Raw genomic sequence first — 144,179 nt, 5'->3', positions numbered from 1 at the left:
CAGACCCTGAAATCTATCCCCTGCCCGCACTCCCAGGAGGGAGGGCCCCACCGTGCCTCAGGGCAGCATCAGCATTTCCGGCTTGACAGGCACAGCGATTTATCAGCTCAGAGTCTCTTCACCGAGAACACCGAGAATGGAGTCAAGCTGGGACCTGCAGAGGAGGGCGCCGGACCAGCCCAGGGTAGGAGGGGCCTGGGGACCTTCTTCCTGAGAATGTGCTGCCGCAAGGGCACCACAAGGGCCCCAACATCCCCATCAGCACTTCCACTGGGACCTCCTGGGCACCTGCCCCCCAAAGACACACACAACCTTCCTCTGAAGTCCCCGCACTGGCACCTGGGGACAGACCTGGAAGCTCTGGGGGATTCCAGGGCAGGGCGGGAGTGCAGGGCAGCCCCTGTACTTACATTGTTCATGGCCCTGAATGTCGGGCTTTGCAGATGGGAAACCCAAAGTCAGGGTCACAGAGGCCTTTCCCCTGCCCCATGCTACGCACTTGGGGTAGCCCAAGAGGCCAGGGGTGTGTCAAGAGGGGATCTTGGCCCCCAGCGCCAGCCCTGATGCCCAAACCAGGTCAGAGCTACCACCAGCAGCCCCGACCCACCCTCTGCAGAGCGGTGCTGCCCGCAGCCCACATGCAGGAACTTGTCTCCCAACAGGCCCAGCTGAGGGCTGGGTGTAGGGCCAGGAGCTGGAAGACCAGTTCCTCTGCTTTCCCCACCTGCCAGCACCCGGCCGGGTTAGAAAGGATCCCGCTCAGTGTGAGCAAGGCTGCCCGGCCAGTGCTGCCCTGGGAGCCAGACAGCAGTGGCAGGGGAAAGTGACCAGACCGAGCACTGGGAAAACCTGCCTCAGGTCGCCCAGGGGGCTCCTGGTTCCAGGTGGGTGGCAGGGGACTCAAGGCAGCCACATGCAGCAGCTACAGCAGACTGCCACCTGGCGGGGTGGGGGTGGGGGTGATGCCTGATGGCACTGCTCACAGCTTCCTGAAGGGGATTATGGCCCAGGCAGATGGCTGGCGATGTCCCAAATCAAGGTGACTCTGGGGACGGTAACTGGCAGCCCACAGGGCCAGAGATATCGCTAAGGCCTCCAGAGCCTCGTCCCTCCCCAGCCCTGGCTGTCCTAACAGGACTGCTGAGGCCAGCAGCCCAGCACAGGACCCCTGAGACAGCCCCCCATGAAGGCGTCAGGATCGCTTTCTGGCTGATTAACCCCCAGACTCCACCAGGCTGGGGGGCCTGTCACCTCTGGCCCATGGGCTTGTAGAGACCTCCTCCCCCTGCTCTGGCCAAAGTGTTCTTAAGTTTCACCAGGGGCAGAATCGTGCTGCTTTCAACCCACCTGCAGCAGCTGGGGCCCCAGCTGTGCGCACGCAGAGCGAGAGTGGCACGCTCCATCACCTGTCTTCACTGTCTGTGTCCCTGGGAAGGCTCAGGGGCGCGGGGCGCAGACCACAGCAGGGCAGACACCTACTCTCTAGGGGGCGGGGCTCCTTCGGTCCTGGGGTGCTAGGGGTGAGTTGGAGCTATGGAAGAGGGGAAAGGATGGCAAAAGGGACCCTGGAAGACGCCAAGAACACATTTTGTCCCCTGTGTCAGAGTGTGGTGGCCAGCCAACCCCATTCGCAAAAAGGACAGATGCCCTTTGCTCCAGCCTCGAAGCAGGGAGTGCATGGCCTTGCCTCTCGCACACGTGGAGCAGTGGGCTAGTCTGGGGGCGGCCTCTGGGACCAAGCAGAGCTCAGGCCAGCCAACACACTGGGGCTGCTGCAAGCCCAGAAAGACACCGGAAGGGCAGAGTGTCCTTGGGGGGATCCCACAGCAGAGGGGAGCTAGTACTTTCTGGCCTGAGTGACAGAGGTAGAGTTTTCAGGAGTGCAGGGGAAAGGAGGGCCTTTGGGGTGGGGCAACCCTCAGTCTGCAGTCCCAGGCATGAGCCACTGTCCCCCACAGCCAGAGGCCTGGCTGGGCTCACTTGAGCCCCCACCCAGGTGCCCTGGTGTCTGGGTTCGGCAGGCCTCCTCCTCCCACGGCCGGCTGGCCCGGCCCAGCCCAGCCCAGCCCACACCTGCCTGGGTCAGGAGCCAGCCCCTGCCAGAGGTCAGGCGGAGGCGAGCAAAGTCTGCCTGCAGAGGGAAGCTCGGATTTCTGAGAAGGGGCAAAAGCCGGGTTTGCTGACCCTGTGACGTCAGCACTCGGGGGTAAGACTGGCCAGCCATTGACTGCAGTCTGAGGGATCCTCTCTCTACCCCTGCCCCCGAGGGGCTGCCAGGGCCCTCCCCTGAGGGCTCTCCAGGCGGCGTCAGCCCCAAAGCTCCAGAAGACTTGCTGCTCTGAGCCCAGGAAGGAAGGGCCCCAAGTCATACCACTACATTATCTCACTGGGTCTTTTCAAAAGCCCTCTGAGGAAAGACATGAAAGATCCCGTTCACAGATGAGGAAAATGAGCTTAGAGGCAAAGAACCATGCCGGTTGGCACACGGAGGAAGAGACAGAGCGGGCAGTGATCTGCGTGGGCCACACCCCGAGACCTGTGTGCTCCTCAGCCTTCCACACGGCACCCACTCCACTCCAGCCCCAGGTGGGACTAACCAAGGCAGGCCGGCCAGCCCCTTCTGGGTCCCGTCCTGCCTGCCCAGCCCAAGGCTTCAGGACCCCAGTGCGTCCCCCAACAGCAGGCAAACCCCAGATGGGGGTCTAGCAGAATGATCCTGTTCCACAGGGGGCAGAGGGGAAAGGCCATAGGTTGGGGGCTCTCTGCTCCTCGAACAGTTAATTCCCAGAGCCCAGGATGCCTCCACCGGTGCTTCAGACTACCACGGAGACCTCGGCACTGGCATCCTGGCGGGACCTTCCCAAGATTTTGTAACAACAGGCCTGTCCCAGGGACAGTGCACCCAGGCTCACACCCCCAGCCGAGCCCCGCTGGAGTGCCTGGGAACGATGGGCAGGGGAGGTGGGGGTGGGGTCTTTGCTCAGCCCGAGTGGGCCCTGCCTCCTGGCCTGGCCCCCAGCATGGTGGGTCTTGTTGCACGGGCCCCTCCACACGCCCATCCTGGAGATGTGGTCAGGACAGCAGTGCCGCACCCCAGTGGTCCTCCCTGGGAGAAGCTGGAGTGATGTCAGAGGCTCCTTAAACACCCCGCAGCCCGGGGCCCTGCAAGCCCCAACGGGACCACATGTCCGCCTGGGACACTCCCTGGAGATGGGACACCAAGGCCTCAAATACTGTCCTGGGCTGCAGGGGTGCCAAGGAGCTCCAGCGAGAAGAGCCAGTGCTGGCCCTGCGCCCCTCCCTGCCATGGGGCCGTCACAGCCAATTCCCCAAGCAGGCCAGGCAGTCCTGCGCATCCGAGGCCGTCGAGGTGGCATGGAAACAGCAGTCCAAGTCCTCATGCCCTCTGGAGGCCTCCTGGGGCCCAGCTCGCGCCAGGGGCCAGGGATGCTAGGGGCGGGGGATGAATGAGCTCACCTCAGCCCTCCAGAAGTCTCCTCCCATGTCCCCACGTCCCATCCCCCTGCTGAAGGCCCAGAAAGTGCGGAGCAAAGGCCAACGGGGGCACAGCAAGTGCTGGTAGCCCCAAGTAGGAAAGACGGTGATTTAACGCCACTGTGGTCCGCAACACCCCTGGAGATTAATGGCACCCAAGAGCCGTCCCAGCTCAGGGGACTGCTGCCCCTGTGGGCAGGGGACCGCGCCATGGGACTGGCACCTCTGCTGCCTCTGCTGTCTCCATCAAGGAATATAGCCCCCTGCCCCTGATCCCACAAGACTTCCTGTGGCCAGAAAACACTGCCTCACAGCCTGAGCACCTGATCTGAAACTGCTCTGGGACTCTGGGGTGCACCCCTTTTCTCAGGCTGAATATGAATGACCTTCAGCCATCACCACCCCTCAGGTCTGTCTACTCAGACTGGCCCTCCTGTCTGGTCCCCGTAATGGCCACCCCCTCTTACATGCACCCCTGGTGACCAGGTGAGGACCCCTCCACATCTGCACAGGGCTTTCAGATCTGGTCCAGCCAGGCAGGGCTCATGACCCTGAGGCAGAACTACGTCAGGGCAGCAGGGGCAGAGAGAGACCCGCCCTGCCCAGGCTCCCACCAGTCCTGTGATGCCTGGAGACTTGCTGAATGCCCAAATGTATGACTCCCCTTTCGCCTCTCAGGCTGCTCCCCCCATGTCACAGATGGGCTCACCGAGACCGAAAGAGGCCCATGCACCAAACCACTCAGCACTGAAGCGGGCCAGGCTGGACATGGGGCCTCCAAGCCCCAGTCTGCCTCACTGCGTGTGCCCCACCCCCCCCACCCGTGGCCCGCACAGTGTGGGCTCCCGGTCAAGGCTGCTTGGGTAGGTCTCGGGGTGGGGTGGGGGGGGGACCTGGCACCATGACTCAGCTGATGAGTGGAGCAATGAACACATCCACTTTCCCCACTGCCCCAACCTGCCCAACGTGGCTTCCATTCCTGCTAATGAGCAGACCTGGGGCAGGTGGCCAGGATGCCTGGGTGTGTGCAGAAAATATCACCCGCCCCCACCCCAGCCTTCCCTCGCCTGGGGGTCTCTGTCCACCACTGAGCTCTGAGTTCACTTCCTCCGAGCAGCTTGCCCTCACTTCACCCCTACAGACCACCCCTCCAGTAGCTGGTGCCCCCCGCCCAGGAACAATGACTGCACCCCACACCCCCCGGGAACACCTTCTCCCTTCCCAGAACAAGGTCTCCCTGCAACCACACGGCTGTCAGAGTTGAAGAAGGGAAGGGAGGCCCCCTGAGCAGATGGGGAACTGAGGCCCAGAGGGGCCAGGACCTGCCCCAGCCACACAGGGGGCACACTGGGACTTGGAAGGCCGGGTGTTCTGGCTGCTCTTCTCAGTTAGGAGTATCTTCTGCAGACTTCTAAAGCCAGGGACAGAGCGGTGTCAGAGTTGCAGTTAAAAAGGGAAAAGACGGTCAGAAAGGGAGGGAAAAAGGAAGACCGCTTCCTGAGGAGGAAGTTGCAGACAGGTGGCGACCAGGTTTCCCTAAAACTCCAAGGGCAGCTTACCAGCAGGGAAGCCCAAGGGCAGCTATCGCTGCAGCCTGTGCTATGGGCTGGGCCTCCCACCCCCAACCCCTGCATGTACTCACACATGCACACACACACACACATAAGAAACTCTCTTGGGGCTGCAACCCCCAGGTGACTCACCAGGAAGCATTTTTCCCAGGGCTGAAGGCCGGAGGAAGAGCAGCCCCCACGTGTAATTAGACAGCCCACGCGGCCAGCCATAAACACCAGGAGGGAAGAGACCCTCCAGGGGCTCCAGGGGCTCCAGGGGCAGGGGGACACACGGGGAAGCCTCCTGAGTCAGCAGGAAGCATGACTGGGCAGATGACTGGGTCCGTGAGAAGGTCCTGCCAGCAGCCTCCCTCCCCAGCCCAGCGGCCCCCCAGCTGGGAGACTGCCTGCTGCACTGTTCTTCCCCCACAGGCCTGCCCCCTAACACTTCTGGTCCCCAAACCTGCACAGGCAGTGGGACACTTTCCAGAGGAAGCTTAGGCCACACCATGCCACCCCAGCTCTGGAGCCCCCAGCACCAGGACCAAGCCCAGGGAAGCTGATTCAGTGCCTTTGCCTGGGGCCTGGGCCTACGGCGGAACTTTCAGTGCCAACTCCCCACCAAGTGCAAGCTTCCAGAGGACAGGCCGAGGAGGTCACATCACACAGGTACAGCTAGCTCTTCCTGTGCTATGGGGAGGGTTCCCCAGTCACCCAGAGCTGGCAGGTGCAGTTGCCCAAGTGACCCCGAGCACTACGTCTTGCCTCTGTAGCCTCAAGCTCTGCAGCCTGTGCCCCAAACAAGCCTCCTGCATCGAGGGAGGGACACAGGCCACATACCCTCGGCGCTGCCTGGGCACTCGTGGCTGCTCGGAGTGGTCCAGAATGCTCACTCCCACCCAAAGCCCAGCTGCTGCTGAAACAACTGAAAGGGAAGTGACACCATGCTGAGCCCGGTCCACAGTACGGGGTCCTGGAGCCAAAAGCCCTCCTTCCAGACTCCCTTAATCCCAATCCCATTCTTTCTCTCTAGTCATATTTTGGCAGGCCCTGGGAGGGAGGGGGACTCTCAACCAGAGACCCCAAAATTGGTTGTTGAAAAGGAGGAGAAAATCAGGAAGTAGTTCGTTCCGTAAAACTACCAAGGTTCTGGGACTAGAAATCATTTATGGACCAGTTCCTCACGTAGCTGCTCCGGCAGCAGGACCTGGAATTGGAGGGGCCAGGAGGAGCATTGAGGAGGGGGACCCAGCCTGGGAGCCAGGAGTCCTGGGTCCTGGTAACCCAGCTCTGTGCATGGCACCTGGCTCCCAGGCTTAAAAAAGAATCAACTAACGCTGCAAATGTCCGCCCCCTCATGCCCAAGCTGAAAGACAGCATACCAGCAAGACTGAGGGTGCCATCCAAACACGCCCCCTCACTGGGCCTCGGGTGCACACTCCCCTACCTGCTCTCATGGGTCCCACTGCTTCCTGACCTAATCTCCCTGGGATGGGAGCTTGCTTATCCCTAAGTGACCATCAGACACACCTGGCCAAAGTCCAGGATGTTGCTTAAATCCTGGGTTTGCCTAAAAGGACTTTTCAGGCCAGCTCAGGTCACCCCATCGACCCCTCCGTTCAACGCATACACACACACACACACACACACACACACGCACGCAAGCACGCACACACATGGTTCTTCAGGGTGGAACAGCAGACACCCACAGGGCTGTGCAGGCTTCAGCCAGCCCCACAGGCTGGGCTGCGTGGGGAAGACGCGACAGTCCATCAGTGCTATCATGCCACGCACACCCTGGCTCTGCCCCTTGGAGCAGCTCAGCTCGACAGGCTGCCTCCACAAGGTGATGCTGCCAACCATAGAGGTTTGGGGTAAAGACTAAAAAAGGTAGGAAAAGCACTGAGCCCTCAACCAATGGCAGGCACTCAATTAAGAGTGGCTCTAATTACATCGACAACTAGCTCTCCTCTGGCACGTCCGAACGTTCGTTACGACATGCACACGCAAGTGACAGAATGAGGACAGCGAAAACAGGTATGTTATCCGCTTTGCACAGGACATCAAGATTTGGAAGTGAACTGACTCACCAGAGATTACGTGCTAAATCAGTGGCCAAGCTGAGACTCGGTTCTGGGGCGGTGCTTGACCTCAAGCTGTGTCTGGCCTGCCAAACAGTAGGGTGCACAGGTACAGGACCCAAACTAAGCACGAGGCCTTTGCCAATCAGAACGTACCGAGAGTTAGTCTTCCTGGGTCCAGCTTACCTGTCATCGGCAAGTTACAACTGAAGCCAGGTGGAGGGACATGGGGTCATCAGGTGCTCCCACCCAGAGGCCATTCATGTCTGTTCACCGGGGAGCCCACAAGAAACACCCTTGACAGCCTGTCTGTCACTCTAGGTCCCAGCAGGGACACCACTGAGGTCCCAGCTGAAGCCCGTGAAGAAACCAGATCCACACGTCACAGATCAGGAACAGTGATCAGAGGCAAGACCCTCACTCAGGGCTGGACCCTCCTGTCTTAGACACCATTCCACCACATCTGATTTGTTTCTCAGAATGGAGGAAAGTGAACCCTGGCTGGTGTGGCTCAGTGGACTGAGCACCGGCCTGTGAACCAGAAAGTTGTCAGTTCAATTCCCAGTCAGGCACATGCCTCGGAGGCGGGACAGGTCCCCAGTAAGGGGCGTTCAAGAGGCAACTGATCAGTGCAGCCTCTTGCACATCGATGTTTCTCTCCTTCTCTTTCTCCCTCCTTTCCCCTCTCTCTTAAATAAATAAATAAGTAAGTAAACAAACAAATAAATAAACAAAATCTTAAAAAAAAGAATGGAAAAAATTGCCATTTCAAACCAAACCGAAAAGCTGCTAACTATACTTAGGCACACCTGTGTCACTTTTGGCTGCTACCTGACAGGGATGGAAGGGGAAAAAAAACCCTAAACAAATCAGAGTTCAAAATGGAGCAACCTGGGGGCACCGGGCCCAGGGGCAAAGTACGCCTGGGAGATTAATAAACCCAGAGGCATATGGTCACCGGACATGCTGACAACGGCGAGGACGCCGGCACCCATAGCCAGTTCCTGTTAGTGCTCCTCTCTTAATAAAGGAAGGGAAATAAATCTCTCGGAGAGACCTCCCCTAGGAGGGTGATGTGGATTCTTAGCTCCCTGAAAAAATCTGGATACTTCACTCCCAAGGGCTTCCAGAATCCCAGATTCTGCTGCAACAGAAAAGATTGCTCTATAAAACACTCCACAATCCGAGCTTCTCACTAATTCTTTCCAGGCCACTCTCCTTTCCCATCCCTTCCCCTCCCCACCAATCTGGGTTAATGAGGTTTTATTGGAACCCACCATGAGCCACAGGTAGAGACTTAAACCAGCTCCACCCTGCCTGTGGAGCTGAAGCCAGGAGTGACATCAACTCTGGAAGGCTCTGAGCCCGGGCTGAGGCAGTGAGCGCCTCCCCCACCCCCCACCCACTCGGCCGGGCAGTGGGGAAATGTCTCTACTAGCCCCCATAATTAAGGCAAAAAGGAATTTTATGCCTTTCAAGAAGGAGAAGAGAGAAAAACAGCAAATAACTATTCCAGAACAAGCCATTCTCCTTGTGAGGCAAACAAAAGACCACAGGAAACACACACACACACACACACACACACACACACACACACACAGACCTTTTGAGACAAACCTGTTCTTTTCTCTCGGGAGTGGTGTTGAACAGCCTGCGGCCCTAGCAGCCTTCCCTTGCCCATTCAAGGTCAGGTGCCCAGGGACCACACTGTACCTCACCAGTCCCCAGTGGGGCTCTGACCTGCTTCCCCCTGGGACCAAGGTGAACCCTCAGAGACACAGATCTGTGTGACCCGAGGAATCTCCCACGGGGAGATCTGTGGAGGCATTTTATGACACTTCGTATCTCCATTTTTAAATCAAATCTGGACAGGGGGAAGGCAGGGCTGGGAAAGAGAAAAGAAACTAAACTTTATTTTTTGAAAAAAGAAGAAGAAAGAAAAAAGGAAAGAAAGAAAGAACACCTAAGCTCCAAGCCAGAGCCTACCCCAAAGCTTAGTACTTTCAGGCTAGCTCAACCACAACCTCCCCCCTGCCAGGAAGCCCTCCCACCACCTCAGCTCTAAGGAGCCCCCCTCCCTCCTTCCTTATCCCCTTGAGACTCACTTGGCTCCTGGGCCATGTCTCCATCATGTGTCAAAGTTTCCAGGTGAGAAGAAAAATACCCCACACTGCAGCATCTTCCCCTTCCCAACACAAAAGAACACTGAGAAACGCGGTCCACAGAGAATTGCAAATCCCATCTGCCTGCTCCTGGTAACCGTTGCTCGGGATCTGAGCTCACAGGCCTGCCAGCCTCACCCAAGCCAGTCAAAGCAACCACCGCTCCAGCCCTGGCGGGGTGGCTCTGCTGGTTGGAGTGTAGTCCGGTACACCAAAAAGCTTTGGGGTGATCCCTGGTGGGGGCATGTGTGGAAGGTAGCCAATTGATGTTTCTCTCTCACATCAATGTTTCTCTCTCCCTTCCTCTCTCTCTAAAAATCAATTAAACATATCTTCAGGTAAGGCTTTAAAATTTTTTTAATTAAAAAGGAAAAGAAAAGAAACCACCACTCCTCCCAATTCTGGTGAAGACAGGCTGATAAAAAACAGGTGGAGAACCCCACCTCAGCATCCCTACTGAGGCCCCAACTTGGGCCTGGAGAGAGTGGAGCAGTCAGGTAAGGCCAGGTGGGTGAGGGAAGGAAGCCAAGCACCTCCACTCTCTTCTCTAGGATATTAACTATGGGCCCAAGGCCCAAGCTGAGTCCCACAGAAACCACAACCCCAAAGAGCAAAGGAGAATACAGACGCCAAATTCTTAGATCTGAAATCCAGAACTGCACTGAAGACCCTGCTCAGAAACCCCATCTGTCCCCATGGCTCCCCAAATAGGACAAGCCCTATAGAGTCCAACCATTAGCAATGCGAGTGGCATCAGGGACCCTCTCCTGGACTTCCAAATGCTTCCAAGCATAAGTCACCTGAGAAGCACGGGGGCGGGGGGAACTTCACAAATCCTCCTGGAAAACACCTTACCTGGGCTAGACCCTGTAAAATACCCAAAGCTCTCAATAACTGGGGGCTACTATTATTCTAGAGGGACGAGCTTACACAACTCGGGGTGGCTGAGACGCTAGTCCAGATTCCACACTACGAACGGAGGACCCACCCCCGGCCGGCGCTCCTTCCCTGCCCACGTGCCTCCCTGTGCCCGAGCCCGGGAAGTCGAGCCGTCCAGACGTGGCCACTTCCGGAAGGGGAAGAGTCCCTCTCCATCCCAGGGGATGGCCGACTCGCACCGCGGAGAGGACCTCGGGACTCGAGCCCCGGGGCTGGGGGGGCGGCCGTGGGCACCCGGTGGCCAGCGCTGACACCTGGCGGCGGCCCGGGTCCCAGCCCACGTTAGGGCCAGCGCTGCGGGGCGGTTCCCAGGAATGGGTTACAGGGGCCGAGAACAAAGCGCCCCCATTGGGGAAGGCGGGCTAGCGGCCGGCAGCCAGGGCGGGACTTCACTTTCTGGGGACCCTCGGGATACTCTTTGTCGGCCAGGTTCCTCTTTAGAGGGGACAAACCCCTGGTCAATGGTGGATGCTGGAGTCCTACCTAAAAGCCTCCTTCAGTCTCGATCTCCACGTTTGTCCCTCTTTTCCCCAGCTCCACTAGGCGGGCCAAGGAACCCGCCTTCCCAACGCGCGGCTCCAGCACAAAGCCGGGCCGGGGGAGGGGAAGGGCCAGTCCGGGTCCACACGCGTGGAAGCCGCGCGCCCACCCGGCCGTCCCCAGCGCGGGCACGCGCCTCTTCGAGGGCACCACAACTTCAGCCCAGAAGTTGAATCCCTGCGGCTCTCTGGTGTTCCGGGGCCAACTTCCCGGAACCTGGCGCTGCCAGCTCGGCCCGGCTCCCTTCGGACAGTCAACGGAAAGCCCGGGGACCCCACCTCCGCCCGCCGACCCGCGTCCCCGCGCTGGCCCGGCCCCGCTCCTCGGCAAATGCGCCCGCCTGCCCTCGCGCGGGCTCCGCTGCGCCCAAACTTGCCTCCGCCAAAGGGGCCGGGCGCCCGGTCTCGGCGGGTGTGGTTTGAATTAGGGTCTGCGAAAGGGACGCTGTGGTTGTGGTCACCGCATCCTCCCGGGTCACTGGAGGGGGGCCCGGCCGCCGCAACGCCCGGGTTGACGGGGTGCGAGCCGGCGATCCCAGGTGCCGCCGCAGGCTGGCGGGCTCGGACGCCTGTGGAGCCGTTTTACATAATTGAACGCTGGGCCCTGGCGCAGGCTCCATTCTGCGGGCGCCCCAGTCCCCAGCCCGGAGCGGCGGGACCCACCCGGCGCCCATAGACGGCGGAGGCAATTGGGGGCTAGATCCCGGGTTTCGGGGTTCACCTTCGCGGGGCTAGCGCGGGAAGAAGGTTAAGTCTGAGGTCCCCCTCCCCCTCCACGTGCTGCCGTCTGCATCTGCGGGTCAGCAAGCTCGGGCTTCCCGCCGCCTCCCAGCCGGGCCCCGGCCGCACTCACCGGGAGGACCGGCTGCAGGCGCAGCGCCAGAGCGCAGAGCCAGAAGCAGAGCGCCGCGCGCCTCATGCTGTCCGGACCGGCGGCGGGGCGCGGCGGGCTGCGCGGGTCGGCTCTGCGTGGACTGCTTGGCGCTCGGAGCTTGGAGCCAGCACCTCCGGGTGCGCTGTGCTCGACTCCTTTGGACGATGCCCCGCGTATGGCTGTCCTGGGATAGGGCTGAGGGGTCCGCCGGCCGTAGTCCACTCTCTAATGCTGGATTCCTTCCGACTCAGCTCCGCTCCCGCCCGCACCTCTCCCGCCGAGCTCCGCCTTATAATAAACCTACAGGCCCTTAGCCGTTGCAAAAACTAGCCCCCAACCCCCAGCTCGCCAGGTCCCCGGGCCAGCCCCAGTCCCAGTCCCCACCCCCCAGGACCCCGCCCCCTGAGCCACCCAGCCCTGCCTCTCCGATCGCCCCACCCCGGAGCCCGGGCCCCGCCCCGCCCCCTCCCTCACCTCCCGGTTAAAGTCTCGCTGGTCTCCTGAGCCGCGGGCCCTGCGGGTCGCGGTTCCCGACGTTTCAGGTCCGCCGCTCCTGGATAGTGGGGGCCCGGGTGCACCCACTTCCGTCCTGGCCCAGTGCATGGAGTAGCTGTCCGGGAGAGGGGCTGGAAGGGAGGTAGTTGATCCTGGACTGTGGCCGCCAGTCTGCAGCGCCCTCTGGGCGTGGACCCGGAGCTTCTTCCAGGTGCATTGGACCTGCAGGTTCCCAGCGGGAAGATTTTGGGCGACTCTGCGGCACCCTGAAATGACTGGGCATTAAACGGATGGATGCCTCCCCGCCTGTCCTCCAACTGCTGATAAGGCTCCTGCGCCCGCCCTTCCCCAGCACGGGTTTCCCGATGCACTCGGGTTCTGCCCGCACTTTACAGCGTGCTGGAAACTCCGGGCCTTACTTTAAACATCTGCTCATTCTCAGGAGGTTTTTTTTTTTTTTTTTAATGAATTTTCGGCATCTTTCAATGGGAGACAATGCCCTCTCACTTCATCCTTTGAGCTAAAGGTTAAAATAAACAGCTTCGTTTCTAGGTGGTCTCCTCTGGCCTGCAGATCTGGGAAGCACTCCTTGGAGTTTCCTCCTCTTTCATGATTCCTGGAGCAGCCCTGGGGCCGTGCGTGTTTCCCTCGCCAGTCAGGCACCTCAGTGCAGAAGGCTATGGAAGGCCTATGGGCATAGTGCAAATGGCCTTGAAAGGAGGGGAAGAACTGCCTGGCCTGCCTGCAACCTCACAGGTAGAAGAGATGGTGCCAAATGACCTACGGATCTGGACACCAAAGGTGGCGCCGCCCCCACCCCACCTCCCCAGGCAGGGGAGAAGCAGCCCTCTGGTGGCCTTGCAGATGGTCTCCAGTGTTTCACTTTATTTTATTATTTTTTTAAACTTCCTTCCATTTGTTTTGTGTGTTTTTTTTTAATTTTATTTATTTATTTTTAGAGGGGAAGGGAAGGAGAGAGGGAGAGAAATATCAGTGTATGGTTGCCTCTGCCGGAAACACACAATGTACCATGTGTCCCCTGCCAGGAACTGGCCTGCAACCCAGGCATGTGCCCTGACTGGGAATTGAACTGTGATCCTCTGGTTCTCAGGCCTTTGCTCAATCCACTGAACTACACCAGCCAGGGCCAGTGTTTCACTTTAAATGGGTTAAATGTTCCTGGGTGCTGGGCTGTGCACGGGACTCTTGGCCGGGGCCCCACCCATCCAGCACCCTCCTGCGTTGCATCCCCATCTCGAGCCACAGCCCTGCTCCAGAATACCTGTTTGACCTTAGGCAGCTCTCCCTTTCTGAGTCTCAGTTCACCCTCTGTGTCCGAGGTGGATAGTAGATCCTCACCGAGGTTCTTAGGGCCTGAGGGGAGGCGCTGCCTGTCTCCGTTTCTCGAATCATCCAACGTCAGGGCTGCAGCAGGCAGGGCCCCTCTGGAGCTCAGGGTGTCCTGCGGGTCGGGGTTCCTGCTGGGTTACACTGTTCTGTCCACAGAAGGCCATGAGTGCGTCTCCGATGGCTGGCTGCACTGTCTGAAGTCAGCTCTCTGGTCTTTTAAACCCAATATGGAGGACAAATAGGTCAGTTTGAAACCATCTTTCTCGACTGCACAGAATAAAGAAAACTGGAGTCAGGGAGGGTTTGATGGAGTGTTTTCAGACTGTAAAAGGTTAGCAGATTGGTGTTTCTTTCCAGCAGAATACCCTGTATGTGCCCCAATCAGTGCGTGTTTCTTTGGGCAGATTAGGAAGAGGTGGGCCCCAAGGGTGACACTGTATAGAGAAGGGAAGTAGAGGGTCAGGCCTTGCCTTGACCCAGCTGACCCCTGGGCTGTTTCCTTCTCCTCTCAAGCCAAATTCTGCGAGAAAATCTCTTCCTGCTAGAAGCAGCTTTCTCAGGGTCCCGCCCCTCGGGTCTCTAGAGCCCCCTGGCATGCCCTGGTGACACAGATCACACTCACTGGCAGGACCAGCCCTGTCTGCAGCCATCAGCTCTTTCCTGGGACCACGTTGGCCCTTGTAAATCTAACTAAAGGGTTAGTGTCTGGCTGAGTGGGAAGCTTCCAGCCTCCCATCAGGACACTAAGGCAGGTCCTCCATCCTGATTTGTATTCCTAACGTGGATAATTAAATATCTTCAGTATTATCCCCGGTGAAATATTAACTGCCTTGAATGTTGCTTCCTTTTCCTTGAAGGAAAGAGGAAGGCGGGGCCAGCGCCACCTCATTTCTCTCGTTCTTCCCATGGATCCACAGGGCTTCATTCTGGGAGTAAGTCCTAAGATTGCCACTGGGGTGGCACCTGGAGGGGAACATGGAGGAAGAGGCCAGCAGTTGTGTCCTGTCGGTGGGGGGAGGGGGCGGTGGCTGAGTGTAGGTTACCCCTTTGATGCATTAGGCACCTAAACCTCATAGACATGCTCTGGGCGAGGTTTCACCTATCAAAATTTAAAGTGCATTTACCCTTTAGCTCAGGGGTTCTGCTTTGGTAAACTTCCTCTCCAGAAGTATTTTCACCAGTGTCCAAAGAGGCATGTTTAAACGTCCATCCATAAAGGAAAGGTGAAGTCAACCTAGTGTTCCCACACTGTGGGATGCTCCACGGTTTTTTAAATGAAGTAGATATTTAAGTCCTGACATGGAACATTTTTCAAATCCTATTTTTAGGTAAAAAGGAGCAAGTTAAAGAGTAATGTATATATAATATAGCCAAATTATTCTTTAAAACGTGTGATGTACATAGACTGACTGTATGTACTAAAAAAAGGTCTAAAGGAGAAGAATGGGATGGGGATGGTGAGGGACAGCGTGTAAGTTTACTATGTGTTCTTAAGTGTTTATATTGAGAGTATATAACTTGTTTAACTTTTTTAATAGAAAGTTGTTTCAGAAACTGAAAATGATTTCAACCTCCAGTAACAGCTTCCCTTTAAACAGCTTCAAAAGTGAGATAATTGGTGCCCATACCTGGACCTGCATCACCCGCAGCACAACCGAAACCTCCACAACACTGGAACCAAAGACCCTCTTGCCCTCAGCTCTGCCACCCCGGTGTCACCTTCCTTCTCAGGACGGTGGCCAGAGAGCACTATTCTCAGCCATGACAGCTGACAGAGCGATGTCCAGAAACAAGTCCACCTTCTCCTAGTGTCTTCCTTAGGAGTAAGAAAATAGTTCCCAAGACCCCCTTACACACACACACACACACACACACACACACTTCTTTTCCCATCTCGCTGGCCTGAACTGGGCACCGTGCCTTCACAAAGTCATCACCCATAAGCAATCTTGAGTACCCATGTGGATGTAGATTAACCTTCTAGGAGCTTGGATGTGGAGGAGCCAAGGCCATGTCCACTAAATATTTTGACTTCTTAAAAAGTGTAACATGCCTGTAAGGACATCCTGCTCAAGGTCATCGAAAACACACCTTTTTTCATCCAACTTCTTCCCATCCTAAAGCATTTTAAAAGACAGTTCATGGTTTTACTGTGAACCACTTCACACATACCATAAAGAATAATGTTCTTCGAAAAATCAAAACTGGAATTATCATGTAATCTAGCAAGTCCACGCCTGGGTGTTTACCCCAAAGCAAGAAAGGCAGGGACTTGAACAGATATTTTAGGCACCACGCTCGAAGCAGCACCGTGCACAACAGCTGGCACGTGGAAACAATCCCAGTGACCGCCGACAGCGAGTGGACGGACCCAATGCAGTGCACACTGCGATGGGACGTCCCTGAGACCTGAAGGCAAGAAATCCTGTCACAGGCTGCAGCCCCGATGGACCTTAGAGACCTTAAGCTAAGTGGAAAAAGCCAATCACAAAAGGACAAAGACCGCCTGATTCCACTTATATGAGACGCTGAGAGCAGTCAAACTCAGAGGCAGGAAATAGGAAGGCGGTTGCTAGGGGCTGGCAGGAGAGGGGAACAGGCGCTCAGTGGACGTGGAGTTTCATGTTGGGAAGGCGGGCAAAGCTCTGGGTGTGAATGGCGGCGGCACAGGTGGCTGTGGTACCATGCGTGGGTGTCCTTCATGTTACTGAACTGTGTGCTTAAATGGTTCAAACGGTACATCCTGCGTTATGCACACTTTTGTAAAAATGTAAAAAAACCTTAATTATTTTTTTTAAGATTTTATTTATTTATTTATTTATCTTTAGAGGGGAAAGGAGAGAGGGAGAGAAACATCAATGTATGGTTGCCTTTGGTGTGTCCCCTGCTGGGAGTTGGCCTGCAGGGAACCAGCCTGCAACCCAGGCATGTGCCCTGACTGGGAATCGAACCGCGATCCTCTGGTTCACAGGCCCGCACTCAAAAAAAACCTTAATTATTAAAAAAAAATGAAATAATGAACAACTGTGCAAAATAAACTACCCAGTTTATCAAATCTTAACATGATGTCTCTTTAAAATGGTTCTTTATTTTTCAATTTTATTTATTTATTTTTAGAGAGAAGGGAAATGAAGGAGGAAGAGAGAGAAACATCAATGTGTGGTTGCCTCTCGTGCACCCAATACTGGGGACCTGGCCCACAACCCAGGCATGTGCCCAGGCTGGGAATTGAACCGGTGACCCTTTGGTTTGCAGGCCAGCGCTCAGTCCACTGAGCCCCACCAGCCAGGGCTAAATTGCTTTTTTGTTTTTGTTTTTTATGAAATGAATCGTTACAGATTCAATTGAGTTTCTCAATTTATTTTTCGAGATGTATCCATGCTACTCACATGGCTCTGGCCGTTTATCTTAATTGCTGTATTATAACTCGCTACAGGCATATACCGTGACGCATTAATCCCTAGACATTTGGCTGGTCCCAGTTTTTCAGTATTACACGCCATGCTGAAGCCAACCCTGCACCTTTCTGCTTGAGTGCACATGAGACTTCTCCAGAGGTGGCTGGAGCTCCTGAGTTTCAGGTACAAATAAATGTCTTTCTTCATCTGTCTCAGGCATTGCTCTAAGCAATTTCTCTAAACACATCGCTCTCCAAAAGGCTTACAGCAGTTTTCGCTCCTGGCAAAAGCAGCGAGAGTTCCCATTTTCCTACCCGCTCTGGATGACTTGGCACTTATTGGGCCTTTCGTATTTTGCCAGCCGGACGCAAGTAAAGTGACATCTCATTGCCACTTGATTTTGAATGGCCATCCCTTTATGAAACATGGCCCTGAAGCCTTTTGTTGCTGATTGCTTTGGGCAGGCATGGCTGGTTTGCTCCCCGCACCTGTTTTCCTCCCTCTTTTCAATAAAAGAACTCCTAAATTTCAGCTGGGCTTGTGGCCGCTTGAAACAAAGACTACCTTTCCAAGCATCTCTTCCAGTCCCATGCAGCCACGTGATCAGGGTTTTGTCAATGGGACGAGAGCAGAAGTGATGGGTGTGTGTCCCTTCAAGGAAATGTCAAAGGAAGGAGCCCTGGCCCCTCTCCTTTCCTCTTCTCTTTCCTCCTGGCTGGAATGCAGACACCGTTGGCTGCAGCTGCAGAAGTCATCTTGGGACCATGACGTGAACTTGGGAATAGGGGCCAGGCAGGCATGGCGGAGGAACGGGTTAGAAGGAGAGCGGGTCCCTGGTCCACGAAGCACCACACCAGCTCCGCCCACCCAGACACGTGCATGGGGGACAAGTAGACTCCGCCTCACTTTGGACACTGTTGTCCTGGATTTCTGCCCCTTGCCAGTGAATCTAGCCCCAGCAGTACACTGTGAACTCGGTCTTTCGCACGTGACCAACAGATTTGCCTGGGGAGGAGGGCACGTGCCATCCATCAATAAACACCTGTGGGAGGTGACCTAGTCAGTTTCCTACGCCTGGGTGTTACATCTGGATTTGACTCAAGGTACCTAATGACCTCTGTCCCCAAAAGAAGTGTACACAAGAAGGACCTCCCCTGAGAGAGGAGGTGTTTTCAGAGTCTGCAGCCCACGCAGGCCCTCGGTTCTCCTCTTGCTCCTCCGTGCTCTGGTGTGCAGGCAGCTTGGCCCTGACCCCCCGCCATGGGCTCTCTCTCCCATGCCTGCAGTGGGGCTGTGCTTGTACCCACTGTGAGACACGAAGCGCTAAGTAAGGGCCATGGGAAGCTGCTGTTTCTTTTAGGAAACCAGTGTGTTTGTTCTTACAGATGGACGCCATTTCCCCTTACATGGTGAGGTAGCTCTGAAATCACAGGCTGTGCAGTTACTGTGAGTGTGCTGAACTCCACATCCTGCTTCTCAGTTCCCGTCCGCATACCCTCCCTGCCTCCCACCCCTGCGTCCGTCCACATCTCGTGAAGACTTCCCCCCCTTCTTGGTTGCCTCTGATATTGCTAGAATGTCAGAAGAGAAAGAATAAATACATCCCTTGTCAACACTGGCATTTACACACCCAAATCGGAGGATTTACCTCCCGAAAGTGGTCCCCCAGGGAGACAGATGCTGCCCATGTCATCACCTTAGGATAGATTTTTCTTTTTTTTTAAGGAGGGTGGAGGGTGTAGTTCATTCCTTTGATAAGCAAATGTGTCCAGAGCCACCGGGATGCTGGACTCCATCAGCAACACTCCCAGTGCCTTCCGGGGTCATTGTGATCCTTGGAACGGTGCTCCAGGAATTCACCTCTGGTGGCACTGAACCTGAACGGTGCTCCTGGAAGGGGGCGAGGCAGCAGGGGGACAGCTGCCGGAGGATGTGCTGGGACCAGTCTGCAGCTGGATGCTGGAGATAGCGAGTGGAAGCATAAGATTCTCACATTGGAGGAGGCCACTCTCTTTGGAGAGGAGCAGATACAAACCATCATTATAAAACAGAGAAGTGCCTGCCACACCAGTCTGTGTGCCAGCAGCTGGAGGCAACAGTCGATTTGCAATGCAAAGGTTCCAAAAGGTTTCAGGGATGAGGGTAGGGCCCGAGGTGGGGAGAAGCCATTGTTAGAACCTGTCCTTGCATGAAGGAAGATGATTTGGGCAGTGTGTTAGTTTCCTGTGGCTGCTGTGACAAATTACTTACTACAGATGTAGTGGTTTAACATGCGGACTAAAAGGGGCCACATGCCCTGGCAGTGTAGCTCAGTTGGTTGGAGCACTGCCCTGATACACCGAGGTTACGGGGGCACGATCACTGCAGGGCATTTACAAGAATCAACCGATGACTGCATCAATAAATGGAACAACGAGCCCTATTTCCCTCCCCCCTCCTCCCTCATTAATAAACAAAAAAATAAAAAGAAGAAAAAAGAAAAGGGGCCACCTGTTAAAATTGACCAGCTCCGCGCCCCCGTAGGGTGGCCTTCCAAACTCGGAGAACCCAAGTAGCCACAGAGGATGGACTGAGCATTGCAATGACTGTACTAACTACAGGCAAGTCACGACTGGTAGTCGCGTCCTCGGCTGGTAGCTCTATTCTTTTTTGGCACGGAAGATAACAGGCCGCAAAGTTCTCTCCCTTTCCAGACCCCTCGGGGCCCACCCCCTGCCCCAGAGCAGGGGACCGTGACTTCTTCATGGCTACCCTGCTCCCCCGAATACCATCTGCACCTGCTGTAAATGGCAATGATTAACCGTCCTGTGCCAGCCCGTGTAAAAGAAGCCTGTGCTTCCTTGTTTCACTTTTCAGCCGATCCCAGAGATTTCCCCACTTTGCTTTCTCCCACCCCCTAACCTACCACCCATGGATGTAGCCGCCTCACGCCTCCTCCTTTGATTCTGATGTACAAGGTAAGCTGCCAAACGTCCATTTCCCAAGCCTTTTCTCAATTCCTTGAGATTTTACTTCCTGGCCATTGCCAGTTTGGTTCAGATAAACTTATAAAAATTCTCTACAGGTTTGGATGTTTCTTACATAGCAAAAATTACACAAATTAATTCTCTTACTGTTCTGGAAGCCAGAAATCCCACATCAGTTTCATTGGGCCAGAATCGAGGCATCGGCTGGCCTCCACCCCCTCCAGAGGACCTAAGGGGGGATCTGGTCCCGACCTCCTCCACCTTCTGGTGCTGCCGGCACTCCTGGGCTTGTGGCGGCATCACGCCTACCTTCAGTGCAAACACCTTCTAATCTCTTTCTGCTCCATCTTCACGTCGCCTTCTGTTCTGTGTGACATGACGTCCCTCAGCCTCCCTTTTATAAATACGGGTGGTTGCATTTAGGATCCACCTGGCTAATCAGGAGAATCTTCCCATCTAAAACGCTGAACTAAATTACATCTGCAACTCTGCAAAGACCCCTGTCCCCTGATTATTTTCCTATTTTATTTTACTTTAAATTGCCATGGAAGGTAACATCTACAAGTTCCAGCAACTGGGACATGGCTAATTTGGGAACCATCATTTGGGCAACCACAGGCAGATAGAGTCAGGCCATTCCAGGTGGGACACCCAGCAAAGAAGAGAGAGGCAAGGAAGCAAAAAAGAAAAAGCTTCAGAATTTCAGGAACGGGAGGGAGTCTGAGTGGCCTGGACAGATCAGAACGCAGGCCCTCTGGCTAGAGCTGGGTCACAGGGGGACAGCCAGTGTAGCTTTGGGTGCCACTGATGGGCGGGTCTGGGCGAGGGGGTGACTGACCTTCCAGAGCAGAGAAGGGACTCATCAGTCCCGCCTGTTGGAAAGATCCCGTCACTGCGGACAGGAAGACTGCAGTGGGGGGTGGGGGGTGGGGGCACTTGGGAAAAGCCAGCAAGGACCAAGCTGGCTTTGAGGGGGTGGCAGTGAAGACGGGAGACAGGGGAGGGGCGAGATTGAAAACTACGTAAGGGGTAGAATGCAGTAAGGCAGGGGGATGGATGAGGGAGGAAGTGTGAGATTTTGAAAATCAGTGGATTATCTTTCCATCTGGTGTGTGTTCATAGAGGCCAAAAGGATGGTGCCATGGCTGCAGGGGCTGGGGCAGCTCGGGCGCGAAAGTCTTTGGGTGAACTCCCCACTGTGGCTGGTGACTCAGTTCTGGGCCATCGCCCCGAGCAGCCTTTGTGGGAGGCTTGGACAGGAAGCTCTCCGGTGCCTGCCACTCCCTCCCAGGTGTAATCAGGTGATTCACCCTGAGACACTTCCTAGGGTGGGGCTGCTTGCCCCCCCCCTCCTTTCCTGGTGTCTGAGGACTCAGCCCCCTGGTGGAAGGGGGCGCTGACCCGCTGCTCCTAGGGCAGGTTCACCCTCTCAGCTAACAACTGTATGCAATTTTTTCTCACAAATTCCTAGTGCTACTTTTGCTGTGTGACCTTGAACAAGTAACTGCCTCTCTGAGCTTTAATGCGTCCCCCTATGAATGGGAGAAACCCTCGCACCCATCCAGATAGTTGTCATGAAGACTGAATGAGCACTGTGAGGGGCTGACACAGCGCCCAGCACACAGGTAAGGGCTGCCTGCACGTCAGTGAGGTTGGAGATGTGACTCTGGGACTGGGAGGCAGACTTGGGCTTGAACCTCAGCTCTACAGCCCTCTCCCACGTAAGCTGGGGCAAGTTCCTTAGGCATTCTGAACTCAGACTGTGGAGATTCAACGAAATAATGAACAACGTTTAGCACTTTACTTGGCATCTGACTAGGTGGGTAGGAATAATCCTAAAAGTCAGGCATTCTCAAGCCTCCCAGGGGTGACTCGAGTGGGCTATGAAGGGATTTCTGAACTTACAGCAGCCAGCAGGCACCTGTGTGTGGCACACGTGGGCATGCACACATGCCCACATGCATGCACACACCGGCGGGCCTCGCCTCCAGCCCCAGGGTACGCCTGCAAATTGACTCCACAGCTGGAAGCTGACTCTGCATCCCATGACTGCAACTGGGTATGCTAGGCAGAGTTGCCAACCCACAGCCCCAAGGCTGCACTTGGCCTGTGGACATCACCCTCACAGTGTTTAAAAAAGGGTTTCCATACAGGAGTTACCCAAAGAATCCAGGTTTCTAATTTTCCAGCAGAACCACAGGTGCTAGTAACGCTGGACCCACATCCCTTTGTGGGAAGGACCGGCCGAAGCCACCATTTGTCAAGTGTACACATTTCCAGCTTATCTACCACGCCTCGGGCCCTGCCGGGGTCTGAGGCTCAGACTGCACAGCCCTGAAGTGCACTGGCTTGTTTGCCGAGAGCCCATGGTGAACCTGGCCCAGTGTGGAGAGCGGCTTTCTTTCTCTCTCTCCTTTTCTCCCCAATCTCTTTCCCCCAATTAATAGTTTTTTTTTTAAAGAGCACTGTGGGTTTACAGAAAAATTGAGGAGAAAATGCAGAGAGCTGCCAGGTATTCGCTCCCCTTCCCCTGCCGCCCATTTTCCTCTATTATTAGTATGTTGCATTGGGACGGTACATCTGTTACAACTGATGAACCTTATGGAGACATCATTGCCTGAGGTTTGGAACTTACACTCAGGTTCACGCTTTGTGTTGTAGTTCCATGGGTCTTGACACACCTGTGTCACGGATGTACCCTTACAGTATCGTGCAGGCTAGTTTCGCTGCCCTAAAAATGGGGACGTAGTGCACAGCTTGGTGACTGTGCTTAACAAGGCTGTAGTGTAATAATTCAAAAGCTGAGAGTTTATCCTTAAAGTACTTATCATGAAGTTTTTGTTAACTGTGTGATCACAGGTAACTAAACATACTGTAGTGGTCACTTTGCAATACAGGGATAGGCCAAAGTTTATTCTTATAGTATGATTCATTGCAAACGTAATCTGGCCCACTCGTGTACATATGGCAAATAATCTTTCACAGCCGAAGTATAATGTTAAATGTCAGTTATGCCTCAATGAAAATATTTCTTTAACTCTCCTGTTCCACTCGTTACCATCATTTCCATACGCTCTTCTCTGGTCACGACCTCGGTTCTGGGTACACAGTCAAGGCCTGTCCCAAACTGGGGGAAAGCCTCCCAGTCCACCCACCGCACGGGCACCAAGGGTGCCCAACGTCTCCCGACCTTCTCCAGCAGCCCTTTACTTGCCAGAAGTCGGAGACGGCCACGCCCAGGAGTCACGGGGCACCGTTTCCTCTTCTTCAGAGACTGACTGGGGCATCTGTGGTTGTTGTGAAGGTCTGAGAACCTCTGGGTTTCTGATCTCCAAGGACCCACTGCTTTGGGCCTTCTCTTGGCCGTCCAGGCAGAGGACACGGAGCAGGCGGCCAGCAGACAGCCTTCTCTCAACACTGTTCCCTGCTCTAAGCCAAACTGGCAGAGATCGGAGGAACGCTAACGGCAGCTCCCTTCACGTGAACCTCGCTCACACGGCGCGTCAGAGGCTTCTGCCCACGTGGCTATCACTATGGCTCAACTCCCGAAGCAGACACCTACCAACAATCCACGGGGGCTCTTTAAATGAGCACTTAGCAAAAACATCCATCTGTTGGGGGACCTCTCCTCTCACCAAAGTGTAACCACAGGAAAAAAGGCTCTCCAATGCTCAGGAGAAATGAGGCAAGGGCTGGGTCTGAGTGGCAGAAAGCAGCCGGTCCTGACCCAGAGCCTGTCTGTCCCAAGGTCTCAGCAGCTCCTGAGTCTCACCAGCCTCCTAGTGGCGTGTGCGCACCTGCACCATGCTGCCTTCCGTTTCCTCGCCATCTCCTGGCGGCCACACACCTCAAGGCCACGCACCCATCACTTGTTTAGTACCAAGAAAAGTTTTAACATGCTGTCAAGTTAATCGTATCTTCAATAGCTTCCCTAGTGATTCAATGCTTTATCTGCAACTTTAACGTTTTAAGGCTTTGTAAGCAAATTAAAATTTTAGTTAACATACTACAGGAGTCCCTGAGTACTCACTGTCTCTTCCCACCCCACCTCACATACCTCCTCACTTAATCCTTGGTTTTAGGAGGGTTACTAAAACCTTAGCAACCCCCCTTACCTACACCGTGAGGAAACCACGGCTTCAAAGACACAACTGACAATGTAAAAGCTAATGAGCTTGGAACCTGGGCAGCCTAATTCCACCCACCACACTGATGTCCAAGAAAATTTGAACTAATGTTAATCGAGGCAGTTTCTTCAACTTCATTTGGTTGAAGTACAGGGTAACTCCACTTGGTTGAGTACCCTGGTAAAAAATCCAAAGGTTTGTATGCCTGGAACATCAAAGTGAGTTGTTCAGAGAACTTGGAGGTGACGGCGTTCAACAACTGCGCTCGTGTACAACCACGTACGGTTGTTCGGTGCCCAGTGTCAAGCGGCCCTCAGCCCCGATGTTGCGGGGGCAGCGAGGGTATTATTCCTCGTTCATGGGCACGTAACGTTGAGGCCCGGAGGGTGCACTTTGCCCAGGACCACACGGCCCACATTCCTCAGGGCCCAACCTCCTCCTTTGCTGGGGCAGGGCTCGAGGCCCCGGGCAGCCCTTCAGAAGCGAGCCTGGTGTGCCCCAGAACCCCTCTCCCTGGCCTTCCTAGACGAATTCACTGCGAGTCGTGGGCATGGGAACCCTGAGCTGCTGCGAAGTCCAGTCCTTTCGGTTAGGTCGGCACCGCAGGCCGTGAATGCTGCTCCTTCGTGGTTCCCTGCATTCCCCTACCTGCTCTGCCTTCACCTTCCTGAGAAGCCAGTCGTGGGGACAAACAGACCACCCAGGTCACTTGTCCTCAGGTTGCAAAGGGAGAGTGGGAGGATGTCACAGACTTCTCTTTGAGAGCCTTTTTCACCAGAAAATGGGTAAGTCAACAATTCCAGACGAGTTGACTTCAGCTCACAATAAAAACCAACCAAAATTAAATTAAAATTGAAGGTGAACAGTGTGTATGGTAAGAATTCCTTTTCTATTTAGTTTTCATATAATCTCCATTTTGGATGCTATCAAATTATCTGTGACTTTTATTTTACATGGTTACAGAAGGGACAGGAAACAATGTTAGCCTTACTTGTGAATTAGATTGTAGGTACCTTTACACATTCTCAATTCTTGAAATTCTTAACATCACTGAGGATTTAAAAATCTCACGACCCCACGGTAAGGTGGAAGGCAGGCCCTTAACTTAGATCTCGAACACACCCAAATCCACAAGCTTTGTAAATAAGGAGGTCAAACTAAACCCATGCCTCAACTCAGAACTGCTTTTCTTTAAACAACAGTCTCCTGAAGTGCATGCAGGTGCACGGAAGCAAATACCTACTGGTAAAGATAAGGGATTTGATTCAACACTCAAAAAACCCCTTGAAATCATGTTATTGATAAGGAAACAGCCCTAGCTTCTATTACACAGAAATATGTAATCACCCTATATAATTTAAGGATTAAACAGAAACCCTTAATCAAAAGGTAGGATTAATAGAGTAATCAATGGCCCCAGGCTAGTGTCCATGTGAGATAGTTTTGTTTTCCTTAAGTCAGAGTAAACTTGAATGGGCAACCTGAATTATAACTGAGGTACAAAGGGGTATTTATCTAGAGAAAAACACAAGACCAGGTTTATTTCATACAATGTTATTCACACAGTTTTCATTGTCTAATTTATACATAATATACAAAGAAGTGAAGGTAACATTATTTCATATGAACCAATAAGAGCCAGGACTTAGACACACTGGTCCAGAAACGATCCACGTCGAAAGGAGACGCTCAGGAGCAGCGCCTCACCGGTCCTGCCCAGTCTAGTCCCTTTCTTCTGAAATGCATTTCCAGGTTGTGACCGAAACCCCACGCCAACTGGTTAAAAGGGGAAATCAGAGATGGGCACTGAGAGTGGCAGGCCACGAAAGGTCTACAGTAACATGTCTTTATCTAGAATAGGCCCTACAGTATTGGGATGACCGGGCTGTCAACATCAGGACCCCGGACTCGGTTTCCCAATGTGCTCCCCTCTCCTCTAGCAAATTTGCAGATTCCTGCTGGTGCCAACAGAAGCTGAGGATTAAAGGAAAACCAGGAATTCAACTGTGTAAATCCAAGGAAGTCCCCACCAACCTTACACAAGGACAGCTTTGATCCTGAAGCCAGGAGCGGATTGATGCTGGGAACGAAAGTTTGACACAGGGCAAAGACACTCTGAGGTTGGCAAAAAAAAAAAAAAAAAAAAAAAAAAAAAAAAAAAGGCAGAGGCGGCGGGGAGAGAGCCTTCAAGTGGGGGAAGGCATTGCTTCTGAGACTGGGATGTGTTGAGGAACCAGTGTGACTGTGAGGAGTGACAGTGACAAGTGGCTGGATTTAATGGCCTCATCCTGGAATGTTGGGTTAAAAAAGGAGAGTAACTCAACATCAAATAGGAAAAAGTATGCCTGGCACCCCAAACTTTATGCCATTATTTTTAGGGTCGTGATATGAGCAGCTAAGTGATAAAATCTATATATTTAATATTGTGCTCAGAAGATCGCTTCTCTTCTGCAGATTCCTGACAAATCCCCTACATGTTCAATCTGAAGAGAAAACATGGGTCATCAGTTTTCAGCACTAAACGTAAGTGGGTCAACATAAATGTTTTATACAAAATACTGACTTCAACAAAATACAAAGCACTTTCTTTATCTTTCATTAACTGAATATACAAAGCAAGTTTTTTCCAAAATATTTTCATAGGCAAAGGATTAAAAACAATTTTAATTATACATATATGGTCACAATTTTGCCTTAAAAAGATTGTTGGGAAATGTACATAAGGCCGCTTGTAAATGTACATCATGTTACTGTTATGTCTTATGTCCAGAGAAAAAAATGTTATCATACAGATTTGCTCTTACTTGGGAGTAGGCTATCCAAAAATACAGTACTCTTCTGTACAAAGAAAAAAGTCACATCACATTTAATAAGATGGAAAAAGCATTGGCTCCATGGTAACCAAATATCTCAGTCCAATACTTTCTATTATGCATAATACCCTGACTTCTTGAAAGTGATCCAAATCCTAACATGTCTGTATTAACAGAGTCAATTATGTTATAAAACAAAATATTTCTCACAATAAAAAGAAAGGTGGGTCATACTTCTGAAACCATATAAAGATAAAAAACTTTTAAAAAATCACTCTTGATTGGGAGAAATAAATTTACATTATACAACATATAGGCCAGGTCAGAGAGGGCAGGGACGTAAATGTACACTAAAATGCAAAGGTATCCCAAAGAGATAAAACAAACTCCATTTACAGCAAGAAGGTTTACAAATGTACACCTGTACAACCAAGGAAAGCATCACTACTAAATTAGCAAGGTTTTTATAATAAACACTGAAACGAGATTTGCTTTCAAAGTGTAAACTTACCATCTATTACTACACACACAATGCATATATTTATAGGAAGCAAAAAAAGCTATCTGAATATGTAATCATGCTTAAATGCTGAGCTATCAAATTCACGGTTCAGTGGCCCCTTTTTCACCTCTATCTGGTTCCTACTTTATGAATCTACTATGAAAAAGCAAAATAAAGCTCAACACTTCCTCATCATGTCCATGTAATTCTATAAGCAAAACAATATACAAATCTCCACTTGCTCACCTCACACTGAACAGAAAAGTTAAAGTGGCGTTAACTCTCCGTCAGCACACTTCGCCGGGTCAAGTGTCACCATGATTGTTCTCCTACCTCGCACGACAACGACATCTGTAAGTGTGTACAATGCTTCTGTACACGCCAGAGACGTTTCAGGGCAGTATTTGTATTAAAATCTCATCCACTGCAAATGATGGACGTTCTCTCACTGCAAATCATTTAATTCTTGTCTTACTTGCTCAGTTTTATTTGCATGATAGTTTGTGAATTACCAAAATACAACTTAACTTTCTTTTTAAAATAATTAATAATATTTATGTAGTTGATTTTTAATCTGTTATAAAAAGCCCCACACAAAGGACAAAAAAGACTCTATCCCTATATACATCTCTACAAACCTGGTGTGCTACGGGGTCTGTAGACCTACCAGACTGCAAGCCAGTTTATTAAAAGAATACTGTACTTTTTCCTTTAAAAACTATTTTTGTGACTTTACAAGGTAAAAATTTACAAAATATGTGACAGCTTTTTTTCTCATACAGGTACATCATATACAGGCATTCTGTGCTTTGCCAGCAATCCAATCTGATAGGTCTTCACTCAGGGCGAAATATAATTTATAATTCACCACTCCCACCCCCCAAATATACACAAGAACCTTAAAAAATTTACAAATGGATGAGTAAAGTCAATAAATAGTTTTGCTTAAAAAAATTTTTTTGAAGGTTCATAGTTGAGTTGTGTTTTGATAATTCACAAATAAACGTTCTTTTCACACGGTCACATTCTGTCCGTTCCCTTCCCCCTTTACAGCATTCCGTTTGGCGGTCCTCCAATGGGCCCCAGGTCTGGGCTGTTTTTCAAATAATATTTTTCCAACTTGGCCAGTATATGCTTCCCGTAGGTGTACTTGCGCAAAGTAGTAATGTGAGGTCGAATCTGAAAAACACATAATCTGCTTAGGAATCTAAGTTATCTTAGTTTCTAATTTCTTAAAAAAGTGCCCCAAACCCAAGTAATTTAGAATAGTAATTGGAAATTTCAAATTCAAACCCAAAGAAAGCTGTTTACGAAAGCAGCTCTGTCCCATGCCGTGGGCCCAAACTTCTACTCTCACAGTTGTTCAGAGACTAAGCAAACCAGGATCCGTGAACTATTAACAGGCAGATAGCAGAGGGGCCGCCAGCACCACAGGACACTATAACCAGCCCATTATTAAAATCAATGTTTGACCCAAGTAATATGAGAAATCAAGCTGCATAAGATGGAGAAGGGAAAAATGTTAAAGGTAGATAAATACATGAGAAATGAATGTGGTTTTATTGAGATTACCTTGAGAACTGAATAAAAGGGTACACCATACCTACCTCTGCCAAAGTTACCCATTCATTTTAGATTTGTTCCCTAGCACAACACATATGAAAAAATTAAAGCCAAAGGAAATGAGATATGTAGCCTAAAGTCACACAAACTGAGTCAACTGCTTTAAGTGCTATAAAATGTATTTACCTTGTGCATGATTATCTTCCTCTGAGCAGGTTCAGCCATGTCAATCATTTTCTGGATCACGTAATTGGCGTACTGGTCCTTCATCATGGTGTATAAGGCACTGTGAGGACCATCATTCTGGCAGCAAACTTCATCAATCAGTAAAGCCCTCTCAGCACGGGAGGCATGAGTGACACACTTTTCTACTACATTGCTGAAAGTTAAAGTACAAACACAAAAAATTATACTGTGACTTTTTCTTTACAGCAAAATTTCTTTGGCTTTTGAAAGAACTTGCTCAACACAATAGAAGACAAAAGAATCAAGATGGGTTTCTTATAATTCCCTCCAATTACTTTTTGTGAAAAAATTTTATTTATTGATTTTGAGAGGGAGGGAGAGAGAAACAGAGACTTGCTGTTGCACGTCTCGATGCGTTCACTGGCTGATTCTTCCATGTGGGGACTGGGGAGGGGACCCGCAACCTTGATGCACTGGGACGCCGTTCTACCCAACTGAGCTGCCTGCGCCCCTGTCAGGACTCATCTCTACGAGTTACTTTTAAAGCAGAAACAAATACCATAGGAGAACTCATATTGGACTTCCACGAGTTTAATTATAGGCCTCTTAAAATTATAATTAAACTGTAATAAAAACTGTAACTTTTTAAAAGCAGAAACTAGGTCACTAATAAGGCCTGAGACTTTCACAAACAGGCACTAAATTAAATTTGCATTTACAGGTCTTAAGGACAAATAATTTTCTAACTACAGACTTCAAAAATAGAACATGTGGACAAACCAATTTGTTATGTAGATTCCTTAAGAATAAAAGCACTGTTCTATATATGCTTTTTGACTCTACTAAAGATTATATGCCAATGTTTCATTCTATATGCATAGCTTTGCTTGCTAATACAAGCCCCACAGAGTTGAGGGAACAGACCCAGAGAATTAGGAAACGCTGCAATACCTGGCGAATTTGTGTTGACTCAGGGCTAAGACCTTTCCTCTGATTTCGGAAACGATTTTGCTCTTGTCCTCAGGTCGACCATGCTCCAGTACGTGCTGAATAACATAATTGCCATACTGATCCTACACACAGACATTTAAAAATTATTTCCCGTAAGTTGTTCCTTATGAGTAATGATTATTCTTTAAAAAGATGTAGGGTTTTGTCTCGCTGTGTCTCTACAGTGTATTAACTTTTAAAAATCATTTCCAAAACACACCAGAACCATCTCCAAAACAACACACAAACATCTCCCAGTGTTCGGGAGGTCGCACCTGCACCAGCTGCTCCGTGTGTTGGTGCAGCTCCTCCAAGACCGGCAGGGTCTGCTCCGCGGTGCAGTGCTCTAGGATGCGCTGGATCACTCTGCAGCCGTAAGGATGAGTTGAGAGGACGAATACCTTAAAACAGTGGGAAGAACTAAATTTCCGTTCTCTGACATTCGGGGAAGATGTGTAACACAGACAGGTTTCTGATAACATGCTGAATTAGTTTAAGCCAGAGGGTGGGGAATTCACATTTAACATGACCACTACTACAGGGTGCTCAACTTAGGAGTTAACAGGTATTTGGATTAAAAGGCACCTAGGATGGAGGGCATGTAATAATGAGAAGAAATGTACTGTGGGGTGGAGACAAGTGCATACTGTAATTAGGAAGTATTAATTACTACATATCAGTGACTAATTAATATTTAGCATGTCTTTTATTGTACAGTTTTAAGTCTTCCTCCCTCCTCTCCCAAGGAATTTGGAAAATGTTGGGTTCATAATTCTAACAAAGGTTATCTTACTTCTTAAAGTAATATAATTAAATTCATATTTCTACTTCTCAGCTTCAAAAAAATAAAGCTGTAGACTTACTCTAAAAAGAGGCAGAAATGAACACACATTCACTATTTTGTCTCTTTTTGTTTGAAAAAGGTGTTAACACTCAAAATCTAAAACAGTAATAAATCCCTGAGAACTAGATGGAAGCCCCCCAAATCTTACTTGTCCTTTAAACGCATCAATGACGAACTGTAGGGACTGCGGCTGAACACATTCAATACACTTTTGTACGACATGATTCCCATTCTGATCTTTCACACATTTGAGTACATGGCCATCTAGCTCCTTCACCATTTCACTCTGCAGAAGAGAAGATGACAGTTAAATAACTGCCTAATCAAACAATGTAACAGAATTAAAAATACTGCAGTGAGAACAAAAATATATTCAAATTTCTATTTGTGATTTTTTTTTTACGCACTGATGTTTAAAATCCTGCCTCCAGAGTATAATCAGAAAAAAGCCAATGAAGGTGAAAATTACTAAAACATATTCCTAGATTATAACGTAAATGGTACTTGCTGAACTGCACTTTAGTGAGGGATTGGATATTCAAACTACTATCCTCACTGTGTACATCTTCCCTACCCTCATTATTCTCAGCTGACAACATAACTGATTCAGAACTTTTTCTGTACTTGGCATCACCCTCCCCCCAAATAATACTTTTTTTAATTTTCAAGATTTTATTTAATTACTTCTAGAGAGAGGGAAAGGGAGAGAAACAGCAAAGAGAGAGAGATACATCAATTAGTGTATTGCTTCTCACACACCCCCAACTAGGGTCCTGGCCCACAACCCAGGCATTGCCCTGGGACTGGAAATGGAACCAGAGACTTTTTGGTTAGCAGGTCAGCACTCAAGTCACTGAGCCACACCATGCAGGATCCAAATGATTCTTTTAAATGACTGCATGAGTCCCAATGCATGGAAAAGGGTAAGAAACTGAGCTCTTATGGGGTATGTGATTTTCCCATATTATCTCAATTATAGAAAGAAATTATTCTTGGACTTTTTTATTCTTCCTACAATTTGCTTCAACATGACTTTTATATATTATATTTAATACCTTTTTCAGAAACAGATTCTTGGGAGATTTTTTATAATCTTGTTTTTTTTTTAATCCTCACCCAAGACATTTTTTCCCCATTGCTTTTAGAGAGAGGAAGGGAGAGAAACAGGGATGTGACAGAAAAGCATCAACTGGGTTCCTTCCTGTGAGCACAAGCAACCTACCTATGTGCCCTGACCAGGAATTGAACCTGTGACCTTTAGGTTATGGACAATGCTGCAACCAACTGAGCAGGTGTGGACCTGCCAGGGCAAATCTTGGGAGATTTTAGATTTTTGCTAATTTAAGGGACAAAACGATGCCTTTCAACTGATTACTAATAAGGTTAAACATATTTTCATAGCAAATTTATTTACTAACTGCATACTTTTTAAAGCTGGTGCTTTGTTAAATACACATCTTATCCCTTTGGGATAAACATAGGTAGCCACACAACAATCGATGTGCCTTATCAGCACAATAGCGGAAAGTACTGTGAAGAAATGGAGTACACAACAGTGTGATAGTGTTCACATTTCAAATCTCTCTCACCCAAAGAACTCACCTACATTCTTGTATAATTACACAGGAGCCCTGCTGAGACAGAGCAGATGTGTGCTTATACATGAAATTACAGAATAAAATGTATTCAAGAATCCAGACAGACAACATAATACCATTATTCATGAACTGCTTCATCTAACACTCCTAAGTGTTTTGTATTTTCAAATATTAAAGAAATGTAATAGGTAGTTAAATTATCTATGCCAGTTTGAGACAGCAGAAAAGGTCTAAGCTTGACTACTTAATCAAATTTGTTCATTTTTCCCTATTGTGATATAACTCCAATTACTCAGGATTTCCTCCAGAGAAATGTTGTTTTCTCACAGATTTTCAATACTGTGACTAATGCATACACACACAACCCCAGCCATATATTCCTATTGCTTTTTAAAAAGATTTTACTTATTTTAGAGGGTGAAGGGACAAAGAAAGAGAATTAGAGAAACATCAATGTGAGAGTGACCGGGTACCTCTCGGCTGCCTCCTGCATGCCCCTAACTGGGGACCTGGCTTGCAACCCAGGCATGTGCCCTGACTGGGATTCAAACCAGCAACGTTTTGATTCACAGGCCAGCACTCAACCCACTGAGCCACACCAGCCAGGGCTGTTTTTATTGCTTTTAACTCTGAAATATACTTCATTGTGTGTATGTGGGTTGAGAGTCAAAGCTGATCTCTTTCTAAACTTACTAATTAAGAATGTATTTTTTAAAAATTTATTTATTTTTTAGAGAGGTGGGTTGGGAGGGAGGAAGAGAGAGAGAGAAATGTCTACTGGTTGCCTCTCACATGCTCCCAACAGGGAACATCTGGCCTGCAACCCAGGCATGTGCCCGGTCCGGGATTCGAACCAGTGACCTTCAAGTTTGTTGGCCAGAGCTCAATCCACTGAGCCACATTAGCCAGGGCAAGAATATCTTTTAATAAAAGACTTACTTTCTTATCCTTATTATGTTTCATTGTATTACTTAACCCAGACATGTACAAAACAGTATCTGGGGTTATGAATATCATTTTAATAATCTGTTTATCTCAACTGAGAACCACATAATTAGTGATGCTTCAGTTTAAAAATTTAGCACATCAGCATTTATTTTCACCCTTCTCTCCTTAATATTATCAATTTAAAAAATTTAAAACTTTATTTTCATCAGTTAAAAAAATTCCTACAAGTATATAATTCACATTGCATTAATCCCTTAAAATATTTAGCGTTTCCAAGGACAGAGTATATTTCCCATTTAATTTATATGTATTTTCTTTTCTCTCTCTTAAAGAACTGTCTTATTAAAAAAATTCTTAGGTTATTTTTCCTGTTGAGATTTTTATAAACTTTATATATAGAAATATATAATTGCTTTTTAAAATTTCATTCTTATGAAAGAAATGTAAGTATAATCCCAATAAACACTGAAAACAGTAAAATGTATTTCCAACATGATGGGAAATCAAAAAAGCATATTTATTTGTTTTAAAACCCGTAATTTAGCCCTTTCCTTGCCAAGTCGTAAATACTCAAATATCTTCACTTAGAGATGAAAAAATGAAGAGTGAAGACTGAACAAAGATCTGTTCTATAACTTTTAATTAATAATTTACTGTTTGAGAGAGATTTAAAAAACCTTTTTTGTCTAACTGTGGAAACATTTAATATTTCACCCCAAGGTTATTGTGAGATAAAAAAGAATAAAGTAGTACAAAAATTTTGTCTTAACTTACAATTACCTGCTGGTCAGATGCAATAGACTCTAATGCTTTCTGAATAACACGGCAGCCATACATCTGCAAGGCTAAGGGTAGAACGTGACCACGAATACGAGTAGCCAGGGCTAATTTTTGATCCAAACTCCCAAACTGACAGAGGAGAAAATAATATTACTAAAAAGTGACCATATTAACTTCGTTAAACTTGAATAACCCCCCGTTTGCAGTCTATTGAATCAAATTTTAAAATATCACATTTGGGAACTATGCAGGAAGGAGGCATTTAGGTAAAAGCTAATTAAAGCAAATCCACAAATGCTTAAAATGATCACGTGTTCCTACCTTTGGGGTCCAGTCACATCATCAAAAATTTCCTTGTTACTAACATATGTCTTCACTTTTCATTTCAAACAAACCACTCCCATCTTTATTGTAATGAATCTGAGCCATACATTCAGATAATTCTCAACCACATTTTGGCATAAATTATATAACACAGATGTTTAATTATAGATTATTAGGTCAATTGCAAAAAAAAAAAAAAAGACACCTACAAAATCCAAATAAAGACTACATCGTTATGCACTGCTTCACCTAAGACTTACTCTCAATGCTATTTTCAGATATTAATCAGGATTAATATCAACCTACCCTGTTAATGTAGGCCCATGTTTTTAANCAATTGCAAAAAAAAAAAAAAAAGACACCTACAAAATCCAAATAAAGACTACATCGTTATGCACTGCTTCACCTAAGACTTACTCTCAATGCTATTTTCAGATATTAATCAGGATTAATATCAACCTACCCTGTTAATGTAGGCCCATGTTTTTAATAGCATTTTGTGATTCATAAGGTGCGTAAATGTTGAATCACTGTTGTGTGGTACATCTGAAACTAATATTGCACGTGAATACTTTAATAAAAAACTCCTTGTGATAAACTGTAGGGTCTGGCAGAAATAACACCACAGAGTGTGGTTGGTAGGGTACATGAATGTCTAGCACGAGACAGACAGTAATTTGAACATTTCCCCTAAAATGTCATATGGTATGCTTAAGTGTGACTGTTATGTTACAGAATTACATGCTCACGATTTTGTAATAAAACTTTTATGTAACAAAAGAGGGGCATTATTTGTGTTAGACCCTATACATAACGTCACTTTAACCATTTTGAAGTGTGTAATTCCGTGGCATTAATTATATTCACACTGTCGTACAACCACCAACCACAGTCTGTTGCTAATGTTTTTTCTGCTCCAACAGAAACGCTGTGCATTGAGCAGTAATGCTGTGCCGCCCCACCCCTGCCCCTAGCACACCGCGCTCTGCGTCTCTGTGAGTTTGCGTGTTCCAGATTATTTCACACAGACGGAACCCTACAATGTCCTTATGCATCTGGCTTATTTTACGTATGCTTCATGTATTACGTTGTAGTATATATCAGAACACCATTCCTTTTTATGGCCAAATAATATTCTATTGTGTATATATACCATATGTTGTTTATTCATTTATCTGTTGGACATCTGGGTTGTTTCTACCTTTTGGCTACCCTGTATAATGCTGAAAATGAACATTTTTGCATTTCAGTCTGTTTTTAATTCTTTTGTATATATATAGGGTGGGACAAAAGTAGGCGTATAGTTGTTCACATGGAATACCATAATAACAGTGTAAGAATAAACTGTGTTTCTATACTCACAACAGTGAACTGACTCTGCCCTGCCCTGTCCATACCCAGGGGTGAACCTGCCGTGCTGCACAGTAACTTTGTGTTCAGTTTTTGAGGAACTGCCAAACTCTTTCTATATATAGCAGCCGACACATTTTACGTTCCCCACCAGCAAAGCACCAGGGTTCCAACTTCTTCACATCTCTGACATTTATTTTACATTTTATTTGTATTGCAGTCATCCTAATAGATGTAAAGTGAAATCTCACTGTGGTTTTGACTTGCATTTCCCTAATAACCATGGATGTTGGGCTTCTTTTCATGTGCTTATTGGCCATTTATAGATCTTCTACGGAAAAACATCTATTCAAGTCCTTTGTCCACTTTTTAACTGGGTTGTCTATTTGAGTTTTGGTTGTTCTTTAAATATTGGGAATATAATACTTGTATTTAATATGATTTGCAAAGATTTCCACCAAAGCTCATAAATTTTTATGTAACAGTGACTCTTACCCAACTTCCAGAGTTTTTCTAAGCATTAAAAGCATATACTTGGATAGACAGGGAATACACGCACATATTGGTGCTCACCTCAAAAAACTTTTGTATAACATAGTTGCCAAAAACGTCCGTCATTAACTGGTACGCTGCTTGCAGAATCTCATTAAAGACCATCTGTCGCTCAGCTGGAGTAGCTCTCTCCAGTTTCTGCTGTATGAACCTATGTGGGAAGAATTTTCAACGTTATGCCAGTACACCGAAAACAAGCTTCTGCGAAATCTCCCTGACCCGAGTGCAGAACACCTCCAACCCACACAAACACAATTATTTCCAGAAAGAGCTTTAACACATTCTTTACTGTGGACAGCTAACATAAAAAGAAAAGAACCAAAGTTATGAAACATTTCTTTTGTAATATATTAACTTAAAAACTACTATTTACAATGGCAAAAAATATGGCTATAAAGATATTTAATCTTTCTTCTTAGTTCCAACTGCATTATAATCAATGAAAAAGAAAAATTACAAACATTTTTACTGGTTAGTCATGTATTTTTTCATAATATACATATAATATTACTATATCTTTTTACAACATAATTTTAAAAAACCCTTAGAAATAAAGTTCATCAACACAACTGAATTCCTTGTAAGCTAGCCTTCTCTCTCTCTCTCCCCCTCCCTCCCTCCCTCCCTCCTTTCTTTCCTTTTCCTTTCCTTTATGCATTTTAAGCTAGCCCTTTTGAGTGACACAAGGTTCATTTGCTACTCTTAAAGAACTTTCAACCATAGGGAGATAAAATTTGTATGCAGCTATCTATCAATAACTTTTTAAAAAAAGCTCAGGTTTACCTTAAAAATGCAAAAAAGAGAAAGCATCTCAAATTTGATAAATATTAGAATTCTACTCTTTTCCTTCCCATGCTGTATCTTGAAAACACAAGTTCAAGCTTTACAGTACATGTATTTAATGTATAAAGGTGCCAAATATTTCTGTAACAAATGTTAAGGCACACTGAATACAAATCTATAAAAGAACACAAAAGCACTGAACTGATTTTTAACTTTTTTTTAAAGACAATGTATACATCAGGGATGCTTAAGTCCACAAACTCAATTCAGAATACTTAAAAATGTTAAATGTATTCAGAGTTAATGTAATAAAAAATAATCCAATAAAAAGGCATAAAAAGGCACTGCTATATATTTTAATTATAAAAAGTTATCATCAGCTCTGCCTGGTGTGGCTCAGTGAAATGAGATTGAGCATGGGCCTGCAGACACAAAGGTTGCTGGTTCGAGTCCCAGTTAGGGCACATGCCTGTGTTGTAGGCTAGGTCCCTGGGGCTGGGGGCATGTGAGAGGCAATGGATCAGTGTTTCTCTCACACATCAATATTTTTCTCCCGCTCCCCTCTAAAAATAAATAAATATTGTTTAAAATTCTCATTATAGAACACTGGAAAATGTTAATAAATTTAAACCTGTATTTTTATCATTTATCCTAATATAAAAGACAATATATAATCCATACTAGGAATTTATTTTTTAAAAGCTTCAAACTTTCATGCAGATCAAATGATTCTAGTCAAGGAAATTTAGGTTTTTACAAGGTAGCAATTTTCAAAACAAAAAACCCAGTGGAAAGTATCAGAAAGCACTATTACTTACCTAGAACCATGTTGGTCTTGAGAAAACTCAACTATGTGTCCAATCAAGTCTCTAAGTTGAAGGTTTGGGAAGCGGTTATTTCGGAAGTCTTCCAATAGTCTGCTCCGGCCGGAAGGCATGATATCAGACCTACTGTACCGAAGCCGGGAAGGAGGGAAGAGCTGGCTGCTGGAGCTAAACAGACTAGAAGTGCCCGAAGCACTGCGGTACTTCGCTTCTGCTCCAGGCGCCGCAGAGACATAGCGACCACTACCATTGGTCAGTCCTCCTACAACAAAGCATTCGTGGTCAGCAAATGGTTTTGACAGTCACTTCTCAAATCAAAGGTACTTAAACTGAAAATCTGATCAGTGAAGAAATATCCACCCCCCCCCAATTCTTATATATTATAACAGGAAATTAAAACTGAAGGGGTATCTCACATTCACTTAATGTGTGCGGCTATGTGATATGGGGGGGGAGAGACTAGAACACATGAGAAAGGTCTATTTGTTCTCGGCAGCTTAGTCTACAGCGTACTTGTAACATCTGAAATCATACACAAAACCTGTATTTATCCTTGGGAGTTCGGTCTAAAACATGGTCACAACAACTAACGCCACACATACTAGTACCGATGCCAGGATACTGAAACCGCCACCAAAACTGTAGTCCCATTAACAAGCACGTTACAAATGACTAGCCAACTCAGGTTTTAAGCCACTGAAACGGAGTTTGACTAAAATTTACTCCCAGTGTTAATGGAACACTGAAGGCTAATCTGTACTTTTTGAAATATATTTAAAAGTGCATTAAGTCATATATACTTGTATACTAAAAAATAATTTCTTACTTAACATACTGATTAGCTTTTGAAGTTAACTGCCCCCACAATACTACACAGGAAGTTCAAATGACACACTATTTTAAAATATTTTATTTATTTAAAAATAGTCTCCATAAGATACTACTTACAGATAAGAAATTATAGTAATAAATAGCATTTATTGTTCCTAGAGCTTGAATACCAATCATTTCAGACAATGACTGAAAATCCTCTTTAACCTACATCCCATTCCAAAGAATAAGGCCAGTCAATAGAAACAAAAAGAAATATAAGCAGGAATTGTTCTTATTACAAATGACGATTTAAAAGTACTTGACAGTGTCCTTTTAAAAAAGAAAATGTATAGAAAATCGCAAAACGCAGAGGTAGCAGGTCAGACGAACAGAGCCTACTGCCAGCTGTATGCTGCTGCGCTCCATGTCTATCTAGAGCAGTGCTGTGCACACACACTGTCCAGGCCACCGGGTTAAAGAGGGTACCAAGGACACATTGTCGGTGCAAATTTATGCAGAGGCATTAAAGGCCAAAAAGAGTTAAAAGGACAAGGAGCAGTAAAACTGTTATAATCCCGGAGTGAACTTGGTTAGAATATCCCTCTTTTACTTGCAGTCCTCACTGCCCTAGCTTTATTCTTCTTCATTCAATTTCCCATCATCCTTTACACACACACACACACACACACACACACACACACCCCCTTTACATATATTTATATATATACATTTTATTTGATCCCCAGCCCTCTACAATGTTAAGTGCCATAAAATTACATTCACCTACATGCTAGAAACCTCGTCCCTAACACATGTCTGACAGACAGGTACACAACAAATACTCAAGAGTATTTTATACATCAACTGCTTAAGGGCTAGTTCTATATCTTTCCCTAAAAGTGTATAATTTAACAGTCCTTTTATACACCAAAACCACAAACATCAAGTTCTCACATTTATTCCAGTTCTACATAACTGATATATGAAATATCTAAAAAGTGAAAGAATTCAGTGTCTTAACACTTGTCTCAATTTGCTATTATCCCTTCTGGCCTGCTATTCTTATTTCTATTTATGTAGTTCCACTCACTGGTCACAACAATAACTGATCACTAGCCCATCCCAGTCTCTACCAATCCTCTAACCTTTCAGCAGGAAAAGGGGCTGTAATGATCATTCCAGTATTTGCTATAATTACATTTCCCCCCCGAAGGGCCACTCGATGCACCCACACTAAGACCTGCAGCGCCCTCCCTCCGTCTCCTTCGGCCTAGTTTCCGCGTCATCACCCCAAACGTGTTTCTTACACAGCACTCTGAGCACGTGGCACCGTTACTGTCTACCCTGGCCCCTCTTCTGACCATCTCCGCATTGCTGCTTACCATTCCCTCAAACGTAAAGCCTTGTTTTCTCCTGATCCTTGACGCACTGGAGATTTTCAATACCAGATTCAAAATACATGCCTCAGAAAATACCGTTAAACTGCCGTGGGTTTCAAAAAAATCTCAAAATTTCACTTCCAGAAGACTAAACTTTCACTTATAAAACTAAAAAAAAAAGTTGCTCAGGGCAGGATATCTTCCTGTCATTACAAAATGACAAACATTTAAAACCCAATTTGTAATATACAGTAGACACTTTAACTTTGGTTTTCTAAACAATGAAAGCATGTCGTCCAAAATCTATTTGAGATTGAGGGACATTCTGCAAAACAAATGATCTGTAATCTTCAAAAATACTGAGGTCACTTGATAGTACTATATTATTGTCAATTTCCTCAGCCCCCTTTGATACTTGTCGTTATATTTGTAAAAACATCCTTATTTTTAGGAAAATACACTGATGTATTTATAAGGGATAGTATGTCTGCAACTTCCTTTCATAAATATAAGGGGAGAGGGAGATGCAGCGGGAAAGAGAGAAAAAGTGATAAAGTAATTGTGAGAAAATAACATTTGGTGGAGAACATGCTGAAATTTTCTTGTATTATTGTTACAACTTTCCCATAAATCTGAAATCACTCTAAAATTTGTTAAAAACACACAAACAGGTAGTCTATATTCATAGCACTGTTACTGGTATTCTAAAAGATGTGCCCTGTACTGAATGTGTTAAAAAGAATTAACAATCCCTTCAATTCATCACTAACATTCCTGTCATTTACCATTTCTTAATTACTATCTGAGATGAGTGTATGGGACATGCAGATCTGCACTATAATTTCATAGATGAAGTCATTAAGGTCCAAAGTGATATGATGTGACTTGTAGCTAGACAACCAGGACTGTAAGACAAAAAGATAAAACTTTTCAAAGGACAATACTGGACACACCTCTGTCCCGAGTCTTTGGCATCTCTTTTTAAAACAGGTTTTATGTACTCAACATAATCACTTTCTTTACCTACTTTACAAAGCCCATTTAATTAATATTCAAAACTGATACTACACACAGACCCCGAGGATCCATGGCATGCATGATTTTGTTGAAAAACAAAAAGCAGCCCTGGCTGGTGTGGCTCGGTGGGTTGAGTGCGGGTCCGTGAGCCTAAAGGCCACTGGTTCGATTTCTGGTCAGGGCACATGCCTGGTTGTGGGGAGTGGCCAATCAGTATTTCCCTCCCTCCTCCTCTCTCTAAAAATGAATATAGTCTTAAAACAAAAACAAAAGCAAACAACCTAATCTGTGAACCTAATTCAACCTAAGTGTCTACTTACTAATACGGTCTTGTTGTCTTCCTGCACACAATTAGTTTCTAAAAACTAATGGTATTAGCTACCACTTACTGACCATTCTCTACTGGGCACTGGGAGAGTGAACTCTGCATAAAATGCTGTGCTGTGCTGAAGTACATCCCCTTGAGAGTCTTTGTCTGAAGCCACGCAGCTATGGAAATTGCCACAGCAGTCCTAGGAAACTAATAGAGATTTTGATACTAAGAATGGGGTGCTACTATAACAAACATCTAAAAATGTAGAAATGTCTCTGGAATTGGGTGACGAGTAGAGCTTAGAAGCATCCTGAGGCATGTAACAGAAAAGGCCCAGGCTGCCTTGAAGAGATGTTTGGTAGAAATTCTGGTCAGGGCTCACCAAGCAATTCTGGTGAGGCCTCAGACAGGTTTGAGGAACACAATACAGTAAGTTTCTATCATTGTGGAGAATAAGTACATAATCATCAACGATGTTGGCAGAAACAGGAATGAATGCTAAAAATTCTACAAGTAAAATCTCAGAAGAAAATGAGAACATGTTAAAGGAAATGGGAGGAAAGACGATCCTTGTTATAAAGTGGCAGAAAGTTTCCTGAAATGTGTTATGCTGGGTTTATTAGCAGAACTTGTACAGGATGAACTTAGATATTCAGCTGAGATTCCCAAGATTTTGGAAAAAGTATTAAAAGTGTGGCCCGGTTTCTTCCTCCTAGTTACTTATGATAAATTAAGATTCAAGAGTTTGAAGAAAGAATTGTTTATGGGGGTGGGCGGGGGGGTAGAACCCAACACCTGAAGATGTGAACAAGTCTTAGATTATTCAGACAGAGTGCTGAGGGAGCAGAGCCCATGCGTTTGACCAGAAATCCCCCTGACATGAGTGAAAGACCAAGGGTATTTTTAAGGATTTCTTATCAGCAGCAGCACTGCCATCCTGAACTGAAAGGAACAGAGATGAGACAAAATAAAGAATGACTCTGAGGGCAGAGTCAAACCTACAGAGGCCAGAACATCTAGCCACAGGTGATTATTCTCAAGCCCTGAAACTAAATGGAATTTGCCCTGCTGGGTTTTCAGACTTGCTCAGGACTAGTAACCCCTTTATTGCTTCCACTGTCTCCCTTTTGGAATGGGAACGTCTTTCCTGTGCCTGTCCTACTACTGAATTTTGGAAGCAGATGACTTATTTTCTAGGTTTCATGGACCCACAGGTACAGAAATTTGGATCCAGGCCAAACCACATCCAGAGTCTCACCTGATTTAGATGAGATTTGGGACTTTGGGTTGATACTAGAATAGGTTGACTCTTGGGGATGCTTAGATGAGGGAATAAATGTATTTTGCATATGGGCCAAAATATAAACTTTGGGGGACCAGAGGGAAATGGTACTGAGCTGAACTGTGTTTCCACTGTCTCCACAAAAGATATGGGTAAATCTTAACTCTTGTTGGTGAACATTTTGTGAATTTGGCTTTATTTGGAAACAGGGTTTTTGCAGATGCAATCAAGCTAAAGTGAGGTCATACTGGATTAGGCTGGGCTCTGACCTAAAGACTGGTGTCCTCGTAAGAGGAGGAAAATCAGGACAGAGACACACAGGAAGAACCTCACGTACTAGTGGAGGCAGAGACTGGAGTGACGTTATCTACAAGCCAACGACTGCCAAGTGTTGCCACCAACCACCAGAAGCCGGGAAGAGGCAAGGGGAATTGTCCTCTACAACCTTCAAGGGGAAAAGGGTCCTGATCAACACCTTGGTAAGACTTCTAGCCCTCAGAACTGTGAGACAATAAATCTGTTGTTTTAAACAACCTAGTTTTAATACTTTGTTAAAGCAGCACTGGAAAACTCATAAATATGTCTATTCCCTTAATGCCCTATGTGACAAAAAGATCTCCATTTCACTCATGCCCAAACAGACTTAGAGAAACTAAAATACTTTATTCAAGGATGCAGAGCTAACAATTAGGCTAAAGGCTTTTTCTTTTTACTATTATGTCTGAATAATTTGCTTAAAGCTTATACTCTATCACAAAGAACATTTTTAATGACATATGCTATGTTTAAAATCTGAGATATGGCCCTGGCTGGTGCAGTTCAGTGGACTGAGCACAGACTGCGAACCAGAGGGTTGCCAGTTTGATTACCAGTCAGGGCACATGCCTGGGTTGTGGGGCCAGGTCCCCAGTACAGGGCATGCAAGAGGCAACCACACACTGGTATTTCTCTTCCTCTCTTTCTCTTCCCCCTCTATAAAAACAAATAAATAAAGCCTTTTAAAAAATCTGGGATATGCTTGAGCTTCCATGGGTAACAAACCACATTAAACAGTTCTAATTATTATTAACTACATATGTGTTATATAGAGACACAAAAATTTGATCGGGGAAAGAATGAGGCTTCAGTGAGTTTAAAAACCAAAGCAATTTTAGTTAAAATTATGATCTTCCAAATGACTTTAATGGAAGACTAATATAAAAAGCAAAAAACATAAATATGTCCAATGTGCTACCTTGAATTTGTACATTTTATGACAGTATGTAAGCAAACAACATTAGATGCAAACTACAACAAAGTTTCTACTTCTATTGCTTGTTAAATAATCTTACCTTTTAGCTTCTAGTGCCTAAACTTCTTAAACATATAAAAGAAAGGGGGAGACCATCTGTACAAAAGATATTTACTACTCTTCCCTCATTCATCAAAGAGCAGTTAAATAGACTGAATTGTTAACATATGAACGATATAGTCTTCAGACTAGTATTTCTATGACCATATCATTTTCTACTATTCATCAGAAGAGACTAGTTTTTGTATGGTTTAAAAAATTGCCTGAATCTTTTATCTTTAGTGAAAAGTAATTATCTCTGCAATTGGTGAACATGAGGACAACTCTAAGATCTAACCCCAAATAGAACAAGCGGGGGGCTGAACTCCATGGGCCGTCTAACATGCACAAGTGAGCAGAAGTACTTCCATACACCTATCAAACCATCCTCTCAGGTCGGTCCTGAATTCCTTCCTTTGGTCAATATCTTCGGGGTCAGTGAACAGATCAGGCTAATAGCTGCATTTCCTTTTGAACTTTCCTGTTGAGATTTTGCAGCCAGTAGCCCTTCCTGATTGGGGTGAAGGGAAATTGCAGGGCTAGGATTTTCCTCTAAAATCATGATCACTAAGGATTTCTGCAATCCTAAGACTTGTCTAATAAATTATGAAAATTGGGGAGAATAATTCTGATCCTGGACAAACATTACAGGCACATTCATTTTTTTCTCTTGATGGGTTTCCTATGATAGTGGGAAAAGGGCTGAGTTGGGAAGGTAACGTGACAGCAGCATTTACCCAGAAAAACAACCCATCCCCAAATCCCAGAACAAATCATGCACGTGCTGCAAAAACAGAAACTCCACAAGTGGCTGTCAATAAACTTTTCAAAGTACAGTACTCTAAATAGAGAGTGACCTTAACATAGTGATCAAGAACATGCTGACTGGTGACAGTCAGATAATGCTTTGATGCAGAAATCTATGAAGGGTATCAAACAATTTTTTAGACAAGAACGTAGATCTCTTCATCATCATAACTGAATCATCAAAAAACAAAAGAAAAAAACCACTCAAATTCATTTATACAAACACTTGTTGAGATTTAAAATATTCTTACAGCTGTGAAAAAAAGTCTGGGTTTTCACTGCTTCTTATTCTTTTTTCCCCCCAAACTCACTTTTTCCACTGACACTTAATAGGCTAAATCTATTTTACCACAATTTTATTAAATGTTCGCAAAAAAATTCTAAATGCAGGTAGCAGGAAAAGGTTCTTTATATATCCAGATAACTGTTTACAAAATAAAACATTCTGTGTGACGCAGGGTTGGTATCACTGAATAAGCCAGACAGACTGGGCCTCAAAATGCTTGCTCCTTACTAACTTTATGACTATAAAAGCAAGTTAGTTAATATCTTTGTGAATGAAAACTGTGTTTGTGTGTATGTGCTGGGAACCACTCTGCCTGGTTTCAGGAGTTGTAACTGCCCCTCATGGCTAAGGCTGAGTGAGCGACCTCCGGAATGCAAGCCACTAAGGAGACAAAGCTTGTCCCCTGTTCCCAATGCTTGGTTAGTCTATGACAGGTACGACCCCTCAGAGCGGGTCAACCTAAGCCAGACATAATCATTTGGGAGGCCATTATGGAAGGACTGGGGGGGCTGCAACAAAGAGGGAGTGATGGACCCTCGACCCCCAGGTATTCTGACATAGCCCGAGTCCCCATTTCCGTCTGGGAGAAGGGCTTCCTGGCTCTAATCCACTTCAGCCTAAAAACCTATGGTGGGAAGGCAGTGCAGCCCTGTGCTGGAAAGGGCGGGTTCCACAGGTGATCAGGCCTGAGAAAGAACATGTAAAATCCTGTGAAACCTGCTTTGTTTAGAATGCTCTCAATTTAAATGATAAGGGTCTAAGCAAGAAGTTTGTTCCTCAAAGTTGTATGGCTCTTTAGCTATCTGACCCTGACAAAGAATAAGCCCTCATAGTTCTTTGAATGCTATCTATTGTTTGATCCTTACCTATATTCTCATACAAATAAACCCAATAAAAGCCCACTGAGGAAGGAGCTCTTGGCCCTTCCCCTTTGAGGGATCAGCCACCTTTCCTCCCCATGGTAGTTTCACTTTCATTGGTGCGGGGGAGGGGGGGACAGGGGCAGGGGAGGGTTTGCTGACAAAGTTGCCCCCACATGTATGTATTATAAATGAGAAGTCAAAAGTTCATTTCTCCCATCTGAATGTTCAATTACTCCAGTCCAACTTGCTTTACAGTAAGTTTTGATATCTGGAAAAGTTATTAATTTCTCTATGTTCTTCAAGACTGTCTTACTAGAATTACTGGGGGTGAGGGATATTACTTTGTAAATTATGACTGTCTGACTGCTATCTTGTACACCTGAAACTAATACAATATTGAATATCAACTGTAACTGAAACCTAAGATTGTCCTATTCTTAGCTATTTTCCCATTTACATTATTTAAATCAGGTGGTCAGTTTCTTTAAAATGCCTTAAAAATTCTGAAGATTGTGCTAAATCTATACATCAACTAGAAGAAAGTTGGTACCTTTTAATACTTAGTCTTTCAACCCACAAACATGGTTACATTCTTCCATTTTTGTCTCCTTTAAGTTGTCAGTGTTTTATAGCAGAAAGACCTTGCCCATTCTCCACTGGACTTATTCCTGGGGACATTCTCACATTGTGTTGAGAATATTAACATACAAGCTACAAAGCAATTTTAACATCACCCCATGAAACACATGCTGCTTTCATTTTTAAAGGTTATTTGGCTAAGGCTGCAGGTATCTCATAAAGCACATCTGCTTATATTTTAAGAGCTACTGTTTAATTCTACATTTACTTAATGTATATAGTGTATAAACATAGTGCAATAATGTAAATTCTAGGTGAATCACTGGTGGCTCAAATATTTCCTAGTGATTATCTTAAGTGAATTATCTGGTGAAAACTGTCATTAGAACAACAACAAAATCACAGATGTTACTAAAGGATACTGAGTAAAATGTAAAGAAATGTAATGAAAATGAATCATTGTGACCCTAAATTGGAACTAAGATCAATAAATCTGTACACAGAAACAAAACATAAATAATAAATCCCTTTATTCAAGTAATAATCTTAGACTTTCTTCACAACATGTGTCACTCATCAACAAATTACTTTTAGACACACCACAGGGTTTAAACTGTGCTTAAATTCATACCACGATGAGAACCTGTAAAGGGTATTTTGCTGAGGGCTGGAAATGCTGTCCTATAGCCAGTCCCTGGGTCACCTGCCAGATTAAACATTCTCATTTCATGACGTCAATAACATATTCAAACTTTAAATTCTAGACAAGAACTTTTCTATAAATCTCAATAGTAACCAAAATGAGAACGGTATCTAGAAGTCTAATGATCTTATGTACAACTTAAAAAAACATAACCCACTCCACTGTGAGATAAACAGTTTCTAGGAGGCTGATAAAAATGTTGTTATTTATACACTTCGTGAAGTTGTTCGGTTCATTATAGAACAGCGTAACAGAAAAGGTGAGAGCAACAGGAGTCGGAGCTGTGTTGTGGCCTCAGTTCTGCCTGTCATTTACTGCCTCTTGGGCTCATTATGACTTATAATTTCCTCATCTTCAATGGGCATACCACTCAGCTGGTCTATGTTAACAAACAAGATGAAATGAAATAATGAACATGAAGGCACTTTACAAAACTACCAAATGCTATTCAGTTACAGGAAACTTACTACTACTTAACTGAAAACAGTACTTCTAATGAAAGCTTTAAAAACCCAGTTTTTTGCTTTAAGGACTATATATAAAACTCAGAAAAGCTGAACACAGCCTTACAACCAACTCAACCATATTTGTTTTCATCCTTTCTTTTTTATTTTTATTTTAATTCTTAAACATTTTGTTCTTACAAAATGTAGAAGCAGCTGGCTCTATCTGCCAAAGGTCAGCAATTTTAACACATGCAACTACTACTTAACAGAAAATAATAATCCTAAAAGTTAATCCTGACTACACTTAATATAAAATTTGTTGTGATTAGGAGAAAAAATAGGTTATACAATTTTCTAATCCACATCAAGCTAAAGTACTATTTGATTACTAAATACATGATGTTAATGAATCTTCAGATTTGACAGCCATCTTTCAATAATAAATTTCACTAAATACAAAGCTTGAGTTACACTTTTTAGTGCCCTTAAGAAATAAATAAGCCAGTTCAAAAATTTAAAAGGTACAAGGGAAAAATCTGTTAGTTTGTCATGCCCTAAATTAGATAAAAATACAGAATACTGCTTTATATCCCCAAAGTTCTATATCAATCTAACTACTATGAGCACAAAGATCACAGTAAATAAGAAATCACTAACATAATTGGAAATATTTAATGTTTTATCACAGGGAGTGAAGTACCTTAAAATAATAAGATACTGACTTCTATCAGAGAGAATGCTTAAAGAAACAACTGCAGGTAGATGTCTCGTCATCTCTACACATCAAAACACGAGAAAACTCACTCACTAGTTAACACTGTACCTGATATTCAGAACTTGACACTGCTCTTATATTTCAGGATAAAAATCATTAACCTTAAAGTTCTCTTTCTTTGTTATTTCTACGCTTGTTTCTTTGACCTTCCAGTAATTTAAATGCTGCTTTTAAAGAGCTTAAGTAAACATGAGAGCCAATCTGAAGGAGCTCCAAATGGCCAAAAATGGTAAAATTTTAGTAACAAGAAAAAGTGTAAAACTGACGTCTCAGACTGCAGTGAACTGAAACATATCAACTGTAGTAACACCCATCAATTTACAGGTCCAGGGATGTTTATAGAAAAGCATGTGTCACCTTTAGGAGCTGCTAGGACACCAACTCATTCTCAAAGTTAGAAAAAAATCAACATTATCCTGATTCATATGTGAACTCTGTATTTCAAGGTAATCCCACAGTTGATGAGGAAAAGTTCCTTTTTATAGAAAAGTTCCAGCTAACAAATGCAGAAGGAATGACAGAATTAAGAATATCACCATTTTATAACTGCTGAGAAATACTTAGGCAATGATCAGACTGACAACCTCACAGCCAAGATGCCAAACAAGTGTCTCTTGATACGGCATGACAGAAGGAACACAGGACCACCTACCTCTAGCCTATAGTAACAAACCAAGCAACAATCAGACCAAGCCTCTAGCTTTAATTCCATTTTATAGAAAATACAGAGAAGCATGTTAATATAGAGGAACGTATTAAACACTACCATGGGGAAGCAAAAAGCAAAGTCAAGAATATGGGAAAATCAACAGGACAAAGTTTCATCAACAAATACACAGAAAGGAAAAAAAAAACAACAACAAAGGAGAAATGGTTCCCTATTGAAAGACACGTCAAACTAATGCAATGTGTAAACCTCATCTGGACTCTGATTGAAATGATACAACTAAAAAAAGACATTTAAGTAGTAATGACATGTAATACATGTGAGTAATGAGAAATTATTAATTTAAAGGGGTCTGAAAAGCCCTGGTTGGTGAGGTTCAGTGGATTAAGTTCCGGTGGGTGGACTGAAAAGTCACTGCTGGTTTGGGCCCCTGGTTGGGGCTTGTGCGAGCAGCAACCATTGATAAATGGATGTTTCTCTACCTCTCTTTTTCCTCCTATCCCCCCTCTCTAAAATTAAGTAAAAATCTTTTAAAAATGGTTAAAATCGTATGAATAATAATGTTGTTTATTAGAAAGGAATCTCTTACAAATTTTATACCAGAAAATGGAAGAATAACATTTTTTCATGTTCCTGATTTCAATATACTCAAAAAAGTAACAAGATGGAAAATCCTAACAAGTTTTAGTTTACTAAAAATGAACGATCCAAATCTATCACGCCCTGGCTGGGTGGCTGAGGTAGTCGGAGCGTTGTCCCGTGCACCCAAAGGCTGCAGGTTCAATCCCTGGCTGGGATGCCCACAGGAGGCAACCAACACATGTTCTTCTCCCTCTCCCCTCCCATCTCTCTGAATCGGTAAACGTATCCTTGGGCGAGGATTAAAAAACAAAACACACACGTATCAAGTGAAATGCTTGTACTTTAATTAAAATAAAAAGTGGTTACTAGTCAGACTACTAAAACTTCCGATGTTAATCAAATAATTATTATTTTTAATGTGAAATATCTTTTTGGAACGCCAAAAGCACCTAACGTTGCCGTAAGGTTTTTCTGTGAATTAAGTAACTAGCACAAAGGGGAGATGATAAAAAAAGTTAACTAATATGTTTTAATCCAACACTTTATGAATGCAGACATCAAGGCCTATTATTAAGTATAATGATTATTTACCTTAAAATCTCACAACAAAGTAATTTGGAACTAATTCCAACCAATTCTGGTGACACAGAGAACTTATGTTCATCTCATGATATACTCTTAATGTATGAACTCAGTAAAATTATTTGAATATGCAAATTCATTTCCATAGGTATTTTATAAATCATTGGCCTTGATAACTTGATTTATAAAGAAATCCACCTCAAGGACATACAATTTAAAGTATGTTTTAGATCAGTGAGCATGTAAGTCTTACATCATGATTTAATCACAGGAAAGCAAAGAATTATTTCCACCAACAGCAAATTTATCCAATTTATTAAATTATGTTCAACTTGGCAGAGTTTATTCCTTAACAATATTGCCTGCCATACTACAACTAAAAAAAATAACTGGAGATTATAAAAGAAAATAATCTACAGATAATTTTAATACAGGTGCATCAAAGTATCAAGATGTCAAACTGAAGCTAAACTAAGGAGCTGAACCACGGGTACCGAGTATCAGGGTAACGTAGAACTGCCGGCCCAACTTAGGACTGTTTCTCGTAACTGACTAGAGTTTCTTTCTCAGGCATATACAGTGGCTAGAGTCCTTACCAGTCTGAAGACAAAAATCTAGACTGATGTTTAATGACAGAGACATCTAAAACATCATTTATAACCCAATTTCTAAGCGGTCTATGTCTACAGTCTATGTAGAACAATCAATGTTATTTATATAGGCTCTAAAGCACAACATATGCAGTAACAGTCGACAGGAATCTGACCTGAAACTTACCTATGAAAAAAATGACAGGACATGACAAATATAACCTTCATGGATAAAACAAAATTATTATGAAAAGTCTACACTTAGGATTTTTTACGTTCCAAATGTGTGTGTCTATTTCAAATTTTCAAAGGCATGTCTTATATAAAGGTTGTGGAAGTAGGTCTGAACATAAATAAATAACAGAAATCAGGAACTGAGTGGCCCCTGTGACTATGATAAATAAAGGAAGGTGTCAGACTAAAAACTGTACATTTATACAAATAGTGCTGCAAAGAAGATCAGAGGACACCACCTGAATAAATTCACAGTTTGTGTGTGTGTGTATTTATTTATTTTCACTATCTCCAAAAGCGCAAAACCCCAGAATTTGGGGTAAAGGACCAGTGTTTAAAAAGGAATCTGGCCCACTTTGCAATGACATAATTCTAAATGATGATTACTACAAAAGATACTTTTGTTACATGGACACTTACTGTGTTAATGAGCTTCAGGAAAAAATAGCTATATGCTTGTGTGTGTGTGTGTGGGGGGGGTCCAAACATATCTGCTTACAGTGATAATAACATTACTTTTTAAATCGAAAGCTGATTTAAATCTTTCCAAGACCTTAAAAATCAGCAATAGAATCTCCCACTTTCAGTTGAGGTAACTAGGATTACAAAAATCCACAATCTAATTTTAATGAAATAATTTTTAGAGAAGACAAGGATTCATACAAAGCCCCTGATATCCAAAAACCCTTCGAAATAAACTGTTAACTCCATGAACAAATACTTCCCAGAGAGGGAAAAATGTAAACCACTAATTCAGTAATCTTAGGGTAGGGGCAATTTTAATACACAGATATAAACAAAAGTTCTAAATGCTCCAACATCAAGGATACAACAAGCCTAAACCATTTTTTTGCTTAAGCTAACAACATATTTAAAAGTAAAAGAAATATGTGGGCCACATCCTTAAGATTCTTTAACTCACAAACATTCTAATTTCTTAAACCCTGATATAATCCTTTGGTAAAATGGCCAGGCACTCAAAGGCCAAAGCAAAAACCATTTTACTAAGTAAACTATTTAAAGTGAGAACTATGTGACTAATGTTTTTTATTTTGGTGTGCAAATCTTTTGATAGTGAAAATTCTCTTTCACTATCATGTAGAAATAGTTGACTTTTCAGATGATCTAAAACACACACAAATCAAAAGCAAAGACAAGAAAAAACACACCACTGTATTTCATAAATGAAACAAGATACAATAGGGGTCTTTACCTTACTGTACATTAGACCCTCACGTCAAACTTTCATGACAAAAGAACTTTTTCAAGAGGCTAGTATCTAAAAGCAAAAGCAATTTGGCATGTTTTATCCAACAGTAAATATTTTACATATATTATAAACACACACACAAACACACTTACATGTATACATACAAATAAAAAGGGTTTTGGTTTTTTTTTTTACCTAAATGCAAACTGGATGAGGATCCATGTGATGAAAGTGATGGCGGTGGCGTAAGAGAATGTCCTGGCGTTTGGCTTGGCAGAGGCATGCCTATTGGACTTGGAGAGGAGGAAAATCCCAGACTACCGTAAAATGGCTGCCCTACGGGTGCTAGGCTGCTACTAGATCTTTTGTACAAGTCAGAGCTAGTAGATAGAGACTCTCTCCTTGTGGCACTACTATTTGCAGAACTGCCAACTGAAGAAGAAATAAAAAAAACCCTAATTACACACAGTGTTAACTGAATAAAACCTATCCCCAACTCTTGCTGGGCAATAACAGAAGTGATCACAATAATTATTTTTAGAAACATTATGGAGAAGATAATTACTGTGATAACTATATATATACTAACTTGTTAATCATAAAAGGGTATAAATGCACCCCAATAAAGTAACCAAATACTTAACATAACAGTCATTATGTCCATTATTTCACACATATTTACCACTGACACATGATTACTGTGCTTTAATACCCTGGTATGATTTCTAGACCCCGGAATTTTAAGTTGTCTGCTTTATGATATGCTAGAGAGGAAATCTCGTTAAGGTTACATTTTGGTAGGGTTCTAATCTCTGGAGCCAGTTCTTAGACTTTGACTCAATGCCAAGAAAAGATTATATTCACAAATAGAATATTAATATCTTTCCCTCACCATTCACATTTAATTTGGCTTCTGTGCTGTGTTCAAACCATAGTACTTTAAGTCCATATTGGCCCGAATATTAGTCCGTTGTGAAATACAGGTGGCAGCTTATTCCTCAGTACTTTTACACTACACATTCTCCTTATCCTTCAAAAAACTGAGTTACAAAATACATATGAAAAAACCAAATTTTCTTTTAGAAAATACTCATTATTGTCAGCACACCAAAAATACACTTCCACTTACCCCTCAGAACCTTCCATTCCTAAAATTTTGTTACTGGCCCGGTTAGCCCCTCCCTCAGATGAAGACTGACCCGCCTCTGTCCCCACAAACAATGCACACTGTGATGCACGTACTGCACACCTGTGTGTGATGTGCACCCAGATTTTTGGCTGCAACTTTCAGGGGAAAAAATCTTTTGTTCTATTTCAATTACGTATTTATTTATATTTAGAAACAAACTGATGACTGTATTCCAGGGTATTAGTTTGCATACAGATATCATTATTGCTTTCTAGAGTTATACTTCTAGCGCGTAAGCATAAATACAAGAATTTAAAACATTTATACAGATTCAGGATTAGCAGCATTCATGTATAATGTGCATGCTTATTTTTCCCTAAAAAATTTGGGCAAAAAAGTATGCATTAAACATGGCAAAATATGGTAATTATTTTATACTATATCCCTTATTGTCTTACATACGAATTCTTTTTACTTAATTCCGAATTTGACTATCAGCCTTCTAGTCCCTTTTTCCTCCACAAAATCGTAGACAAAGAGCATCACATTCCCATGCAGCTATGCACACCAATGCTCAGAAACAAACCCCGACTTGGCTGTAACAAAGACATCTGGATAATCAAATTCTTTACCAAGTGTTTGAAGGGGCTGTCCAAAACACCTAATTCTTGTCTCACTTACTACTTACATTTTTAAATATGCTTTCTAATTTCTAAGCACCATCCTTTTAAAACCAAATGCCTTTTTAATCTAAGGGAAACTCATATTACTTTTTTTAACCTGTCAAGTTTTTTAAGGACACACTCTATATTCGGACCAATATGGTAATTTGTTTCAAGAGAATTTTAAAGTTTCTGTTCAAACTTGGTTTTCTAACCTCAAGTCAACTGTAAGTAGGTCATAAGGGTATAGATTAAAGAGAAAAATTAAGCAGAGCACATGATGGGAAGACCAAGTTAGGCTTACAATACAGGTAAGAAACTTTAAATTACACTGGTTCTTGCCAAATTCAAAATTCTACAAAGGAAAAACACCAGGCTCCCACTGCTATATTAGGCAAAATATTAAAAGAGTATTCAACCGTTTATATTTGCCAGTGCATTTCTGAAAGACTGATAATGTGTTTTATTGAAAATTTCACGTCTTAAGGTAGGATTATAATAAGGAAATATTAGCGAACTATATGCATTTTAATAGCAAAAAAACAAGCATAACAACTAATGTAGCAAATAGTTGTTTATGAATTGGTCTTGGCAAAATTGTCAATGTATACTACATTAACTATGCTAATTTAAAAGGACACTGTCAAAGTGATTTTTGTAAGACATGGCTACATTTTAAAGTCCTATTTATCTCAGAAACAATTTAACTGACAAAGACACGAGCTCTCTAATGAGAGCAGTAGTACTATCATTCTCCTGACAAATAACCAAATAAACCATGGCTTTGACACATGTGATTATTTTCCTCCAAAAAGGAAAAGCTAAACCAAACATTTAAAAGTAATTCAGAAATAGCTTTAAACATAAACAAACAGGCTCTGTAAGTTTTACTATATGCCTACATTATCTGCAACAATATGACTATGAAACATAAAACAAAGACTATCTAAAATATCTTAAGCTAGACAGACACAGGTGTCACTGGTCATTTATCAATTGTGTATGAAATGTTAAATTACAAACTTTGAATTTAATAGCACTTTCTAAATAATAGGTATGAAAAGGATGATTTAATCACTGTATTGCAACGGTTAAGCTTCCTAGCCAACTATTCTTATAAATGAGGGTATTTAGCACTGTTGAGTATTAATAATTTCATCATACAGGAAAGAGAATGGCTGTGCACACGTTACTGTGTGTAAAAATGCATGTAACCGCAATACACTTTAGTTTTCATATAGGCATGGAGAATGTGAAACGGCAATGGCAGGTTTGTTCTAAGAGTACACACGACAACACTTGAATGAATTCTCACCAAATGCCCAAGAGGAGGGAGGAGTAATAAGACCATTTACTGGCATTTGGGGTGGCAATCACTAATATCCTCTGAAGCAAGATGAAACAGAGGTACCCCAGACTGAAAATCAGAATTGAATAAGCAATGCTTATAACAAGAGGCATGACAAAGGTAAGTTTTGGGAAAGAGGCATCTATAGGGGACATTTGTAGGGAACAGAATGTTCATGCCAACCAATTCCTGAATGCAGGAGAAAAGCTCTTCAAAACTAAGAGACAAATGGGAATTTGGAAGAATTGGGTAAGGGGACCTACAAATCTATACCAGACCATCAATAACATATTTTAGTAGAAAAGGGTACATGAGGTTTATCAAAGCTCTTCTCTATTTTCCCTGGATTATTTAGAGTCTATAATCTACAGTTTAGGAACTAGTTATTGCTGCAAAGTGTTTTTTTTTTTAAGTCAAAGATATTCTTTGATTTTCTTCAGCATATTTAGGATTATTTGGGGAAAATGCTTGTCAATTGTTAGAAGCAAAAAAAGAAAAAGAAAAAACAAGAAAAAAAAACCCTCTTATGAGAGTGCCTGACCTAGAGATAAAAATACTAAACTTCAAAAGGAATGGAAAAAAAAAGTAGAAAAATTACAACAGTGAACGGTCTTCATGTTCACTTGATTTTACCTAAGAGATTGTGCTCACTCTTTAGGTAGTTTTGTTAGCAAGTATGATAATTCCCTACTGAATTTCTTTCCCTACTGAATTGTAACAGAAAAAAGCATTTTGTATCTGAAAGTTTATAGCTGTTCAAGACCACTTCTCTTATATCAAAAATTTAGAATACATTTCCTTTGAAAACTGGTAAGCATATTAATAATGACTGACATATGTTAGTTTTGACATTTTCCACACACCAGGAAAGACTATCACTTAATGTGGTGGAAAAATAGGTGAGAAGCATTCCCAGAGGTTTTAGAACGTGAGAAAGAACAGAAAACCCCTGGAGGTCCACATACACAGCCCTGCCCCTCGTGAAGAAAAAACTGCCAACTGCACCACAGAAGGAGCGTAAGCCCCTTCCCCTGCTGCTCCCTGGACGTCCTGGAGACCGGAGAGCATGATAGCAGGCATCTACCTTCTCATTTCATGTAGTTCTTCCTTAGTGACAACAACCGTTTGTGGGGGTGAACTATTTATTTTATAAAGCTATTCAACATTTGGATTTGTCAAGTATTATATATAAAAGTAGGATACGGGAAAAGCATCGTTTTAAAGTAAACTGTTAATGATAAAGGCTAAATTATTTAATCTAAAAAAAGATAAGCATACTGGCAGTTTCTTAGGGGCTTCTGTTTAGAACATTTTGAAGTGAGACATTTCATGAGAACAAATCATTTGGTAAGTACACACAGACAGTTATTATTTTAAAACACCAGAAACTTAAGCTGGCAAAAGTATTTACTTCCTCAAACATTATGTACAGAATAAGGAAGAGCTATTAATTAGCATAAAATATACTGCTCCAAACAAACCTTATTAAAACAACAATGACAATAATATAATTCTTATAGTCAGGGGAAAAATGTATTATAATTGATGGGCTGAATAAAGGATGGGCTGCTTGAAATGAGTTAAACATTAATAGATGTTTGCAGGAAGTAGTTTTTCTTCTATAAAACCCAATAAACCAGCATTTTAATCCTGTCCTTTCTACACTACGAACTATTTATTATTGCTTACTTTAATATTAAAAATGTACATAACCTCACATCCACTTAAGAGTACACTCATCTTAGAAAGAAACTTACCTGATGAACCAAATCCACTGAGGGCTGAGCCTATAGCAGCACCCAAAGAGCTACTGCTTCCAAAGCCAAGAGATGTACTTCCAGGTTGGCCAGGTCCATGAGAAAATAAAGAGCTGCTCTGGGAGCTATTAGTCAAAGAAGTGCTCCCGTAAAACGAATTAGACTGGAGATTAGTGCTCGGCTGCTGCTGCTGCTGCTGCTGCTGCGGTGGCTGAGTGCCAATTGGCCGAAATAGACCATTTGTGCTGCCCGAAAGACTATTTGCAGTTCCTCCAGCCGCTGCTGCCGCTGCTGCCAAAACAAATTTCAGACACTTCTTAAAACTACCCAGGAAAATAACTGTTTTTAAAACATCTCAAACAGCACCAAAAAGATAATATCCCTGAAAACAACAGTTATACTTACCAGCTTGTGCTGCTGCTGAACTAATTAAAACGGGTGTTGGAGCCATTAATCGAACTGGAGCTCCGAGGCCAGTTCTTGCTCCAGGGCCAACCACTAAGGCACCAGTCTGATCGTAATAGGCAGTTGGAGCTAGTACTGGATAGCCTAGATAATATAAAAATAAATGTTCACTAATGGAAACACTTATTGTAGAAAACATGCATGTTTATTTATCTCTGCATTTGTGTTTTTACCAACCAGAAAACACAGCATTGTATACTATTAATATAAAACCCTTAGTCACCATATGAAAAGCAAACACATTTGAGAAGGTATTACTAAATATATAAAAACATTGGAGCATAAGTCAATTTTATTTAAAGATGCCTTCCACATACGGACTGCAAAATGATAAGGTGTTTTCCTTAACAAAGAAATCACAGGCTACTTAGGGCTGATAAAAATATCCCTATTCAGTCAGTTTTGAAAGGAGGATGGGTAAAGACAGAGACGTGAGGCAGAACACTATACAGGAATGTTCATGACACAATTTTAGTTAGGTTCTAAACCAAGTGCCTCATTACCAGTATTCCTTTGTATTCCTATTAGATTTTCCTTTGTAAGCATCCCTTTAAAAACTTAAATCATGACATAAACAGATACCTTAAAATGGTAATGTAACAATCTATTCGTAAAGGTTCTCAAGTTAGAATTTAAATAAAAACCATGCAAGCAGCATTATTTTTGGTATTTTTTTTACAGATTTATTTATTAGAGAGAGAAGAAGGGAGGAAAAAGGAGGAGAGAAATGTGACCGGCTGCTTCCCGCAGGCCCCCAACCAGTGACCTGGCCTGAAACCTAGACATGTGCCGACTGGGCATCACACCAGAAGCCCTCGTCAGGAAGCCGGCATGCAATCCACTGAACCATACCAGCCAGGGTGGGCATAAATTTTTTCATAAGCCTGAACACGAGGCTGGTGATAATGTGCATTATTCTGAGCTAGAGGAGAGTGATGTTTACCTCTTAGCAGCCTTTCTCAGTGGGGATTCCTCATTTGAACCACGGAACAGAAAATGACTATTTTGCCAATTTCCCCAAGGATGATACATAACTGGTACCACTGCAGATGCACAGGAGAGAAGTTCACTACATATAGTGGAATCTTCAAGTCAACAGGGCTTAGTTTTCTCCCAGAACTCAGAGAAAGGCCGCCTATATAGTAACAAGAACTCAGGCTCAACAGACTGACAACCACTTGAGAAAAGGTACTGCCAACCTCTGATACTTTCAAGTTTAAAACTAAAACCACTAAGACTTTCATAAGCAAACGTTGTTTGTAATTAAATACAGTAATTGACTGTTTTACAATTACAGTTATAATCATTATAATAAACACAAATTAGGAGAACCAGCCAAATGAAGAGATGCATAGGGCAAAATCTAGGAGGGAATGCAGAGCATCCAAGGCCTTTCCTCAAGGCATGAACTCCTTACGGAGTGATGAACTTGAGATTATTAGACAGCCGAACAGAGATGTCAAATAGGAAATACAACTCTCAAGTGTAGGAGAGAGGTCTAGGCTGGAGTTATAAATCTGGATGTGTCAACATAAAGGTAGCATTTAAAACTGTAAGACAGGATGAAATCACCAAGAAAATAAAAAAGGAGTCTATGTATTGAAGGTACTTTGCACTGAGAGGTTGGAGATAGGAGGAACCAGGGAAGAGACTTGGAAAGAACAGCCAATAAGAAAAAAAATTAAACAGTGTGGTCAAATAAAAAAGAATTTCAAGGAAGACTGAGTGATCAACAATGTCAAATGCTGCTAAAAGCCATTAAGAGCTGAAAACTGAGCAATGAAGTTATTTAGCAACCTGGAAGTCATTTTGTAAGAGACAGAAGCCAAACTGTCAAGTTTAGCAAAGAAGAGAATGGAAGAATCAGAAACAAGTACAGACAATGCTTTTGAGGAGTTACGCTATTAAAAAAAACAGAGGGGAGCTAGAAAAAAGGGGGTAATTGTTTTCTTAAGCAGAAAATGTACTTTATCAGCAGAATACAATACTTTTGTTTAGAAATTCGTTATTGTGAAATATAAGTCAGAAAGTTCAGTACTGACTATAGCGCAAAATGTGTAATCACCATTCAAGTCAAGAGACAGAAATTGCCCAGTAACCCACCATTCCAATGTCCCAGGCTCTACCACAACCTTCTCTTTCGCGCACAGCAATATACTATTTTAATATCCATAATTATCACTTGGTTTACGTTATATAAACATTTTTGTGTGGTTCATCCAAGTGGTGGAACACACAAAGATCTTCCTAGTTTCCATTTCCTTTATTGTATAATAAAGCACTTCACTGGATAGACACCAAAATGCATCTATTCATTCAACGTTTACACTGCTACCCGCTGTCAACAGTACTGCTACATTTTTGTACGGGTATCCTGGAGTGTTATGTGTACTTATTTCTCTAACACATGTATCTATAGTAGTTGACATCCTGAGTCATAGAGCATGCATATATTTTTTAACTTTGGTAAATAACGCCAAGCTACTTCCAAAGTGGTTGTGCAAATTTACATTCTTACTGCCTTGGTATTAAGAGTTTCCACTGCTCCACCATTTTACTTCCCCAACCCAAACACCCCAAGGGCCTGACCTTTCCTATTCATGCACTGGAATGGGCCACTTGGGCATATCACTGACCAATGTGTCCTTCTTCAAGAAGAAAACTGTGAATTATGTAATAAAGGAACAGAATCAAGAGTTACGAATGAGGTACACAGAGAGCTGTAAGCAGATACGAGGCAGCCTTAGAAAAACAAGACAAATAGCTGGAATTAGAAGGTAAGAAAATTGGCTAAAATTGGTAGTAAGCTTGCAGAGTTCTAGACAAACAGCTTGTACAACTATGGAAACAAAAACCAAGAATTTTTAAAAGGCTTTATTTATTAATTTTTAGAGCGAGGGGAAGAGTAGGAGAGAAATATCAATGTGTTGTTGCCTCTCACACGCCCTATACCGGGGACCTGGCCTGCAATCCAGGCATGTGCCCTGACTGGGAATTGAACTGGTGACCCTGGGGTTCACAGGTCCGTGCTTAATCCACTGATCTACACCAGCCAGGGCAGAAACAAAAACATTTGCTGTTGGTTCAGAAGTTGCTACACAAATGTACGCGATGAATTCCTACACAAAGATGACTAGCACAGTGTCTACCACAGTAAAGGCAATGCAAGTAGTGGACAAGATGACTCCACAGAAGACATTACAAACAATGCAGAACTTCTGGAAGGAAAACATGAGAATGGAAATGACTGAAGAAATAACCAGTGACATACTTGATAACATCTTTGATAACTCTGATGATGATGAAAGCCAAGATACCGTGAATCAAGTTGTTGATGAAACTGGTAAGGAAATCTTTGCAAATATGGCCAAAGCTCAGCCAGCTGCCTGAAGCATACCATCTGACTCTACTTCAAAGGCTACAATCTCTGATAAATGACTAACAACAACTCAAAGCTTTAGGAGTGGATTACTCAAAAAAGCCTTAATATTTTGTGTATTATAATTATTTAAATTATAACTATAAAACAGGCATATTGCCAATTCCTCTTAAAAAACACATTTTGCAAAAAAATGAAGATCATGAGTGAAAAGGTGTTTCCTAACCCATGGCTATTTTGACTCTCTTGCCAAAGAATAAAAATGATGCAAAGGGGATCAGTTTGGATTTTAATGAGAACTATTTGGGAGTGATGATGTATAAAAAAGTTGATGACATTTTTGTGTGGCCTAGAGTTCATTACTTAGTGTAGTTTATGTTCTAAATCATTTCACACCTAATACAAAAATCTTATTATCAACATCACTAGGCACCACCTAAAGAATCTTGTAAAAATATTATAAGTAGATCATTAATTCTGGATCTGTAGCTTGTCCTTTGTAAGCGATATGTATTAAGACCATAAGTGATTTAATTGCCAAACTATTTTTAGATGATCAAAATGAAGAATGCTATTTAAACATATCTTAAACAAAAACTGTCATGACCTTTTCTTTGCTCCCCGTAATTTGGGAGAACACTGTAGTTGGTAAGTTTATCATCTTTCAAAACGTGATTGGCACCTGCCTTAAACAGCACAGAGAGATGGAAACATCGATCTGTTGTTTGACCTGTCTGTGCATTCACTGGTTGCTCCCTGTAAATGCCCTGATGAGGGATCAACCCTGCACCTTTGTAAATCAGGATGATGCTCTAACCAACTCAGCTACCCAGCCAGGGCTTTACTGTACACATCTTTAAATTATTTTAACAAAAAAAATTACATTTTAAATTAAAACTGAGGTCTCTTATGTTATGCTCTTAAATGTGTATTGAATATATTAGCAAAAACAGATAATTAATACCATTTTGTAGTACTAAAATGAGATATACTTTGGTCTTTCTCCCAAGAAATGAGGAAATAAGACTTGTCCCATGTGAACTATGATTCCTGTTTAACTCTGATACACACTATGTGAATACTGAAACCACCACTCTCAATTAAGTAAAACCACTACGACAACGCTCTAGCTAAATGTTAAATAAATGTGAACTCTTTTTTCTTGGTAAATAAATGCAACTCTCAGAAATCACTGCCTAAATGTGTGTTAATATCTCCGTATTTATTTTTCAAGGTAAAACTGCTTTGGTATTTAATGTAATTTATAAAAAGTAAGAAAAAATGAAGTAGGTTATAGAGAGAGAATTTAGAATTAGGTTAATTTTGAAAAAAATGATGCTGTAATAGAAAAACCCTAGGGGAGGTTACATAGGTGTAACCTGGTTAATTTGGGACGATGGACATTTTGGACAAACACGGGACAATATAAATACATTTTAAAACTAGTACACATGGGGCATATGGCTCGGGAGTTTACAATCTTTAATTCATTTTATAATGTTCAGGAATAAGGTTCTGTTATTAGTAGTATTAAATACACTTACCCTGAACACTGATGAGTCAAAAGATTTTACTGGATTATGGAATGCTAACCCAGAACTTGTTTTGATTCTTGGATGTACACGGTACTGCCAAATAACTTTATTTACTTTCTTGTCTACATGTGGAGGCTTTTGTTTTTAAAATGTTTAAACAATTCCAATGAAGATTTATAGCTCTTACACTTTTATTAAAAAAAAAACAAAAACAAAAATGGCCAACCTGGAACACATGCAGAACTGTGGTTTGATTTTCTATCCCTTTAATAAGGAGACTGAGCATCTGTTCAAATGCACTTAAGCATTTTGATTTTCTCAGGAAAGGCCTATTAAACTCACCATTTTCCTACTGGGCTAACTTTGCTTATCAATTTATAAATCTTTAAAAAAATTTTAATTCATTTTTAGAAAGAAGGGAAAGGATGGAAACAAGAGGGATAGAAATATCCACTGGTTGCTTCTCCCACACCCCAGGCACATCCCCTGACCTGGAGGAATTAAACCTCAAGACCTTTCATTCTGTGGGACAGCGCCCAACCCACTGGCCCAAACCAGTCAGGGCCAATGTCTAACTCTTTCTGTAGGAGGCACCCAACTCTCTCAGTTCCTTTTTTCTTAAATTTACTGTTTATCCTATCACAGTCCTTTCCACTCTCCCTCCTCTTCCCCACTTCCACTCAGTCTCACCCTCTGTCCTCCCGAAATCAATCCTCTATCACTGTCTAGCCCATGGGTCATACATAAATGTTCTTTGGTTCATTCCCTCAGCATCTTTCATCCACTCCCCTGACCCTGGCCTGCAAAGCATTTTGTTCTATTCCTAGCCTTAACTTCAATCCCCTTTATAGGGACCTCTGAGGTAATAGGGTTAAATTTATTATTGCCCATAACAAAATTTTCTATATATCTTTTAATATCTTGAAGAGTCCACTTTTCACGTTAGACATATAGGTCTAAAATCCGAATGGAACTGATTATTGAACACATGTAGAGCAGGGGTTCAATTTCTTTCTTTTTACCAATCAACCAACCAACCAACCAGACAGTAAGTAGGTGGGCATCTGTGTGTGCTGGGGGGCCCACCTCAGTTATACATGAGTTTCTGACTGGGAAGGTGGTTAGGCCTCTAACCTCTGCATTGAGCCAACTAGCTGTGTTTCATCTTATTGATAAAACTAGTCACCCCCCCATTCTCCTCTGTACTGTTTTCTTTGTTGTTAATTATAATGGTATCTGTACATTTCTTTTGAGATTTCCCTTTGGGGGGCTCTATTCTGTTGCATTGGTCTGTGTCTCTATGTAATAATTTTTTTTTACAAATTTTATCTTTGGAGGGAAAGAGAAGAAGAAAGGGAGAGAAGTATCAATGTATGGTTGGCTCTTATGCATCCCCTGCTGGGAACTGGCCTGCAACCCAGGAATGTGCCCTGACTGGGAATCGAACCTCGATCCTCTGGTTTACAGGCCCATGCTCAATCCACTGAGCTACACCAGCCAGGGCCTCTATGTAATAATTTAACTGCAGTTTTAGAGTTAATCTTATTCTAAAGTAAATCAGAACAGAGCAAGTTCTACTTATTTTTTCTTTAAGAGTCTTTTAGCTATTTTGATGCTTTGTGTTTTTATTAAATTTTAGTATGGGCTATCAAAATACTAGCTGTTAGAAGCTTTGATTGGGAATGCATTGAAAACACAAGTTAATATGGAAAGAACTGACATGTTCAAAATACTGAGTTATCCAATGGTATCAGTTTATTTAGGTGTCCCTTAATGTCTAAACAAAGCTGGTTCCCATAGAAATTGTGCACACTTTTTATTATTTATTCTTAGGTATATGCTACTACTGTAAGTAACTACACCTTTAGAATCTTTCATTTTTAAACATGATGTTGTTGGTTAACAAAAGATTTTTAAATCATTTTTATATCTAAAAACCTCACTAAAACATATTAATTTTAATATTTACCTAAGCCCTGGCTGGCGTAGCTCAGTGGATTGAGCACAGGCCTGCGAACCAGAGGATCGAGGTTCAATTCCCAGTCAGGGCACATGCCTGGGTTGCAGGCCAGTTCCCTGCAGGACAACTCCCAGCAGGGGACACATGAAAGGCAACCATACATTGATGTTTCTCTCCCTCTCTCCTTCCCCTCCAAAGATAAATAAATAAATAAATAAAATCTTAAAAATATATATTTACCTGAAGATTCACTGGTAAAAAGCAATGAGACAGGTGGGAAAAGCAGGAGTAAAATATCACACAAGTGACAGCAAAGGTGAGTTGCAGAGAGTTGGACATAGTCATTTTGGTAAAATACTACAAAGAATTGAAAAAAACAAGGACAGAAAAGAGGTCATACTTTGTGATCGTCACTGAGTTAATACAGTGTACAAGAATCATGGAGGCAAGGCTTAAAAGAAGTGTGGGAGTAGAATGTAAATTTTGACAAGAGGGGACTACAACAGAGAGGGAGAAAGCTTTTAGCCTGAAGAGGCAGACTAACTAGCACAGTGGTTGCAGCGGAGGAGACGGCAGAGGGAAAAAGGTCGAAGAACAGCAGCTGGCACACAGAATCACACAGAAGGGTTAAATGTCTATAATCAGCATCGTGCAGGGGTCAGAAATCTAGTAGATGAGAGCTAAAGAGGATGAAAGTACAAAAGCTAACTGAGACCAAAAAATACCCTTAACTTTCCCGAGATAGCTCTGTTACTAGCTATTAAGCTTTATAGCTGTATTACAATTTGAATAACAAAGTGAGATTTCCTCATAGTCCTGGGCAGAAGTAAAGATACTAAAGTTTTAGAGTGAGGGAACCATATAACAGTCAACAAGTCACTTGGGCACACAAACACTAACTCTAGAAGGCTCCTTTGGACTTCCGGCCAAGATGGAGGCATAGGTGGAAACACTGTGCCTCCTCGCACAACCACATTTAAAGACAACAAAGTTTTAGTAACAAAAATGCAACCAAAACATAGAAAATTGAACCATACGGAAATCCGGTAACAACGAACCATTCAGCCAGACCGGTAAGAGGGGCGGAGTAAGTGGCTGGTGGAGCGGGGTTGCACTGGAAAAAGTGCCCAGACTGACCCAGGCGCCTGGGCAGCGGATGGCAGATCCCAGGCGTGGGGTGGCAATGGGCAGACCCAGTTGGGNGCAGGGGGGGGGGGGGGGGGGGGGGGGTGCAAGGCGGCTGGCTGACCGAAGTCATACATTCACACTCGAATAAACCAGGTGAAGGAGTGAGCAGTGAGATAGACTGTGCAGGCTAGGGCCCCAGCAACGGGAATTAAAGCCTAAAACCACCAACTGGAAAAACTTTTGGGGTCGAGGAGCCGGGAGAAGCTTCCAGGCTCACAAAGAGTTTGTTGGAGAGACCCACAGGGTCCTGGAGGATATACAGGCCCACACACCCAGAAGCCGGTACCAGGGGGGCCCAGTTTGGTCAGTTTGCTTGCAGGAAGCAGCAGAGGTGACCAAAATCCAAGAGAGAGCAGAATGAACACCATCGTCCCTCTCTGAACCCGCCCCCAGGTACAGTGTCACAACCCAGCAACTGGGTCGCCCCTCATACCTAACAGGTGCAAACAGATCAAAACATTATGGCTCCAGAAGAACAGCTCAAAGCCCCAAAGCCAACAGTTCTAAGCAAACAAGAGATAGCCAACCTATCAGAAGCACAATTCAAGACACTGTTTCTCAGGATGCTCACAGAACTGGTTGATTTTAGTCACAAATTAGAGGAACAAATGAAGGCTAAACTAATTGAAATGAAGGGAAATGCACAGGAAACCAATAGTGATGGAAAGGAAACTGGGACTCAAATCAAGGGAGTGGACCAGAAGGAAGAAAAAAATGACCAAACAGAAAAGAATGAAGAAACAAAAATCTTAAAAAATAAGGAGAGGCTTAGGAACCTCCAGGACATCTTTAAACATTCCAACATCCGAAGTATAGGGGTACCAGACGGGGAAGAGAAGAGCAAGAAATGGAAAACTTATTTGAACAAATAATGAAGGAGAACTTCCCCAATCTGGCAAAGGAAATAGACTTCCAGGAAGTCCAGGAAGCTCAGAGAGTCCCAAAGAAGTTGGACCCAAGAAGGAACACACTAAGGCACATCATAATTACATTAGCCAAGATTAAAATGAAGAAGAGAATCCTACAAACAGCAAGAGATCAGGGGACAGTCACCTAAAAAGGAGTTCCCATCAGACTGTCAGCGGATTTCTCCAAAGAGACCTTACAGGCAAGAAGGGGCTGGAAAGTATTCCCAGTCATGAAAGGCAAGGACCTCCATCCAAGATTGCTCTATCCAGCAAAGCTTTCATTTAGAATGGAAGGGCAGAAACAGTGCTTCTCAGATAAGGTCAAATTCAAGGAGTTCATCATCAGTAAGCCCTTATTATATGAAATGTTAAAAAGACTTATCTAAGAAAAAGAAGATAAAAAAATATGAACAGTGAAAGGACAGCAAACTCACAGTTATTAACAACTACACCTAAAACAAAAGCAAACTAAGAGGACAGCTAGATCAAGAGCAGAACCATAAGTGAACTGAGCATGGGCTGGGAACCAAGGTGTCGCTGGTTTGATTCCCAGTCAGGGCACATGCCTGGGTTATAGGCCAAGTCCCCACTTGGGGGCACACAAGAGGCAACCACACATTGATGTTTCTCTCCTTCCCTTCCTCTCTCTCTAAATATAAATATTAAAAAAGAGCGGAACCATAGAAATGGAGATCACATGGAGGGTTAGCAACAGGGGAGTGGGAGAAGGGGGAGAAGGTACAGAGAATAAGTAGCATAGACGGTAGGCAGAAAATTGACAGGAGGGAGAATAGTATGGGAAATATAGAATCTAAAGAACTTATGACACATGGAAATAAACTAAAGGGGGGAATGGTGGGGGAGGGGTGTGCAGGGTGGAGGGGAATGAAGGAGGGGAACGGGACAACTGTAATGGCATAACCAATAAAATATATTTAAAAAAAGAAGGCTCCTTTACTGAGAATAATTTTTTTAAAGATTTTATCTATTTTTAGACAGGGAAAGAGTTAGAGAAACATCAATGTGTGGTTGCCTCCTACATGTCCCCCACCAGGGACCCAGCCTGCAACTCAGGCATGTGCCCCAACTGGCAATCGAACTGGCAACCCTTTGGTTCACAGCCCGCACTCAATCAACTGAGCTACACCAGCCAGAGCAAATAAATTTTATAAATTTTGTATTTATACTTGTTAAGGGACAAATGCTGTGGCTCAGAAGGTTAAATGTTTTTTTCCTAAAGTTGTACCTGTTTTTAATTTTATCATCACTCTAAAGATATAGTCAATTCTTTTTAGACAAATACAGTTTAAAAGGTGGCTTTCTTTTAGAGTCGCCAACATGAGTTCACTGTTGAACAAAACCATTTTCATAAAGTAGAAATGGCATATGTTTTTATCTTACATGCCAACTGTAACCAGTTGGTTTTATTTTTTGAAGAACTGCATTAAAAATTCTGGGCTATGTTCAGTTGAGAAGAGGCTATAGTTTATGCCATAAAGAGGGAAAAAGTGGCTGTGCTGAAAATTTTAATACATATTTTCCATCCTTGTCATTAAGTCTCATAAACAGTATTAATTTCAACTCTTGGTATCTGAATTCTAAATAATTTTACTGCAAGGTAGGCAAGATTTGAAGAAGATTTTTCTTGAGTTTTTTCACTCTGCAGTGTGACAGTCTCCATTTAATATTTTACATCTATTCAAATTTCTACAATTAACCAACTGTATACCTGGCATGCCAGTAGCAAGGCCCTGACCAAAAGCCAAAGTTGGATTTGCTGCTGCAAGTGATTCTGCTTGTTGCCCTTGTTGGCCCTGATTGGGAGTAAGAGGGCGCTGACCTGCTCCAGCACGAAGAACCTATAAAGGACAAATGATTTCCTTAAAAACAAAATTATAAAATAACAAATTTATCTGACAACTCTGTATATATCACTAACAGCCTTTGAATAGTCTTTGAACATATTTAACATGCAATGAAATGTTGATTTAGCATGAAATAATACAAAATAACATCAAAATACAATCCCTGACTCTTGACAACTAGAACAATCTATTAAGCAACATGGAAGTTTTGGGTCTTTCAGAAAAATCATTTCCAGTATTTATGCTTTTTAACTTACAAAAAAAAGAAGAAGAAGAAAGATTTTAATAGGGGTGGGGGAGTATATGACAAAATCTTAGATGAAGACAAAAATTTCACTTAGGTTTTATTATTAAGGTTGAAAATGAAAACACGGGAAGCTTAAGGAAATAACACATCATTATTCAGTTAGTCTGTTATGAGACTACAGTAGAGTGAAAGCTTCAAACTGAACCAAGTTTTCAGAATTCAGAAGCTTTAACAAAGGTGAGTGAAAGATGCTTTAAGGAGTAAAACCTTGGGGTGAATAAAAGAAAAGATTATACCACCACAAGGTGAAAACTTTTAAGGCTGGTCAAGTTTAACTACTTAGTGATACATCGTTGTTGCAGTAGTTATACACAAGTATAATATACATTAATTTCACAAAGATAAATATTTAAGTAATTCAGAGTAAGAGGAATTCATTGTAAGACCATCACATGTGATGCTTGTAAATAAGCATTACATGTAGGTGTATTATTCAGGTAGTGTGATATCTTTATGTTTGTCTAAAGACAACAAACAATTAATAGATTAAAAGATAATTTATTCAAGGATGTTGTATCTACAAGGACTGAGCTGAAAACCAGCTTTAACAGAACATCAACGTAGTATTCAACTGCAGGGTCCGGCAGAAGTAGGACTTGCTTGAGTGTGGTTGGTGGGGTGGTAATATTGTGTAATAATGTACAGTTTTAATTTGAATATGTCACCTAAAATATCATATGGTGTGCCTGAGTGTGATATTATTTGTGTTGGACCCTGTATATTACAGGAAATTTAGAATAAAATTTATTCTAAAATTTAACTGCTAACTAAGTAACACTATACTTGTCATTAACTTGCTTCTTTGGTATAAATATACTGAATCTGACAGACAAAAATCTGGTATTTATCAATACCCTTTACATTTACCAAAATAGTTCTAGGAAGTGGTTAAAATTTTAAAAAATGTTTGTGATAAACGTTTTGTCTAAAAAAATTAAATCTAACCTATAAAGTACCCAGTAATAATCTTTTTCTGGTCAGAAATATATTGTTAATATTTAAAATAGTAATTTAAATATCCAGAAGAAAACTAAAAATAAAAAAATGAAGTAACAATTCCTTTGACAGGAACATTATTAGCACATTTTAGGAATGGAAAAGAAAATTTAAAGATTGCTAACAGATTTCAAAAGAAATGTAGAAATGGAATACAACCTAATATTTAAATTCATCATTAATACAAAATAGAAAACAATCATATAATCAAGACTTGTGCACCAACTTACACAAGAGTCTGCAAAAGTAGGTTCACAGTTGTTTGTAGCTGGAAAAAGATGTACGGGTTATGATTATTGCAATAGCTTCATTAACTTAAAAGAATGTCATAATGTCACAGTAAACCTACTTTTGCCCACCCTGTTTCTGCTATATATCACATACTAAAGAAAATAAAAAGAAAGAAAACACACAGATCTTGACCACAAGGATCTCACACAATTTCAAAGATGCTTCAGATGTTAACTGAATGAAGGCAGGCCTATACCTGTTGCTGTCCAGGCTGAGCTTGAGATGCAGGTTGCTGATTTGCTGTGTTGTTTGCCGCAGCTGCAGCTTGTTGCTGAAATAGGTTGGCTGGATACACCCCCCATGGAACACCGTAATACTGAGGTGGAACCACTGCTGGACCTAAACCCCACACCCCACGCAAAAAAAAAAAAAAAAAGGACAGTGCATAAGACTCAGAGCAGATGTCCTTAAAATCGTCTATACACTCACACCCGCTATACCCATTTGTTTTTCCTATTTTATTAAGGAGAAAATCTCATTAAGGCACTGATTACTGAAAGAGAGTAAATACTGAGGCAGTGACCTTAACATGGAGATGTGAAGCTAAACTTAAGAGGAAAAATGAATTGACAGGGCTGTTAACCATCCAACATTTACTGAATGCCAGCTTATGGGTTTGATCCTGGCAAGCACATTATATATTCAGAAGACATTAGATACCACAGAACACTAAGATTCTCCTTACTCAACTCACTTAATAGTTCCTGATTATTGAAAGTATTTACAAAAAGAAAACTAAACACTCTTATCTTTTGATTTGCAACCTATAACATAAAACCAGGGAACATTCTGGTACCAAGCTAGCCACAACTATACCGGAATTGCAAACACCGAATTTAAAAATATTTTTCATATTTGAAATAGACTTAGTAACAATTCTCAGAAGGCAACTGAAAATCACATGAAAACAGATTAAACATCAAGGTTTATGTGGTTAGGCAAATGAACTAGTGAGTCAAGACAGGAAATAAGTAGTTAATATGAGCACAGAGACACACAGACATAAGAAAGCAAACTAGGAAAAACAAAATTGTTCTTGCTCTATTTTATTTAATTCACGACAATGTTTGATTCCTAGAGAGTAACCAGCATCATGTATAATAAGCCCACCACTAAACTAATAAACAAGATGTCATGATTCCTGACTGACACAGCAAACATGTCCTAAAATCCCACTGATAGGGAATTTAGTATACCTAGTTTGTAGGTTTTTAAAAGTCAAATTCTTGGTTTCATTTTTGTTTTGGAAGAAAATAAAGCCCAGTATAAATTCAGTGAATCACAAAAATGAAATGCTTTCAAAGGTTTAAAAATAAAATATATTTCTAAAGGTAGTTTAACCACAATCTACAACAAGGACTGTTAGAGCAGTAAACAGAATTTATGAAGGAAGGCTACAATGTCAAACAAAACACGAATCAGACATATGGTAGCCAGAAGGCATTAATAACTATTAATAGCTTGTGGCTACTTAATAAAGTCAGATAGCCTGCACTGAGATGTGCTGAGTAAAAAAGTAAAAATATCCATTAGTAATTTTAAAATATGGATTATACATTGAAATGACAATATTTTAAGATGTTGGGCTTAATCAAACATCATTGAAATTGAAAATTTTTTTATTTCTATAACATGGCTAAAAGAAAATTTTTAATTACATTATCTGGCTTACATTGTATTTCTGCTACAAAGCACTGGTCTTAGAAGGCTGAAGTCCAGAATCACTAGCATGCTCATCTCAAAACTAAGGACCTCTTAAAGTTGCTTCCTTCAGTTGAATAGGTTAATAATTTCCTGTATGAATGATATACCAGCACTTTACACGCTAACATCCAGTTAAATGGCACCAAAAAAGCTTACATGCTTATGGAATCACATGCAGATATGTATCAAAAACTACCAAATGTAACAGATTAGTTTCAGCCTGCAAATGGGTATTAAACAAGAATATGAAATTAACACTTTTCACTTCTTAAACCCGAGTATTAAAAACAAAGTCCCCAAACTCCTAGGACAAAGATTATTCTATAGTTATGATAATAAACAACTATCAGAAGTAGTCTTAAAATCGTCTAACTGGTCTGTGACAACCCATTTCAGTGAACTTACCTCTGCAAGTACAGAAGAAAGTCAGCGACAGCCTGGAATTAAGAAAGCCAGCCAATCGGCGGCCTCACTCCAGCGCACACACTTTTGTGGCTGACACCCTATTCCTGCCTTGGTGACCCGTACAAACCATGCCTACCACGAACTCATTCCTGTCTTTGCAACTAACTCAGAATAAACCACCTCCACTCAAAACCCTACAGAATATCAGCAAATTGCTGTGCTTAGTAAGACTGTGCCTGACCTCTACACAACTTTCCAATAAATACAGCTTCAGTTTAGAAAAAAATTGTTCCCAGCTTTACTGCAATACAATTGACACATCACACTGTATAGTTTTGGTGTGTATTTCAGTTTTTGAGTGGTGGTTTCAGTTTGACAGTTTTCAGTAAGTTCTTTCTAACTCCACCCCATCTTTTGTCCCTCAGCTCACTTGCACATTTTAACATTGCTAAATAAACTTTACTTCTACATATTCACACTCTCAAGATTGTAGAAGCATTTTACTTTACACTCTCCCTGACCTGGGTATTTATAACACCCCAGTTTTTTGTTTTTGTTTTTTAATCCTCACCAGAAGACATATTTATTGATTTCAGAGAGAGGGGAAGGGAGAGAGGGGAAGGGAGAGGGAGACAAACATTGATTTAAGAGAGAAACATCGATCACATGCCTCCCATAGGTGCCTTAACCTGGGACCAAACCTGCAATCCAGGCATGTGCCCTGACCGGGAATCAAACCTGTGACCTTTCGGTTTACGGGACGATGCTCCAACCACCTGAGCCACACCAGCCAGGGCCCCTCAGTTTACTTTTTGAGAAATAACTGTACTTTGCATCATCTCTGTGGATAATGGATTGGACACAAGAATGAAGATTTGTTTGGCAATGTAAGATTTCTGAAACTATAAAACTAAAGTGTAAACCAATTATTGTATGTATAGGAGAAAAGTTATCAGACTTACATTTCTCCTGTAGCATTACACTGAAAAATAAACTAATTCTCTGGAAACTTCAGCTTATTCTGTGTAAATGTTTCATTTGCTCCTAGGAACTTCAAACTGCCCAAATAGACCAAAATAAAGCATATACCAAGATTAAAACTAAACCCATAATAAGAAACAAGAGTGAACAACAGGTTACCTGCTAATGTTGCCGCTGCAGCCAGTCCTGCTGCAGTATACGGGTCCGTCCCTGGAGGAGCAGCACTAATAATATATGGATTTGGCACAAATGCAGCTGGAGCAAGGCCTGCTGAGAACACACCAGCTATATTTAAAGAGGGGAGAAATAATGAATGAAATGTAAAGTATGATTTTCTTCATTAGGTAAAAACATTTCTACTCTGAATTTGAGGTGGAGGACAATGTATATAATGGTTTAAATTCGTAAGTGATCTTGGTCATGTAACAACCTGACTATAAGATTCTTCTTTTATAAAACAGGTATACTTTATAGGATACTGAGTATAAAATGACTGTATAGTACCAGCACATAATAGGCACATAATAAACGTTTAGAACTAGAACTAGTATTGTTCAATAGCAGTTTTTCATCCCATACTTATTAAGCCATACTATGAGCTAGGGATTAATGGCAAGGAAGACAGATATAATCTGCCCTGACAAATCCATCTAGTGAGAAAAACATACAAGAAACTGGCAATTAGAATACAGTATTAAATGGTATGAGCATCGAGAAGAGGGGCATCTAACAAGCTTTGGAAGGGATAGGTAGGATGGAGTGTGGTTGTAGTGTATAAAATAAAACTGAAGCTGTAAAAAGAACAAGGATCAATAAAAACTTCCTGGATTTTACCCTGAAAGCAATAGGAAAACTACTAATCTTTAAGCAGAAGAGTAAATTGAGGCCCAGTTCTGAGAATATATAGCCAGCAAGGACTCAGTAAAGGCTAAGAAAGACTTGTAAAATATTCATTTGCAGTACTTATTACAGAGAAGAAACTACTGGTATTTAGTAATCACTCTGTACACCTTTACCATAAGCTACTAAAATATTACTTTGAAAATGTGCTGCCAAAGTTGCCTCTTCTGAAAAATAACTCAGAGGTAGAAGGTAAAGAAATAATGAAAAAGAACGTCTTTAAAGTTAAGGAACTATAAAAGGTTCAAGTTTAAAAGATACTTAAGAGAAGAGGCTACAGGTATAAAAGTAGATAAATGTAAAGTAACTTTTTGAAAAGCATTCAAAACAAGCATGTACCTTGAAGATTCGGAAACTTAATTCTAACTGTATTATAGTGGCTTTCAAATATTTTGACAGTGACCCTAATATTCATATTCACCTAGTGTCCATATACACACATACACCACAATAATCTTAAAAAAGTATTTATCCTTTTAAAGTTCCAATGCACCCCATTTTCTATTTAATTTTTCTCTCTATTAATGTCTGGAATCTATTTAATTTTATAAAATACTGGCCACAACCCACAACACTAATTTCATGCCCAGAGACAACATGGACATTTCAAAAATCTGCTTTTAATGAAGGAAGTAAGACTTAAACAGAGGGTTCAATAAAAATCCTTTTATTATTTAAAATACCATTGGCTAGTTACATACTTAAACTATGCCCTAGGTCAAAGGTTTCAAGATTTTCCTCTGGTTTCCCTCTCATGAATTATCTTTATTGCAAGAATGGCAAATGATGTACTGGTATTTTAATGTTCTACTCATACCACTGCAAAACCTAAAAGCCGTAACATTTTTTGAATAGTCTATATTTTATTATTAAAATAGACTGCTTGAAAAAACGCAATACGATTGGAGTGCATATAGTTAAAGTAGAAAGCCAAAATCCCTATGTAACTTTCACTGACAGTTGGTATAAACTCCTAATTTTTTTTAAATTTTAGAAATGATTTTAATACAGCTCTCTCCATATTTACATTATAAAGCAGATATGAAGTAAGGTTTCAAATATGTGAAAAACAAGGAATTAGTTTGACCTAATGGATATATATTGAAACTTCTGCCAAAAAAATGGAGAAATATGTATTTTAACCTCACAGACTCACTTAGAAATATTTACAATGTATCAGACACCAAATAATATGCTTGTGTGTATACACATAAATATACAGATACACACTTGTATGTTTGCATGCATATATACATGTTTGCACCTGTGTTTACATATGCATGTATGTAAAAATATATATCCTCCTAAAACCTTAAAAGCATATACACACATTTTATATTCTAGGCTATCGCAGCATTTTAACTGTAATTTTTTTCACGTGGCAACTGACCAAATCTATCTAGTGAAGTTTCCTGTGTCCATCACAGTTCCCTACGTCAAAGATACTATTCTAGTTCATTCTTTTTAATGGCTGCAGAATATGCATTCTACTGCTTAGAAAGAACATGATTTAACCAGTTCAGGAGAGGTATATATATTTGGGTGGTTCACAGTCTTTTGCCAAAAAAGATGCTGCTATGATTCTTTTAGTATACAGGTCTCTGCATTATCATCACATCCTTATGAAAATTCACTTAAATGGGAAAATATACGTAAATTCTTGATTCACAATTCCAGATTATCATCAGAAAAGTTGTACCAATTTAGACTGTCTAGAATAGGACAATCTACTCACGCTTTCACCAAAATAAAACATCAAACTTTTGAACAGCTGTCAGTCAAGAGAGGCAAAATGAAGTTTTACCCAAGAATAATTCAATTAGAAAATATCATTCATAAAATTAAATATACGCAAATTCAGGTTTCATAGATACCTATTTGAAGATACAATAAAAAACAGAAGGTCATTTAAAATGATAGCAAAAGATAAAATATCTAAGAACTTATCAATATGCAAATCTACATGAGAAAAATTTTCAAGCTCTCATAAATAATACAAAAGCAGACTTGGACAAATGTAAATGTACACATGTTCCAGATAAGACTATTTAATGTCACAAAGATGTTAATTTTGCCCTAAGTTCATTTACGATTTCAACCTGAGCCCTGAATTGTGTGGCTCAGTGGGCTGGGCGTCATCCTGCAAACCAAAGGATCTCTGATTCAATTCCCAGACAGGGCACCTGCCTAGGTTGTGGGTCATGTCCACATGGGAAAAGCAACCTACGTTTCTCTCGCACATGGATGTTTTTCTACCTTCTCCCCAGCCCCCGAAAATAAATAAAATCTTAAAAAGATAAAATAGAATTTTTAACCTTCTGGAAATAAGTGAATTTTAAGCTCATAAGAACAAAAAATTCAAAATTCCAAAGAGTAAGAGCAGTAATGACCGTACTAGCCTGCCACATACTAAAACATACCATGAAGCCTCCAGAAACAGAAAGTGTGCTGGCCCACAAACAGACAAAAATCAGTACATTTCTAAGAAAGAGAGGGAAGGGCTAAGTATAGGGATAAAGGAGGCTGAGAGGAAAGAGAAAAGTAGCAGACCCAGCATACATGCTGCTATTAGAAGTCACCTAGAAATGTGTGGTTATCTTTGATTAAACCAAAAATAAAATTCGGGTCCTAGGAAGCCTAGTGGAGAACAATACAGTTAAGGGAAAAGAACCAACATGACATATCCCCCTTCCAGAGATCTGATGTCAGAGCATCACGCTTTTCAAACTAGGAAATAAATCAAGGTTAGCCAAAATCGGATGGGCATAAAAATGGTTACATGAACCTACACATGTGATAAAATGATGTAAAACTATACAAGCACATTTATCAATGTCACATCCCTGGTTTTGGTACAGTACTACAATTATGTAAGGTATAGCTGCAGAACCTTTGTTCTCTTTGCAACTTAAAAACCCCAACACAGACAACACATACTTGACCTCTAGCAGTTTACAAATGTGTCATTGTAATAACTCACATTAAAGACTAAAAAAAACCTTAGTGAACAAAAAATATTTTTAAACATTTTCTTGGGACTTCTACTTTTAAACCATTTCAAAAACAAATATTCTGATTTGATAATGGACACAAAAAATTACATTTTAATTTCCAAGTGTTTGACTCAACTTCACATCGTGAAAAAAAAAACTTGTGTGCTGACAGCTTTCACTGAGTCAGATTTTTATTTAACCAAGGACACAGTAATAATCAGAAACAGTTCTTCCTTACTAAATCTTTACTCCTGTCATATAATCTATTAATCTTTGATCTCGATGAGATGTTTCAAAAAGTAATGAAACACCACCATTCCGTAAAAGAAAAATAAAATACCTAAACACTTTAACAGAATTTTCTCTCGGGGTAATCGGAATGCTAACTCACAAAGACTCACCGATGTGCGGCTGCTGAGCTGCGGCTAACGCGTACTGCTGCTGCTGGGCTGCGGTTAACTGCTGAACTGTCAGTGCGTTAGTCCTCTGAAAGAGCTATTAGGGAAAATATTTAATACAAATAGTAGTGCCAAAGCATTGCAAAAATATTCAATTTTAGAAATATTTAGAAAACTAGAAATAGAATATTTTAAAACTTATTTAAATCACCTTCTTATCTACAAGAACATTTTTACTCAATGAAACACTAGGTGTTCAAAATTACTCCTATCGATGCCTCACAGAACTCCAGGCTACACCACTACAGGTAAGAGGAGCTTCTTGAAAGGTGGGGCATGCTTTACCTGCTGCTGGGAATTGTAGTCAAAAAGGCCTACAGTAGCTCCAGAAGAGTCCATTGGTACCTGATTACCAGGATAGTCAAACTGCAAGGAATCCAGACCAACTTGTTCCATGGCATCCAGATTCTGAGTTTCAGGATTTGAAAATTCTTCAACAAGTGGTTTATTAACTGTAGGATTAGGAAGAGGCCCCAGGCCTTCTGGGGGATTAGCACTGGGGCCCAGGCGTTCAACTACTTCAGTTGGAGAGGCTTGACGACTTCCTGGAGTACGACTGTAGAAAGAGAACAGAAAGGTAGTCTAAATAAAACAGTAAGTCGGAAGTTGAAAGGAGAAATTAGGAAAATCAGAAAAAACAAATGGCTGTAGAAGAGGGAGCAAATTAGGCATAACCATTTTACTTCGTGGTATTTTTTTTCTGCCTCATCTAAATTCTTCTCAAGAATTGGCGTGGTTTCTTTTTTAAAAATTATTAATGAATATTATTCCCAATTTGAATAGCATAAAGATGTAACTTAATTTTATAGATAAGAAAATTAGCCAATACCACACCTTATGAGCGCACACTACCTAAAAACTGTTTTTCTCAAACCACAGACGAAATGAACAGCAGGTACAAACAGCAAAGAGTGACAAACACTCCTGTGTCTGGCCCACCGAACTCCTGCCCTGCCCACCAGCAGCACATAATTTTGCCATCATATCCTGCTAATAACATTTCAGAAACAAATTGGCCGCAGAGGACCCTATGGCCTTCATGACTTAAGGGCGTAGGACGTAGAATACAATAGAAAAAAGGGAGTTGAACTAATAAGACCAAAGGCTGACTCCTAACTCTGAGGATGATTTTGAGCAAATCATTTCATCATCCAGGCTTCGGTTTCCTTACTGAAGAGACCAAAGAGATGGCATCGTGGTTACAAATAACAGGGACAACAACAATGAAAACAACCTATGTGTGAAAACCCTGTATGATATTGTCATCTTTATAACACCCAACTCTTCTAGTTTAATCAAATAAGAAATGTAAATTATAATATTTATTAAAATATTTTTCTGACTAGCCTTATAATTTTTCAAAAAAAAAGAATTACCACTGGACTAAATATTAAGCAATGACTCTTTAAAAAAAATCTCTCATGGTCTAAACTTTATTTTTACTTATTTCTAGACATAATCCTCGTTTATAGTCTGTTTTCTTCTACAGAAATATTTTATATAAGACCCTTCCCTTACAAGAAATAAGTTTTATTTTGAGGAATCATGAGTTCACAGTATGTTCACATATAAGTTCATTAAATAAATGGCAATAGCTGTTTTCTCTGGCCTTCAATGCCGCTTGTTACCACCTATGTAGCTCTGCCCCTGCCTTCAGGTACTATACACTGGGATAAATTTTCTCACACAGAACATTTGACAATGCAATTATGGAATTATAAGAGTTACTTCAAAGATATTTAGGTGAATTTACATATTTTATTTAAAAAATCAACCACTGTACATCCATTCAAACAAATTTCAAACTCCTTTCCCCTTTAACCATACCTAATTTTCCATGTGAATATTCCTAAGGTTTGTTTATCACTCAGAATACATGGAGGAAAATAAAATGGAAAAAATGTTCTTTAAAATCAGCCAATTATACAAAAAAAAGACAGCCTGCTATAGTTATTTCACTCCTTTTCCTGTAATGCATATACTGATGATTGATCAGTTAACATACACATTAACAGTATGCAGCATAGTGACCACGCGGCCACAGCTACTGGTTTAAAATGTTTTTGCACTGTCAAATACAATAGTGTATCAAAAATAATTCATAAACAACTTAAATATATACTCCAAGCTTAACAGAATAAAATTAAAATGCTAATAAAGTTCATATTCATATGGAAAAGTACAGCCTTCTGTACAAAACAACTCTAATGTAGCAAAAAGTACAGGACCCAACACGGAAGTCACTGTGCTACCAGTGGTGCTCTTTTCTTGCTATAGTTAATGGTGGATTAACACTTCAATTATAAATGGATACTACGAAGGGTCTATAATCAACTCAGTTTTAAAAGCACACCCTTGACCAAGACTTAGATTAGGTAACAGCAGGAGGGCAAAATCAAGATAACGTTCTAAAGCAAATTGACTAGCATTATTATATTTCTTGTCAAAAGAGGTTTACTGGTTTTGGATGCTTTTTTTGCACTCAGAACAAATATAAATGACACTTTTTAAGAGCCATCGTTACTCTGCTTTTGGTAATTAAAGGCAATGAATATAAAAGCGTATCACCCATAGGTACCTATATTGAGTTAACAGAGTCCATGGTTCACAAAATCCCAAAGAAATGGCTCATTTTGAGGTACAGGTCCCAAAGCATCTGACTATTGAACTATAAAGTATAGGAAATCAGTATGAAGAAACAACTCTATAATATTTAGACAGAGGTGCACTGCTTAATCTAAGACCAAAGGCCAGAAGAAAATACCATAAAGAGACAACTAAAAAGCTACAACTTACAGAATTCTGAGGTTAAATCTAACTATTTGAAGTCTCTAATATGTTCCCCACCTCCCAATTTCAAGAATGTTAAGTATCCGTACAAACTCATACAAAGGCCACAAATCCTAAAAGCTAATTGTTTCCTCATTCCTAAGATTAAGAGTTAAATGGGGGTTAGAAGATACAATACAGGGATAAAAAGAGGAAACCCCACAGAAAGGTGCTCAAAAGCAACCCCCAAAAGTCTTCCAGGAAAAACCACTCTAAAGTTCACTAGATTTTAGCAGGGAAGAAAAAGTTAAAATTGAGGCTACCATATTAGGAGGAAGGTAACAGCAGCTTCTAACATTACTCCTTCAATGGAATGCATTATTTGAGAGAATGTTTTGAAGAATTATTTTTTAAAAACAATGGCTCATAGTCATTAACTAATATTTCATGTAAAAATTAATCTTTCTCCAAATTAACACAAGGTACACCAAGGGAAATAAACCAAAACTGAAAAAATGTCTACATCAGTCATATCAACTAACAGCAACAATTCCTAAAGAAATATGCTTTTCTTCTTGAGAAAGTTAAAATATCTTACTTAAAATCTTTGCAATCGGCATCCATTCCATTTGGCAAACCCCTGCCATTTATTTTAGAATCACCATCATCTCCTTGTTTAAGATCTCTGCTTTGGTCCTCCTCAAATGGGGAAGCCTTGCCTTTTTGATCTCCTTTCTCAGGTCCATCTGTTTCAGCATCTCTAGTGCCCTGAGGAAAAAGAATCTGTTTGACTCTGAATATGTAATATAACACACAAAAAAGGGCACCATAAGGTGACCTAAAACTACACTACGGTGCATGTAAACCATAAAAGCATTGAACCTTACTTTAATTTTGTAGTCGACTAATTTATCAAAAGCCCAAATGTGACTACAAACCAATGCTTTATAACAGAAGGGCTAAGGCAACCTTAACTATAGCGGTGCGGGAAAAGCAGTAACACCACAAATGAGATGAAAATGCTATTTAATGCAGGTATGGTTTTGTTTAGTTACTTCGGATTAAGCCCCATCACAAATAAACAATTTTAATCTTGCAAATTATGTACCGTAATTAGTATAGTTCAATTTCTGTAACACAGTTAAGAATACGCATATTTCCAGTGTTTCTACTGTTCCACATATTTCAAGAAGTGGCCAAGAGAAGATGATAAGAGCACTATCAGCCACACAATTTCCTTTAGCTCAAGAAGGGCTGGAAAAATAAGCTGATTTAAAGATCACCAAATAACCACTGAGCAATTACTAAATATTTCTGTATTCAAAATACTTACAAAAGTTCCCTTCCTAAACCGAGAATCCAATTTATCAGCAGGAGAAGAACTCAGCACATATTCTACCATGCTCACGCCAAGGCCGCCACTTTCTGACCGCGGAGACAGTATTGCATTTACTTCACTGTTTCCATGAAAACCCTGTCCAGATCTTCTCTGTACCATAATAGGCTGGGACATTGAATGGTCTGTTTGGAAGAAAGAATGTAATTATGTATTTGTACTTTTAACCAAATATCACTTACACAAATTAATACACTAAAGTAAGAAAATAAGTATACTGTTTTATTTTTAACATTACTATAATCTTTATAAAAAGCTCTTTATTCTGTTGAGATTCACTGGCCTGGGCACATGTCTTGATAAGCCATACATAAAGAGCCATTTGGTAAAGAACAGGTAAAAGCCTGTTAAAAAAAAAAAAAAGTCAACCAAAAAAGGTCAAGAAACATTAATTTGAAAGCTCAGTTACCCAAAAATATCCTCTTAAAAAACAAAGGTTCTTCTGCTCTGGTCGAGTGGTCCCTTCCTCTCTTTCTAAAGATCAATAAACATGTCCTCATGAGAAGACGAAAAAAAAATTAAGGTTCTTCAAATTGATGGTTGCCAGATGGAGAGTGGCGGGGGGGAATGAGTGGAAAGGGTACAAAGCCTAAGATACACAAATTGCCAGTTATAAAAACAGTAATGGCGATGTAAAATACAGCATGGGGAATGTAGTCAATAGTAATGTAGTAAGTACATATGGTGTCGGGTGGGTAATAGGTTCATTGGAGTGATCACTTTGTAAGTTATATAAATGTCAAATCACTGTGTTGTATACCTGAAATTAGTATTATAGTGTATGTCAACTGTAACTGAAAAATAAGTTCTTTTGGTGATTCATGACATTTCAAAAACCTCCAGAGATCAATTCTAGAATGAACCACCTCCTCCTCAACTGGCAGAGGCGCTTCTCGAGCTCACAGCTGTGTCCTGCCAGATGCAGAACACACGCCCTCCTGCTACAAACACCAACATTAAGTTTGAAAAAAACTAGTTATAACACAGAATTTTCTATTCTTGGTGTAAAAATTGAGTATCACCTAAAGAATATTTTAAAATCTCCCATCTGTTGTAGCTTAAAAGTCCTCCATTTATTTTTGTTTAACAAAAAAATTATTCATCTGGTACAAGTACCTTTTCTATGTATTTCTGTGACAGAAGAAAAGGCAGTATTTAAGATCTGAGAGTAAATGGAATACAAATATAGTAAAATATTTGAGGCAACAGTCATACAGATTTGCCAATAAAAAGGTTTTTTTAAAGAAACCAATAGGCTGTCTGCTACCGCTGACTTTTCTGTGAACATGTTCAATACCCAATATTAGGTCTAGTCCTCAAAGGTCTGAACTATATCATACAGATACTATTATAATTTTATTAACTATAATAGCTTTAAAATGATTGCTAATTTCATTAAACCATAGTAAAACATTCCTATTTCAGTACCTTTATGCATGAGAGATTAGTCATTATTTTTTATTTGCTCATTCACCTACTTCTTCACCCAGTTCAAATATTGATTTACTGTCTCTAATATGCAAGAATATCAAGACAGTCCCTGCCCTCAAAAGATTATAGATTTAATAGGAGGGAGTCATAATAGAATAAAAGTGCTTCAATAAAAACAGTCCAGTATATTTTAAGAATAAAACAGCCCTGGTGTGGCTCAGTTGGCTGGAGCTCCCATAAACCTTAAGGTCATGAGTTGGATTCTCAGTCAGGACACACGCCTAGATTGCCGGTCTGACCAGTTAGGGAGCATACGAGAAGCAACTGATCCGTATTTCTCTCTAAAACCAATAAGCATGTTCTCGGACGAAGATTATTTTTTAAAAAAGAACAGAATAAAAGGGTATCAATCCCTCCCAGTTTTAAGAGTGAAATCCAAACAAAAGGTTAAGAGTTAAGTGGGAAAAAACAACAACAACAACAACAAAACAAAACAAAACTGGTGAAGCTGAGAGTGGAAAGAGCATTTCAGCTAAGAAACAAGCATGTTCAAAGACCTGGAGGTGACAGAAAAAAATGAAATTAACAATCACAAGTAGTTCAGTTTGGCTGAGAAGAAAATATATGTATGATTAGTTAGTTTCCTGTAGTAATGGAAAAAAATCTTTCTTAGAACAACAATTCCTTTAAAACAGGAACGTGTTACTCATATTTGTACATGCTTGGCAATCAGTGTTCAGTAAATAAAGTAATTAATTTCTCATGTCTCCTAGTAAAAGCCAATATTCACTTCTAACTTTTATCCATACAACAAAAAAAAGCTAAGTTGAGGGAGGGAGAGTATAAGGAACTAAGTAAAATTATAAATTGGACATTAAAAGAAATCACAGGGAATGTATGTTGTGCTCAAGATGTTCTGCTTTATAGAATGATTTAAAAAATAGTTGATTCTAGTAAGTGAAGTAATCAATCATTCAACCCCCAAAACAAAAATCAAAACATGTCTATCTACCAAGTTTTCAAGTATGTGACTTTATTTACAAGCAAAGTGCCTGCCTTTTGTAGGAAAATGTATCTTGGTCCAAGTAACTGAAAATTCTAAATAAAAAGTTTAATCTAATACATGATAAATAAAATCCAGAAAAAATCCCTTGAGGGCAAAGATCATATCTCATTTATTTCTGTTTCAGAATACATAAACATATTGGTTGAACTCAAAGAAAATCCCATTTTAAGGAAATTTTAGTCTAAATTATTGGTTACCAAAGCTTTAATCTTGCTCAGTTTTAAATGTAAAGAGTATTTATTGCCTGAGAACACACTGATGGTTAATAGGGAGGAAAAACTGAGGAGCTGGCTGAAAAAAGGTGAAGGGACAAAGAACTACAAACTGGCAATCACAAATGGTCCAGGGATTAGACTACAGCATAGGGAATGCAGTCGATAATACTGTAATAATTATGTACAGTGCCAGTTGGGTTCCTGAAATATTGGAGGCACTACTTTGTAAAGTACATGGCTGTCTAGCCACAATGCTGCAACACCTGAAACTAAAATGCAAACCACCACCACCAAAGAGCCCCAGGTCAGTGTGGCTCTGCTGGCTGGAGTGTTGTCCTGTAAACTGAAAGAAAGGCCACGGTTTGATTCCTACTCAAGACACATGCATAGGTTGTGAGCTCATCCCAACTGGGGCTTGTACCAGAGACAACCACCATATTTTGTTGTGTATAATGTGTACTTTTTTTTGCCCAAATTTTTGAGAGAAAAATAAGGATGTGCATTATACTTGGGTAGTACCTGAAATACCTTGTATCTATCTGTTCTTGTGTTTTGTAATTATGTTGCATAAAATTTCTTATACCATAATATGTTCAAAAATAAATGCTAAGATTCCTTTAGAATACATAAAGATAAGTATCTAAATACAAATAAAAAACTGAATTGAAAAAAATAAAACATATTTTCCCTAAAAGTCTGGGCCAAAAACATGAGTGCGCATTATGCATGGGAATGCATTATGTACAGCAAAATACAGTAATTCATGTTTCTTTCTTGCAGCAATGTTTCTTTCCCTCTCAAATCAGTAAGAATGTCCTTGGGTAAGGATTAAAAAAGAATAAGAACAATAAAAAATAGAGCATTAATGGCTAATATTTTCTAGCATTTCCTAACTTTTGGGCAATTATTTGTTTCCTTTAAAAGTACAAAGGACATTCAAATCTTTTAATGTATCTTAATGATTGAGAGAATAAGGAACCAGCTGGTCATTTATACTCACAATTTATGGTTGATTTGATAATTATCAACCATAAATTTGTTTTTATGTTATGTTGGTTGTTTTCTATAGCTTTAGCAAGCTGCCTTAAAAACTCAGTTATAAAAAGAGAAAAGTTATCGGTAAAATACATGTTGATAGTTTCATGTGTTCAACTCTCAAATTTCCCTGATCAGAAACATTTAAAAATATAATCAGTGTTATTTTAAGAATATAAATTTGCTCTTTAACTTATCAATAAATATTATCACTGCTGTGAATTATATTTTTTACATACCAGTTCCTTTTCTCTTAAAAGTTTCTTTTCCCTAAGTCTCTTCCCAATACTCACCGATATCAAATATTCAAAGTCTGCTCCCTTCCTGGGAATTCTACGTTAGTGAGGAGGTTTCTGTCCTTTCTGGGTGTGACTCATGCCTAATGAGCCTAGACTGAGCTAAAACTAGGTAAATCAGTGTCCTGCAACACAATTTAAATTTAAAATTTCTATGGTTAATGTGTTCTCTATTTTAATGGAAATTCAGAATTTTATAATCAGTTTTCACTTCAAATAAAAACTTAGTAAAATCTTATTGTGACAAGTACTTCTAGTCAAATTTTTTCCAACTACTGTCTGGGAGTAGGCAAGGGTTTTAATATTTAATACATTCACAATTCTCACGCATACACCAAAAACTTACGAGAAGTTCCCCAAGCAGTCTCTCTCCATTCATCATCCCCAAGAAATATGCCTTTTTGTCCATCTTTTGTTGAATCATCAGGTTCCCAAAACTTTTTGGTAGGCAAAAGCTATTTGGGAGGAGAAAAATATTACATTTAAATTTTATTCTAGTTACAAAGAATATACAGAGGAAAGCAAACTTACCACCGATTATGTTCAAATTAGTTTCAATGCTAATAAAAATTCGGAGTGACCTATTACCTAATTTGTCTCTTATTTCCTACTTACTGGCTCTAATAATTCTAGATCTAAACATTAAATCAAATCAATGTCAAATTTTTCCTGATATTCAACATTTTTCAAAATACATATTGGTTGAATGCCATTGATTCTCTTTATAAAATTTTCAAAAGGCTTACTAAATTTCTAACTCAATACAAATACAATGAAAATATTTATATAATGATACAAATTTTCCTTTACTTCCAAATACTGTTCTTGGATCACCTCCTATCCCACAGCTTCCCGATGGAAAATATATTTTCATTCTTATTTCACCTGATCAATGGAAGTAAACTTCACTACTCTTCCTAGGCCCTGAATACTAATAACCTATCAATTCCAAGTCAGGTAGCTATAGATAGTAGAAAAGACATAAAGAAAAGATCCTCAAATACTCTTGAGATAACAATGTCAAAGCTCTGTGCTCTATTCCATATTGCACATACACATACCAACATAAAAGTTGTGTTGATACAACCATTCACTGACTACTCAAAATGTACATTTGGCCAATTCCTAACGATACTTCTAATATGCATCCAGGTCTTTCCTTTCTACCTTCCCTGACAATCAGGAGGTACCCTGGGGATATGTTTATCTGAAAAGAACAGACGGTTTTCTGAGACATGCATTTGACATTGTAAATAAGCATCTATCAGACTCCCATTCTTCCCAGCCCAGTCTTTCAGTGTCCTTAACTAAACCTGTATATACTTCTATTACTATACACTAAATTATCTGTGTTTCCCTCCTTATGGGCATGGAGACTTTATCTTCAGAGAATGCAGAAACATATAAATTAACTATAATAAACAGTAAAAACTGAATCTGGTCTGAGAGGAAAGATTGCGTGTGCTGGGGGTTCAAAGAGCGAGTGGAAGGTGAGGAAGACAAAGTAAATCATAAACAAATGCACAGCTTGAGAAAATGAATAGTGTGTGTGGAACAGGGTGTAAGATAGAGGAATAGATGCAGGAAGGTCAAAGTTGATGCTGGTGGCACTATCTAGGTCACGTTGAAGACATGCTAAAGAAATTGCACATTACACTGAAGCCAAAGAAAATCAAGAGAGGTTGGCAAGAGTGACAATGTGTTCCAGAAAACAACTCAAGATGTAAGTTTTAAGAATAATGCATATACCAGAGGCAAGAGCATCAGTACAGGAGATAAAACAGGGCAAAGATGACAAGAACTGATATTTGAGAGTTCAAATAGAACCAAGAAAATAAAATGGATGAGAAACACTTAGAAGAGTCTATAAAATATGAATGCAATTGGGGGAAGGGGTGTGATAAAAAGGATAAAACTTCAAAAATTTCAGTAATAAGGTGAATAGTGGGCACTATTAACCAAAAAACAACAAAATAGGAGAAGTTGCTTTGAAGAAAGTGGGAAAAGTTCAATTTGGGCATGTTTCTAATCTACAGATCTTTTTAAATGTTCATTTTTAAAGGTAACTAACTTCTGCTTTTTAAAAAAATTTTTCCATGTTCAGATCTTCCTGGGTTATAAATAATATGTATTTAAAGTTTAGACATTTTTAAACAATAATCTCCTCTAACAATGATCCCAGTAAAACATCTCTGTTCCTTCAATTTTCAAAACTTTCACAATAAAAGTTTCATGCAAATATAGAAACAAAAAACAAAGCCAGTAATACTAAAACACTGTACTTAAATATTATTTTAATGATTGAACATTTATTCATAGTAAAACCCAAGTTAATCCCGTAAAAATACTGTATAAATAAACTATTTCAGGAAGAAGAGGAAAATGGCAAATAGACAATAAAGAAATGCTTTTATCCCACAGTTCATCAAGAAAAATGTTGCAGTATCAGTAAGAATATAAAGAATCAAAAATAAAGTAGTAACAATTTCACAGAAGCATTTTAGCCACAGACATAGAAGTGGCTAAAACAAATTAATCTTCTGAGGTGTTAGGTACTGTAAGATCTCTTTAAGGAGACCATCAAAGTCCTTTGGGATAAGGTTCCGAGGAGTACCTCAGTCGTGAAACACTGCTTTAAAACACAAACTGCACAACTACGGGAAAAATCTACGTTGAGTACCAACCCGGGGTGCCCGCTCATTGCCAAACACTGCTATGAACAGCTCTTGGTTTTGCAAACATTTCTCAGTTATCACACACAGGAAAATAATTTAGTAGTTAATAAAATTAATACTTCTAGCAAAGGCATTACCAACATTCTAGAAATAGCTTTCTATGACAGTTTAGACCCTGATTTCAAATACTTTTAGAGAAACTACTATCTGATGACCAAGAATAAGTTAAAAGGACTAAGTATAGAGAAAGGCAACAATTCAGGATAAAACAGTTTAAAAAGATTAAGTGGTACACTGGTTGAACTGCAGTAAAAATAGATATTTGCCCCTGGAGACTGTTTTACTGTAGTAGAAATGGGGAACTACATTACAGCAAACAAGGAGTAAGAGATCTTGAAGATCTATAAAATATATTATCCCATACTACTTCGTACTAGTTCCATAATTCACAAAAACTCTAAACCAAAGTCAGGCAACGCATTAATTTTTGTCAACCCACTCCCCTGTGCTTCCAACTCAGGAATGACGGGGTAGCACACAAATTCACGCCCCTGTGATCCACCATTTCATCAGTTCTTTTCTTCAAGAAGCTTGCCCTCTTCATCTCCAAAGAATCAGTCCAAACCCTAGTACACTGTTTCAAAATAAATACATTCCTGCTAGAGTCTATACTATGAGGTACACTTAAAATCAGGTTTTTCTACTACAATTTGTTATATAAAATGAACAGACCAACCAAATTAACATGATTATAAGGATTTAAATGTTTATGTCCACATTATGGTGTTTTAAATGAAGGTGTTCATAAAACATCCAATCTAGGACAGTTTTGAGACAGGTGATTTAAAAAAAAAATCCTCAATTGAGTACATGCTTACTGACTTTAGAGAGAGGTGAAGGGAGGGAGAGGGAAACATTAATTGGTTGCCTCTGCACACACCCTGACTGCAGAATGAACCCCAACCAAGGCATGTGCCTGTGACCTTTCAGTTTATGGCCAATGCTCTAATGGACTGAGTCATACAGGCCAGGGCAGTAGGGAGGTGTTGTTAATAAGTATGCCATTTTAAAAAGATATGTATCACCCTGGCTGGTGTGGCTCAGTGGACTGAGCACCGGCCTGTGAACCGAAGGTCACAAGTTTAATTCCCAGTCAGGGCACGTATCTGGGTTGCGGGCCAGGTCCCCAGTTGGGGGTGTATGAGAGGCAACCGACTGATGTTTCTCTCATACATGTTTCTTTTCCTCTGCCCCTCTAAAAATAAATCATTAAAATCTTAAAAATACATTGTTTCAGAAAACAAAGGAGCATCATTATTTACAATACTAAGCTACAAAAATGCTCCCATAATAAAACACATTAACTCAGTGATTTAAATTCTGGATTCCCTAAAGAATTTCAAGTAGAGGCCTCTTTCCCCTTATTTAAAAAATAAACAGGAACTTAGTGCATATATATAAAGTGTGTGTACCTATATGAAAGTAACAGCTATGTGCCTCTGCAGTATAGTCTAAAAACACTATGTAGCTTAACTTTGCTCTTTTTAAACATGACATAAAGTACATGGGTAGGTTTTTTGATTAAAATGTGTCACGGAAAAAAATGGAAAGAATGAGTTTATGAATGGATGAATACAAGTCTGCTTCTACTTCTGAATGAACTAGAAGAGACTGTCCTGATGATGATGGGCATGATCTACGAAAACCAGTACATACGAAAATAGGTCCATATGTAATGCAGTGCTTTGTACATTACAGATTTATAGCAACTTAAGACATAAGAACAACTTTATTTTTTAAAGAAAAGTTCAAGAATAGGCCAATCTATTAAAAAAGGATGTTACATAAAAAAAAATAAGCAATTTCAGAATACGCAAAAAACCAGAAATTCAAGGCTGCTTTAATTTATTAAAATGAATGAATTCTGGGATAAAACAAAACAAAAAACCTCACCTGTCAGGAAAGGAGGAGAAGACTGGTGAGAGAGAGACAGGCAGAGAAGGAAATCCCAGAAGGTTCCCTGCTGCCTGTGAGATGAGGAAAGATAGAAAGGCTTGTGGGAGAGAGAACCCAGATGCAGAAACCTGAGCAGGTTCCTTAGCTATCTCTTAGAGGTAACATAATTAGTTGGTAAACTGTTAAGAAAAAAACTTAATTAGTGAATAACAGCTTATTTAAAAATACACTTTTACTACATGATGGTCACAGAAGCACTGACCTGCTGCTATCTGCCAAAAAGCAGACATGCTAAACCTAGTCACTTTAACTCTGAGTTTGACATTCCCATTGAAAAAGTCTAAATTTAAATTTAGGTCATTTAACATAGTATTACATATTATTTACCCCCAGTTTGTCTTTTCCAAAAACCTCAAATATACCTCCATGCCCAAAGAACTAACTGAATTCCTTCTACTACTATTCTGATGATGACTTTTTTTTTTGAACTGCAGAGATGTCTTTGGATTTACAAATACTACTTAGAAAAGGAAGAAGAAAAAAGCCAATTTGTAAATATCTACACAACAGAGACTTGGGAAGTAAAATGCTGGGGGTGAAGGTGCCTAAACAGAATTACAGTAAGGGTGTGAACTTTACCTGCTTTTTAAAAAAATCATTAAGTTCAAGTTTTCACAGACTAAGCTGAAATATTATTCAAATCTGTTTTTAAGGTATGTTATTCTGTTTTCTAAAGACCAAAGAAAATAAGCAAAAGGGCAACAACCAAGAGCCCTTCTTGACTGCTTCTTTTTATTCACCCACAGGGTAAATAATGCCTAAGCAGCCTCCACTGCATTACAGTGAACCTGTAGTTATAACTAAAAAATTGTTCCCTCTCTCAAATTTTCGTAGGGCCCAGAGTTTTACATTATGCACTGAACTAACAAGCTTACTTTGGCAATACTTATGCTTAAGCACCTTAACTCACCCTTAAATCAGTCCTCTGAAAATGACAAACTCTTTGGAAAACGCTGCTCTGGAGAAGGGGAGGGTTAGCTAGCTGCAGGGTGCCCTCTTGTGGTCCAGAGGAGTGACTAGACTCTTTTTCTGCATCTGAAGAGCACAGCGTTGGATGGAGTGAGTCTCAGGAAGGTCTCTAATCTACCAAGGTAAAATAATCTCCGGGAGCAAGCAATTAATTACACATCTTAGGTCTGTTCATCATTGTTTTCTATTATCAAAGTCCACACTATGTTAGTACTATAGAACATGACAAAATACAGATGTGACCACAAGGGTTTTCATCATCAATTAAAATTTTCTAAACATTCACTAGGTATATGGAAAACTAAGTATTTTTGATGTCTTACATTACTTAATGATAAAGTTAAATAGGATGCCCCCATGAGTCGTAGATTAAAAGGACTGATAAAAAGCATTTAGAGTGCCCACTGTGTGCTAGTCATTTGAATCTATCAAGCTACTAAAGAAACTAATACAAAACAATAAACTTTAACCAGTAATATAACAAAGTATATACAAAGATTTATAAGAAGTCAGATGAGGAAGTATGATTCCACTGCAGATAGCAATGGGACAATAGATAAGCATCTTTTTCAGTAGTCTTGTAGAGGCTTAGAAGTTTTTTAAGCAAACAAACCAACAAGGAGGAATTTTTGGAAGAGAGAATAGTAAACAGTATGGCTAAAGCAAACAGCATACATATATAAAACAGAAGGACAAGATTCAAGAAGGCTCTTTTCTGAGCAAAGTATTTATGATTCATTACCAAAATACAACACACCATTTAACCAGGTCCATCAACTAGAAAAATCTCACAAAAATAATTGAGAATCACACTACATAATTGTATAATCTGAGATTTAAAAAACATGCATCATTAACCACTATTTTCAAGATTTATGGCTTAAAAAGTCTCAGTGGCTCAAACAATCAAAGTGAGGTACATATTTTTAGCATTCATAAATATTTACCTCTCCCATTCCCCGAGATTCTAATGCAAGAGCTTGAAAATCATGATTCATTTCATCCACAGATCAAACCTGTTGAATAAAAACAAAAATTAGTAGAAAGAAAAATGTAAATAATAGACTGTCAACTATTTTTATATATTAAAACTACTGCTGATGTTAGCATGAGCTAAGTATCAGCATCTTGCTAAATGGGCAAGAATAGATTTCTCTATGGAGACAGGTTTTCCTAAATAGAGCACATGACAGCAATCTGCATTGAAATTTGTAGGAAAACCTGGGGAAGGGTTCTTGGGTTACTCTGCATGCCAAAAGAAACCCTAGTAGTTTCTTGAGCAAAATAATAGATTGTGCCTGCAGCTGCCAGTGCTCACTGTGCTCCAGGTGAAGAAGAGGGGAGGGAGGGAGGAAGTAAAGAGGTCGTTATACCATGGTTCATACAAAGGAGACTGCAAATTACAAATCGACCGAGGAAGCAACTGGCTACCAAAGCTGCCTTCAAGTGTGTCCTCTATCGGAGGGGCGAAGAAACCTCACCATACAGGCCTGGTACTATGGCACTTTGTGAAATTGGACATTATCGGAAGTCGGAACTTCTGATTTGCAAACTTCCCTTCCAGAGTCCCGAAACTGCTCTGGACTTCAGACAGATCTGCACCTCCAGAGAGTAGCAACTGGTGCTTTGCAGGAGACAAGTGAGGCCTATCTGGTTAGCACTTCTGAAGACAACAACCTGTGCACTATCCTTGTCAAACGTGTAACAATTATGCCAAAAGATATCCAGCTAGTACATCACGTATGTGGAGAACATGCCTGAGAATCTACTACACAATAGGAAACATTCCATTCTTTAAAAAAATTAATGTTCTCTTCTTCCTGTTCTTGGTAGTTCTGAACATTAGGTTTATTTTTTCCCTATGGGGTAAAAAGGTACCTAAGTACATCATGGCAGGTTGAAGAAACAGGAAACAGAAATTGGGCAGTTTTTCCATTTTCACTTGTGTTTAAATTTTTAAAATACAAACACAGAGACATAAAACGTTAATGCAGGTCAAAATGTTTCAGTGAGGGGACTTCCGCCAAGATGGAGGCACAGGTGGAAACACTGTGCCTTCTCCCACAACCAAGTTTGAATACAACAAAGGTTTAGGAAACAAAGACACAGCCAAAGAACAGAAAACTGAACTATACGGAAGTCCGACAACAACAAACCCTTCAACCGGGACGGGTAAGAGGGGCGGAGAGCCAGCAGCGGAGCAGGGTCGGGCAGGAAAGATCCCCAGATCCAGGCACGCAGGCAGCGCGGACCCAGACTGACTGTGGTCGCACATTCGCGCACAGTGAGACAGACCGTGCAGGCCCCAGCAGGCGACCCCAGTGGTGGAGGGCTGACCGCGGTGGCACATTTGCGTGCAGTGGGACGAAACGCGTGGGCCCCGGTGATGGTGGCAGCTGCGGCAGCAGCAGCGAGAAGCAGCAGACGGGACCACCACTGCTCCTCTCTGACCCCGCCCCCATCATGCAACATCACAACCCAGTGACTGAGTTGCCCTGCTCTGGTGAACACCTAGGGCTCCGATCCTGATACGAACGTAACAGGCACAAACAGTCCAAAAGATGGCTCAAGAAGAACTCAAAGCCCCAGAGCCGATAATTCTAAGCGATCAAGAAACAGCCAGCCTCTCAAATGCACAGTTCAAAACACTGATCATCAGGATGCTCACAGAACTGGTTGATTATAGTCACAAATTACAGGAACATATGAAGGCTAAACTAATTGAAATCAAGGGAAATGCACAGGAAATCAATAGTGATGGAAAGGAAACTGGGACTCAAATCAATGGAATGGACAAGAAGGAAGAAAGAAACATCCAACCAGAAAGGAATGAAGAAATGAGAATTCAAAACAATGAGGAGAGGCTTGGGAACCTCCGGGACATCTTTAAACATTCCAACATCCGAAGTATAGGGGTACCAGAAGGGGGAAAGAAACAGCCACGAGTGGAAAACGTATTTGAACAAATAATAAAGGAGAACTTCCCCAGTCTGGCAAAGGAAATAGACTTCCAGGAAATCCAGGAAGCTCAGAGAGTGCCAAAGAAGTTGGACCCAAGAAGGAACACACCAAGGCACATCATAATTACATTAGCCAAGATTAAAATGAAGGAGAGAATCCTAGAAGCAGCAAGAGATAAGGGGACAGTCACCTACAAAGGAGTACCCATCAGACTGTCAGCGGATTTCTCAAAAGAGACCTTACAGGCAAGAAGGGGCTGGAAAGAAGTATTCCAAGTCATGAAATCCAAAGACCTACAGCCAAGATTGCTTTATCCAGCAAAACTTTCATTTAGAATGAAAGTTTGGATGGATGGATGGACAGATAAAGAATGGATGGACAGATAAAGTGCTTCTCAGATAAGGGCAAGTTCAAGGAGTTCATCATCACCAAGCCCTTATTATATGAAATGCTAAAGGGACTTATATAAGAAAAAGAAAATGAAAAATATGAACAGTGAAAGGACAGCAAACACACAGTTATTAACAACACCTAAAACAAAAGCAAACCAAGAGGACATATAGATCAGGAGTGGAACCATAGAAATGAAGAACACATGGAGGGTTAGCAACAGGGGAGTGGGAAGAGGAGAAGGGGGGAGAAGGTACAGAAAATAGCATAGACAGTAGGTAGAAAATAGATGGGGGGGGGGAGAATAGTAGGGGAAATATAAAATCCAAAGAACTTGAGACACGTGGTTATAAACTAAGGATGGGAAAATGGTGGGGGAGGGAATGTGCGGGTGGAGGGGAATGAAGTGGGGGAATAGAACAACTGTAATAGTATAATCAATAAAATGTATTTTTTAAAAAAGGGGGAAAAACAAAAAATATGTTTCAGTGAACAAGATTCAGCAATCCAACTTCATGACAACATAAATAAACCTGTTAAATTTTTCTGGACAATGCCAAATTTGGATGAAAAACAAACAAACAAGTAAGTGTCTTACGGATGGCAACTACAAAATGGTGTTTCTAATACTTTTATCACGTAGTAGATTCCATCTACCCACTATACTTCTCTGAGTTGTACGTACCTACATGCAAGTATGTATTTTTAATATTGTCTGTCTCCTGTGCTGTTCCTGTAAATTTGTTATTAAAATACGTTAAACTAAAAAATTAAAAGAATAGATGGAAAGAACAAAGTCAAGTACTAAAATGCAGTTATCTTGTTTTTTTTTAATGTTGCAGTTCCTACTACGAAATTTTCTGCCAGAATTTCTCAGCATTTCATTATTTGTAGATCTTATACCAATAACACTTTTCACTGAAATTATTTAAATGATGCTTCAGTTCTACCTCAAAGCAAAATATAATCAGCTGCAATTATAATAGGTTTTCTGAAGAATATTCCTTTCCCTTCTCAAACAAAAACTAAAGCATATATTCCCATTTTTCCATGTCTAACCAACAGTTTTAATTGCTTTTTATAGTTCATGTGACAATATGTTCTTGAATTACAGGCCCTTTGCCTGCTAGTGTTTAACACTGCTGAAAAAAACCCACTTAGGTCTGAAACAAATTCACAGCCCCCAAAGTTTTGGGCCTTGCAATGTAATTCTGTTACTCTCCCCGGTAAGCTCGTTCTCTCTAAACCCCCCCAGCACTCTGACATTATAAAGCACGCCTCCCTCCTGTGGCGCTGCTCTCTGTCGCCCTTTCCCATCTGATTCTCCTTTTGTACTTTATCGGTCTAGTTGCTTCTCCCCAGCCTTCTTCACAGAGTCCTATTTGTCACCTCAACTCTCAAATAAAGGCCAGTGTTCCATCGGTATCCTATCCAAGAAACTTTCCTCTCTAACCTTTGTCCTGAGCGATCTCATTCACTCTAAGTACTTTAGGGCCCTTCACCCCCAAATTTGGATTTATAAACCAAATCTCTCCCCTCTTCAAAATTCCCAACTACCTTCTTCCTCCTCCAATCCCTGAAGATACCACAGGAAGTTCCAACTTTATTCTTCTTTCTTCCCCACCTCTAACTTAATTCTTTTGTACACCAACACCCAATCACTAACATGGACCTCTTCCTTTACTTAAATCTATCCATTTTCCAGCTGTCTGGTGGTTCAGACCATCATCATCTCTTATCTAGAATACTGCAATCCTCTCCTGTCTTCCCATCCTGCAACCTAATCTCCAAAAATGTAGTCATCTTCCTGAACTCTAGTCTGATCCTGTGACTTCATTTTTAATCTTCGACTTAAAAATAAAGCTCAAACTCCTAAATGTGGCTTACAAGGGAAGTATAACAGTTTCAAATTACAGTTCTAGCAGCTAGTACTTCTAGATTCTGGACAAGTAACCTAGACTGTTTTTCCTCAGTCTCCTCACGGGAACCTGACTGCAGAAACTGCTACGTGGATTGTTGTGAAAACTGAATTAGACACAACAGTACCAAATACAAAAGCATTCAAGTTAGACAGTAAGGAAAGCCCTTCAATCTTTTTACCATATGGTACTTCAACAATTGGATGTCCATATAGGATGGGGCAAAAGTAGGTTTACAGTAGTTTGTATGGAAAGTAATATAATAATTAATAACACAAGAATAAACTGTTTTGTATATTCACAACTTTGCCCCACCTATATGTAAAAACATACACCTCACACCTTAATATAAAAATTAACTCACAAAAGATTATATATATACCTAAATGTAACATATAACATAACATATAACATATAACATCACAAAACTCTAGGGAAAAAAAAACAGAGAAAAGCTGTGTGAACTTGTTTTTAGATCACATCAAAAGCAGAGTCTATAAAAGAAAAACTGGTATCTACAAATCTGACTTATGTAAACATGTGCTACAAAAAACATCACAGACCAGGAGAAAAATATTCATAAATCACATATGCAATACAGGACTTGTATCCAGAATATATTAAAAATGTTCTTAAAAAATAAGAAGAGAACAGACAACCCAATTAAAAAATGGGCAAAAGATCTAAACAGATACTACATCAAAGTTTTCTGGCAGCAAATAAACTATTCTTTTATCTTGTTAGAAAAGCTGGTATATTAACAGTTTTTACAAAATAAATGTTTCATTCATTCTTCCATTAATTCAGTAAGCTTTAACCAGGCATCTTTAATGTGTAAGATTTTGTAAAGAAAAGTAAAAGTTAAGATATGATCACTGTTCTCAAAGAGTTTAGGCCCTGGCTGGTGTAGCTCAGTGGATTGAGAGCAAGTTGCAAACCAAATCAAGGAGTATAAATGAATCTGGTATTTCCTGGTAATTGGAGGAGTAGCTCCTACCAGACCAAACCCCCCTACAAGTAACAATAAACTCTGGACAAAATAAAGAAAAATAAAAATGTAATTTAAAATAAATAAAACAACTTAAATTCCTATAAACACAGTCTTAAAGCTTGAAGATCCAAAGGACAGAGTTTGGGACAAGGAGAACAGCTGGAAACTGAGAAGGCTTAAAAAGGAGGCAACCAAATTCCGCTTGGACTTTTAGACAATCCCTGAACTACACAGACGGGACAGACTGCAAGCAGCACAATTAAGGCTAAAAGAACTAAGCAAAATGTTTGCTGCTGACCACCTTCAAGTCAGAGAGCTTAAGTCCATGAAAACGAAAACAAAGACAGCCAATATTCTCCATAAGAACATAGAATCTAGAACATCTTCAATGTCAACATGTACCTGGAACACAACCCAAAATTATTAAACATAAAAAAACAACAAAATTATTAGACATATGTATAAACAGGAAAACTAAATAAAGACTAACCCCAAGATAATCCAGGTTAGAATTAGCAAAGATATTAAAGCAACTGCTATGACTGTGTGCAAAGATGAATGAAAGAAAAAATCATGTTAAAAAAATACAAAACTTCAGCAAAGCAAAACTATAAAAAGAACCAAAAGGAAATCCTAAAAAAGAAAGCTATCTTTAAAAAAATTTCACTGCCCTGGCTGGTGTAGCTCAGTGGACTGAGCGTGGGCCTGCGAACCAGACGATCGCGGTTCGATTCCCAGTCAGAGCACATGCCTGGGTTGCAGACCAGTTCCCAGCAGGGGATGCACGAGAAGCAACCATACATTGATGTTTCTCTTCCTCTCTCCTTCCCTTCCCCTCTAAAGATAGATAGATAGATAAATAAATAAATAAATAAATAAATAAATAAAAATTTCACTGGATGCACTTAACATCACCTTGGAGATAAAGGGTCAATGAATAGAAGACAGATCAATGGAGATGTCCAATCTCAAGAAAAGAGGAGGAGAGAATGAGATGGAAAAATTATTTGAAGAAAAGGCCACAAATTTCCCCAAATTTCATGAAAGCAAAAATTATAGATTCAAGATACTCAATGAACCCCAGGCAAGATAAATAGAAAAAAAATAACTCATACCCACACACATCAGAATAAAAATGCTGAAAACCAAAGATAAAAAGATCCTGACAGCAGCTAGAGGGGGGAAAATTACATAAAGGGGGAAAATGATACAAATGACCACTTAGTTTGTGCTAGAAACAGTGGGGATCAGAATATAAAGTGCTGAAAGAAAAAAAATGCTAAACCAGAATTTTATGTGCTGCAAGAATAAAGGCTGCCTTCGCTGGATGGCTCGGTTGGAGCACTGACCCGCACCACAAAGCTGTGGATTCGATTTCTGGTTAGGTTGCAAGTTCATGGGTCCCTGGTCCGGGTGCATCCAGGAGGCCAGCACTTGATGTGTGCGTCTGCCCCTGCCTCTTTCTTCCTTTCTCTCTAAAAGCAACGAATATATCCGAAGGTGAAAATTAAAAATAATTAAAAGCTAAAACAAAGACATTTTAAATAAAAAGAAAGTTCATTACAACAGACTACCACCTGAAAAAACGCTTTTTAAAAAACTCTTCAGGCTAAAGGGAAATGGTAACAGATGTAAATGTGTATCACCAGGAAGGAGTGAAGAACACCAAAAATGGAAGTATGTGTGTAAGTACAAAGGACTATTTTTTTCCTCTTAATTTCTTCAAAATACACACACCCATTTAAAGCAAAAAATTCAATACCATATTATGGATTTTATAACATTTGTAGATGATTGAAGTTACATGCACATTCAATATTCACTATAACTATTTCTAGCCATACCATCATGCCACTGGATTTTAAAGCAAAACCCAGTTTCAGATCAAAATACTCTTTTATGACACATGTCATAAAAGAGAAAAATTTTGTGTACTGTGTCAAAATACTCTTTTATGACACAATGCACACATGCATACACATATACATATAAAATTCTATACATATATGGACACCTATGTATAACCACCAACTATCAAGATAAGTAAAGAAATCTTGGTCCAAATGTGTCCCACAACTTCGCAGTCACACAATCTAAGCTCTCCATTTTAATGACACACTAATGTCTTAGTACAGTTTGCTTTAACCACCCTTGATTTCTTAATTGTTCTTTAAAATTTCCTAAATTTGGACAAAGCATACATTCATTATTCTGTAAGTACTTCATATGATTTCATATTTCTCTTGACTCTATGCCCTTTGTACTTTTTTTAAGATTTACATTTGTGATCTCAATTTCTCTTAAACCTTCTATTTATAGCTCCTATATTTTCTCCATCTCTCATTACAGCCTCAACTTCTTCGAAGCATTAACTGCTTCCTAAATCTAATGGCAAATTATACAAAGCTTCAGGATACTGCAAACATGTTATCAGCAATCACCTAATATTTATACAGCTAATTTCTTAACAATTTAAGACATAAAATTTACAAATTTAAATCCTATTTTCTTGATAATGCATTCACACAATTCTGACTTCATAATTTAATTTATAAACATATACTAAATGATATTAACCCCTGAAGTCTGTGCTCATATAAAGATCATACCAATCAATCATTAAAAAAATCTTTCATGTAACATCTTATTTATCTGTATTCTGAGAACAGACCGTCTTTATTAAGGTAATTAGGGTGGAAATGGCTCAAAACTGTATTATTATTGTTATTATAAGTTCATGGTTTGATTTCTGCAAGTTTGTTAAACCCGTAAATCTTAATTTACTTATCTGTTGTAAAGATCAAATGAGATAATATATTCAAAGGGCTTTGTGAGCTATTAATAAAAAGTGCTCACCAAATACTATGTATGTATTAAGAGCATCACTATGGACTACTCTAGAAAAAATGGATACTTTCTAGCCCTGGCTGGCATAGCTCAGTGAATTGAGTACGGCCTGCGAAGCACAGGATCGCGGTTTGATTCCCAGTCAGGGCACATGCCTGGGTTGCAGGCCAGTTCCCAGTGGGGGACACATGAGAGGCAACCACACATTGATATTTCTCTCCCTCTCTCCTCTTCCCCTCTCTCTGAAAATAAATAAATAAAATATTTTTAAAAAATGGATACCTTCTGAGGCTCTTCAGGTGCTCAGTGTTTACCTCTCTTGAGTCAGCTTTTGTTAGTATGTCAGCTTCCTGCCTTGCTGCAGGTTAAATATCAATGGACCTGAAAGTAAAGGTACCACTTCTAACATTTCTTATTAGGTTACTTTTAATTTGCAGTAATCTGTAGTCACAGATATCCAACTATGGTAGACTTGTAAGATTAGACACATTCCAGGAAGAACCTACCTCCAACAAACACAAAAAACACATTCTAAAGTTACAATTCTTTCTTAGGAAAACAATTTGGCATCATATATATAAATGCATATTATCTCTTGAACCAGTCTCCCCAACTTTGGGAATCAATTCTAAGAATAAAACCTAAATATAAAAAACTTTTATGTACAAAGATGTTTGTAGTAATGCTGCTTGCAATCCTGAAATTTTAAACTGCGTAACTGTCCCACAATAAGTAATACAGTACTATAAAATGGAGTATCATGTAGTTATTAAAAACACTTGAGTATATAATTAAGAAAATGCTTGTATAGTAATGTTAAGAAACAATGAAAGAGACTTCCAATCAAGATGGAGGCACAGGCATACATGCCTTGCCTCCTGGTACAAACACAGAAAGAATTACAACTAGATCTCAAAGAAGTAACACCCGGAACTGTCAGAAAAGTTGAGCTGTTTGTATGAAGTCTGACAGCTGAGGATGTAAAGAAGCCACATTTATCCAGACAGGAGGGCCAGAGTCCTAGAGACTCAGAGAGGCACAGAAACACAGTGTGGCAAACAGAGGTGGCAGTGGTGGCAGGAATGGCAGATAAAAATCAGGAGTGGTACCCTGACAGCGAAGGATCCCAACCCCAGTCCAGATAAACCCCCATAACTTCTGACTGTGAAAACTAGTGGGGCTGGGGTGGCAGAAGAAACTGCCAGATTTTCAGGAGACCCACTTAAAAGGCCAGCACAGACTCAGAACGTATGCAAACTCACCCCCTCTGGAATTCACCACCAGGGCAAAAGCTGGAACGGTGCCAGTCACATATGGAAAGTGTATGAAGTGACTGGAAATGGGGCGAGTGGCCGGCAAACTTCAGAAGCCAGAGAGCTGCATTACCCACTCTCCAAACCTTCCCCCCCACACTGTGCCTCGAAGCCATGAAATGGGTTGCCCCGCCCTGATGATTACCTAAGGCTTCACCTCACACAATTTACAGGTGCATTTTCTACAAGAGCAGCTTACCTAATACACAGAAACACATAGTGAGGCTGCCAAATTGAGGAGGCAGAGAAATGTGGCCCAAAAGAAAGAAAAGAAAACCCCAGAAAAAGAACTAAATGAAATGGAGATGACCAACCTATCAGACGCAGAGTTCAAAACACTGGTGATAAGGATGCTCAAAGAACTCACTTGAGTTAGACAACAACAGAAAGAAAGAAATGAAGGTTACACTAAGTGAAATAAAAATCTACAGGGAACCATGAGTAGAGGAGAGGAAGCTGGGATTCAAATCAACAATTTGGAACATAAGGAAGAAATAAGCATTCAACCAGAACAGCAAGAAGAAAAAATAATTCAAAACAACTAGGATAGTGTAAGGACCCTCTGGGACACCTCCAAACGTACCAATATCCGAATCATAGGGGGGCCAGAAGAGGAACAGCAAGAAATTAAAAACTTATTTGAAAAGTGAAAGCAAACTTCCCTAATTTGGTGAAGGAAATAGACATACAAATCCAGGAATCACAAAGCATCCCAAAGAAGATGGATCTAAAGAGGACCACACCAAGACACATCATAATTAAAATGCCAAAGGTTAAACATAAAGAATCTTAAAAGCAGCAAGAAAAAAGCGGAGAGTTACCTACAAAGGAGTTCTCATAAGGTTATCAGCTGTCTTCTCAAAAGAAACTTTACAGGCAAGAAGTATTCAAAGTAATGAAAGCCAAGGACCTACAGCCAAGATTACTCTATCCAGCAAAGCAATCAGAATGGAAGGGCAGATAAAGTGCTTCCCAGAAAAGGTAGAGCTAAAGGAGTACATCATCACCAAGTCATTATTATATGAAATGGTAAAGGGACTTATTTAAGAAAAAGATCAAAACTATCAACATTAAAATGACAAGAAATTCACAACTGTCAACAACTAAATTAAAAAAAAAAACAAACCATCAGTGGATTGAGTGCGGGCCTGCGAACCACACGATCGTGGTTCAATTCCCAGTCAGGGTACATGCCTGGGTTGCAGGCCAGTTCCCAGCAGGGGACTCACAAGACGCAACCATACATTGACGTTTCTCTCCCTCTCTCCTTCCCTTCCCCTCTAAAGATAAACAAATAAAATCTTTAAAAAAAAGAAGTAAAAAAAAAAAAAAAAACCAAATTAGGCAAACAACTAGCACTGGAACAGAATCATAGGTATGGAGATCTTTTGGAGAGTCATCAGCTGGGAAGGAGGAAGGGGAAAAATGGGGGAAAAGATGAGGGGATTAAGAAACATAATTGGTAGGTACAAAATAGACAGGAGGACGTTAAGAACAGTACAGGAAATGGAGAAGCCAAAGAACTTATATGTCTGATCCATGGACATGAACTGGGGGGAAGGGGGATGGGGGGACACAACACACATGATGACGGGGATGACGACAGCGGGTGATGGTTAGAGGAAAGGGGATACCAGGTGGTGGAGGAGGGCAAAGGGGAATACACTGGGACAACTGTAACAACATAATCAATATCTTTTTAAAAAATAATGAAATAAAACAAAACCCGTAACAGTCCTTACATGATCAGAGTACATCAATTTTCCATCTAGTTATCTGAATTTTATTACCTTTCTATAATAAACCTGTGTGATGAATGAGAGGGAGATTTTTATTAAGAAAAAAAGTGCATACAGTAGTAGACTTAAGAAACTTCCTCAAGAGTGAAGCACTGAAACTTTACTAAAGCTATTGTTTTTGCTTATTCCAGGTTTTCATCTGTGGTCCAGATAAATGAGATCGTAAGCTAAAGAGCCTGTGAATATATGTGAGAGGTCTCTTACCACTATGGATCAGTTCTTTTGCTTGCCCAATGCAGGAGTCAACAAACTTTTTCTGTAAAGAGCCACACAGTAATTATTTTAGGCTTTGTGGACAAACAGCAATAAATTTTAAAAAAATGAATAAGCATGGATGTTCCTAATAAAACATTATTTATCAACAGTGAAACTTGATTTTCGTATATTTTTCAAATATCACAAAATTCTTTTAATTTTCCCCAAATATTTTAAAAATTATTTTATTCGTTTATTTTATTATTTTTTTAGAGAAAGGAGTAGAGAGGGAGAAAAACATCGACGTGAAAGAGAAACATGGATTGGTTGCTTCTTGCATGCACCTGGACTGAGCATTGAACCAGCAAGCTTTCGATTTGCAGGATGATTCCTAACCAGCTGAGCCACATGGGTCAGGGCTGAAGTAAAGTTAGTTTCTGAGGTTATGATTCTGTTTTTCTAGCAAAAGAACTAACAGTGTCTTATTAAATTCTAAAACCTGCCCTGACCAGTGTTGCTCAGTTGGTTGGAGCATTATCCTGTGACCGAAAGGCTGTAGATTCTATTTCAGTCAGGACACATACCTAGGTAGCAGGCTGGGTTCAATCCCTGGTCAGGGTGCATAAGATCCCTGATGCGGGAAGGCAACCAATCAACACTTTTCACTCACATCGACGTTTTTTTCTCTCCCTTCCTCTCTGAAAACAGGAAAAATGTCCTCTGGTGAGGGTACACACATACACACATTCTCTTTCTCTCTCTCGCGCTTGCTCTTTCTCTGTATATATATAATCCAACATTATAGTCATCCACCATTTTATTGCACTTCACAGATTTTTAACAATTTGAAAGCAAGAGCCCTCATTAACAAAAACAAAAAATCTTACTATTTGGCTAATTGTGACACTTGCTTTATTGTGGTGCTCTGGAACCAAACTAAATTATCTCCAAGGTATGCCAGAAGCTAATTTTTCTATAAGCAGATCGCTAATTATACAGGGGAGGGGGGCGGGGGGGGGGAGACGGGACCTAGATTTAGCACATCAAATAATTTGGTTCTGTTCCTTTTCATATACACTAATGTACAATCCCACAGGTTCATACATGGTTTGTACAAAGAACCAATATGCATTAAGTACATTTCTATCATTAAGAGTATTAATCTTCCTCATATAGCCTCTGATCCCGTTTCCCATCATGTGCCTGTCATAACAAATAAGGGGGAAGACTCATTCAGAGCTACACTAAATAGTACCGAAGTACTTTCTACCACCATTTGATACCAGTAACATTTTATGCTATAATTAGTTTTACTTTAAGACAATCAGCCTTCAAAGATTTAACATTAGAAGTTTTTACTAATCACCAATATCTAGTAATCTGTTATTTTTCTGGGGGCATGAATTGAATCATACACTTTTCTAGTGGTATTGGATAATCCACTTAGCTAGTGGTTGAGTCGAGATCCACGTCAACATTTTTAAATATTTGCTACTTGTTTGTCCACGTACTTCATGGGGGAATTATGTATGCTTGTAAATTTTACTAGCAAAAAGAACAGTATTATTGACTCAACTACACTGGAAAAAATTAAGTTGTATGTTTTGAATGAAATTTGGCAGAAATGTATTATCAATATACAGACTCCCAGAAAACCAGAAATATTCAGATCCTAAGTCAAATTGTCCCAGATTAGAAATTAGATTATTCTGGCACCAGAATTTAGACATTAAATAAAATTTTACCAAATATTTCTGTGTAAGAATGCTTTAGCTCTTTGACGATAGTATCACAGATACACTCTCAGGAAAGGAAAACAGGATAAATATACATATATAAGTACTTACATATATGCGAATGTAAGGCCAAGATATTTTTCCTTAAAATTCTCTTAAAGGAGAGTCCCCATATATTTGAGTCCTTACAACATCTCCTCTATTACAAGTCATTCTCTCAATTTATTTTGAGAAAATACTGTTTAGGAAAGTTCCTTTATTTTGAAAAACAAAATATTGCTTCTATATACTAAACAACCTCAGTCAATGCCAGTTTTTGATACTTTTAGATATTACCCTAGAGAAGCAGGTCAAAGGGTTAAGATAGCAATAAAGTTGACATGAAGTGGGTCTAAAGAGTCAAGGATACAAGTGAAATGTTGTATACAAGGTATATCATGATATACAAGGATACATGAAATACAAGGATACAAGTGATATACAAGGTATATCATGAAATGAGCCTCCCAAAATGGTATTTCTAAATCAACGTTTTGTTGTTCACTATGCCATTATCGTAAAAGTGGAGAAAGCAGACTGTATGCCTAATAATGTAATGTAACATGAAACAGCACCACCACCTATGAAGAACTACTGCCTCAAAACAAAAACAAAACAAACAAAAAAACCCCCAAACAACCAATCCATTAAACTTCAATCTTTCTAATGAAGCTGCTATATCAAGATAGTACTGGTTTATCAGAAATAGGACAAAGATAGAATAAAATCAATACATGACACAGGAAAGTAATTACTCAATCAAGAATACGGGAAAAAGGGGGAGTGATCACCTGGTTTCACCAACATATCTGTGACTTGAAATTTAAAGGGAGAGGAGGAGAACTAATATAGAGGCTTAAATACCAAATATACTGTGTATCCCTGCTGGTCTGGCTCAGTGGGCTGGGCTTGTGAACTGAAAGGTCCCTGGTTCAATTCTTGGTCAGGGAACATGCCTGGGTGTGGGCCAGGTCCCCGACAGGGGGTGTGCAAGTGAAGGCCAATTGATGTTTCTCTCCCTCTCTAAAAAATAAATAAATAAAATCTTAAAATTAAAAAACAATAAACAAAAAACTATAAACCTAGTTGAATCCTGGTTCTGACAAATCAACTATTAAAAAAACATTATTTGAGTAAACTAGGGAAATCTAAATACAAAATGGATATTAGATGATATTAAGGAAGTCTGATATAATAGCAAGAGCATTGTATTTTTTATTTTTTAGTAAGAGAACAAAACTAGTACAAATTATAGCTTGTAAATGGATTAATCGCCACAAGGTTAACTGACTCAGAGTTCTAGCATTTGTATAAATTTAATGTCACTTATTACTTCCTCATTATTTTTGACAAATAATATATGAATTTTTCAAGTGAGCTCAAACATCTTTGGACCAATTTTATTTTAGAGATGACACTAGGCATGTTAGCTAATGCTCGCTAGCTAATCCAGGAAAGTGATATTGTGTTTCTATTTCACAAACAAGGCTACTGTAGCCAGTTGTCCTCCCCCAACCACCAAAGCTCCTGAAATGGCAGAAAATTCGATACTACCACCAAGCACAAACCATTACCCTGCAGATCTGTTAATAACACAACTCTAAAAGCTCACTCCCCAGCTGGCCTTTTACGCACCCTACTGCAGTCCCTGGAGAGCTCTTGCCATTTACCTCCTCATGTGCCAATTCTACAAATCCTTCCAAGTTTAGCTCAAATGCCACTTTCTTCACTGAAAACAACCCCCAAGCATTCTTTTTAATTTCCATGGCATTTAGTTGGTATTTCTCAATATATTAATATCATCTGTGACATGACCATTAGACTTTAAAATTTCTCTAAATCAGAATTAGGATAGAAAAAAAAAAACATGGTAGTACAATTTTGCAAACTTCTGGTTACACCACTGTTTAATAAAATGTTAATAGTTGAGGAAGGAGACCAAAAAGGAGGATACTAAGAATGCTGTAATAGGGAGGGAAATTAATAGTTTATCAACTACACACCCATTAAAAAGCACAAGAATGTATTTATGCATATATGGGGAAAAATTCCAGGAAACTAAGTAAAACAGCAAGGCCAAAAACAGTCTGTTTCTATCATCCCACTTTTGTAAAAACTGGATACAAATATGGATACAAAACTGGATATAAATATGCTTATAAATATTTATGCATACCTGGAAAACAATTAAAAATGACACTTAATAATAGTCACATATGAAAAAAGAACACATATGCTTTTAATTTTACATTGCAGTTTTCTTTTACTTCTTGAATACTTCCCAAATATTTCATTACTTGTATTTCTGAAAATATTTAAAATACATGTATTACATGAATGGATAAAGAAGCCGTACGTATGCACACACAAACACAAAATAGAATACTACTCAGCAATAAAAAGAGCAAAATCTGCTGTACAGCCTATGGCTGTACCACCCTAAACATGCCCATCTCCTCCGAAATCTGTTATACAGCTAAAGCTAATATTATATTGTATGGAACTGTCACTGAAAAAAATGGAAACCTGCCATTTGCAGCATTAGACCAAGACAGCATTATGCTAAGTAAGTCAGAGAAAGACAAATACTGTATAATCTCACTTTCATGTGGAATCTAAAATACCAAAATAAATGAGTAAATAAAACAAAGTAAAACAGCCCCAAAGATACAGAGAACAAGCCAATGGTTGCCAAGAGTGGAGGGGAGAGCAGTGGATAGGAATAATGAAATATATGTGATAAAAATCACTAAATGCGTTTATATAGTCCTTATTATAGTCAGTTTGGAAATCAATGGCCTTCTATATGATAGAATGCAAATATTTCATAAATACACCTATACACAGAAGCTATATATTATGACATAACCTAGGTCATCACTTAATAGGGAATCTTATTAGTCTTATTTGTAAACTTTTGAGGGTTTTTAAGGCACTACAAAGGAATCTACATGTATACCCAATAACTACAATAGTAAAAATCTCTAGCCACATCTTCTTTTGGGTTTTAAAAAGTAAAATCTAGTTTGTAGATCTAAACATGCTCTTACCACCTAATTTAAAGGAATTGCACTCATGTCATTAGCACTTAAGTTTTCTATTTCCTCTAGGTTAGGTCCGTAATACTCTTTGAGATACTTGTCAAAATGTAAAAATAAAAAAAAAGGGAGTCAATGGAATCATACATTTAAAACTCGGCATTATATCTGACAGTATGCTATGATAAAACGCAATTCACATATTTCTAGCTTTGAGTGTATTTCGTAGAATTGTTCTTTATTAAGTATTGTCAACAACAGGTTAGGAAAGAAGTGAACTTGGGTTAAAAAATTTTGCCATTCATTACTCCTGCCACTCGAGACTGTCACTGATCTGAATTCAGAAAATCCCAGTGGAAACCACTCTGCTCTGGCTCCATGCTGCATCATTCCTAACAGGAATGTGAATAAAAAAGGTTAATTACTAAAGGAAGTTAACTCTAAGTTTGGTGCCTTGAAGGTTTAACTAGCTGTAGTAGAACATACAGTAAGATTTGGGATGGATCAAAGGTATGTCTTTCTTATTACAGATAATGAGGACCTATTAATTGATCCCCAGAAAACAAAATGGGCCCCTTAGGGATATGAGCACACCAATTTTAAGGTCACTGGTTCTCAAACCCTAACAGTACATCGGAATCTAGGTAGAACATTTAAAAAACTACAAATACTCAGATCCCACCTACCCGAAACTTATCTGAATTGGTCTGGGCAGGGAAATTGGCAAATTTTTATTAGTATTTTTTCAGCTCTCCAGGTGATGCTTCCTGTGCAGACTGAGTTGAGAACCTTATATATCGCTACAGCACCTATAGCTCAGGAACAGTATCCTCAAACACCCTCCTGGTTTTCTAAGTAAAAAGTTTTACATCATTCATCTCATAGTAACGAAAACCAGAATCAAAAACATAGACTCTAGCTGAATGAACTCAGACCACTTGAACTCTCTGGTCCAGTCTCTCCATTTGCACCCAAGAATAGCCACTGTTACTTCCTCATATGGTATTGTGAAGACTAAATGAGATAATGTATGAAATCGAAACATTTGTGCTTTCCAGAGTATTAATTATCCACCATCTAAACCATAATGAGTGAACATATTTTTCTGTTTAAAAATCAATAAAAAATCCTTTGGCCCAGTAATTTCTCTCCTGGGAAGTTACCTTAAATAAACAATAGCACCAACATGATGGAACGACCTGTATAATTTTTTTTTCCTGCAGGACTGCTTATAGTGGTTAAAAAACAAAAACTGAACCTAAGTTCAACAACAAAAAAAGATTTAGTAAAATAAAAAGCTACACACTGAATACTGCAAGTTATTAAAGTTGTACTACTAATAAAAAATGTCCATGACAGTAAATAATAATACCAAGTTGCCTTAGGTGTATCATTATAATCCATTTTTGTTTTTAAAAAGTATAAAAAGTTAAACACCTAACTTTGGTAGGAGAGGAGGTACTGTTGTCTTTCTCTATGTTGTAAGGCTTGAAGTTAGCAAAATTAAGTTTTCTTAAAAAGGATCCTATGTAAGTACAGTTTAAATGCATTACCATTTAGAAATTTTATCACAGAATACAGTACAAGCAATCTTTTGTAATTTTCAGTTCATAAAAGCACTAAATTGAATGCCCAACAATTTGAAGACTTGTGTCAAACTGGCTACATGGTAATTTTCAAAAAGATTTTATCTTTTTCATTATTGCTTAGTTATCCCCATTCCCCCTCCATCATTCCCCTGCTCTACTAACCACCCCCGCCCCGTCTTTGTCCATGGGTCCTTTTCATTCATTTTTAGAGAGAGGGAAAGGGAGAGAGAATGAGAAGGAGAGACATCAAACTTTTCTATATACCCTGACAGGGACCACGCCTGCAACCCCAGCAGCCCAGACTAGGGAATTCAATCTGCAACCTTTCAGTTTGTGGGGCAACGCCCAATCGAATGAGCGACAACAGTTAGGGCTCTATCTGGTAACTTTTAATTGTTATAATTATCAACTAGCATCAATATAGCACCAAAGAGAAATAACTTCAGTGTTAGTTAGGTTGTAAGAGAACTAAAGGAAGTCATTTGAATGCATGGTCTGAAACAACCTGGGGAAAAAAGTTAAAAACTATTAAGCAGCAGATGTTAAATCAGTTTTAAAAGGCTCTTTTTCCTTTATAATGTTCCGAAGTATGCTCCTCAATTACCACCTCACAGTATTCTAAGAAGTAAGAGGCTCCTTGTCCAATACATTTACGATATGCTGACCCCCAGCACCCACTTGTTCTTTTGCGAGCTGAGCACTCCGTCATTCTGGAACTCATTCTCTGTGTCACTAGGACAGTAAAGGCTCTGACAAGCCCTACAACTTTAACTGCTTACCTTTAGCACAGTACTATCATAACTCTCTTCTGTAAATACATTAACACAAAGATATTTTGAAGAAGCAGTATTTTGAATCATTTCCAAGAAAATAAAGAAAAATAAATGTGTGAGTTATACTCACATTTCAACTTTTACCTAAGAAAAGCCATAACTTATGACAATTAAGTTTTAAAATGTTTAGTTTATTATCACTATTATGAATAGTCCAATAAAAATATGCGTCCTGTACATATCTTTGAACCAAGAGGAATCTTTTAGGTGATAACTATGAACGGTGATTTTTTAAAAGTTCCTCAAACATTCAAGAATATTCCTCCTCGCTGGTGTAGCTCAGTGGATTCAGCATGGGCCTGCGAACCAGAGGATCACAGTTTGATTCCCAGTCAGGGCAAATGCTTGGGTCGCAGGCCAGTTCCTGGCCGGGGACACAAGATACATTGTGCGTCCTTGGCAGAGGCAACCATATATTGATATTTCTCTCCCTCTCTCCTTCCCTTCCCCTCTGAAGATAAATAATAAATAAAATCTTTAAAAAAAAAAGAATATTCCTCAAGCAGGTGATCATTTGTTTCCCAACAACTTAAAGTGAGATGACCAAACCAATTTCCTGAAGATATAAAAGCTAAAAAAATTCTAAATTGTTTAGAAAACAACTCCCCCCCAAACATCCGAACTGCAGTATCTGAAAAGAGAAACTAAGTCTATGTTAGTTTCAAGGAGTATTAAAGATGCACACCCCAAAAAGAGTCAGCAGGAGAAATACTGAGTATAATTTAAGTGAAATTTACTCTATATTCACTTAAATAGAAATTTTAAAGGTACACTAAGTTCTCACTGAAAATATACACAACAAAACAAAATCTAATCTTTGAAAATAATGAAGCAAATACTGAATAACCAAAGTAGTAAGTAAACTCTAAGCTCAACTTATGAAGATACAAAAATAAAAGATACATAGTAAATTACACACAATTCATATCACCCACAGAAAGGAATCATGTCAATCTTTCGGAGGCTGCCTCATTTCTAGTACCAAGCTTTAGAGAGAAATTTCTCCTAAAGGGTTATTACAGAGAACACAGAGTTGTAACAGAAAATATTTTCAACAACATTCTCTTACCAGACGGAAGGTTTCATAATCTCATTTTTTAAAGAGTCCCTTAAGGAAAGTCATGTACCTAAATCCTAACACAATCCAGAGAGAACAAGGACAAAACAATTCTGTAAAGATTCCAAGACAATATAGTCTAAATCTCCTCAAGTTGTAATCTCGGGTTCCCAGAGTTTTTCAGAACTGTCCACACTAGACAAAGCCCTTAAATCTGGTGGACCCCTACGTCTCTCTCCAGTCGTACATTTTCAGTTCTCCTCCTCACCTCCACTCTAAGCTCTGCCATCTTCCTACCACGTTCACTGCACATACTAATCCTTCTGGCCAGATGCCATTTCACCCACTCATCTGAATTAACTGCTCTTAAGTCTTTTTAGACTCAACCTGACCTTTGTGAAAAGCTTTTCTTGACCCCTGCAGTGTCTACCTATGTAAATCAACAGCACTTTGGTGTTCTGCACTATAATCACAAGTTCAATCCTCTTCCTCTCTTCACTATAAACTCCCTGAAAAAAAAAAGGGGGGTCATTTAGCAGTAACACAGTGTAGCACACCAATGCAAAGCTCAAACATATCCCGAATTTCTGGTAGTCCAGCTGTATGAAAGGATACAATTTAGGATATTCACAGTAACGAATGGACTTATTCACAGTAACAAACCAGACTTATGATAAATATTAGCAAACAATTTTATCTTTGGCAAGATCCTTGAGTACTACTTATTGCTAGTGTAGCAGCCACATATTTTAGGGATTAAATGAAGGCATCTACTGCTTCCCTTTGAATAAGAAGCAACCAATTACACTTCAACTGTAAGGTGGCTTGAGGAAGTAATCTGTAGGTAAAACTTAAGAGTTGTCATCCTCTCTAAACTTCAAATCTTAAATTTGTTTATGTTGGTTTTTTTAAAAGATTTTAATTTATTCTTAGAGAGAGGGGAAGGGAGAAAGAAAGGGAAAAACATCAATATGTGGTTGCCTCTTGCACTCCACTCACTGGGGACCTGGCCCACAACCCAGGCTTGTACCCTGACTTGGAGTTGAACCAGTGACCCCTTGGTTCGCAGGCTGGCACTCAATCCACTGAGCCACACCAGCTGGGTGTATGTTAAATTGGTTTAAAGATTTAGATTTTACCATTAACACTAACAGTGCTGATATAATTCTTTGTCAGTATTTAACAAGATCATACATACTTTCCATATTTTTCTCTACCCACAATTTGCCTCATTTGACTGCCTAGCAAAGACCTCTACTTCTACCTAGGGTCAGCTCGCCCCTACCACTCATTTACCTTCTTCAATGTCTGAATAAATAAAACCAGCACTACATCTTAAGCCAGTAACGATTACAACCCACTGATCACTAAAAAGTCTGTCAGAAACAGTACTTAAAAATCAGATCTCACACTTTTGAGAGCTAGAACTCTCTACTTCTGACATAAAATGTTCACAATAGAAATCACAGAGATCTACTGTGAAACTAGCTTCTCCACATACTTATCGGTGTTTTCTTCTGGCGCGCGCGCACACACACACACACACACACAGGAGCCCCTCCCTCTCATTTTCTATGTACTTTGGTAGTCACCTGCCGGTTTTACTGTCCTAGGCAGTGTTGATCTAGCCATTGTGTAGTGTCAGTTTATAGTCTATTTCACCAAATCCCTCCCAGGAAGCAGATTTGGGGGGGATTTGATAGACCAAATACACACTGATACACATTTTACTTTACACAGGTGATAATAATTGTCTCCTCCACCCTGCCACACCCGTCCCTCTTGCAAAGTATCTAACACTCCAACTGCCTCTTCTCCCTTGTCCTTTGACTCTTTGTCCCCTTTTTTCTACTTGGCAGCTATAGCAAATCCTGGGACATGCACAGGTGTCCACATTGGGATGTTTTCCAGTACTCTAAAACCTTTTCTCTCCATGAGAACAGTAAGAGAACCAGAATTTAAGTGAAAAATCTGTGATATGCGAACTGAAAATGGATGGGATTGCAATGGCTAAATTTACGGAAGTGAAATATACTAAAGGAAGTATCCATTTGCCAACATGCTTGAATATTCAATCCTTTTTAATTCCCTAAAGCACTTTAGAAAAATATAAAAAGAAGCCAGGCAAGGGCCAAAGAAAAAAAAGTGTCCTGCCAGGTACTCAGTTGGTCTGAGTGTCATCCCAATATGCCAAGGTTGTGGGTTTTATCTCCAGGTATGGCACATGTAAGAATCAACCACTGAATGCATAAGTAAGTGGAACAAATCAATGTTTCTCTCTCTTAAAAAAATCAATCGATCATTTTCTTAAAAAAAAAAAGATGCTGTTTTAAAAATATTTCTCTCTAAATTCACCTTTTCCACTATAAAAGTAGTAAGTTTTAAATGAAAAATGTCTTCTAACTATACTGTTAAACATAAAAATCACTTAGCATCTAAGAAGTTTTGAAGAAGCCCTTCCCAACCACATCAGAATTCAGGAGTCACAGGAGTTGGACTGATGGCAATCCAAAGAGGTTTTATTTTATTACTGAAGAAGCTGCGCTGGAAAGTGTAATTTAGACCCAGGCCATCTGAGTTCCCTAACGCTGCGCCCCGTAATTACCCTAACCCACAGGTGGCATGGGACAACCACAGTCCCCCTCCAGAAGGGGCAGCATCTGTCCCTAGTGGCCTCCTGAAGCAGCAGAACAAAATGCTTTCTGCAGGGGGCAGACTCCCAAAGAGAAAGAGAAGAAAGGGGCTGAGCCGTAATGATCAGTTCCTCTTACAAATTCATCAAAGGAAAGAGTGTGGAGGTGGGACAATAAGAGCAAGTAAGACTATTTTTATGCCTTCTTAAAAACAGGAAGAAATCTTGTATGTCACAAACCAATTTACCCAGTTATAATACAATTTCAATCTATCTGTCAGTAAAATGGCCTCAAACTGTGAACGTAAGCCACAGTCATGAGATACAAACATTCAAGAATTTAAAGTCTTAAGAAAATTATACAATACTTTCCTATCTCAGAAAACCAGCAAGTTTGAAGGTCACTGAATAAAGAAGCATGTAGAACTGGAGCTGAGGACACAGAAACCAACCTCTACTTAAAATTATAAAGATTCTGTTGATGTCTATAAAAGGGAAACAGTCTGGTCACTAAGAATATTGGTTTTACATTCATACCTGGCCCAAATCTGTGATTGTAATTATAATTACTCCTGCCAGCTAGGATAAGTACCCACACAGGAAGACAAATTATCTCTCACCATCAGAAAGATTTATAAACAAGTACTGAAAGGTATAAGAGAAACAAAATCCTAATATTAGTATATGTGTTAAGACTGCAGTACTGTATTTGGTTTATATACTTGTAATGCCTAAGAAAAATGGGCCTATTAAGGTGACAACTTTGTAAGTCCAATTTAAATATAGCAGTAATTTAGACTTCCTTTAAAAAAAAAAGTTGAAATCTTACTATATACTGGAACATGTAAGAGAACCTCATACTCAAATTAAGTTTAAAAAACTATGTATTAAAATTAAAGTTGATACTGTTTGAAGATGTTTAGGTTTGTTAACAACAAATCTAACTCGAAGATGAAGTAGCTAAACCTATGCAAGACAACTGAACTTAAAAAAAAACTTAAATGCTTAAAAACCAGTATTGAGATATATAGCTTTATTTTTTTAAATCTAAGTAAGTCCTTTCTGGTACAAAAAGCGCCCTCAAGGACACCTAAAATTTCTGAATAACTTAATTTTACCAAAAATTGGACTTTCAGAGACATTCTTGCAAAAGGAAATGCCAAGAACTATTTATGACGGCTGTGCAGACAAAACATAATTTTTTAAAGTGCGATATTAAATAACTGAACAGAAGCTTAACCAATTAAAAATATTTATCTTTAACAGGATTCCTAGCCAGAATAGAATTCCTTAAATCCTCGAACACTCCAGGGTCACATGGTGTAGTCATCTATTAATCACAAATTTCAGCAGTAAACATGCTTTTTAAGCAGTAGACAAGCTTTTCAAATCCTTACGTTAACTCCCTGTATTAAAGCTTTTGCTATACAATACCTTTCAGGTATTACATTTCTCTTAAGCGTTTAAAAACACTTTTCTAATAAAGTTTTCCCTAAAAACCTTTACTGAAAATGTCTGCCACCAGTCTTCAGTTAAAAAGCTCACAAAGTACCAGGTCCGGATTTTAATTCACGTAATTGTCTTAGTAAACCCATTATGTCCGCAATACTGCCCCCCCCACCAAAAAATGTTTATGCGTTATACTGAAAAATTACGAAAAGTGGATTGTTCTTCGCTATGTTCTCAGAAGTAGCACTAACTTTCGTGTTTGCGCATAAAACCTTAAACAATTTGTTTTCACTGAATTTGGCCCAAATCAGATGGAAAACTACTGCTATAATGTTCGAAGCCTCTAATCTCTCCTTTGATCTTAATTCACTTGTTTTTCAGTATCCAAATCTGTTTCTAGAAAACACAACATTCCTTACTAAGTGCACCTAACAAGTTGAACCCGAATCGCTGTTTCTCTCACGCCCGACACCTGCCTACCCCAAGCTTTTCCTGGACACACTCAGGCCCTCGAGAGTTCCCACGCTTGTTTTCATAAACCCACTCCTTCCTCTTCGCCCACTTCCAACACACACGCTTCTCTGGATCCACCAGCCCTCCCCACCCCCCTTTCCGAACGGCTAGGCGGACGGACAGCTCGGTCTCTAACCCGAAGCGCGCCGGAACCACACAGCCGGGGCGGGGGGTGGGGGGGTGCGCCGCGAGGCTTTGGCGTGGGGGAGGAAAGGAAGCGGGAGAGCCTAGAGACCCCTCTGCCAGGCGCACACCCCCTTCCGGCACCCCTCCCCCTGCATTGTGCGAGCGGGCCCCAGGCCGCAGCCATCCCGAGCACCCTACAGGCCCCGTCCGCCCTCCCACCGGCGGGCTTTTCCGGCCCAGGCGGCCACACAAAGCCCGGGGAGCAGCCCCACGGGCGCCAGAGCACGGGGAGAGGGAACAAGCGCAACTGACTTACAGGGCTGCTGCGGCCGCGCTGCCTCAGCCGGGGATACCGACCGTTGGGCACACGGCGGCGTCGCTCTCAGACGTCCTCCCCTCCTCCGCCTTCGGTGGCGGCAATATCTTCTTTCTCCACCTACCTCCCTCCCCCCCACCCCACCTCCTTCTCCTCCCCCTCCTCCTCCTCCGAACCACCGAAGTACCGAGGGTGAGACACAGAGACTCACAACAACATGGCTGCCGCCACCGCCTCCCCTCCCCTCCCCCCGCCCACCGGGCGCACGCAAGGCACTCCGGGAGAAAAGGGAGGAGGGAAGCACTCACCGAAGTGCGGCTCCGCTCTGGGGCTCCCGACGATTCTCCCGCGCTCTCAGCGCCGGCCAGCGGGAACTCTGCGCGTGCGCACGCTCTCTGCGCTCGCACGTTTTGTCCGTCCCTCCGGCGTGCGCTCCCCGCCCTCACCTTGCGGGCTCACAGCTGGTTCTGGGCTACCCCGAGGCCCCTGGCTGGAGTAAGCGTCGGGCTAGGCGGCGTCGGCGTGGTGCTTCCGAACGCTGCGTTCGGCTGTCTTCCCGCGTGGGGCCTCGAGTTCAGAATTCGCTTGCCCTCCGTTTCCTCCCCTGTAGCTCGTTGTCCCCCTACTGCGATGTCCTTACCGCTCGTACGCTGCTTCCGGGGTGCTGGCACCCACCGTAGCCGGACGGTAGCAGGCTCTAAGCCTCTGAGTTCCTCTGAGCCCCTTACCCTTTGCCTGCGGCAAGACTATGGAGACGCATTTTGGGTGGAAAAGTGGATCTTTTAAATGGACTGTTAATCTACTCGCCTCCTGGGCAAGTGGAGCCAGCTCAGCAGATTGCTGGCCTACAGTGTTTGACTGGAATAAACAAAGGAAACTGTTCTGTCTCCAGCTGGGTCAGTGATTGTCACCCCTGGCTAATTTTCATCACCTGCAGTCCGCTGTTGCCAAGCATACTCTCCTCCGCGGTTGGAGACTGGCTCCTTGTCTTTGGTAAAGGCGTGTGTCCAGGATGGAGACCCGACATGTGTCCTCTCCCTGACACACAGCTGCAATGTGGTAGGGCGCTGGCACCTTACCGGGTTTGTTTTCCTTGTCTTCACAAGTCCTGGCTCTCATCACATTCTATACTTGGAAAACGTAATTACTTTGCTAATTTTCCTAGGGGAGTGTAAGCTCCACACTGGCCTACAAGGACCGTTTATGTGCTTCCCAGTGCATGGGCCATATTACGGTCTAATCATCAAGTGGTGAATGCATGAGCTCTTCAGTTTGCAATAATTAAAAAACTACGGCCCTGGCTGGCATAGCTCAGTGGATTGAGCACGGCCTGCGAACCACACGATCACTGTTCAATTCCCAGTCAGGGCACATGCCTGGGTTGCAGGCCAGTTCCCAGCAGGGTACTCACCAGAGGCAACCATACAGTGATACTTCTCTCCATCTCTCCTTCCCCTCTAAAGATAAATAAAATCTTAAATAAAAACTATGACATTGAAATCTGTCAAACACCTTTTACCTATTGCCTATATTTCCAGGCTTCTAGATATTTTCATGTCCTTCCTGGCACCAAATGTTAAAAACCAACCCCACCCCCAACTCTTGCACATTTCAGCAGTTGGTAGTGCCACCACCTATTCAGTTCCCCCAAGGAAGAATCATTCTTGTCTCTTCCCCAGAATCTTTTCCCCCTATAGGCAATTTGCCAAGCCTTGCATATATTTACTTCCTAAGTGTTTCTGGAGGTAGTCCTTCCCCTTGCTTCTCAGGTCTGGAATTCCGTAGCAGGCGCTTAACTAGCCTTCCTCTGTTCAGTCTCACTCTCTCCAGTCATTCTGATCACTGCCATCTAAATTGAAAATCTGGTGCTGGCTGGTGTGGCTCAGTGGATTGAGTGCTGGCTTGGGAACTCAAGGGTTGCTGGTTGGATCCCCAGTCGGGGCACGTGCCTGGGTTGCAGGCCAGGTCCCCGGTACGGGGTGTGCTAGAGACAACCACACACTGATGTTTCTCTCTTTTCTCCCTACTCCTCTTTCTAAAAATAAATAAATAACATCTAAAAAATAAATAATAAAATGAAAATCTGATTCCTGGCACTCATGTCTTTCCTTCAGTCATTTCACTGCTTCCTGTGACCCACAATCTACATTTCCCAAGTATGTTCTGTTCAGTGCTAATAGATGTTACTTTAAGAAATGTCCCATGATCGCCCTGACTGGCACAGCTCAGTGGATTGGGCCTTGTTCTGCAAACCAGAAGGTTGCTGGTTCAATTCCTCATCAGAGCACCTGCCTGGGTTATCGGCCAGGTCCCCACTGGGGGTATGTGAGAGGCAACTGACGGATGTTTCTCTCCCTCTATTTCTCCCTCCCTTTCCCCCTCTCTAAAAATGAATAACTAAAATCTTTAAGAAAATGTCCTGTCATCAGTGGGAGACACTGGGACATGCATATTTTGCCTGCTTCTTTTTCCTCCACTGGACTGATCATGGCAGAAGAGTTTGGACGCAGTTGTTTACTCCAGGTGAAACTATGTGGAGCCATCAGAGACCCTCCCTCAGAATTCGAAGTTGGTACTCAGATACCCCAATCTCCCTCCGGGAAGTCTCTTGAGCCAGGGATCTCTAGGCCAACTTAACCCACCAGGTGCATGGGGAACCCATAGAGAAAAGTGAATAGAGAGAGAAAAGGAGAATCCTGACCATGTTTCTCTTCCCCTTCCTTCCTGTATGCTGCTGGCTGCCTCTACCCTTGGATTCTGTAACATATTCTTGGATCCACATAGTATAGTCTGCTTTTTTGCTTAAGCTAGATGAATTGAGTTTCTGTTACAACTCAGAGTCCTAACTAAAAGCCATGTGTGCAACAGTTATTATTTATTTAGTGCTTATAGTATGCAAGCACTAAATAAATGTCCACCTTAACTATCTAATATTTACGGTAGTTAAGGAATGCATTCTTACCTTGCAGGTAAAACTACGAGAGAAGCCAATTATAATCAGAAGGTACTTCTGAAGGTACTTCTGATGAGCAAGGCCAGATTGCAAAGCATATGCGAAGGCTCAGAGGCAAGAAACTGCTCACTTGCCTAGGAAATCAGGAGCCAGAGAGCTGGAGTCAGATAAGCAAAGGGCTGGGCTCTTTCAAAAAAAAAAAAAAGAAATTCTCACCTGAGGTCTTTTTGTTGTCATTGTTGTTGCTTTTAGAGAGAAAGGAAGGGAGAGAATAAGAAACATTAATTGGCCATCTTCTTGTATGCACCCTGATTGGGGATCGACCTGCAACCTGTGTATATGCCTTGACTGGGAATCGAACCTACCAACTTTTGGTCTATGGGATGGATGATGCTGCAACCAACTGAGCCATACTGGCCAGGGCTAAAGGGATGGGCTTTGATCTGTGTTCTGCAGAGCACAAAATCTCTAAGAGATCTTCCATGAAAAAAGGCTTTTAGAGTCAAATTTGTTTGGGAAATATTGCATACCATGTCCCTCGTTTGGATATTTATAATACATACTGCTAAGACGTGTGGTAGTAAAATGGCCTTTTCTCAAATATAGTTAATATTTTATAAATAGAACAAGCTATATGACTCGTAGAGTCCAGAGTAGAATGAAAATGAGGGGCCTCTTTTCCAAAAACGATTAAGCCTTCCTAGATGGTGACAACCGAGCATTAAACCAATTACGGAGCCCTTGTAGAGCTTGAGGCCTTGGGTGACTGCACAGGTCACATGCTCATTAAACTGTCCTGTTCGTGGGGATATTGGAGGCACTAAATGAGACAGTATATGGGAAGTACTTCAGTGCTGGCAAGTTCAATTCCCAGTCAGGGCATATACACAGGTTGCAGGTCGATCCCCAATCAGGGTGCATACAAGAAGATGGCCAATTAATGTTTCTTACTCTCTCCCTTTCTTTCTCTCTAAAAGCAACAACAACAACAACAAAAAGACCTCAGGTGAGAATTTCTTTTTTTTTGTGAAAGAGCCCAGCCCTTTGCTTATCTGACTCCAGCTGTCTCTGGCTCCTGATTTCCTAGGCAAGCGAGCAGTTTCTTGCCTCTGAGCCTTCGCATATGCTTTGCAATCTGGCCTTGCTCATTAAGGACCTTCTGATTATAATTGGCTTCTCTTGTAGTTTTACCTGCAAGGTAAGAATGCATTTCTCAGCTACCGTAAATATTAGATAGTGAAGATGGACATTGTGAATGACACGTGACGGCTATTCTAACCACCTGAGAGCTTGTTTGACACAGAGGATCTTGGCCCTACTCCAGACCTACTGATTCAGAATCTGCATTTTAACAAGATTCCTGGGCAGTTCCTTGACATGAAAAAGTTTAAGAGGCATTAAACCAGTCATAGTAATTTCATTCGGCTTGATGAGAACTGGCTCTGTAATGGGTATGTCGTCCATTTCGAGCCAGTGAGACACAAGGTGCAACTCAGAGTGTCTTGGGTAAAAAGCCCGTCTCTCTCCTTCTGGGTGTAAACAAGAAAGCATGCTGCCCCAGTTCCTGCTGCCAGACCTCTTGTGACAACAAGGAACCCAGACTGTGGCCACGGCCACTAGTAGCCTACCCACAGTAGCCATCCTCCTCCTCCTCTTCGGGACAGTAACAGGTCCTGTGGGCTGGAGGAGGCATAGGATGGAATGAATGCCCTGACCTGCAGGCATCAGGAATTGCACCTCAGGAATGTGGCTTCAGGGCCTGTCGAGACCAGTTGTTCTCAGCCAGAGTTGCATATCAGAATCACCTGGGGAACATTTACAATATATCAACTCCAGAGATTCTGACTTCATCGTGTAAACTGAGGCCTAGATATTGATAGTTTTAGAAAGCTCCTTGGTGGTTTATAAAATGGAGCCATTGGGAACCACCAGTTTAGATACATTGTATCGTAGAGCAGAATGTCGTCTTAATGTTCCGTATGCAAAGGTCCCCTTCCACAGAGACTACTCATGGCACTTCTTTTGAAATGGAATTTGTGTTTTATTTAAAACCAGTCTTTATATATATTTTTAGAGACAGGAGAAGTGAGGGAGACAGAGAGGGAGAGAAACATCTGTCTGTTGCCTCTCAGAAGCCTCCAGCCAGGAACCTGGCCTGCAAACCAGGCATGTGCCCTGACTGGGAATTGAACCAGTGACCTTTAGGTTCACAGGCCAGTGCCCAATCCACTGAGCCACACCAGCCAGGGTGAGACTTCTCATAAACTCTTTTCCTATTTTATAGCGAGAAATACAGAAGTTCAAATCCTTCCAGTTTTAATATCACCAAAATACTAATACCCACATTCAGTCAACACCATTGTCACCTGTGTAGACACACAGGTAGAGGGAAAGACACAGGTAGGGACCTACATAGGCAGAGCGGCTGCAACAGGAATAGGCTCAATCCTTATGTGCTATTTTTAAAATGTGCTGAATTTGGCTTTGCTTGAATTTAACAAAAGAAATGCCTGAAGCAACTGCTTAGATGCGTGTTTCTTCATTGCAAGAGACTGACTCATTAAAGGTCTCTCAAAGGTTAAACAAAATTATAAATGTCATTAATAAGACAGAGTAGCTTTAACAAACTAGATGCTTCAATATTAGTCAATATTGAGTTATTCTTTTCTTGTGAAAAAGTTTAAAAAGTATGAGAGCCCTGGATGGTGTGGCTCAGTGGACTGAGTGCTGGCCTGCGAGCCAAAATGTCACTGGTTCGATTCCCAGTCAGGGCACATGGCTGGGTTGTGGGCCAGGTCGCCAGTTGAGAGTATGTGAGAGGCAACTGACCAATATATGTCTTGCACATCGATATTTCTCTCCCTCGCTTTCTCCCTCTCTTCCCATCTCTCTAAAAATAAATGAATGAAATCTTTAAAAAAAAGTGTAAGAGATTAGCAAGCAGATTTTTACTTCCTTCTGCTTCTTCCCTATGCTTCCTCATGTTTTGCTTATATTGCTTTTCACTTTGCCAGGGTTTATAACATTTACATCCTATTTATATCCGTCACTTACCTGTTGATTCGTCAAAATTTCAATATTTATTCTGTCTTTTGTGTGATGTGCTCCTTCCCCCCACCCTTTGAAGTCTGTTTGCCTAATGGAAAGGCCGCTTTTTCTTTTTAATACTCAAGGTTACCTTAGAGCGACCTGGCACACTTGCTTTTTGCTTTGAGCTACTGAGAATGAAATCTTTGACAGCTTTCTCACTCATCTAGGACCAATGTGCCTTGCCTTTAGAGCTACAGTTTGAGCATGGGATATAATTTTAAGTCACATTCTGTAGCCTGCGCAAACCACGGTAGGCGAGGGAAAGATCCTGGCACTAACTTCAACTCTTGCTGGAGAGCCTAGATTCTCGTCACTCAGTAGACAGTCTCTTCAGCATTCTTTGCCAACGCCCGAAACACCCAGTCAAGGGGCTAGGTGTTCCCATGGGTTTCATCTTATTCTGTCGGCTAAGAGTGTCCTGGAAGGTGGCAAATTCTGGTGACATCCACCCTGCTTCCTGGCTTGCCCCATGGTAGCAGCTCGGTCTGTTAGAACCCTCTCTCAGAGGTCAAGTACATAGGAACCCTGACCTGCTGGCACACAGCTGCCAGAGACCCCCTACCCCTTCCAGAGACTCCCTACCCCTTCCAGGACCGAACCCAGTTTCTTAAGCATTGTATGTTGTGGTGGCTTCATTTGTATCAATTTCCCGTTGTTGAAACAATGAGGAGGATTTTCTTAGATGTTCTTAGTCTGTTGACTTTGTATAACACAGAAGAGTCCCTTGCTCTCCAAGTGAAATGTCCAGTCTCAAGAAGAGCATTTCTCCAAAGCTGTTCTTTTTAACCTCAAAGTCCTTCCCACAATTTCCTTCTGTCATTCTGGTAGCATTCGAAAGAGCAGCAGGGTTTGTGCAGCTCCAATTCTGCTCCCTTGCCCTAAAGCCTTTGCAAAATAAAGACCCTACTGTTAGTGAAGCCTTTGACTATCTATTGTTCTCCTGTGACAAGCAATAAACAATGGTGATCTGGACTGCGGGACGTTTTGGGTTCTGGGAACAGCTGTGCTAGCTTGCTTAAGCTGTGGTGGTTGCAGGTTTGCTGTGTTCTCCAAATGCTTGTGCAGCGTGAGGCCAGGGCTGCACTCATCATAAACATTTTATCGACCCCTGAAGGAGAGGCTAACTCCACATTAGAGGGAGAGCCAGAGGCATTTCCCTGAATACGAACATACCTCAACTGGGTGGGGTCCTCCCTTCTTGTTATGGTCTCTCAGGGGGAAAATTCTGGCCAGCCCTTCAGGTTACGCATGGTGGAAAGTAGGGCTTTCCTTAGCTTAAAATAAGAAAGTTTACATCCTACAGACAGGGAGATCTGTGGCTGTCCAATGCCTCTAGGGCAAGGACAGCTCTGGCCCAGGGGACTGCACTGTCTGAGACCTGCCACACTTCAACATTTCCCAGAAGATGACTTGCATACCATTGGGGTGATTCTGAGGCTGTGAGAAGGTGAGTCACAGAGTCAAATTATTCTCATAAATTCAAAAATAGATCATCATTCGTCCATGATGTCAAGAATAATCTACTGGCATCTTGTACTTTATAGGCTGCCAGGAATGGAGATTTTGAAAGTAGATTATGTTTCCTCGTTTTGTCACTAAGAGATGCACTACAGCTGCACTCCCACCGGAAAAAAATATATACAAAATACTATAGAAAATTTCCCAGTAGTGCAGGGGGCTCACTGGGGCGCTGTGATTTATAATGTGGACGAAAAGGGGGTGCTGTAGTAAATCTAACTCAAAGTGACCTCACGGGGCGATATGATCTTGAATTCCTAACTGGACGGATCGTGGTGGGTGGTCATGCCTCGGACACGACCTCTTCAATGAAAGGTTTAAAGCAGCTCTGTTCGTTGTTCTCATGCACCTAGGCTAACGCACCTTTGAGAGGCCCGCCTCCATGTAATCTTTCTTGTAGTTCCTCCCCAATTCTAAATGCATAAAAGAAATGCAAAATTGTCATTCTCCAGAAGATCTTCCTGATCTTCCAGGAAGATCTTGCTTCCTGGCATTGTCACTAGTCTGGCTCAAGTAAAGTCCCACAAAAAAAATCTCTACAGGTTTGGACGTTCCTTAATGCTTACCATAGTAAGAAATACCTATTTAATCTTCATCGCCATTCCTGGCACACAGCTCCCAAAATCCTCGGAATTTCCTTAGTGTGAGAGATAAAGGTATCTTTTGTTCATAGCAAATCTTTTTTTTTTTAAATATTTTATTTATTTATTTATCTTTAGAGGGGAAGGAGAGAGGGAGAGAAACATCAATGTATGGTTGCCTTTCGTGCGTCCCCTGCTGGGAGTTGGCCTGCAGGGAACCGGCCTGCAACCGAGGCATGTGCCCTGACTGGGGATCGAACCGCGATCCTCTAATTTGCAGGCCTGCGCTCAATCCACTGAGCTACACCAGCCAGGGCACATAGCAAATCTTTTTGAAACTATACTTGAGTTTATGTAAATATGGTGATAAGACTAAGGGCTCTTATCCCCCCAAGAGTAGGGGCTGGTTGCCTCAGGAACCAACCAGGTAATGGGAGACTTCGAACTTTTGGCCCCATCCCCTGCCACTGGAGAGGGGTTGGAGGTTGAATTAATCACTAATTACCAATGATTCAATCAACCATGCCTACCTAATGAAGCCTCTATAAAAACTCTAAACAGAGCTCAAAGAGCTTCTGGATTGGTCAGCGTGCCCCTCTACACCCCTACCCCCCTACCTTGCCCTACGCATCTATTTCATTTGGCTATTTTGAGTTGTAGCATCTTATTTATTTTTTTTCCAATTGTAAGTGAAAGTTTATTTGGAAAGTCACAGAGGTAGTGAGCCAGCGGGGCTGCATGGGCTCAGAAAACAAGTTACAGAGGCAAAAGAAGGACCCTCGGAGCCTAGGAGAAAGACAGGCAGAGGTAAGAGCCGGCGGGGAAGAACAAAGGAAAGCAGGGAGACAGCTGGGCTGTGCTTCGGGGAGGGCGTGCACTGGAGTTGTGTCTTTATAACAAACCCATCATCTGGTGAGTAAACGTGTTCCTGAGTTCTGCGAGCCTCTCCAGCATATGATCACACCTGACTTACAGCCCATAGGTGAGAATCTGGGCCTGTGATGGCCTCTGAGGTGTGTGTGGGGAGGACAGTGGGGAAGAAGCCTTGTGGGATTAGCCCTTTGCCTATGGGGTCTGCAATAACCCCAGGGAGACAGCATCGAACCGAATGGAACTGTGGGACACCAGCCGATGCCCACAGGGAACTGGAAGATTGCTTCATGTGGGTGGTCACTACATTTGGCGACCAGAAGCAAAGTATTGAGAGTAGCAGAGAGAGAGAAACAGCATTCCCCCCCCTTTAGTTTGTATAGAAGGGGAAACAAAGAGTTTTTCCTTCTCACTCACCCGCAGTGTGAGGTCCCTGTGTGCTGTGCATGCCAAGAGGGCTCCCCGATGTCTGTGCCCTCACAAAGCTCACGGAGGAGGATGTTCTCGGAGAGAACACACAGCATGGCATGGGAAAGAGAACTGCCCGCCACGCTGCCTTCTCAGGTTGACAGGTGGAACCAACACCCAGCATTCTATAGAGCATACTAGAGAGAGGAAAATCTTCCTTCGGAGCACAGACGTGAGCAAACTCTATGAATTCTTGACCATGCACGGTAACTCACTGAAGCGAGAAGTAAAGATCCCAGAGCAACTACACCATGTGGGGCGATCTCAGCGTGGTTCCCACAAAGCTGGGTGTGGAAGAATCCATGGACTGAGGGAACCTAAGGGGAAGAGTCTTGGCCGCACTAACTAGTGGATTTTTACCAGCTTCTAGGTGAGAAGAAACTGAAGGCTGAGATTAGAACCTTCTGCACAGTGTTTATAGTTTATTGTCTGTGAGAATTCAGAGTAAACTGATTGCGGTTCTCATTCCAGGGTAATGTGCTTCTTGTTCTCAACTAATCCTTCTGGTGTTGTTCACACAAAGTCCAAAATACAACCTCAAGGTGTTGCTGGAGATGGTATTAGAGCTGGTTGAATCTTACAGGACTGTTCAAGTCAAAGGCTTAGTGCCTACAGTGGTCAAAACGAGGGATGTCAACTGCCCTCCCAGGCTGCTACTTTTACGACATTCTGTCTGGGCGTAGCTTGCACCTTATGATACATGCACATCCCAGTGCACACTGTAGTGTCACGCTCCATCCACGTAAGCCATGGGCTCACCTGCATTTGTACCCATGTGCCCACTGTCGGTGTCATGTCCTCATTGGGCCCTTTGTGTACTAAAATGCACATCAGCACACACATGTGCGGACTCGCCCTCCTCGGTGTGATTGCCGTGTCCAGGTTCTTGGTAGGTCCCCTTTTCGATTCCAGATTTTCATTCTCTTCAGAGAAATACAAGACCCCAGGATTGAAAGCGTGTTCTTTTGTATGTGTGTGTGTGTGTGTGTGGTAGCTTCATTCTTTCTATTTGCTCAGATCAGCATTTGGAGTCGTCCCGGGATCATCTGTAATTTTTATCTTTCTCCAGGACTGCACATGCAATCCATCAGAAAATCCTGTTGGCTCTGTTTTTGCGGTATATCCAGAGTCCATTCATTTCCTCCTATTTCTATCACAGCCTCTCTCAGCTAGATCACTGCAAAGCCTTGTCTCCCTGCCCCTGCCCATGCCCAGATCTAGTCTGTTCTGCACCCAGCAGCCAGAGCGTTCCTTTTATAGCTCAAATCAGATCATGCCTCCCCTCTGTTCAGAACCCTTTAATGCCTTCTCATGTCCCTTGGATAAAACCTAGAATCTTTGCCATGACTTTTGCAATCTGGATCCCTGCTGCCTATCAGACTTACTCCTCTCCCCCTCACTCAAGCCACTCTGGACACTTGGATGTTCCTCAGATGCACCGGACGCTCTCGCTTCATGGTCTCTGTGTTTTTAATTCCTCTGCCTGGAACCATTTTCCTGCAGATTCACACACAGCTCACTTCTCTCACGTCTTTGCTGAAATTCTGTTTATTGGGAAGACCTCTGAAGACCCTTCCTGGGGGAACAAACACACAACATCCTTTCCTGCCGTCCTGTGTCCCCTTACTCTGGCTGATTGTTCCTCTTGGCGCTCAGCACCTCCCGGAGCATCATTTGCTTGTTTGTTGCGCCCTCCCGCACTGGAATGGAAGCTTGGTGAATGCAGGGACTTGTGCGCACCGCTGTACCCCAGCTCCCAGAACAGTGCCCGGCCTGGGGAGAGCACATGAGAAGTACGTGCGGAATGAGTGGCTAAACTCCCCATGGGAAAGTGGCTGCTCACACGTGCCTTAGCGCTTCTGGGAGAAAGCTTTACTAGGGCTTTTCTCCAAACCCTCCGAGGAGACACGGTCAGAGGGGCGCTGCCCAGCTGTGCGTCTGTCCTCACAGAGCGGTCAGAGGCCCCAGGGAAGTATGGTTGAGCTGTGGGAGAGATGTTTATGTTTTTTGAAGTACAGGCCTGTGAACTGGAGTCATCCAAACCAGTCCGACCAGAGTGAGGGCAGGATTCTGGATTCTGCCCAAACTAGTAAAAACCGGTAGAGAGTCATGGGGTCCTCCCCAGCCTTGCTTCTGTCTGTGCCTAGTGAGACTAGGGACACTGCGGCAGCCCCATAGAGTTCTTGCTGAAGGACAGGGACTGAGACAGTGAGGGCAATGGGGCGCTGTCCCAGGACACAAAGGGCATAGAAGCTGCACCCTGAAAACAGCAGCTACGGGTAAGCAGGCCTTACTTTCAGCGTCATCCATTCACTCAGTGACTATTTACTGCCTTTGTGTGGAGCATGGTTTCAGGCCTTAGAGGACTGCTCCAGAAGCTGGAGCTTCCTGGGATGTGGGCCACAGGGCCACAGGGCCACAGGGCCACAGGGAGGAACCAAGCTTGGCTCAGGAGAGTGCCCAGACCCCCTCCAGTTCAGACCTTCCCTTTTTCTCCACGGGGGAGGCAGCCGAAGGGTGGCCAGGCTGCCTCTCCACCGGCAGAAGGGATCAACACTGCCTGTGTCACCAAGGCTGCTGGTGACTCCAGGAGGTACAGGGCAGCCTCTGGAGGCTCCCATCACTGCTCCTCCCCATGAGGACCCCTCAGCACTCTTCCCCCAACTGCTAAGCCCCTCAGGGAGGAAGGGATGCCTCTACTACCTGCTTGCTGCCCTGTGCTCCTGATCCAGAGCTCCACCTTCTGACTGACTCCCTTTTCACCACCTTGGAGCTGCCTTGGGCACTGTGGCTCTGAGGCCCACTGGGGGCTGGGGTTGGGGGAGGATGGGGCGGGTGAGGGGAGGCAAGAAAGATAGCTGGGCATAATGGGGGAACAGAAAATGAAGGTGTTTTTTCAGGGCAGGGTATTTGGGTGAGGAAATCTCCCATAGAGATAGGAGGGGACAAATTATAAGCCAGTTGTGTTGGGAGTTTGGAATGGGACCCTGGGCCAGTCTGACACCGGCAGATGCCCTCTGGGTGTCAAGCCCTGGAGAGCAACAGGAGATCCACAGAATCTTCAGCAGGGCACAGTAACCACGAGGTGTTCCAGGTTGGCCTCACCCATGCCCCCTCCCCCTACCCCTGAGCCACAGGGACCACAGGCTCAGCAGAGACGTCCTATAGAACTTTGGGAGTAGCAGGACTTCTGTGATGGCTATTTTCTCTCTGGGGGCTGGAGGGGTGGAGTCACCTGTGAACACTTGGGTGTGTATCTGAAATAGCTGGGTGAGGCTAAGAACAGGCACAGGCTGACGTGCCGGACCTGGGCAACCCATCCTGAGTTGCGGGAATGACCAGCCCTGGGGGCTGGGGCTGTCCTCACAAGGAGAACTATGGCAGGACCTGCAGTCGCCTCTGGGGATGCTTCCAGTGCTGCTGTTCTCTGGCCCCAGGGAGGAGAGATGTGTGTCATGGGCTTGAAGACTTCCGTCTCTGTGTAAGAACACTCTGAGCCGTGAGTGCAGCGCTTTGCTGTTGTTGGGCACACTTGTACGTGGAACTCCCAAGAGAACTCAGGCCCGCTGCAGGGCTGACCAGAGGTCAGCGTCGGCAGAGTCTGGGCACCAGGGATGTCCCTAAGCATCAGTTCTCCGGGCGGGGGAAGCTGGTGAGTGGCGAGGAAGAGGCCAGCACGGCCGGCACAAACGTTTCAGGGGCCTCAAAACACCTGAAGCAAGCTGTTGTCCACGGTGCTTCCACCTCATATGGTTGGAGGTGGGAGGTAGAGGAGGCTCTCATTATTATTAAAAATTAGGTTACATTTTTTAAGAAAAAGACTGTATTTGGCAGCCACACATGCTGAGGTCTGGGAATTTGGGTGAGACACCAAGAACAGACATGCAGAGAGCAACTGGTCATGGTGAGCTCCAATCTTGCACGTCTGGAAGTGGTTTCTCACTTGCTTTGCCTACTTTGGACACCGCCAGCGGGACTACAGTTAGTAGCGGAGTTCTCTTTTTTTTAAAAAAAAAAAAGATTTTATTTATTTATCTTTACAGGGGAAGGGAAGGAGGGAGAGAATATCAATGTATGGTTGCCTCTCGTGGGTCCCCTGCTGGGAACTGGCCTGCAACCCAGGCATGTGCCCTGACTGGGAATCGAACAGCAATCGTGTGGTTCACAGGCCCATGCTCAATCCACTGAGCTACACCAGCCAGGGCCAGAGTTCTCTTAACTAGTCTATGTATGCCTCCAGAGCCCTGCAAATTGGACTTTCTAGAGTGAAGAAGAATTAAGAATTTTATGTACACAAAAACCAATTTTTATGTTATCTGAGACCGTTGAAAACTACCAAAATGACTCACACAATATACCGGGCGTCGATTATGTAATGACCCTAAATTCTCTAGAGCTGCACTGTCCGGTATGGTAGCCACTAGCCAAATAGGTGTGCCTATTTGGGTATTTTAATTAATGCCAACGAAGTGAAATTAAAAGTGCAGGTCCTCAGTGGCACCAGCCACATCTCAAGTGCTCAGCAGCCACATGCAGCTGGTGCTGCGGTATCAGACGGCACGGGCGGAGAGCATGCACACCAACGCAGGGAGCTTCACTGCTGCTCTGTTCTGGAGTGTCATTCGGGTCTTGCACTCGCTCTCCTCCCGCTGTGGAATTGCTGAGGCCCTTACTGAGGTGTGGCTGATGAAAACATCTCTGTCTTGGCTGTGTTTGTATCTTTCTCATCCTTAATCCTAAGGCTTTCTTATCCATGCTCCTCGTCCCAAGCTGTCTGACCTGGAAGGAGTGCCTCCCGATAACTTTGTTGATGTGCTCCCGGCCTCACCTTTTCTTCTATAATTGCTTGGAGTGGACATTTTAACTGCAGAACCCTTTTCAGCTAGTTCCATACCAACTGCCGTAGAGGGAAAGTACCAGGAGTTTGAGTGAAAACCTCTCCTTTTTGGAACTGTGGGGGAGGTGTTCAGCATTTACACAGGTCTGGGTCCGTCAGGTGCCAGACCTAGGGGGGCCAGAACCAAGGTCCTCAGAGTAGCCTGCTTGTCCTTTAGTTCAAACACCCCTGGGCTGCTGTAATCATTAACTTTTGCAGGAGGCTCAGATCATCTATGCCTGATAGACTACAGGTAGCTTCTGCTGACATTCTAAGAAGCAGAGAAGTAAAGAGAAAAAAGTAAGAAAGTGAGAGGGTGGCAGTGGTGGGACACAGGGGAAGGAGGGAGACTGACCAGCCATGCCCCATGCCCCCGATCGTGTCTCTGTGGTTGTGTCGGTCCCTGTGGACAGCCCTGGGGCCAGCCTCACAGTCTGGGCAGCCTGTGGCCTCCTGACCATACTGGGCACTGTGTGCTATGCTGAGGTGGGCATAGTGGTTCCCAAGTGTGGGGGGGTGGGCAGGTGTCCTTTGTTACATCTTACCTCTCCATGGTTCCTTGTCTGCCTTTCTTGTCACCCACACAGGGTCCTGAGGACCTGCTTGCTCTCTATGAGCTTTGTTAAGTGTGCCCAGCCGCTCTACTCAGGCTGTTCCCCACAGCCCCAGGTCATGGCCAGGCTGCAGCAATTTGTGCCGGACACCTCCCTTCCTGCCCTTGGGCCGTTTTCATGTTGCCTGGGGCTCTGATACCTTGGGCTGTGCTGCCTCATCACACAGAAGCCCTCCTCACCCATCAGGATTTAACACCCAGTGCCAGGCGCTTTCCTTGCCCCACTTGGGGGGTGAATGTCAGCCAGCTGTTTCCTACATGGCCCCCTCCTTGCCCACTTAGGCTCCAATGTCCCAGAACACTTCACTCGTTTTCTTAGTTGGTCCTGGCTGCCGTAATAAAGTAGCACAGACTGGATGACTGATAAACAACAGAAATTTATTTCTCACTGCTCTGGAGACGGGAAGTCTGAGATCCGGGTGCCAACATGGTTGGGTGCTGATGAGAATCCTCTTCTGGGCTGAAGAAGGCTGACTTCTCACCGGTGGGGAGAGAGCTGGGGTGCTCTCTGAGGTCCCTTTAGTAAGGACACTAATTTAATTCATGAAGCTAATCACCTCCCAAAGCCCCCCTATTCTATATACATCACATTGGGGTGAGGATTTCAAAATAAGAATTTGGGGGGGCATGACAGCATTCATTCCATTACACTCTCCCACCCAGACATCCCCCTCACTCGACTAAGGCTCCCGCACTCCCCTTTGGCGGGGGGGGTGGGGGGTGGTGGCAGCCCCTGCCCCTCCCTCCTTACATGCGTGCCTATTTTGCCTGGTGCCACCGAGTGACTTTTGGGCTGAATTGATTAGAAGGGAAAGGGGAAAGAAAGAGGAAGAGAAAGAGAAAGAAAGGTTGTTTTTGACATCTACTAAGTCTTGGCAGTGACCGTTTCATGTCAGTTTCTCCTTGTGCAGTTTTTCAAGCTGCCCTCCACTCAGGAAAGTTTTTTCACACTATTTGTTCAGCTCCCTTGTCTTGTTTTTCTTCTTTGGAGATTCCACTTACGTTCTTGTGGCATCTCCACTGTCTGTCTTCTCCATGTATCAATTTTTTAAATGAGATACTTAAAAGCTGTATTCTTTTTTATTTTCTACAGTTGTTTTGTTTCTACTCTCAAGCCCTTTTTGCATTTTATTTTTAAAATAAATTTTTAATTGATTTGAGGAAGAGAGAAAAACATCAATTTGTTTCATGTATTTATGCATTCACTGGTTGATTCTTATACGCGCCCTAATTGAGGGTTGAACTTGCAACCTTGGTGTATCAGGATGACACTCCAAACAACTGAGCCACCTGGCCAGGGCGCAAGCTCTTTTTAACTCCTGTTCATTCTCCTGCTACTCACAACAAATGTGAGAGTTTTCCACGCCAAGCGATTCTTTAGTTTTCAGGGGGCACCTACTGGGTGTCCTGCAATTTAGCTCAATGCCGACACTAACTGCCTGGAGGTCGTGAAAACCCCACTGTTCAAGAGCTCACTCCCATGAGACTGTCCCCATTTCAGATGTGAATCGCAAGTCCCAGGCTGGCTATGAATTGGGGGTTCCTATGACCCCCCCTCATGATTGATCATTTGCTAGAATAGTTCACAAAATGCAGTGAAACACTTATACAAAATGCAGGGCCACGCTTATGTTTACTGGTTTGTAACAAAGGCTATAGGAAAGGATACAGATGAATAGCCAGATAAAGATGTATCTGGGTTGGTGATAAAGTTCGCTTGTTTTTTCTGTACTATGGCTCTAGTAGTGCTTAGCTGTCTTTGACATCATCAGAAACAATGCTGTACGATTGTATTGTGACAGCTGTCACACCAGCGTGCATTAAAAAAAAAAAACTTACCAAATTGGTGAATTTTTGTGTAGCCATTTAAATATTGAAGATGGAAGAAAATAAGCAACATTTTCAGCATATTATGCCTTATCATTTCAAGAAAGGTAAAAATGCAACTGAAACGCAAAAGTAAAGGTTTGTGCAGTGTATGGAGAAGGTGCTGTGCCTGATCAAATGGGTCAAAGGTGGTTTGCGAAGTTTCATGCTGGAGATTTCTCTCGGGATGATGTTCCATGGTCAGGTAGAGCACTTGAATTTGAGAGTGATCAAATAGAGACATTAATTGAGAACAATTAACATTATACCACACAGGAGATAGCCAATGTATCCAAATCAATAAAGTTATCATGAAAATGAAAAATGTGTCTTTACTTTTACGGAAAAAATTAAACGGACTTTTTGGCCAACCCAAAACATAGTGCAAGACCCCCATAGTGAAGGGTCCCCAGTGCAGGAGTTCCTGTCCCCGTGGAGTTGGGGTGTGCCCCCCTGCACCAACCCAGAAACTCCCTGAAGCGCATAATTTGGGAAATGTGATGGAGGCTTCATCACGCAGGCACAATAGGGTATTAGCTCAATCTCCAGTCTCTATCCCCCTGCCTGGAGGGTGTGGGTTGGGCCTGAAAGTTCTGAGCATCTAATCCTGTTAGCCTTTTGGGGCCTCATCCAGGAGCCCACAAGAGTCACTGCATTAAAACAAATGATAGTCTCGTCACCCAGGAAGTCCTAAGGGCATTAGAGGCTCTCGCCATCCCACCACCCAGGACATTCCAAGAATTTCAGGAGCTCTGAGTCAGGAAGGGGTCAAAGACCAAAGGAACAAAAGGTGCTCGGAGGATTACAAGGGTTTGGGAACTCTGTGTCAGGAACCGGGGCCAAAGGTCAAACATCAGCAGAGACGGGGACAGAGACCAACACACGTATTTCTTACTGTCTCACGTATACTGTTCTTCTTCTGCCTTTTCAGTAGTTTTACGCAGCTGATGATTCTTTGTTAACGTTTTCCTATTAATTCAATTGCTGTGTGGTTTCGGTCACCTGGTGGGACTCTGATAGATATATATCACCTGGCTTCTGGGTTTTGTGATATAAAAGCAAAATTTTCTGTACTTTCTTGTATTCCTTTTAGGATTGTTGTTCCTGCACTTAAATCCTTGATTCATTTGTTAATAATCCTGATAAAAGGCAGGAAGTATGGGTGTATCTTAATATGTTTGCCCAGATGGCTGCCCAGATGTCTCCACACCGTTTGGTGAAGAATCCATCTTTCCTTCATGGATTTGAAACGTCACCTTATCATTAACTCCATTCCCATCGTCACGTGCATCTGCTTCTGGATTTTTAATTTTGTTCCATGGTTGACTCATGTGTCACTATTATACTTCTAATTATTTTAGCTTTATACTATACTTTCACACCCCATAGGCTAATCTTTCCTCATATCCTTTTATTTTAGAATTTCCCTGGCCTTTCTCATGTTTTTGTATTCCACAGGAACTTTAGAATCAGCATATCTCACTAATTAATTAAAATTAATGAAATATTAATTAATCCCTTAACCTTAATCATGGTTTGAATTTCCATTTGTTCCATTTTTTTGTTTCCATCAAGAAAGTTTAAAAACATTTAAAATGAACCTAGTTCATTGAAGTTTAATTTTCATTCCTATCATTGTTATTAAGGTAGAATATCTCTTTAAGCTTTAATTGGCCATTCATTCCCCCCTCCCCTTATTTTGTGAATAGCCTATTTATAACTTACTGCCAGAGTTTTACTTGGGCTACTTCTTTTCTTATTCATGTATAAATGTTGATTTATATATCTTACATAGTCTGGATACTAATTTGTTGTCAGTTATATGAATTGGAACCACCTTCTCCCAGTCTGTTGCTTGCTCTCCGCTGGTACCACTTGATTTTTGAAAATTCGATTTTAAAATACAGTACTATTTACCTATCTTTACTTTGATGGTTAGTGCATTTTGGGCAGGATGAATAGTGAAGGGCCAGCTAGCTGGGATAATTCTGGCAGGCTTCGGGCTATTGGGGGCGTTTCTAGCTGCCTGGGCCCGGGTGGCCTAGAGCTGGGGTACTCTGGGCTTGGTGTGTGAGAGCTGGGGAGGGGGCTGGCGTGCCTAGGAGAAGCCTGCTCCCAGGGAAGTTGTCGCCTGTCTCTAGGAATTAGCTGCCCCCAAGAGGGGCAGCCTCTCCCTGAGTGCGTAAGGCCCCCAAACGTCAGAGCATCAAGAATATAGAAAATAGAGTTAACGTAGATACCAGGTCTTAGAATGAACTGTGAGTTTCTGCTTGCCTTCATGGGCTTTTGCCTTGTGAACAGCAGACCCCATTGGTCCCAGGAGAATGAGGGACACAGATCAGAGCTGCCCAGCAGCCCCTAAGCCTGCTGCAGCCTGAAGTGCAGCCAGGCCTAGGGCAGGTCTGCTGAACTCCGGCCAACTTTCAACGTGCATGCAAAATAAGTGATCACTGTTTCACATGACTGAGTTGGAGATGTCCCACAGTGTTACTATGGCAATTCGTTGCTGATACAGTCGGTGTGTTTTATGAAATGACACTTTCTAATTTTTTAAAATTGATTTATTAGGTGATATTGGTTCACAAAACCGTACAGGTTTCAAGTGTTCAACCCAATAAAACATCTGCACCTATTGCCCCGAGCAAAGTCTCTTTCTGTTTTCATTCCCCCTGCTTTGCCTACATCCACCTACCCCCTCTTTCCCTCTGGCCATCACCCAACTGTTGGATGGGGAAATGGCACAAAGACGTTAAAGAACTTGCCCACGATCACACAGCTAATAAGCCGGGGTTCAGACTTGGGCAGTGGGTCCCAGAGCTCTTCTGTTGCCCACCACGCTCTGTAGACCCGGCGGCTGGGGTGCTGTGTGTGTTGGAAAGGAGGAGGGGCTCAAACTAGGCGTGAGGACCACGAAGGCAGAAACAACATTCCAGATGGCAGCGTACGAACGATGAGGTGAAGACGGTGGGGGGAGCCCGGGGCCGGCCTTGCTCACCCCCCTGAGGTGGCACTAGTCACTGTCCCTGGGACTTCCGCCACTGCTGACAACTCGTTGACCACATGGGTTTCTGCTTCTTCCCATCACCATTTTCTGATTCAAAACACAAGTGCATCTGATTGGCAGAACCAAGGCCATGTGCCCCTGTACCCAAGCAGGAAGCGAGTCTGGAGAATAATTTCCAGCTCCTTTAGAGAGGTACGTGTTCTACTTCTCAAGGAGAGGGTCTCATATTTAGAAAGATGTTCAAATCTGGGCAGCCAAAAGCAATGACAAATGCCAGTATACTCGATACTTTGCTTTTTCTTTTTTCTGAAAGGGACTTTGTGTTATCCTGTTGTATCTGCCAGTGTTGTTTGCCAGGTGTTCTGTAGGTGATTGAATTTCTCACTTACTGTGATGATGATCTCTCATTGTAGGATGGTGAACCCTATCTTAAAATTTCAGTCAAGAGTGAGGGTCACTAAGAAATCTGGACTCAGCAGAATTTAGTGACTGATACAATCCTTGGTGGTTTCCCTTTGGGGAACGTGTTAAGTGTATCAAGTAACTTTTGCTGTAGAACCAATTACCTTAACATGTATGACTTAACATGGTAATAATGTAAGAGTTAGTGATTCTGTCAGTCAAAAATTTGGGCTGGTTCAGTTCTGTTGGTCTTGGCTGGGCTCATTCAAGCTTCTGTGGCCTTCTCCTGTTTTGGCCCAGTTTCCCCCACATTTCCGGCAGTTGGCCGGGGGGGAACAGGGTAATTGGTTGTGTGTCTCCCACCATCCATCCGGCTCATTCGCCTGGCTCACTGACACAGTTGAAGTCAGGGTTCCGAGCAGAGCGAGCGAGGGGAAGCTTCAATGCACACGCCCTTTTAAGTCTCCGCTTGCTTCAAGTTCGCTGTCGCTACATAAAATGACATGGCACCAAACCTGGGTTAGTGTGAGAGGGGACAACAGTAGGAGAACTGGAGAGCCAACTGTTACATTTCCAGGAGTTTCACAAGCCAGTTGTTGAAGGCTCATAGCCTGAGATTGGCCAATGTGGGATGTTTGCCGTAGAAATTGGTAACTGGTCAAATCCAGGGCTTCTCTCTCTCTCTCTCTTTTTCCAGAGAGCCAGTTACCACTATGTTGCTAGGACTGTCTGAGAACGTGGCTACACAGAAAGGAATCATTGCAGCTGTTTTTGGAACTACCATAGTGAATGTGGCCTTTTTTATATTTGAGAGTCACAGTTTTCGAGTATAACCATTATCGGAGGGGTGCATACGCAAAGACAGGCCGTGCATGCATGGGTCAGTCAGGTTCCCATTGTCGTGGTCACTGATGTTTTTTAAAAGCATCCTTTAGTGTTTTCTAGTAAGAGACCCTGCTCAGCCACTCTCAGGGACACAGTGATTTAACCAAGGGACAAACCCATGAACCAAGCTAATCCAGTCAGAATTACTCCCCAGGGTTTTTTTCCAAACCGAACCTGGGGGAGGAAAATTCCTCTTACATATTGTGTTGAAATGAGCCAAGAGCCACCAACAGTCATAATCACACTTTTGTGGGGGACAGTCAGCCTGCCGGAGAACAGCTAATGTACAGAGATTTGCATGAAAGGGAGGCAGGAACAAAGAGAAGGAGACTGCGAGGGAGAAAGTTGGTTGTGTCGAATACAATATGCATATTGTCTAGAGTAGATTGAATTAACATTCAGTCACTTAGGCCCAAAGAGTCCCAACAAACACACAAACACGGGTATCTTGTTACAGAGGCGGAGAAACTAGGGCGAGGGAGGGATAACATTGCCACGCACGGGCAGGATCTGGGTCAGGGCATCGACCTCATCATCCCTGGGGGTTGAATTAAACAAAGGAGGGGATTGCTGATATCATACGAAGAGCTCCTCTGAGATTTGCAATTCTCTCTTCCCCGCGGCCCCTGTGTCAGTTCAAGGTACGGTCGAAGATAAGGGAAGCGACTCCGGACAATTGAAGCGGAACGAGACTCACTACAGGGGATTCGGGGATGACAGAGTTGTCGCGCGCGCAGGAGGCTGGGCTCCCAGGAGCGGTTCCCCGGCCCAGGAAATCATGATCCCTGCGCCTCGCGGGAGGATCTGCCACCTGACCTGCGATTCCCATAAAAAAGAATTACGTCCCGTCTTTTTGCAACCACAAAGCGAGAGTCCGCCACTGAGGTTTCTGTTTCCGCAACCACGGAAACAACCAATGCCCCTGGTCTGTGCTTGCTAGCGGAAATGCCAGCAGCCACAGCGACGCGTCCTCACTCCCCAGTCTCGCTCCTTGGAGGCAACAACGTTTCCTTCTGTGTCCTTCCAGAAAATTTCCAAGCATACACATGTATTTCCAAACGTAAATGTGTATTGTACGTATGTGTTTGCATATGTATATGTATAAAACAAATGCGATCACACTAAATATTGGTCTGGCTGCTGACTGATTTAAAGGACTTGTGTTTGGATGCCCTTTGTTTCTTTCTCCTTTCCTCCCTCCTTTCCTCCCTCCCTTCTTCCTCCCTCCCTCCCTTCCTCCCTCCTTTCCTCCCTCCCTTCTTCCTCCCTCCCTCCCTCCCTCCCTGCTTTCCTTCCTTCCTTCCTTCCTCCCTTGCTTCCTTTCTGCCTTTTCTAAGTGAGAATGAAAGAATACGACTGGGTTTCTTCTTTCTTTCTTCTTTTTTTTTTTTTGGACTGGATTTCTTAAACAGATCACTCTGGTCCCTAATTTTAACGTGGAATCAGGGTTCTTGGGAATAAATCTAAAATATTGAGGAACAATATTAAAAATTAAATAAAGGAAGAGACACCAAAGTGATTTTTTGAAAATCACTTTAAAGTGTCTGTTTGAAAGGAACGTTTGGACTTGTATAAACACATCTTTTTCATTTAAAAACAAAAGTCTTTATAATTCATGAAGATGAAGATGTTTATTCATTAACTTTTAAAAGAGCAGAATTTTATAGTTCTGTCTAAATTCTATCTCAACACTTGCAGAGCGAAGAGCAAATACATTGTCCTTTTAACAACACAGCAGAAAGGGCAAAATAAAAACAAATTTTAAAAATCCTCCAAATGCTAGAAACTAAAAAAAGGATAAAAAAGAAAGAAAAATTGTGAACCTTAGAGTAAGTAGCATTTGTGGGCTTGGTGTCACACAAGGGATAATCAGATCGATCTGTCACCTGGTCAATGCCACTGAGTCAGACTCTGTAGGGTCCAGTGATGTATGACGAAGACGAATCTAAATGAGGGCAGAGAACAAGGAAGTCACTCGGCAGAGAGGGGCACCGGCCTCACTCTCACCTCTCCCTGGACACAGGCGTGTCCCACAGGCCCTGGGGGCTGTGTGAGGAACGGAGGGGGCCCGGCAGCCCTGACTGCCCGCCTTTGTGGGGCGGCCCTGCTGCGGGAGCCCCGCCTCCGCCCGGGACTCATCGATCCCAGCGCCACTGATGGCTGTTAATCATCACGGCCCAGGAAGCAGCCTCTCGGGTGTGAGCCTCAAACAGGGAGAGATTCCACCCTGTCTCTACGGGCAACCCGTTGGCTCTAAAGTCAGTGTCACCCCGATTCATGTTCCCACACTGGGGACAGCCCCCTTGCTGGCTGTTCTGGGAGTATGGTGGGGCCTGCCTAGGTGGGCCAGGGAGGATGGGAGGAAGTGAGGGCCACTGGGCTCAGATATATCGGGGTCCCCCAAGGGAGGACCTGAGGCTTGAATCCAGCTGAAGCTTCGGAGAGGAGAGCAGCGCTCTGGAGGGTGTTCGTCGGTCCCTGTGCTGAAGGCACCAAGGGCGGGGGCAACTCTCCAGGGGCCTGTGGAGGGCGGGGGCAAGTCTGAGGGGCGTGGATGGGTCTGAGACTCCCAGCAAAGGAGGGTTGGCCTGCTCCTCCTGGCTGTGGGTGAGGAGGCCATGTCAGGCATGGCTCTCGGGCTGAGCCCTGGTGACCAGAGGTTGCAGATGGCATTCCCTGGAAAAGTGTCTCTGAGACAGAGATTCACGTTCCAAAGTTTGGTTAGGCAGTTCCCTTGGGATCCCCGTGGGAGGGAAGGGAAGGAAGCAGGACTGGGAATATGGCCCGACTGAGCCACAGTGCAGCCTCATTGGAAAGCTCAGCCTGGGTCCTGGGCCTGGCCTTCAAGTTCCCACAGGGACCAGGCGCTGGAGGGGAAGCTCCCAGGGAAGGAGGGGTCGATGGGGGTGGCTTCCTGCACCTGAGGAAACCCAGGGGGGTGCTGACAGCCAGGGTCTCTGCCAGCAGCACCCCCAGCGGTGGAAGGGATATGCCGGTCACTCCTGGTGGCCCATCACAGTGTCTGACACAGTAAGGGAACACGGTAGGTCTCCTAGGAGTGGGTTTGGCGAAGGTGATGGGTTCTGCCTCGTACACACTGGGTTTGAGGTGTCTAAGGGATGGAAGGCGGGGCATCCAGTGGACTGTGGGTGTATAGGCCTGAAGTCCTGGAGGAAGGTCAAGGACAAAAATACAGATTTAGCCCAAACATGAAAATACAGAGGAACTGATGGGGCAGTGAGCTGATTCACGGGGCAGCTGCTCCTCAGAGGGTCCTCGAAAGAGGAGGCACGTGGACGAGATCAGCAACAACCAGTGGGTTCGGGAATTCCCACCTTGGCTGGAGCTCTGGAGTTGAGTGAGAGCCCTGGTCACACCCAACCTGATGGAGCTCTCGGTGGCTGCTGCGCCCATCAGGGGGAAACGCTGACTGCACGATGAGAAATAGTGCTGGCCAGGACATGGGGAAGCTCGCAGGGGCAGCCTGTCCTTCAGCTCTCTCCGGGTCCCACATTCTCCCGCCGCCATCTCCCTCTGCCAGTCCTTTGCTTTGAGGCCTCTCTGTCTCTCTCCTCTGCTCTCTCCTTCCCTCGTTCTCCTCTGTCCTGTCTCCCTCTCCTGTGTTCTCTCTCTCCCTCCCTGCTTCTGTTCTCTCCTTCCCTCTCTCCATACCCACTAGAGGGCAGCAGCTTACAGTCTAGGCCCCAGCGTCCACTCTCAGCCTTTGCCTGTGCTCTGCCCTCTAGTGGCGGGGGTGGGGGGTGGAAGAGTTGAGGCGGGCAGGCACCAGGATTATTACCTCAGGCTCTGGGTACTCTCCATCCAAGAGTCAGGCCTGTACTGGTAAAGCTCTTGTGTGGTGGGAGATGCCGTGCTCAGTGGAGAGGACAGGCATTGCTTTTTCTTTGCTCTGCTTTGCCAAAATGGCCAGCTGTACCCATCTTGAACAGGTGGGGACATTGAGGCTCAGGGAAGGGCCAGGGCCCACTCAAGACCTCTGAACTGGCAATCCCTTTCCCCTGTTGGCTCATGGGACGGTGGAGCCACAGAGCTGTCCGCAACGGGGGCTGGATCTCGTTCCCGCCATCTGTGTCCCAACACAGTCCTGAAAGGATAGTTCCGGGAAACAACAGGTTTCAGTGTCGTCCAGGGTGTCCAAGGCCCAGTGCGGGTCCCCGGGCTGTTCCGTTCCACCTTACCTGGAAGCCCCACCCAGGCCTGGTTGCCTGGGTGTGTGAGTCCCCAGTGATTCCTGAGAGGGCTCCTTGTGGCCGACCATGAGTCAGAGGAGATGCATCTGAGCTGTGTGGTCAGGCCAAGAAAGAAGAAGTCTTTCCAAGTGAGATCTAAAAAATGAAATAACCTGGTTGGGGAGGGGGTGTGCTGCGTTTAAACTCCTACAACAGCAGGTTGGGGACCAGAGACCTTGCCTGGAGTTAGGTCCCAGCTGAAACCCCTGCACACTGTCCCCGCCTCTCCCCATACATATGTCCAACAGGCCAGCTTCAGAGCTGCGACCATTTAAGGGGCAGCCTCGGCTCCTTCGGGCCCAGAGAGCAGCTCTGGTCAAGGAGAGGTTTGAGGAGCCAGGCGTAGGAGTGCAGGGATTTCAATAGCAAGTCACTGCCCCGACCAGTGCCCTGCAGACCTCTAGATACCGGGATTCTTTCCTGAGCTTGGCCACATTGTTCTGTAGAGCGAGTCCATTTCACTTGCTTTTGCTGAGCTGGCTCTGTGGCTCCCACTCCTTCCAAAAGGAGATGGAAACCCAACAAGAGGTGGGGCCCGGAGAGTGCTAAGAAACACCACTAGAGAACGGCCCCGGCTGGAGCCTGGGGAGGCCAGGAACAGAGCTCCAGGTGGCTGGCACCTCCGGCCCATGACTGTAGATGATTACGCATGATCAACAGGGCAAGAGCAGGAAATGTGAGTTTCGATGTTATCATAGCTTCATCTCCGTAGGATGGTGGCAGGTAAGGACTTTCCGTTTATTCTCATGACCACCGGTGGGAGAGTGAGCAGCCCCAGTTACTAATGGGAAATTGAGGTAATGATCTGCGAGAAGCCAGCGACGTACAACACAGCTGTCTGGTTCTGGATGCCAGGTTTCTTCCTGCTATTCCTCCATCCTGCTGAGCCTCGAGCAGCCCACACCAGCTACTCCTGTTACCTGTGGTGGCAGCACAGGGATGTCCTATGGGGTGGCTCTGCTCTGGTGGGTCTCCTTCCTCACAGGCAGGCCTGGTCCCGGAGAAGAAGGCCACGCTGTGTCAGATTCTGGAAGGGTTGCTGGAGTTGCCAATTGAAGCTCATAGAGCCTCAGGGTCTCCGCTTCTCCCCGCCCAGGAAAANCATCCTGCTGAGCCTCGAGCAGCCCACACCAGCTACTCCTGTTACCTGTGGTGGCAGCAGAGGGATGTCATATTGGGGTGGCTCTGCTCTGGTGGGTCTCCTTCCTCACAGGCAGGCCTGGTCCCGGAGAAGAAGGCCACGCTGTGTCAGATTCTGGAAGGGTTGCTGGAGTTGCCAATTGAAGCTCATAGAGCCTCAGGGTCTCCGCTTCTCCCCGCCCAGGAAAACCTTGAGGCAAGCCCTTGCCCACTTTCTCTCCATTTGTCCCCTTCTTCCTTCCAAGCTCCTGAACTTGGCATCTGGGGTCCTCCTCTTTAGACACACTGCTTGACAAGATGGGTCATGAGAAACAGTCTTTGTGTTCT

At 42.2% G+C, this 144,179-nt stretch overlaps 2 protein-coding genes and 1 pseudogene across 8 annotated transcripts in view; 1 reads left to right on the top strand and 2 right to left on the bottom strand.

Moving 5' to 3' along the window:
* Positions 1-12,420, bottom strand: part of SDC1 (syndecan 1) — a 20,966-nt gene extending 8,546 nt beyond the window's left edge. The window contains exons 1-2 of one of the 2 annotated variants that reach the window (XM_037035427.1): positions 12,118-12,420; positions 11,623-11,931 (exon numbers count right to left, since the gene is read on the bottom strand). In XM_037035427.1, the coding sequence (XP_036891322.1) occupies positions 11,623-11,688 (66 nt within the window). In that variant the 5' untranslated portion in view covers positions 11,689-11,931; positions 12,118-12,420. Of the gene's footprint in view, positions 1-11,622; positions 11,977-12,117 lie in introns of those variants that run through there. The other variant, XM_037035426.1, reaches the window with a different exon arrangement.
* A 13,075-nt stretch (positions 12,421-25,495) lies between these two features.
* PUM2 (pumilio RNA binding family member 2) lies at positions 25,496-117,473 on the bottom strand. 6 transcript variants are annotated; one of them, XM_037035479.1, is made up of 21 exons: positions 117,337-117,473; positions 92,541-92,609; positions 86,280-86,388; positions 81,828-82,015; positions 81,093-81,262; positions 78,011-78,281; positions 77,669-77,762; positions 73,534-73,659; positions 70,481-70,623; positions 68,555-68,684; positions 57,796-57,939; positions 57,391-57,681; positions 52,690-52,926; positions 38,031-38,298; positions 36,451-36,580; positions 34,198-34,332; positions 31,026-31,163; positions 30,309-30,434; positions 29,995-30,116; positions 29,044-29,236; positions 25,496-28,473 (listed from the first exon to the last, which is right to left on the bottom strand). In XM_037035479.1, the coding sequence occupies exons 2-21, from the start codon at positions 92,589-92,591 to the stop codon at positions 28,342-28,344; spliced, it is 3,198 nt and encodes a 1,065-aa protein (XP_036891374.1). In that variant the 5' UTR covers positions 92,592-92,609; positions 117,337-117,473; the 3' UTR covers positions 25,496-28,341. The 6 variants fall into 6 exon arrangements, with proteins under 6 accessions (XP_036891374.1, XP_036891375.1, XP_036891377.1 ...); XM_037035480.1 differs by having other exon boundaries at positions 34,204-34,332; XM_037035482.1 differs by lacking the exon at positions 52,690-52,926.
* Positions 60,385-61,342, top strand: LOC118979396 (charged multivesicular body protein 2b-like; annotated as a pseudogene).
* Positions 117,474-144,179: the final 26,706 nt, after the last annotated feature.

The sequence above is a fragment of the Sturnira hondurensis genome, unplaced genomic scaffold (genome assembly GCF_014824575.4).
Source record: "Sturnira hondurensis isolate 20B ecotype Veracruz unplaced genomic scaffold, ASM1482457v3 Scaffold0022319, whole genome shotgun sequence".
NCBI classification, from domain to species: domain Eukaryota; kingdom Metazoa; phylum Chordata; class Mammalia; order Chiroptera; family Phyllostomidae; genus Sturnira; species Sturnira hondurensis.
The sequence above is the reverse complement of the archived record's forward strand: the minus strand, read 5'-3'. Positions and strand labels throughout refer to the sequence as shown.

Bases quoted from the DNA above. Each gene is read 5' to 3' on its own strand.
- PUM2 (XM_037035479.1), bottom strand. From the start codon at position 92,591: ATGAATCATGATTTTCAAGCTCTTGCATTAGAATCTCGGGGAATGGGA. The intron at 78,282-81,092 runs GTAAGATATTTT...CTCTTTCTACAG, and splicing joins GCCGATTGCAAAGATTTTAA to TCGTACTCCAGGAAGTCGTC. The intron at 73,660-77,668 runs GTGAGTCTTTGT...CTTTAAATATAG, and splicing joins AGCTCAGCAGCCGCACATCG to CTGGTGTGTTCTCAGCAGGC.